This window comes from Podarcis melisellensis (genome assembly GCF_964234715.1).
Source record: "Podarcis melisellensis genome assembly, chromosome: 5".
NCBI classification, from domain to species: domain Eukaryota; kingdom Metazoa; phylum Chordata; class Lepidosauria; order Squamata; family Lacertidae; genus Podarcis; species Podarcis melisellensis.
This window is the reverse complement of record NC_138537.1, coordinates 101,118,874-101,263,052: the sequence shown is the minus strand read 5'-3', so window position 1 is coordinate 101,263,052 and position 144,179 is coordinate 101,118,874. Positions and strand designations below refer to the sequence as shown.

Sequence of the window (144,179 nt, the reverse complement as noted above, 5' to 3'; positions counted from 1 at the left end):
ATTCTTCCCCCTGCCTCTGGCATGCTTTAGGACCTGGCTCCCAAACCGCGCTCTCGGCTGTCCCGCGCGCCTGTGCATTTGAACTTGGCGCACGCGCCCAGCCGGCAACCTTCCTCCTGACCGTTACACTGCTCCTGTCACTGCTTCCCCCTTCGGGGGGGCTAGCTGGATCTGACTTCCCCTCTATTCCCTCACTCAGTGATAGGGGCGTGGTCAGACACCAGACTCTAGCCTTGCTCCACCTCTTCCTTTGCTCTTTTCTCCTCTGGGTCCGCCTGTCCGCTGGGGTCTCACTCCTTCTACACTCTTCTGACGCTGATTCTCCTGAGTCTTCCCCCTCTCTCCGGTGGGCTTTAGGACCTGGTTCCCAATCCTGGTTTCCTGCTGTGCCGCGCGCCTGCACATTTGAACTTGGCGCGCGCGCCCAGCCGGCAACCTTCCTCCTGACCGTTACACTGCTCCTGTCACTACCTTCTCCTTCGGGGAGGCTAGCTGAACCTGACTTCCCCTCCGTTCCCTCACTCTGCGATGGAGGCGTGGCCAGCTCTGGCTCATCTTCTCTTGGCCTCGGGAAAAGGGGAGGCAGCGTCGTATCCCACTTCGATGGGAATTTGCAGCAGTATCCTATCTTCAGGGCAGACATAATTTTCGCGCTCAATTTGCTTCGGAAAGACTTTAGAGATGAGGAGGAGAAAGTGGGGTTCATTATAACTCATCTGCATGGGGAAGCTAAATCGTGGCTGCGCAATTTGTGGCGCGAAAATGACCCCGCCCTCAAAGATTCAACAGCCTTTATCAAAGCGATGAACGTTTGTTTTCAATCAACAGTTGATGTGGATCTGGCCAGAAAGCAAATGCATGGGTTGCAGCAAGGGAAAGCCACTGTGAGGCAATATCACTCACGCTTTTTTGCGTTAGTAAATGCATTGGGCTGGGACAAGGACTCAGCAGCCGTGTGAGACATATTCTGGGAGGGGCTAAATGGGGCTGTGAAGGATGAAATTGCAAGGGGGGACAGACCCACCAGCACAGCAGAAGTAGTCAACAGGGCGCTGGCGATAGGAGTGCGTCTGGAAGAACGCCCTTGGAACAAAGATGACGGACGTTTGGGACGCACGCCAGCCAGATCTGCTCCTTTCCTGCCCAGAGAGCCAGCGCGCGCCCAGTCCACGCCTCCACTGGGAGGGGGAGAAGAGCCGATGGAGATAGGCGGTGCCAGGGCTCAGACAGCAACCAGAGCCCAAACACCAGGAGCAGTCAAGGCGAAGCCTCCTAGAGGAAGCAGGAAGTGCTACATCTGCGACAGTGCACAGCACATGGCCAAAGAGTGTCCCCAGAGGCTCCAAAAGCACACTGCAGCCTCAGCAACAGTGAAAGAAGCAGGGCAGCCAAGGGAAGAGCTGCAGGGAAACGACGAAGCCTGGTTGGAGGCAGAGGCACTGGGGCCCAGCCAGGCGAGTCAGTGAAGCAGTCCCCAGAGATTTTACAGCCCACAGACCCACTCCCGCCCAAACCGGTGGTGCAACTCACTGCATCGCTCCAGCTACCCAATGGACTCACTATGGAAGTGCCCATTACCATTGACTCTGGTAGTAATGCAGACTTTATAGGAGTGGATTGCATCAAGCAACATCGCATAGCGCTCCTGCCAGCCACGATGCCCCTGAAAGTCGTCACGGTCGATGGAAGAGAATTGCTGGGGGGGCAGGTGGTCAAGCAAACGCCGCCGATGGTGATGCAAATTGGAAATCACCGGGAAGTCATCAGCTTCAATGTCACCCACCTGTCGGACACGCCTGTAGTATTGGGCATGAGTTGGCTGCACAGGCACAGCCCGGCATTGGCATGGTACCAGCGCCAATTAACTTTCGGCTCCTCCTACTGCGCAGAACACTGCATCCTGACTAGCCCGGAGGGAGAGGGGGAAGAGGATGACCCGCAGCTATGATTAGGCACGCTGCAAGCAGTGCCCCACAAGTACGCAGCGTTTTTGGAGGTTTTCTGCGAGAAGGAAGCGGACAAGCTGCCTCCCCACAGGTCCTACGATTGCAAGATTGACCTCCTGCCGGGGGCGACGCTGCCGACCGGAAAACTGTATTCCATGTCTGAAGACGAACTGCAAGAACTCAGGGAGTTCATAGACCACAACTTGAAGCGCGGTTTCATCCAGGAGTCCAAAGCAGTGGGGGGCAGTCCTGTGTTTTTCGTGAAGAAAAAAGACACGGATCAACGGAGATTAGTCTGTGATTATAGGGTCATAAATTCGAGGACAAAGCCCACGGCATTCCCCATGCCCAAGATCGACGATCTACTCACAACGGTGAGGAAGGGACGCATCTTCACCAAGTTGGATCTTCGGGGGGTGTACAACCTCATACGTGTGGGAGAGGGCGACGAGTGGAAGACGGCCATGTTTACGCCCTTGGGCACCTACAAACACAGAGTTATGCCATTTGGTTTACAAAATGGCTCCCATTGTTTTCAAGCTTTCATGCACCACGTCTTAGCGGGACTCCTTTACAAGAAGCGTGTCTGCTTCCTGGACGACATCCTGATTTTTTCGGAATCGAAGGAGGCTCACGAGAGGGACGTCAAGGAGGTCCTGCAAAGACTACGGGAGCACAGACTTTACGCCAAACTGGAGAAGTGCCAGTTCGACGTGACGGAGGTGGATTTCCTGGGATACAAGCTGTCCGACAAGGGACTCGCCATGGACAGCACCAAGGTCCGTGCGGTGTTGGACTGGAAGAGCCCGCGGAATCGGAAGGAGGTCCAGAAGTTCGTCGGCTTCGCCAACTTTTATCACAAGTTCATCAAGGTGTTCGCGATTGTCAGGACTGCCTCCAGGTCCCAGCTCACAGAGGACCAACGCCCAGTTGATTTAATGTACAAAAGTCTTTATTGAAGTTTAGTTTCCATTTCAAACCCCAGAGCGTGCAGCCCTACGTCTTGACTTCAGATCGGCGAAGTCCCCTCTGAATCACTACCCCTTCCGCACATGTTTAAGATCCTGGCCCGGCTCCACCTCCTCCGCTGTTCTTTCCTCCTCTGGGTCCTTCTGCCCCCTGGGGTTTCCTCCCTTCTGGACTCTTCTGACGCTGACCCTCCTGAGTCTTGCCCTTCCTTCCGGCGGGCTTTAGGACCTGGCTCCCCATCCGGGCTATCTGCTGTGCCGCTCGCCTGTACATTTGAACTTGGCGCGCGCGCCCAGCCGGTAACCTTCCTCCTGACCGTTCCCCCGCTCTCCGATGTGGGCGTGGTCAACCCTGACTCATCTCCTCTCGCTGGTGGCGAGAACACTGTTCCCGATTCCTGGGACTCCTCCCCCCTACTGTGCTCTGGTGGGGAAGCTGTTCCTGATTTCCAGCTGCTGCTCAAGGAGTCCCTGCTGGCCCCTTCCTTCTGGGGCTTCCCCTTTGGCACCCCCCTCGCCCTGGCCATGGGCGCTCCCTTCTGTGAGTCTTCTGATTCGCTGGTGAGACTCGTGGAATCTCTCTGACCACTGTCACTGCCTACTCCCCCCTCGGATTCCTCCTCCTCGCTCTCCATTTGCTCCCTCTCCTGTGTCTCTGCTCCTGAACCCCTGACAGCGATGGAGACGGCAGCCATCACGGACACCCTCAGCTCCAAGAAGAAGAAGTTCACCTGGACGGACCAGGCGGAACAGTCCTTTCAGAGACTCAAGCATCTCTTCGCGTCCGAAGAACAGCTGCTACACGTCAACCCCAGCAAACCAATGAGGGTTGAGACGGACGCCTCGGACAGAGCGGTGGGGGCGGTCCTGTTGCAGCAAGATGCGCAAGGGGACTGGAGGCCGTGCGCTTTCTACTCCCGAAAACTCAGCAAGTCGGAACAGAACTACACCATCTGGGACAGGGAGTTGCTGGCCATTCATGCAGCCTTCAAAGCGTGGCGGCACTTCCTCATCGGAGCCAAACACACGGTGCAGGTACGCACGGACCATAAGAACCTGGAGTACTGGCACACGGCGCGGTTCCTGAACCAGAGACACATCCGCTGGACGGAGTTCTTCGCGGATTTCGACTTCCGGATAGAATACACCCCGAGAGGCAACAACGTCATGGCGGATGCGCTATCCAGGAAGCCGCAGTATCTCGAGGAAGCGGCACCGGTGGCAGTCAAACACATTTTCGCACCTTAAGCGTGGGCGTGCGCTTCGGCCACCGTGGACCTGGACGCCGTACGTCGCGCGCTGCAGACGGATTCCTTCGCACGCTCCAAGATGGAGGAGGTGCGGACAGGCACAGCGAAGGACGACGAGTAGCCAGAGACTTTTGGTGGCCCAAGATGAGGGGAGAAGTCGCGGATTACGTCACGAGGTGCGACACTTGCCAAAGGGCCAAACCAGTACACAGGCCACCGGCGGGATTGTTGGAACCGCTACAGACGGCTCTCGAGCCATGGGAGAAAGTGGCCCTGGACTTTGTCACAGATCTGCCCAGCTCATGAGGCAAGACAGCAGTTCTCGTGGTGGTGGACATGTTCACCAAAATGGCGCACTTCATTCCTTGCGCGAAGGTGGCCACGGCGGAACAGACAGCCAAGCTGTTCATAGACCACGTGTTCAAGGTTCACGGCTTGCCGCGGTCCATCTTGTCTGACCAGGGTCGCCAATTCATCTCGAGCTTCTGGCAGAAGCTGCTGGGCATCCTGAACGTCAAGATCAACTTAGCGTCGGCGAGACATCCGCAAACCAACGGACAAGCGGAGAGGGTCAACGCCATCATGCAGCAGTACCTGCGATGCTACGCAAATCAACAGCCCTCGATCTGGGTGGACTACCTACCGCTGGCCGAGTTTGCCTACAACAACACGAAGCACGTATCCACAGGGGTGACACCGTTCTTCGCCAACAATGGACGACATCCCAGAACCTTCCCGGGGTTAGAGAAAGTGGGGGAGGGGGGAGACACAGGGAGCAGAGGCTTGGGCAGAGGAATTGCGGGAGGTCCACGAGCAGCTCCGAAGGCATTTAGAATGGGCTAAACAAGCATACAAGGTGCAGGCAGACAGGCACAGGAGAGTCGGGGAAAACATACGGGTAGGGGACTGGGTCTGGTTAGCAGCCCAGGCACTGCCAGCCAGGACATTAGCTAAGAAGAAGCTCAGGCACAAGCAGTTAGGACCTTACCAAGTCGAGGCACAAATCAATCCGGTAGCCTTCAGGTTGACACTCCCGGAGGGTTCCAGAATGCACCCGGTCTTTCATAGATCAGTGCTTACACCCTACAAGGAACCCCACAGGTTCCAGGCGCCAGGGAACGTACCAGAACCACCCTGCAGATCGCCAACAGGGGGAGGGTCGCCAAGAGCAGGGCCACTCAACGAGGTCACGGAAATTTTGGACTCGAGATGGGGGGAAGAGGGGGTTGAGTATCTCCTCGCCAGGGAAGGTACCCCGGCCAGCGCCATCAGCTGGGTGCCGTACTATGCGGTTGAGGAGCACTACCTCAAGGACGAATTCCATGCACTCTTCCCACACAGACCTATGCCGGCAGATTATTTCGATGAATATCTTTTCACACCCACACTTTCAGCCAGCACGTTCCAGGGGTTCTCATCAGACGAGGAACCAGCACCCGACACACGTTCCCCGGAGGGATCACTCTCAGGGTCTGCCACAGACCGCTCTTATTGGTGGGACAATCAACCGGAGGTGGGGTGGAGCAGGAAGTGGCTGAAGGGGCCTTGGCAGGCAGCATCCTCCGAGGCGACCGGGGGAGAGACGGACATGGACGTGTTGGGGGAGGACCCTGGGTTCGAGCACAGATGCAGAGAGATGGAAGCAGAGGAGATCGACGTCGACGAGCCCATTCCGGACTGGCCGACCCCAACCAGCCGGATGCACATCGGAGGGGAGGAACTGTATCCCGCACTCACCCCCACAACACTGGAGCACCTGGAACCCGCACCCGAGGAGGGGGAGGGGGAAGGGGGGCTTCGAAGGGGGGATGGATGTCAGGGGTTCAGGAGTGGAGGCACAGGAGTAGGAGGAAGCGGAGAGCGAAGGGGAACAATCCGAGGGCAGTGTAGGTGAGGAAGACAGTGGGGCAAGAGATTCCATGAGTCTGTCCAGTGAGTCGGAAGATCCATAGAAGGGGGCACCCATAGCCAGGGCAAGGGGGTTCCCGGGAGGGAGGCACCAGGAGCAAGGAGCCAGCGGTGACTCCCAAAGCAGCAGCTGGAGATCGGGACCAGTTTCCCCACCAGAGCGTAGCGGGGGGGAAGAGTCCCAGATGTCAGGACCGGTTTCCACTCCAGGAGAAAGAGAAGATGAGGCAGGGCTGACCACGCCCCTGTCGCTGAGTGAGGAAATAGAGGGGAAGTCAGATCCAGCGAGCCACCCCGAAGGGGGAAGCAGTGACAGAAGCAGCGTAACGGTCAGGAGGAAAGTTGCCGGCTGGGCGCGCGCGCCAAGTTCAAATACACAGGCGCGCGGGACAGCTGGGAGCGAGGATTGGGAGCCAGGTCCTAAAGCACGCCGGAGGGAGGGGGAAGAATCCGGAGACTCTTCAGCATCAGAAGAGTCCAGAAAGGGCAACACCCCGGCGGGCATAAGGACCCAGAGGAGAAAGGAGCAAAGGAAGAGGTGGAGCAAGGCTAGGGTCTTGAACTGGTGTCTGGGGGGAGGAGATTCAGACGAAGCTTCAGCGGCCTAGGGTAGAGACGTAGAGCTGCGCGCCGCGGCTTTGGAATCGAAACTGAACCTTAATAAAGACTTTTGTATATAACAAGAACTGGCGTTGGTCCTCTGTGCGCTGGGACCTTGGGCAGCTCTGACACCTTGTTTAGACTTATTACACTTCGCGACTTCCAGAGGCGGCGCGTCCGGCAATGGCTGCCCTCTTCTAACTGCGAAGAGGGAGCTCCGCAGAAACGGGTCGTCCGCTACGGCGAAGCGGAGACCCACATCGGAAAACCACAGGCAGCGAAACCCTGTGGCTGTGGGACTCGACGGGCACCAGGAGCGCCCCCCGAAGCATAGAAGGGACCTCGTAAGAGGTCCCGGAACGTGGAAGGGTTGGCGCGGTGCTGTGAGTCAATCGCTCTTTCTGTGGAGTGAAGCCGCGTAGCTGCTGTCGGCGAGCGCTGTCCTCTTTTCCTGGGAACATTCGGCTTGAAATCAAGAACTCGTGAGTAAGAAAAGAAAGAAAGATTTGGAGGATAAATTACTGCTAATTCGGTTAAAAGCGAGAGACGAAACCAGGAAGTCCGTCTCTTGCCACTGCTTAAGATTTAAAGCAAAGACTTTGATGTTTGGAGCCTTTGAAGAGGCGCTAAAAGGCAATCAACTCTTACATCTATTTAAGCTGCTTTGGGACTTAACCCTTTAAAGGTTCTACTTCGTAACATGAACTGTGTTTTACCTTTTCTGCTGGAATTACAAATTGACAGAGAATCCCAGGCAGTCGGACTGCCTAGATAACAGAACTGTCAGATTGCAAGATTTTGACACTTTGTTACTTGGACTTAGTACAACCTGAGCTCTAGTGGAACTGTCACATTGAATTACTTTATTCTGCACTTTTTGAGACATTGTTATATCTTGAGACATACTCTGCTAAACACAATGAAACTGAAGGTCTTTTGGAAATTAAAGGCTGTTTGGACAGTGCTCTTGGCGTATTGAAATTTGGAAAAACTTTGAAGTTTTAAATAATTGACATTAATAACTGGACTTCCCCTCTATAATATAAGTGGGCTCCCTCTAGAGGACATTGGATTTATAACTATATGTGACTTTCCTTTCTGCTTCCTTTCCTCCTACTTGGTTGTTTACTTTATGGGCTTGTGGATTCCCATGGGAATATACTCAATTTGACCTTGACTAGCAGACAGAATTGGAATGAGTGGCACTGGGAGAACAAGAGCGGCTAAAGCGAAAAAGCAAACAACCTTGAATCTACTTTCACAGCCGCACAGATCATCTGTCCCTGATGTTTTGGAACTAGAAGAAAGTGAGCAACTGCTGGGAGAAGATATGGCAACAGGTGGATCTGCTTCAGTATTAGACAGAATACTTGAAAAATTGGAAGGCTTATACCAGAGGTTTATACCAGAACTCGATTAAAGATTGGCAAGTAAAATTGTTTCAATATATAGAATTAGCGAGTCTAACGCAGAAAATTAGACACCAGAATATGGCTAAACTAAAAAGTGAGTGGAATAAATTTATATATTATATTGAGATTAACTTGGGAATTAATAATATATCAGCAGACAGTAGTTAATACTTACGATGTGTATAGTGATCGTCAGATCTACTGCGGAGGTTGTTTAAGATTATGTAACCCAAAATTGAAATGGATGGAAGTGCTGTTTTTGTTTCTTGTTCTTTTTTCTTTTTTGTCTTTACTTTGTTTTTTTCTATATTTCTTTTCTTTCTTTCTTTTTCTTTTTCCTCGTGTGTTGCGTCTGACGCACTGTGTTTTTTCTTTTATTTGTGTCTATGTATTTGTATTTGTATACTCATTTCTTATGGATGTAAGTTTTTATAGAGATTGCCTAATAAAACTGAATTTTAAAAATCAAAAAAAAAAAAGAAAAGAAAAGAATGCACATTCACTCAAAAGTCGCAGAGTGAAATGTTTGTTATCAGCCCAGATTAAGGATATGAGTTTTGGTTCCATCGCAATAGAAAGAGGATGAAAAACTTGGATTGTTCTTTCGGTATTTATTCCTCCACAAATAGCAAATCGAGGTGTAATAGACAAAGCAAAACAGGTTGTTTGGGGTTCCATCTACATAGAAGGAAGATTCTTGGATGTCGCTTATTTCGTGTTCTTTGGTGTTAATGCACATTGACCCAGAAATCGCAGTGTATGTAACGAAACCAAAATAACAAAAAAGCGTCATTTCGCTTCCATATGCGTAGAAAGAAGAAGAAGAAGATTTTATTGGGCATATTTCAATTCGCATGGTGTTTTTTTGGTGTGAACCAGAATCACACACAACCAAAGCAAAACGGCGTTTGGGGTTCCATCTACATGGAACATAAAGGGAAGATAAAGCTCAGTTTGTGCTTATTACAAATTGTTGTTTTGGGGGTTAGAATGCACATTCACTCAAACATCGCAGTGAAATGTTTGTTATCAGCCCAAATCAAGCATAGGTGTTTTCTTTCCATCTCAATAGAAAGAGGACGATTAAGCTTGGATGCTTCTTTCGATGTTCATTCACCCACAAATAGCAAAGCAAAGTGTAATAAATCTAAACAAGGCAAAACAGGTTGTTTTGGGTTCCAACTACGTAGAAAGAAGAATCTTGGATGTCGCTTATTTCGTGTTCTTTGGTGTTAATGCAACATTGACTCTGAAATCGCAGTGGATGTTATGAGACCAAAATAACAAAACAGCGTCTTTTCGCTTCCATATGCATAGGAAGAAGACGAATAAGCTTTGATTGGGTGTTTTTTGGGTGTGCACCAGAATCACCCCTAAACAAAGCAATAAGGCGTTTTCGGTTCCATCTACATAAAAAGAAGATGATAAAGCTCTGGTTGGGCTTATTTCCAATTGTTGTTTTTGGGGTTAAAATGCACATTCACCCAAAAATCGCAGAGTGAAATGTTTGTTATCAGCCCAGATATGAGTTTTGGTTCCATCGCAATAGAAAGAGGACGAATAAGCTTGGGTGGTTCTTTCGATGTTCCCCCACAAAAAGCAAAGCGAAGCGTAGGAAGAAGACGAATAAGCTTTGATTGGGCTTCTTTCAATTCGCATGGTGTTTTTGGGTGTGCACCAGAATCACCCCTAACCAAAGGAAAAGGAGTTTTGGGTTCCATCGACATAAAAAGAAGATGATAAAGCTCTGATTGGGCTTATTTCCAATTGTTTTTCGGTTTAGAATGCACATTCACCCAAAAATCGCAGAGTGAAATGTTTGTTATCAGCCCAGATATCAGTTTTGGTTCCATCGCAATAGAAAGAGGACGAAAAACTTGGATTGTTCTTTCGGTGTTTATTCATCCACAAATAGCAAATCGAGGTGTAATAAACAAAGACAAAGCAAAACAGGTTGTTTTGGGTTCCATCTACATAGAAGGAAGAATCTTGGATGTTGCTTATTTCGTGTTCTTTGGTGTTAATGCACATTGACCCAGAAATCGCAGTGTATGTAACGAAACCAAAATAACAAAAAAGCGTCATTTCGCTTCCATATGCGTAGAAAGAAGAAGAAGAAGATTTTATTGGGCATATTTCAATTCGCATGGTGTTTTTTTGGTGTGAACCAGAATCACACACAACCAAAGCAAAACGGTGTTTTGGGTTCCATCTACATGGAACATAAAGGGAAGATAAAGCTCAGTTTGTGCTTATTACAAATTGTTGTTTTGGGGGTTAGAATGCACATTCACTCAAACATCGCAGTGAAATGTTTGCTCTCAACCCAAATCAAGCATAGGTGTTTTCTTTCCATCTCAATAGAAAGAGGACGATTAAGCTTGGATGCTTCTTTCGATGTTCATTCACCCACAAATAGCAAAGCGAAGTGTAATAAGTCTAAACAAGGCAAAAAAGGTTGTTTTGGGTTCCAACTACGTAGAAAGAAGAATCTTGGATTTCAATTATTTCGGGTCCTGTTCTTTGGTGTTAATGCAACATTGACTCAGAAATCGCAGTTGATGTAATGAGACCAAAATAACAAAACAGCGTCTTTTCGCTTCCATATGCATAGAAAGAAGATGGATAAGCTTTGATTGGGTGTTTTTTGGGTGTGCACCAGAATCGCCCCCAACCAAAGCGATTTTTGTTCCTACATAAAAAGAAGATGATAAAGCTCTGATTGGGCTTATTTCCTTTTTTTTTCATCATGATTTTTATTGTTTTTAAACCATAACAAACAAAAAATAAAACAGTTTACATCTTATTATCACGGATTCCTTTCTTTGCGACTTCCTTCAAGTTCCCCTCAAATCATCCATGCCCTTATTTAACAAATTTACGCAAATCCTAGTTTATATTGACATTATTTTCTCTTTTCATCTTTTTCTCTTTAGACAATATTCCTACTTTTTTTCACAGAGCCTTTTTGAACCCAACTAGCATTATCTGACCTTCACTTATATTTTCCAGATACTCCACAAATTTCCCCCAGTCATCAATGAACCTTTGGTCTTTTATATATCTAATTTTCCCCGTCAATCTGTCCATCTCCGCGTAATCTAACAATTTTGCTCTCCATTCCTCAACCGTCGGTATGTTCTGTTGTTTCCAATTTTGAGCTAGTAGGACTCTTGCGGCCGTTGTCGCATATTGAAAGAATTTGCCGTCATTGTTCTTAATATCCCTTCCTGCTAGTCCTAACAGAAAAGCCTCCGGTTTTTTTTCAAAGGTGTATCTTAGTATACTCTTCATTTCATTATAAACACTTTCCCAAAAGCCTTTGACCTTTCTGCATTCCCACCACATGTGGAAAAAGGATCCCTCTTTTTCCCTGCATTTCCAGCATTTGTTACAGGTTTTATATATTTTTGCTAACTTTGCAGGTGTTATATACCACCGGTAAAACATCTTCATGAGGTTCTCCTTTAACGTTATACAAGCTGTAAATTTAAGGGTTTTTTCCCAAAGTTTCTCCCATTCTTCGTAGTATATATTATGACCGATGTCCCTTGCCCACTGAATCATTACCGACTTCACTTCCTCATCTATCAGATTCCACTCTAATAGCAGATTGTACGTTTTAGAAAGGATTTTATAGTCATTGTTTATTATTTCAGTCTGGAATTTGGAATCTTTGTCCGCATATCCTCTCTCTTTAATATCTTGTTTAAACATTTCATTTATTTGGAAATAGTGTAGCCAATCAGATACTTTTTCTTTAACCTGATCGTACGGTTTCAATTTCCACGTCCCCCCTACTTTTATTAACAGTTGTTCATAGGTTATCCAATCGCTTCTCATATTTACCTTTTTCACACTCATAACTTCTAATGGGGATAGCCAGTGTGGTACTTTAGGTTCTAGTAGAAATCTATTCTTCTCCCAAACTTCCATCAAAGGGCCTTTAAAGATGTGGGTTTCGAAACCCTTGTGTTTCCTCTTTCCCTGCCATAAGTAAGCGTGCCATCCTGCTCTGTTGTCGAATCCCTCCAGATCTAATAGTTCCTTATTTTCCAATTTTATCCACGTTTTCACCCAGCAAAGACACGATGCCTCATAATATAGTTTCAGGTCTGGAAGGGCAAATCCCCCCCTTCCTTTAGCTTCTGTTAACAGTTTAAACTTAATTCTTGGTTTTTTGCCCTGCCAGACATATTTTGAGATCTCTCTTTGCCACTCTTTAAATATCTTAGTGCCCTTGATTATCGGTAAGTTCTGGAACAAAAATAACATTCTTGGGAGCACGTTCATCTTGATTAAGGCTATCCTGCCCCAGAATGACAATCTCAGCTTCCCCCACCTCTCAAGGTCCTTCTTTATCTGTTTCCATACCTGATTGGGCTTATTTCCAATTGTTGTTTTTGGGGTTAAAATGCACATTCACCCAAAATCGCAGAGTGATATGTTTGTTATCAGCCCAAAAGAAAGAGGACGAATAAGCTTTGATTGTTCTTTTGCTGTTCATTAACCCACATATCAAAGCGAAGTGTAATAAGCCTAAACAAAGCTAAACAGGTTGTTTTGGTTTAAATCTACTTAGAAAGAAGAATCTTGGATTTCGCTTATTCAGGTTGTGTTCTTTGGTGTTAAGGCAACATTGACTCAGAAATCACAAAGTGTATGTAATGAGACCAAAATAACAAAACACCGTCTTTTCGCTTCCATATGCGTAGAAAGAAGACAAATAAGCCATGATTGTGCTTATTTCAATTCGCATGGTGTTTTTTGGGTGTGCACCAGAATCACCCCTAACCAAAGCAAAAATGAGTTTTGGGTTCCATCTACATAAAAAGAAGATGATAAAGCTCTGGTTGGGCTTATTTCCAATTGTTGTTTTTGGGGTTAGAATGCACATTCACCCAAAAATCGCAGAGTGAAATGTCTGTTATCAGCCCAAGTTAAGCCTAGGTGCTTTGGTTCCATGTCAATAGAAAGAGGACGAATAATCTTGGATTGTTCTTTTGGTGTTCATGAACCCACATATAGCAAATCGAGGTGTAATGTCAAAAGTAAGCAAAACAGGTCGTTTTGGGTTCCATCTACATAGAAAGAAGAAACTTGGATGTCGCTTATTTGAAGTCGCGTTCTTTGGTGTAAATGCACATTGACCCAGAAATCACAGTATATGTAACGAGACCAAAATAACAAAACAGCTCCTTTTCGCTTCCATATGCGTAGAAAGAAGACCTTCTATCTCTTTCTATTTCTATGTCTCTCCTGCTCTCTCTCCCCTTCCCTCTCCCCTAATCTCTCTCTCCATTCCTTTCCTCTTTCTCTCTCTCCTTCTCTCTCTCTCCCGTTCCTTCTCTCTCTACTACTACTCTCTCTCTCCTTCCTTCCTTCCTTCCTTCCTTCCTTCCTTCCTTCCTTCCTTCCTTCCTTCCTTCCTTCCTTCCTTCCTTCCTTCCTTCTCTGACAGAAGGCAGAAAGCACTGTCTAAATTTATCTGGCGGGGGGTGGGTGGGGGGGTGGACGGGACCCAGAATTAAATATAAAATACAGTGGTGCCTCGCAAGACGAAATTAATTCGTTCCGCAAGTTCTTTCGTCTTGCGAGTTTTTCGTCTTGCGAAGCACGGTTTCCCATAGGAATGCATTGAAAATCAATGCTGTCAGGGGTTCAGGAGGAGAGACACAGGAGGGGGAGCAAATGGAGAGCGAGGAGGAGGAATCCGAGGGGGGTGTAGGCAGTGACAGTGGCCAGAGTCATTCCACGAGCCTCTCCAGCGAATCAGAGGACTCGCAGAAGGGAGCGCCGATGGCAAGGGGGGTTCCAGGGGGGAAAACCCAGGAAGAAGGGGCCAGCGGGGACTCCCTGAGCAGCAGTTGGAAATCAGGACCAACTTCCCCACCAGAGCGCAGTAGGGAGGGGGAGTCCCAGGAATCGGGACCAGTGGTCTCACCACCAGCGAGAGGAGATGAGTCAGGCTTGGCCACGCCTACATCGGGGAGCGAGGAAACGGTCAGGAGGAAGGTTACCGGCTGGGCGCGCGCACCAAGTTCAAATGTACAGGCGAGCGGCACAGCAAGGAGCCCGGATAGGGAGCCAGGTCCTAAAGCCCGCCGGAAGGAAGGGCAAGACTCAGAGGGGTCAGCGTCAGAGGAGTCCAGGAAGGAGGAAATCACAGGGGGCAGAAGGACCCAGCGGAGGAAAGAACAGCGCAGGAGGTGGAGCCGGGCTAGGATCTTAAACTGGTGCGGAAGGAGTAGTGAGTCAGAGGGGACTGAGCCGGTCTAGGGACAAGACGTAGGGCTGCGCGCCCTAGGGTTTGAAATGGAAACTAAACTTCAATAAAGACTTTTGTACATTACATCAACCGGGCGTTGGTCCTCTGTGAGCTGGGACCTAGAGGCAGTCCTGACAAATGCGTTCCTATGGAAATTGCCTTCAGACCAGGTCCGGGGACAGTCTGTCCCCCGACCTCTTCTGAAGGCTGGGGGGGCGGACAAGGGCTTTTCTACCCACCCCCAGCATTTTAAAAAAACCCCGGGACAGCAGAGGACTTCTCCGCTGTCCCGAGGTTTTTTAAAATGCTGGCGGGCGGCAGCGAAGGCTTCGCTGCCGCCCGCCAGCATTTTAAGATCACCCCGGACAGCCTACGCTGTCCCGGGGTTTTTTAGAATGCTGGCGGGCGGCAGGTGATCTTAAATGCTGGCCTTCGCTGCCGCCCGCCAGCATTCTAAAAAACCCCGGGACAGCGTAGGCTGTCCGGGGTGATCTTAAAATGCTGGCGGGCGGCAGCGCTGCCGCCCGCCAGCATTCTAAAAAACCCCGGGACAGGGGAAGCGCTTCCCTGCTATCCCGGACGGCTTTTAAAATGCTGGTGGTGGGGAGCAAAGCCTTTCGGCCCCCGCCGGCCTTCCTGGACCTCTTCTGAAGGCCGGAGGGGGGGGAAGGCTTTGCTCCCCACCGCCAGCATTTAAAAGAGGTCCCCAGAGATTTCCCTATGGGCTTTCTTCTTGCGAAGCAAGCCCATAGGGAAATTCGTCTAGCGAAGCCACGCAAAAACCGAAAAACCCTTTCGTCTTGCGGGTTTTTCGTCTTGCGAGGCATTCGTCTTGCGGGGCACCACTGTACTAACAAATTCATAAGAGACAGAGGGGTTTTCCCTGCCAGATTTGAAGATATATTTTAAAGCTGTGGCTTTCTGCTGGGTCAAAGATTGGATTCAACTAGACAATGCTGATGTGTTAGATATGGAAGGATTTGACAATGTATTTGGTTGGCATGCATATTTATGGTATGATAAGATATCGGATCATAAAAGTTTTTAAAATCATGTAATTAGAAAATCATTATATAATGTTTGGATAACATATAAAGATCTCTTAGCAAGGAGAACACCAATGGAAGCAAAGGCACACAAAAAGTTAAATATGGAGAGTAAATGGTTGAAATATACCGATTTATTGTTGGAAGATAATGAAGGATTTAAATTGAGACCATTTGACCAAATTAAATATAAATTGGATCAGATCAATATTATCAGATCAATAAATCGGATAACCCTGATAATAAAAATGGTTTTGCAACATAAAAATCCAAATTGGAAACGGAATTGTTAGTACCGATGTCAAAAATCTCTCTAAAATGTATAATTTACTATTGGAATGGCATACAAAGGATGAACAAGTTAAATCTGTGATGTTTGATTGGACAAGACATGGACACAATATAATGTTGGAAGATTGGGAAAGGCTATGGAAGAAAGGGGTTAAGCTTACTGCATGTATTGTATTAAAAGAAAATATTATGAAAATGATGTATAGATGGTACTTAACTCCAGTGAAATTAGCAAAGATCTACAATACAAATGACAATTTATGTTGGAAATGCAAAGAAAAGGGGAGTTTTTATCATATGTGGTGGACGTGTCCTAAGGTGAAAGACTTCTGGGAAAAGATTTATAATGAGTTCAAATAAATGTTGAAAAATACATTTATTAAGAAACCAGTAGCCTTTCTACTTGGAATAATAGGATTGGAATTGCCCCCAAAAGATGTTAGACTGTTTTCGTAAAACATTCTTGTGCAAACAGTTCTGCAAAGGGACCCCTCCTTTGTGACCCTCTTTGTTCACAGAACCTTGGTGTCTTAAGGCAGGCACGGTCATTTTTATTCTTCTTATTCTTTATTTGTATTCTTTTTATACTTCCTTAAGAATAAAATTCATTTTATTCATTTATTTCACAACCACCTCTCCTGTAGCTGTTAAAAGTCCTCTTTCGTTCCACAAATCCCCATGTATATGTAGGGTAGTAAAAGCATTTATTTTATTTTATTTGTTATCCATGTATCCATGTATTTTATTTTAATCCATGTAGATATCAGTTTTACATCCTGTGGACAATTGCAAAGCTCTGGTTAGGGCAATAATTTCACCCTTTTTTCCTGATAGGGAAAAGCTCAACCTCTACAGTCCCCACAAAATGACCACTGCATATCCAGCATATCTCTCTCTCTCTCTCTCTCTCTCTCTCTCTCTCTCTCTCTCTCTCTCTCTCTCTCTCTCTCTCTCTCTCTCTCTCTCTCTCTCTCTCTCTCTCTCTCTCTCTCTCTCTCTCTCTCTCTCTCTCTCTCTCTTTCTCTCTCTCTTCTAGCTCATAGGTTCATCTTTCAAGTCTAGCCTGCTAGAGTAAACCTTGTCCGTAACCTGTTAACCTTGCTCCTCCATATTTGCATCTAGAGGAGGGTGGCCAAATTAAGAATATTTACAACTTGTAACTTTATTCTAGGGATTTTATTAATAAGCCAGTAGCCACCATTATCCATCAAAGTTGATGCAAAATTTGGCACATTGATTTGTTCAAAAGTCAATTTATCTGCCTGTTGCTGCTACTGCCTTAGGCAAAGATTTGACACTCTTTTGCCACTAAATCCAATTGTCTGGAAAGGTATGCTGCAGGCCTCCTCCAACTTCCCAGCAAAGTACCACCCCCGTTGTGGTGGTACTTATGAACATACAGTTGAAATGGTTTGCCTGGGTTGGTGAGCCCTAGAGCTGGTGCAGACATCAGTTTAATTTTTAGCTGATTAAACGCAGCTCTTTGATCTGGTCCCCATTAAAAAGGGTCATAAAGAGGAGCAGATATAGTCCCATAGTCTGTGATCCACATCCTGAAAAAACATAATATAATCAGTCCGATAGTTTCATTGCGTTCTGTTCTCAGCTCCCTCTGGTGGAGGAAAAGTTAAAACCAAGGTATTTAATCTTAGTCTGGCGAATCTTTGTTTTTGCTTAGCAACAGATATCCTGCTCATACAAATTTTGCTTAGAATTGCTTAGAAACAGATATCCTGCAATTCCAAAATTGTATTCACAGCAAAGCCAGGAGAGTTGCCTTCTGCTCAGACTCCAGGTAGGGCACTGTTTTCTACTTCTGTTATGTTACTAGAATCCAATTCAGCCGGCACTGCCTATAGAATTAAAATGCCTCTCTGCTGTTGGGAAAATTCAGGAGTAAAAGTAATTTGAACCCGCCCCCCCCCCACTTCACTTGAATAAGGAATAAGGAAGGGTTTGACAAATTGATTACCTATAGCTCCTATAATAAGAATTTCATATGCATCTATATTTGTCATGCTTGCTAAGCCGATCATGCCCCCTTCATTTACTTCATTTATCTGGGTTAAATGACCCACTGCCCCCTTCTCCTCATCTTTCCTCTACCTCCTCCCCTTGAAGTTTCCATGCTTCCTCCCCCTCTTTGCCAGCCTCCCCTGGTTCCTCCTCAACCTCCTTACACATTTTTCTTCCCAGCTTTCCTTCTAACAAAACCTTCAAATAAACTTCCACACTCATTGTCCAATATCCATCATCCCTACAAAACCTGTATTCTTCTTTAATACCTGGTGTACTCCGTGCAGGGGGGAAACACAACAACATCATCTTTAGCTGCCTCTTCAAACAACAACCTCAACCCAAGGCAGCATTTGGGCAGAGATTATATCCAGAAACTTTAGCAATTAATATTTATTTCCTTTCCCTCTTCTTCTTCTTCACTCACTCAGTCACTTTTAGCAGAGTTCAGAATTGGGTAGGTTCATTACTTGTTTCCAAGCAGACAATAGGTCTGGGTGGGCACTGTTCAACTACCGGTTTCTCGTCAGCTAAGTAGGACCTAAGTGCTTGCATCTTTGTACATTTGCATCTATACATTTAAAGGAGCCTTGAGGTGCCCATTGAGACCCTGCCTCTAGGTGATGGGTAAAAGCGACCCATGAAAAGTGGTGGTTATGGAAGCGGCAAAGGAAATATTTTTAATATATCAAATATTTTAAGCTTAGGCAATGTGGGATGGAAATATTTCAGAATTCTAGACCTCAAAATCATATACAGTGGTGCCCCGCAAGACGAATGCCTCGCTTTTTTAGCGGCTTCGCAAGACGAATTTCCCTATGGGCTTGCTTCGCAAGACGAAAGCCCATAGGGAAATCTCCGAGGACAGCGGGGAAGCGCAGCGCGCCTTCTCCTCTGTTCCCGGACCTGTCCTAAGGCTTGCGGTGGGAGGTCTGGGAACAGAGGACAAGGCGCGAAGGGCTTCTCCTCTGTTATCGGGGCTTGCGGTGGGAGGAGGGTTTTTCCTCCCCACCGCCAACATTCAGAACAGCATTCTGAATGTTGGCGGTGGGGAGGAAAGCCCTCCTCCCACCGCAAGCCTTCAGGACAGGTCCGGGAACAGAGGGGAAGGTGCGCAGCGCTTCTCCTCTGTTCCCGGACCTGTCTTGAAGACTTGCGGTGGGAGGAAGGTTTTCCTCCCCACCGCCAACATTCAGAAGGCTGTTCTGAAGGCTGGCGGTGGGAAGAAAAGCCCTTCTCCCCCGCCAGCCTTCAGAAGAGTTCCCGCCTAGGCTGCGGATAGCAGCCTGCTGCCCCGCGCGAGGGGCGCTCTTAAGCAGAGCGCCCCTCGCGCGGGGCAGCAGGCTGCTATCCGCAGCTTGGAGAGCCCTCTGGACCTCTTCTGAAGGCGGGCGGGGGGCAAAAGTCTTTGCTCCCCCCCGCCTGCCTTCAAAAGCCGTCCGGGAGCATTTTTAAATCGCCCCGGGACAGCGGAGAAGCCTCCGCTGTTCCGGGAAGGCAGGCGGGGGGGAAGCAAAGACTTTCGCCCCCCCGCCGGCCTTCAGAAGAGGTCGGGGGACAGACTGTCCCCGGACCTGGTCTGAAGGCGGTTTCCATAGGAACGCATTGATTGATTTTCAATGCATTCCTATGGGAAACCGTGCTTCGCAAGACGAAAAACTCGCAAGACGAAAAGACTTGCGGAACGAATTAATTTCGTCTTGCGAGGCACCACTGTACTGAAAGGACAGCTGTTGAGTTCTGTAAATGTTCCAAATTTCAAAACAACCTGATAAAAGATGCCAGATGTATAGCAACCTGAGAAAGTGTGTAAAACTGACATATTTAATTTGTACTCCATTCTGCCTCCTCTCCCCCACCCCATCTAATATAATTCTTTCACATGTCATTGAACATTATGAATGTACTTTATTCCGACTTTTCATTGAAGGCTATCTTTCATTAGTTTAGTGATGTTCTGAAAGGTCATTTAAAAAGTTGCAGCCATTTTTAGATTCCCCATTAAACTGAACATGGAACAAAACTTTGATTTATGGCTCTGAACTCAAACTAAAGATTAAAGTGCAGCGGGCACAGAGCAACTCAAACAGTGAAATTTAAAAATTTAGGAACAGATGCAAGTTGAATATGTGGGCCTGTGTACACCTTTAATGTTCAATTACTTGTCCTTCATAGTAGTGAATAGAAACCATTTCTATAGGAGGATGTAAGAGAGTACACAATTGGGACTGGAGATAAACCCATTCTTGCTAGCTCCGGCCATTAAGATTCAGATTTGTTCCTGTCTTCATAATATTAACTTGGGTTTTGTTTCTTGGTCACACAAAAATGTGATAGAGGCTGCATACACACTATACATTTAAAAGCACATCCCATTGCAAAGAACCATGGGAACTGTAATTTGCAAATATACCGGGAATTGAAGCTTGTTCCCAGGAGAGGTGAGATGTGCTTTAAATGAATGGTATGTATAATGTATGTATAATGCTGGGAAGGAATATTGTGAACTGCTTTTAAATTATGTATTGAAATGGAGAATTCTTGTGAAGGGAGTGGCTTGCCCATTGCTACAGGGTAAAACTATAGCTGAGCTGGTGTTTTAAGTCATTTGCCTTGTTGTCAGGGGCTCAGGAGCAGAGGCACAGGAGAGGGAGGAAATGGAGAGCGAGGGGGAGGAATCCGAAGGGAGCGTAAGCGATGACAGTGGTCCGAGGAATTCCCGGACTCTATCCAGCGAATCGGAAGATTCACAGAAGGGGGCGCCCATGGTCAGAGCAAGGGGGGTGCCTAGGGGGACACCCCAAGAAGAAGGGGCCAGCGGGGACTCCCAGAGCAGCAGTTGGAAATCAGGACCAGCTTCCCCACCAGAGCGCAGTGGGGGGGAGGAGTCCCAGGTATCGGGATCAGGCTGCTCACCACCAGCGGGAGGAGATGGGTCAGGATTGACCACGCCTCCATCGGAGAGCGCGGAAACGGTCGAGAGGAAAGTTGGAGGCTGGGCACGCGCGCCAAGTTCAAATGTACAGGCGAGCGGCACAGCAGGTAGCCCGGATGAGGAGCCAGGTCCTAAAGCCCGCCGGAGGAGGGACAAGAGTCAGGGGGGTCAGCGTCAGAAGAGTCCAGAAAGGAGAAGACCCCGGGGGCAGAAGGACCCAGAGGAGGAAAGAACAACGGAAGAGGTGGAGTAAGGCTAGAGTCTTAAACTGGTGTACAGGGGGTGGAGACTAGGTTCTCCGGTCTAGGTTCTAAGACGTAGAGCTGCACGCTGCGGCTTGTAAATGGAAACTGAACTTCAATAAAGACTTTTGTACATTACCACCGGCTGGCGTTGGTCCTCTGTGAGCTGGGACCTGGAGGCAGCTCTGACAGTAAGCTCCGTCTCAGTCAAAAACCTCGCAACGTGAGTGGACGCAGCGAGGGGCGAAGATTGGTGCTTCGCGAGCTCACAAAAGCAGGACAAGATGACTACCGAAGACCAAATGGCAGCCCTGCAAAATGCAGTGACGCAACTTAACGCGGAGATACTAGCATCCAGGAAGAGGGAAGACGAAGCAGCTGCCGCCTGCAGGGATCTGCAAACCAGGTTGGAAATGTTGACTAAGCAGAGGCTACCGGGAGCCAGACCAGAGGGGATTGGGCTGGGAAAGAGAGGAGGCAGCCTTGTGTCTCATTTCGATGGGAGTCTGCAGCAGTACCCTAACTTCCGAGCAGATGTGGTGTTTGCGCTGCAGTTGCTGGAGAAAGACTTTAGAGATGAGCAGGAGAAGGTGGGGTTTATATTAACTCATTTACATGGAGAAGCTAAAGCGTGGCTGCGCAATCTGTGGAGAGATAAGGATCCGGCGCTCCAAAGTGCGCATGCCTTCATTAAAGTGATGGATGCGTGTTTTTTATCAACAATAGACGTAGATATCGCCAGAAAAGAGATACATGGACTGAAACAAGGGAGAGCCACTGTAAGGCAGTATCATTCCCGCCTTTTTGCATTGGTCAATGCGCTGGGATGGGAGAAAGATTCAGCTGCAGTCAGAGACCTTTTCTGGGAAGGGTTGAATGGAGCTGTGAAAGACGAAATTGCAAGGGGGGAAAGACCCCAGAGCACTCAGGAAGTTGTCCAGAGGGCGCTGACGGTTGGGGTGCGTCTGGAAGAACGTCCATGGAGCAAAGACGAAGGGCGTTGGGGACGCACGCAAGCGAGAGCACCTCCCTTCTTTCCCAGGGATGCAGCGCGCGCTCAATCCACGCCTCCGCTGGGAGGGGGAGAGGAACCGATGGAGATTGGAGGCGCCAGGGCTCAGTCAGCAACCAGAGCCCTAACACCGGGAGCAGTCAAAGCGAAGCCTCCTAGAGGGAACAGGAAGTGTTACATCTGCGACAGTGCTCAGCACATGGCGAAAGAGTGTCCCCAGAGGCTCCACAAGCACACTGCAGCCTCCGCAACAGTAACAGAAGCAACTCAGCAGAGAGAACCACAGCAGGGAAACGACGGAGTCTGGCTGGAGCAGAGGCACTGGGGCCCAGCCAGACGAGTCAGTGAAGCAGTCCCCAGAAATTTTGCAGCCCACAGACCCACTCCCGCCCAAACCAGTGGTGCAACTCACTGCATCGCTCCAGCTTCCCAATGGACTCACTATGGAAGTGCCCATTACCATTGACTCTGGTAGTAATGCAGACTTTATAGGACTGGATTTCATCAAGCAACACAGCACAGCGCTCCTGCCAGCCACGCTGCCCCTGAAAGTTGTCACGGTGGATGGAAGGGAATTGCTGGGGGGGGCAGGTGGTCAAGCAAATGCCGCCGATGGTGATGTAAATTGGAAATCACAGGGAATGTGCAATATTGATTGATTGAAGACGTGACCGTCTAATTGGTTTACGATAGCCAATTAGCCCTTCACCACGGTCCGGCACTCTTCCTCACGAACTGCGCACCTCTGCTACCCTCCTGGTCACGTCGTGCAGAGTAAAACACAGCGGTAAAAGACTGTCGCCTAGCTTCAGATAAACTCAGAGAGCACTTAAGTCCATTTACAGTTGTTTATTGAAACATTTCATCAACAGAATCCAGGACTTCTCTCAGCCATAGCAAAGCCACGTCTTTCTCTCTCAAAGACCCAGAGAAAGGGGTTGACTCCTCCCAGCTTCTAGAAGCTGACGTCAGAATGTGACGCACTCCTCAGAACACTTAACCAGTTAAGTTCTGAATCTCTACACCCCCTCTTGCGTCGCGTTCTGACAAGACCTGTGAAACATCCTCCCCCAATGCCTTGTGCCCTCTCCTGGCGTTCCTGTTAGGCAACTGTGGAACAACCTCACAACTCTCAGAATCGCACTGTGCGAAACTTACCCACGCACCTGTGGCCTGGTACCTCTCAGGTGGAATACCCTTTGTTGTGCGACTGGACCGCCTGGGTACAAACTCAGGTGTTTCCTCTGACTCACTGTGGTCAGCAGGTGTGTCCTCAGCATCACGGGATTCCCCCTCTGACTTGAAGCGTCTTCGAATCAGAGGGGGAATCCCGTGATGCTGAGGACGGGGACGCCCCCTTCCTCAGCAGGGAAGTCATCAGCTTCAATGTCACCCACCTGTCGGACACACCTGTAGTATTGGGCATGAGTTGGCTGCACAGGCACAGCCCGGCATTGGCATGGTACCAGTGCCAACTGACTTTCGGCTCCTCCTACTGCGCAGAACACTGCATTCTGCCTAGCCCGGAAGGGGAAGAGGATGACCCGCAGCTACGATTAGGCACGCTGCAAGCAGTGCCCCACAAGTATGCAGCGTTTTTGGAGGTTTTCTGCGAGAAGGAAGCGGACAAGCTACCTCCCCACAGGGCCTATGACTGCAAGATTGACCTCCTGCCGGGGGCGACGCTGCCGACCGGGAAACTGTATTCCATGTCTGAAGACGAATTGCAGGAACTCAGGGAGTTCATAGATCACAACCTGAAGCGCGGTTTCATCCGGGAGTCCAAAGCAGTGGGGGGCAGTCCCGTATTCTTCGTGAAGAAAAAAGACACGCCCCAAAAGAGGCTTGTGGTGGATTATAGAATTTTAAATTCGAAAACCAAGCCCACGGCCTTCCCCATGCCCAAAATAGATGACCTGCTCGCGACGGTGAGAAAAGGACGCGTTTTCACCAAGTTGGATCTGCGAGGGGCGTACAACCTTATTCGCATACGGGACGGCGACGAGTGGAAGACGGCCCTGGGCACCTATGAATACAGAGTTATGCCGTTTGGATTACAAAATGGCTCCCACTGTTTCCAAGCCTTCATGCATCACGTGTTAGCGGGACTCCTCTACAAGAAGTGCGTCTGCTTCCTGGACGACATCCTGATATTCTCAGACTCGCAGGAGGCTCACGAGAGGGACGTCAAGGAAGTTCTGCAGAGACTACGGGAGCACAGACTTTACGCCAAACTGGAGAAGTGCCAGTTCGACATGACGGAGGTGGATTTTCTGGGCTACAAGTTGTCCGACAAGGGGCTCGCCATGGACAGCGCCAAGGTCCGCTCAGTGTTGGACTGGAAATTCTTTTTAAAAATTAGTTTAAAACTGAAAGTTACTAAATTAACTTTTAACTAACCTTGAAAGAAAAATTCTAGCTGCTGTGGTGAAGCCTGCGTAATCGGAAGGAGGTCCAGAAGTTCGTCGGCTTCGCCAACTTTTATCGCAAGTTCATCAAGGGGTTCGCTATGCAGACGGCGGCCATTACCGACACTCTCAGCTCCAAGAAGAAGTTCATCTGGACGGAGCAGGCGGAGCAGTCATTCCAGAAACTCAAGCGTCTCTTCGTGTCCCCGGGGACCCAGAAGGACCCAGAGGAGGAAAGAACAACGGAAGAGGTGGAGTAAGGCTAGAGTCTTAAACTGGTGTACAGGGGCGGAGACTCAGACGGAGCTTCGCCGGACGTAGAGCTGCACGCTGCGGCTTGTAAATGGAAACTGAACTTCAATAAAGACTTTTGTACATTACCACCGGCTGGCGTTGGTCCTCTGTGAGCTGGGACCTGGAGGCAGCTCTTACACTTGTCAACAAAGACTCTCCTCCCTGGAAGAGAGGGGAGTGGTTGTGGGCGGGAGCCCGAGCTCCGCCCCTAGCAGGGGGCGTTAGCCCCTGCCTCCTCCTCTCACCTGGCTGGCGCCCACGCCCCTCAGCACGCACCCAACCAGGTGCCTCCGAGGGGGCGTTTACAGCAGCCTTTTGCTGCGGCGCCAGCTCCTCCTAGGCCTCATTCTTCTCTCCGTCGTCTCGTCGCGATTGCAGGGAAAGTCATCGCAGGGAAGAGCTCAGCCACAAAGTTTGGAGTCAGGGGGTGTTTGTGTGTGTGGAGGCTGTCTGGTTCCTGGCTTGCCTTTTTCAATTTAGGAGGCTTGCGTGCGCTCATTGCTTTACTGCTTTTAAAAACCTAGGCACCCAAGTTTGCCTTGCTGTCTTGCTATGTCCTCTTTTCTGTGTAAAAACCTACATTTAACCTTTTATTTCCCCCCACTCCTGGTGCTGGATTTGTTTGGGCGGTTTAAGTGTGAATTACCTTTCTTAAGCTGCAGCTTGTTCCTTTGCCATGGTCTCTCCACCACCAGCGAGGTCTGAGTGTGAGTGCCGTCTTTCTATCTCCCTTGTCTCCTCACTTTCCTTCCCCGGCCTCTGCCTTGGTGGCTGTGCGTTTTATTTTAATTTTGGCCAGGGTGCCTGTATGTTTTTTGTTGGGTGTAGTGAAGGGTTAACCTTCTGTGCCTCAAGCTTGAGAGGAGGCGCGTAGAAGGGAAGTACGCCAGGATGTGACAAAAGCAGCTTGGAATGCTGTGAGCTGAGTGGAAAGCGAAAGCAGTTTTGTTGCATAGCTGCAAGCTGAGAGAAGGATGCAGAGAAAATGCAGCTACAGACTGATGGCTATTATGGATTGTAAATACGCTGTTTTGTTTCCCAATAAAGAGGTATTAGGATAGAAGAAACGTTTTTTACTGCCCTTTCACACACAGACGCTGTGTAATTCTGCTAATTGCTTTACGACCGCTCCAAAGCCACACTGCGTAAACAGAAGCTGCAGAGACTCGCAGGTGAGCGTGGCTGGGCACCAAACAATAAAGCAATAAATTTATCGAACAGGTTATGGGTCGACGCAAAGCATGTGAGAAAGGGCTTTGGAAGACTTCAAAAGACTGAACGTCAGCTTGAGTGACTGCCAAGGCTTCAAAGAGAGCAGAGGGCAGATCGGAGGAGGCTGACGGAGAGGGAGCTGAGAGCCACGTTGTCCAGAGTGCCCGGTTTGGCTGCTGAGTGAGTACTTTTGCAAAGGCCAACAGAAGGGAGACAATGGCTCAGCCCCGAGAACATGGCTTTGAGTTTAAACTGCCATGTCAGAAACTGGGTAGCCAAAATTGGCTGCAGTGAAGCTTTCAAGTGGAGCTTTTGCTAGTGGGGGAGCAGCTGTGGGACGTAGTTCACCCCCCACAGAAGGCAGCTGGGAAAGCAGAGGCTGAAAGGGCTGCAGAGCAAAGTGAAGTTGAGAAGCGTGTACTTGCTTTTTTGGCAGAGAATGTGGATGCTCATCTAGTGCCAGTTGTCCTGGGTGCAAGAAGGCCAGAGGCCACTTGGCTAGCACTCTGAGAAGCTTGTGGAGCTGGGGTGGGAAGCAAGGGCCGAGATGTGGCTGCATCCGAAAGGGAGAGGCAAGATGGCGCCGGCAACATTCTTGAGAGTCAACACACAGCTGGGAGGAGCTGGGATTTTACAACAACATTAATCGACTTCCTTTTATCTCGATTTTGGATAATGTTATCTTAATTATCTATCTGCTGTATCTATTCCAAAATAAAAATTTTTACTACGTAGTAAGCGTTATCTCGTGCCTACTGTGATTTTTTGAATACATATATATTACTGATTAACATTTTGTTTTCCCCCTTGTCTCTGTTTCCATATATGTCCTAAATTTATCCCATTCATTGCTAAATTTTGTACTTTGTTGGTTTCTTATTTTCTGTGTCAATTTTGCCAGTTCTAAATAATCAGATAATTTTAATTGCCATTCCTATAGTGTTGGGATTTTTGATGTTTTCCAGTGCTGTGCTATGAGGGTTCTGGCGGCCACTGTTGCATATTGAAAAAAGGTTCTATCTTCTTCTTTGATGTCCTTACCAATGATCCCCAGCAGGAAAGCTTCAGGTTTTTTAGCAAACGTGTATTTAAGAATTTTTTTTAGCTCATTATAGATGGATTCCCAAAACTTTTTGAGAATCTCGCACGTCCACCACATGTGAATGAATTCGCCCTCCTTATTCTTACATTTCCAGCACAATTTATCTCCCGTTCTATAAATTTTATGCAATTTTATCGGCGTTATGTACCATCTGTACATCATCTTGTACATATTTTCCTTGAGTGTCGTGCATGCAGAAAAATTCATATCTTTACACCATAGTGCCTTCCATTTGTCAAACTCTATATTGTACCCAAGATCTACCGCCCACTTCACTATCACCTCCTTTACTTCCTCATCCTTGGTGTCCCACTCGAGCAACTGGTTATACATTTTTGATAATAATTTCATTTTACTTTCTATTATTTCAATCTGGAATCTGGATTTTTTCTCACTTATTCCAATCTTTTTATCTTCCATCCACATTGAATTTATTTGGTGGTATTGGATCCAGCCGGTCAACTTATTTTTTATTTCTTCGTATGGTCTAATCCTCCACCCGGCTTCTGTTTTAGTTAGTAAATCCTCATATGTCCATCTTTCTCCCTCCATATTTGATTTTTTAATTGTTAAAATATCGATTGGTGATAACCACCAGGGCGTTTTCTGCTCCAACAATTTTTTATTCCTTTCCCACGCTTCCAATAGTGGCCCTCTAAAGATATGGTTAGAAAAACCTTTATGAACCCTTCCCTTGTCTCGCCATAGGTAAGCGTGCCAACCAAACCTTAGGTTAAACCCCTCTAGGTCTAACAAATCTTTATTTTTAATGACGATCCTGTTGGTTTCTGCTTTCTTCTCTGTGCAGCGAAGTGCTTGTCACGAGACAGGTTGTTTACATTCCACAGTAAATGCACTGTTGGGTTTCTCACGGGAAAGGAGACTGGATGTGACGTACACTGGTTTCCTGTTTTTCACTGTTCTTTGCAGTTTCACTTTGGATTCTCTCCGTGCTTTAGAGGAGAGAGGTTGCATTTTCTGCTCCGGCAGAGGCAAGATGTTTTTCTGTAACATACCAGCTTTGAAGTGTAAATAAAGCAATATAGAGTATGTAGTACGTACTCCTCATCCTTCCGCTGTGCACGGGACGCTGACTGCTATCATTAACACATGGTTCTGGGCCCAGAAAAGCGAGGTCACATGGTCATGGGCTCCAGAGGTCGAATCGGAGTGCCGGCAAAGGATCGGAATGCAGAGGGACAGATCGGATCGGAATCTGCTCTGCGTGTAAAGATGATTGATGAGGTATGTGCTACTGCTCCGGGCAGCCTGCCAGCTTCTAATTAATGGCTTTATGGCTGGACTTTGAACTTTTAAAGCCGTTTTGCCGGGCACAGGCATAAATTCCTATGCTGGGGAAATCGAAAGTAACTTTTAAAAGCGCTTTTGGAATGAAGCAGCTGCAGATAAGCAGAGCAGCACAGACACAGCTTGTATAAAGCAGTCTGATTTAACGCAGCAGAAATGGCGAATGCCAGAGTCATGATGGCCCTTCAGGATGCTTGTGGGATTCCTGAGCTCAATAAGAAAAACTATACGGACTGGGTTCTGTATGCAGAGGCTATTCTGCGGAAAGAGGGTCTGTTTGAAGTTATTACAGACAACCCCCCAGCTCCAGTTACAGATGCATGGGAAGCTAAGGATTCCAAAGCAAGGGGAACTCTTACATTGATAGTATCCCCAGAAGAGCTCTGTCTATTGCGTGATAAGACCTCAGCCAGAGAAATTTGGGACGCTTTGAGAGAGGCTCACTTGAGGACAGAAGCTGGATCCACTATGTTTTACTTTAACAAGCTGCATAATATGGCTCTTGCTGAAGGTGGAGATGTGCGTACACATCTGATGGAGATGCAGAATCTGAGACATGAGCTGCAACAGAGAGGACTCAACTTTCCAGAGGCTGTGTATTCCTTCATGATACTACAATCTTTGGGTTCAGGTTGGGAGTCTGTTGCAACTCAGATTGCTGTACAACCAACTGCTCAGCTGACAGTGGACTATGTTACTGCCGTGATTCAGAATGAAGCAGATCGCCGGGGTGCTGGCTGCATGGGCAAGTGGGAGACTTCACAGACGTCATCCCATAGTGCAGTGGAACCACCAGATGGCGCCAAAGCTTTGAAGGCAGTGAAATGCTACTCGTGTGGACGTCTAGGCCATATGAAGAGGGAATGCAGATATCCCAGGGCCAAGACAGAGCAGCGCAGCGAAAGCTCATCGCGTGGAAAAGGCCGAGGCAAAGGCAAAGGTCCGGTGTCCAGGACAACGCAGCACAAGGCAATGGTCTCACGCTTCACTCCAAAGGTTGCAGAGGTCCAGAAGACGTCTAGATCTTTCTTCGTTGTTGATTCATCGGCGACCCACCACATGTGCAACGATAAGAGACTGTTCGTGTCTTTTACACCGCAGGAAGGTGCGATTCACCAGGTGGATGACCACACAATTCCCAGTAAAGGCTACGGAGCTGTTGTTCTTCCCAGTTTGGACTTATCGATACAGAATGTGCTTTATGTGCCGGATGCCAAACATAATCTGCTCAGCGTTGGACAGCTGAATGAGCGGAAAATTGACGTTTCCTTTAAGAACAAAAGGTGCATCATCACAAAGAAAAATGATTATGTGTTGTATGCTGAATATGTTGATCGTTTGTATGTTTTGTATTATGATGATGTTGTGCAGGATGACACTTGTTGCATTGCAGGTTCTAACAAAAGTTTGCATGCAGAATGTATTCACGATTTTCATAGAAAATTTGGTCATTTGCATTTTGAGGCAGTATCTAAAATGCCTGCCTTGGTTGAAGGTATGACTATTAAACCCTGCAGGTACCACATGAAGTGCAAGGCATGCGCAGCAAACAAGGTGAAAATGGCTGCGAAAGGTAAGGTGTCTAGTAGGCAAGCTACAGAACCATACCAGGTTGTTTATGCTGATTTGGTTGGACCACTAGCGCCCTCTTTGGGTGGAAATAGGTACTTCATGGTTCTCATTGATGCATTTTCCAGGTATATTTATGTGTACAATCTCAAGCAGAAATCAGAGGCTTTTCCAAGGTTCAAGGAATTCTGTGCTTGGTTGGAAAATGTGCATGGTAAGAAGATAAAGACTCTTTTCAGTGATCGCGGGGGAGAATTCACTTCTCAGCAGTTTGAAGCTTTTCTGACTGAGAAAGGAATTCAACACGATTTGTCTAGTCCTCGCTCGCCATGGCAGAATGGACTTGCGGAATGGGCAAATCAGACATTGCTTCAAGGGTTAAAAACCTTGCTGCATGATGCAAACCTTCCAGAGAGTTATTGGGCCGAATCTCTCTCGTGTTTTGTTTACAGTTACAATCGCAGGTTATCTTCAGCGATTGGTTGTACCCCCTATGAGAAGATGTTTGGCAAGAAGCCATACATCAAACACATGAAAATTTTTGGTTCTGACATGTGGGTTCACTCACCACAAAACTCCAAGTTAGACAAGCATGGATTGCATGGTATCTTTCTAGGTTATCAGAAAGGTTCTTACAGAATAATGATGACTGACTCTAAGACAATTAAGCTCACAAGAAGTGTTGAGTACAATGCCAAGTGGGGGGAGAATGTGGGAATTTTCCAATGTTATCCTGATGATAGTGATGAGACTGAGGATAGTCAAAAGCAACCGCAACAACCCACACCCACTGATGAAGGTTCTGATTCTGAGTCTGAAACTGAATCGGGTGATTCAGAGGATTTCAAGAGTGCGAAAGCCTCTATGCGACCCTCTGAAAGCTCTGATCAAGAATTGGAAGAACCATTGTTCACAATAGGTCGTTTTTCTCCTAAGAAGGAAGAGGAGAGTGTTGAAGACTTAAGGCTAATTCGTAGGTCACAGAGAGCCACAAAAGGCAGACCTCCAAAGAGATTTGCTGATGAGTTTGCTAAGATAGCAGTAACAGCTGTTAAAAGCTCCAAGAAGGTATTTGAACCTTCAAGTTTCCAAGAAATCCAGGATTTGGATTCAAAGGAAGCTGTTGTTGTTGTTGTTTAGTCGTTTAGTCGTGTCCGACTCTTCGTGACCCCATGGACCAGAGAACGCCAGGCACCTCTGTCCTCTACTGCCTCCCGCAGTTTGGTCAAACTCATGCTGGTAGCCTCGAAAACACTATCCAACCATCTCGTCCTCTGTCGCCCCCTTCTCCTTGTGCCCTCCATCTTTCCCAACATCAGGGTCTTCTCCAGGGAGTCTTCTCTTCTCATGAGGTGGCCAAAGTACTGGAGCCTCAGCTTCACAATCTGTCCTTCCAGTGAGCACTCAGGGTTGATTTCCTTCAGTATGGAGAGGTTTGATCTTCTTGCAGTCCATGGGACTCTCAAGAGTCTCCTCCAGCACCATAATTCAAAAGCATCAATTATTCGGCGATCAGCCTTCTTTATGGTCCAGCTCTCACTTCCATACATCACTACTGGGAAAACCATAGCTTTAACTATACGAACCTTTGTTGGCAAGGTGATGTCTCTACTTCTCAAGATGCTGTCTAGGCCTGTCATTGCCCTTCTCCCAAGAAGCAGGCGTCTTTTAATTTCGTGGCTGCTGTCACCATCTGCAGTGATCATTGAGCCCAAGAAAGTAAAATCTCTCACTACCTCCATTTCTTCCCCTTCTATTTGCCAGGAGGTGATGGGACCAGTGGCCATGATCTTGGGTTTTTTTGATGTTGAGCTTCAGACCATATTTTGCGCTCTCCTCTTTCACCCTCATTAAAAGGTCCTTTAATTCCTCCTCACTTTCTGCCATCAAGGTTGTGTCATCTGCATATCTGAGGTTGTTGATATTTCTTCCGGCAATCTTAATTCCGGCTAGGGATTCATCCAGCCCAGCCTTTCGCATGATGAATTCTGCATATAAGTTAAATAAGCAGGGAGACAAAATACAGCCTTGTCGTACTCCTTTCCCAATTTTGAACCAATCAGTTGTTCCATATCCAGTTCTAACTGTAGCTTCTTGTCCCACATAGAGATTTCTCAGGAGACAGATGAGGTGATCTGGCACTCCCATTTCTTTAAGAACTTGCCATAGTTTGCCGTGGTCGACACAGTCAAATGCTTTTGCATAGTCAATGAAACAGAAGTAGATGTCTTTTTGGAACTCTCTAGCTTTCTCCATAATCCAGCGCATGTTTGCAATTTGGTCTCTGGTTCCTCTGCCTCTTCGAAATCCAGCTTGCACTTCTGGGAGTTCTCGGTCCACATACTGCTTGAGCCTTCCTTGTAGAATTTTAAGCATAACCTTGCTAGCGTGTGAAATGAGTGCAATTGTGTGGTAGTTGGAGCATTCTTTGGCACTGCCCTTCTTTGGGATTGGGATGTAGACTGATCTTCTCCAATCTTCTGGCCACTGCTGAGTTTTCCAAACTTGCTGGCATATTGAGTGTAGCACCTTAACAGCATCATCTTTTAAAATTTTAAATAGTTCAGCTGGAATACCGTCACTTCCACTGGCCTTGTTATTTGCAGTGCTTTCTAAGGCCCATTTGACTTCACTCTCCAGGATGTCTGGCTCAAGGTCAGCAACCACACTACCTGGGAAGCTGAGCCATGGTTAAATGCCATGAAGGCTGAGCTTGATTCCTTGGAAAGGAACAAAACATGGGACCTTGTTCCAGTAGTTCCAGGAATGAAACTGCTTGGAAGCAAATGGGTCTTCAAAGCGAAGACTGATCAAAATGGCAAGATAGTCAGACACAAAGCCAGATTGGTAGCCAGAGGTTTTGCACAGGTACCAAGTGAAGACTATCACGAGACCTACTCACCCACAGTGAGGTATGAGAGCATTAGGCTTATGCTCAAGCTAGCTGCAGAGGAGAATCTACACATTAGTCACCATGATGTGAATACAGATTTTCTGTACGGATCTCTAAATGAATCACTTTATATGCTTCCACCTGATGGCGTACAGGTAAAACAGGGATTTGTTTGTGCTCTGAAAAAGTCCCTTTATGGTCTCAAACAAAGTGCACGGTGTTGGCACACAAAACTCACTGAAGTATTGTTTTCTCTAGGTTTTAAGCAAGGGAAAGCTGATCCATGTGTATTTGTCAAAGAGGAGGGGCAAAAGAAACTGTATTGTTTGTTTTATGTTGATGATCTTTTATTCTTTTGGAAAGATGTCACAATGTACAATAACGCCCTAGCTCAACTGAAAGAGCACTTTGACATGAAAGATCTTGGTGAGGTAAACAACTACCTATCTCTGGAAATAGAAAGAGATCAAGATGGTAACATTCTAATACACCAGTCACGGAAAATTGCTGATGTGTTAAGCAAACTAAACCTGATGGATGCTAACCCTGTAGACACACCGATGACAACAGGTTATCAGGTAGATGACACTGAAGAAGCATTTTCTGACACTACACTGTACAGAAGTGTGCTAGGCAAGCTAAACTTCATTGCCAGATGTTCAAGACCAGACATTGCTGTTAGCTGTAACTTGCTAAGCAGACAAGTCAACAATCCTACTGTTAAGGATTGGAAAGCTCTGAAACGCATAGCGCGCTATTTGAAAGGCACTATGCATTACAGACTGAGATTTAACAATCAGACGTCTGGTGGTCTTGAGATATTTGCAGATGCAAGTTTGGGAAGTGACACTACAGACAGGAAAAGTACGTCTGGAGTTTGCTATAAGTACAATCAGGGTTTCATTGATTGGTCATGCAAGAAGCAAACAACAGTTAGCTTAAGTACTTGTGAAGCTGAACTGAATGCACTGTCTTATTCACTTAAGGATTGTGAATGGTTGTTACAATTGTGCAAAGACATGAAAATTCCTGTCAAATGTCCAATCCAGGTTTACCAGGACAACAAAGCATGTTTGGCTTTGCTGAATTCTGAAGGTTGTAAGCAAAGCACGAAGCACTTGCAATTGAAGTTGCAACATGCTAGGGAACGTATTCAGAAGGGACTCGTAACGGTGTCCTATATGCCAGGTAATGAAATTCCTGCTAATGTATTGTCCAAAATTGTATCAAGGGATCAACACTGTACCTATGTGCAGAAGTTGGGTTTGTACTGATATTGTACGAACACGCTGCCCAGAGATGTTCACAGAAAGGGGGAGGATGTTGGTTTCTGCTTTCTTCTCTGTGCAGCGAAGTGCTTGTCACGAGACAGGTTGTTTAAATTCCACAGTAAATGCACTGTTGGGTTTCTCACGGGAAAGGAGACTGGATGTGACGTACACTGGTTTCCTGTTTTTCACTGTTCTTTGCAGTTTCACTTTGGATTCTCTCCGTGCTTTAGAGGAGAGAGGTTGCATTTTGTGCTCCGGCAGAGGCAAGATGTTTTTCTGTAACATACCAGCTTTGAACTGTAAATAAAGCAATATAGAGTATGTAGTACGTACTCCTCATCCTTCCGCTGTGCACGGGACGCTGACTGCTATCATTAACAGATCCAGTCTTTTACCCAACAGAGGCATGCGGCCTCATAGTATAACCTCAAATTTGGAACCGCAAGACCCCCCCCATCTCTTTGGTCTGTAAGCAGTTTGAATTTGATTCTGGGTCTTTTCCCCTGCCAGATAAATTTGGAAAGTAATCTCTGCCAATCTTTAAATATTGAAGTTCCCCTGATTATTGGGATGTTCTGAAATAAGAAGAGTAATTTAGGTAATAAACTTGTTTTGATCGCCGCCATTCTGCCCAACCACGAGAGATGTAATCTGTTCCATGTATCCAAGTCCTTCATTATTTCTTTCCATGTTTTCTTATAATTATTTTCAATCAAATTTATATTTTTCATAGTTATCCAGATTCCAAGGTATTTTACTTTTTTAGTTATTTTAATTCCAGTTTGTCTTTCAAGCTCGTTTTTTGTATCTTCTTTCATATTTTTAGTCATTATTTTGGTTTTTTCTCTGCTCAGTTTAAATCCCGATAATTTTCCAAATTCTTCTAGTAATTTTAAAACATTGCCGATACTCTCCTTTGGTTCTTCCAATGACAACATAAGATCATCTGCATATGTGTCAGAGCTGCCTCTAGGTCCCAGCTCACAGAGGACCAACGCTAGTCTGTGATAATGTACAAAAGTCTTTATTGAAGTTCAGTTTCCATTTCCAAGCTGCAGCGTGCAGCTCTACGTCTTAGAACCTAGACCGGCGAAGCTCCGTCTGAGTCCCTGCCCCCTATACACCAGTTTAAGACTCTAGCCTTACTCCACCTCTTCCGTTGTTCTTTCCTCCTCTGGGTCCGTCTGCCCCCTGGGGTTTCCTCCTTTCTGGACTCTTCTGACGCTGACCCCCCTGACTCTTGTCCCTCCTTCCGACGGGCTTTAGGACCTGGTTCCCTATCCAGGCTACCTGCTGTGCCGCTCGCCTGTACTTTTGAACTTGGCGCACGCGCCCAGCCAGCAACCTTCCTCTTGACCGTTTCCGCGCTCTCCGATGGAGGCGTGGTCAATCCTGACTCATCTCCTCCCGCTGGTGGTGAGCAGCCTGATCCCGATACCTGGGACTCCTCCCCCCCACTGCGCTCTGGTGGGGAAGCTGGTCCTGATTTCCAACTGCTGCTCTGGGAGTCCCCGCTGGCCCCTTCCTTCTGGGGTATCCCCCTTGGCACCCCCCTTGCCCTGGCCATCGGCGCCCCCTTCTGTGAATCTTCCGATTCGCTGGAGAGACTCAGGGAATTCCTCGGACCACTGTCATCGCCTGCGCTCCCCTCGGATTCCTCCCCCTCGCTTTTCATTTCCTCCCTCTCCTGTGCCTCTGCTCCTGAGCCCCTGACAATATGTTTTCAGTTTATATTCTTTCACTCCAATTTTTATACCACGGATCTCTGGGGTTTTCCTTATCTTATTTGTAATTGTCTCTAAAACCATGATAAACAACAGCGGTGATAGAGGGCACCCCTGTCGAGTACCTTTTGCTATTTCAAATTGTTCTGTCAAGTTGGTATTTATAATTAATCTAGCTCTTTGTTGTGTATAGATTGCTCTAACTCCTTCTAGGAATGTTCCCTCTAGCCCTGTTTTTTCCAAGCATTTTATTAGGAAGCCCCAGGAAACGTTATCGAAGGCCTTCTCGGCATCAACGAACATTAAAGCGGCAGGAACTTTGTTGTGACATTCTAGATATTCGATGATGTCTATTGTATGTCTGATGTTGTCTTTTATTTGTCTATTGGGGAGAAAGCCGGCCTGGTCACTGTGAATGAGGTTAATTAAACACTTTTTAAGTCTATGTGCCATTATGTCTGCAAATATTTTATAATCGTTATTCAGTAGAGAAATCGGTCTGTAATTCTTAATGTTAAGTTTGTCTGAATCTGGTTTCGGGATCAACGTGATGTAGGCTTCTTTCCAAGATGCTGGCATTTTTCCTCCTCTTAAATCTCGTTTATTACATCACATAGTACTGGTGTTATATATTCCTCTAGGACCTTGTAATACTTGGCAGATAACCCATCTGGTCCTGGGGCTTTTCCTAATTTCATCCTCTTAATTGCCTCTCGAATCTCCTCTATTTTTATAGGTCTATTTAAGGCGGTTCTTTCTTCTTCTGTTATTTTTTGGGGGCTGTTTTCTTCTAAGTATTTTATAATACTCGTTAAATCTTCTTCTTCTCTTTTATATAGGTTCTCATAAAATTTAAAGAAATTCTTTTTTATTTCCTTAGGGTCTTCCAGAACTTGCTCTTCTACTTTTATTTTGTTTATGGTGCTAAGTTTTCTTCTTTTTCTCAGTTGCCACGCCAGGAGCTTTCCAATTTTATTTGCCGACTCGAATAACTTTTGTTTCATTAACTTTATTCCGCATTCTACCTCTTGGCTTATTAATGTTGAGTATTGTGTTTGGAGCATTTTATATTGTTGCTTATGGCCATCATCTTTTGGGTTTTTTATCATATTTTTTTTGCATTCTTTCAGTTGGAGGATTAATTCTTCTTTTTTTCTTTCCTTAGCCTTTTTCCTTTGAGAGTTTTGTTGTATCAAAAGACCTCTTAACACAGCCTTACTGGCATCCCATACTGTGTCTATTCCAATCTCTTTATTGATATTTAAGTCAAAGTAGTTTTTTATAGTGGTTTTTGCTTTTTCGATCACTTCTTCTTTTTCGAATAGGTAGTCATTCATTCTCCATCTGTACATCCCTTGGGTCTTCCATTTTAATTGTAATGTTATTGGGCTGTGATCCGATAAAGTTCTGGGTAAGATTTCACATCTCTCTGTTCTAATTATTAATTCTCTCGAGATCCATATCTGGTCCAGCCTGCTCCAACTCTGGTGTGGTTCAGAGAATGGGGTGAATTGTTTCATTGTAGGGTTTCTATATCTCCATATATCTATTAAGTCCAGGTTTTCTTCCAAATCGTTGAAAGATTTCGGTAATTTCCCTTGATTTAGATTTCCCCCCCTTGTACTTCTATCTAGTTCTGGTGTCGGTACTGCGTTTAAATCTCCAAGTAGGATCAATTTGTTGTTATCTAGATCTAATAATAGTTGCTCCAATTTTTTAAAGAATTCCATTCTATTTGAGTTTGGGGCATAAACTGTTACCACATTTATTCTCTCTCCCTGGTGGTTAATTTGAATTCCTAAGATTCTTCCTTCCTCATCCTTGCATATTTGTTTGGGTTCTAGTTTCTCTTTCGCATAGATTACTACTCCTCTCTTTTTCTTAAAGTCTGAATTGATGAATTCTATTCCCAACCTTTTATTTATTAAAATATGTTTGTGTTTTTTAGCAACATGGGTTTCTTGGCAACAAATGACATCAATGTTTTTTTTCCTTTATGATCTTTTCAAATTTATTTCTCTTGGACTTATCGTTAAAACCATTCACATTCCACGAAAAAAACTTAAGAGACATTTCGGGTTATTGCTAAGTACACTTTATCCTTGTTTCTGCTTTATAATCTGGTGTTGTTCTTTCTTTTGGATTCTCTACCTTCTCCTTCTTCTTCTTCTTCCAACTTTGTATCTTCCGTCTCCTCCTCCGACCCCCCACCCCCACCCCCAGCTCTAACCCCCCGCCCCTCCCACAACCAAATCACCTCCTCGCTGTCTTGCCTCCTCTCTACCCAGATCTTTTTCATATCTTCTCAGGAACATTTCTGCTTCAAGTGTATCTGTCAACTTGAATTTTTTATTCTTGTAATAAAAAGAAACCCCTTCTGGGAATTCCCATTTATATTGGATTGTGTTTCTCTTCAGCACATTTGTCAGCTGAGTGTATCCTTCCCTTTTGCTAAGAATTCTGACTGGAATTTCTTTAAAAATGATGATTGGGTGGTCTCCAATCTCTAACTTTCTTTTAAAGCTCGTTCTTAGTATTGTATTCTTCATTTCAATGGTATTAAAAATTACTAAGCAATCTCCAGGGTTTTTTTTAGTTTGTTTTGTTGTGGCTTCCCTCTTATTCTAAATGCATTCTCTATAGTATATGCTACTTGTTCTTCTTCCATCTGTAACCATTTTGCAAGTTCCTCGACCAATCTTTCCCTTATATTTTCATTTACTTCTTCCACAATCCCTCTGAATTTTAAATTAAGATTTTTTTGGCGCATTTCTGTCATAGCTAAATTGTCCCACAGTTGATCTTGTGTTTTATTTAAATTTTTTATTTCATCCTTTAGCCTTTCTGTTTCTTTCTTTTGGTCCCTCAGGTCTTTCTGTGTTCTTTTATTTGATTCTTCAAATATTTTCGATTTGACTGTCAAGTCTTGTATCTTTTTCGTAAGTTCCCCTACTGCACTTTCTATTTTATTATCTATTTGCTCCTGCAGTTCTCCTATTTTATTATCTATTTGTTCCTGCAGTTCTCCTAATTTGCTTTCCATGTGCATTTCCCTTTGCTCGAATTCCTCTTTAATTTTTAGCCATAGAATGTCTAGATCTTTAACCTCCTCTTGCTGGGATACCTTTCTTTCTCCTGGGGTCCCTCCAGCTTTTTTTGTATCTTTCCCTGACATCCTGTAGGTTGTTTCTCTCTCCCCAAAGGGGCTCACAATCTTATTTGTTTTGTTTGTATTTTTCCTTTTTTAATTATATATTATATATATTTACCACCCCGGAGGTGCTCTAGCAAAGTCTGTAACCTTACTATATATATATTTACCGCCCCGGAGGCAGTCTGTGCTATGTAGATTGTTCTCTTGCTTTCCTTTTTTTTGTTGTTGTTTGTTTTTTCTGTTTAAGAGCCCGGAGTGACGAGACCGCTAGCATCAAAGGGGAAACAACGATCCTGCATTACGATGCCTCAGGCTCCCCCTGAAGAAGGCGACGAACCTCCAAAACCATAAGTGCGGAACCCTTAGTGTGAGTAGCTGCTTTTTACTTCAAAAATTTTGAAAATACACTAAGAGAACGTCAGATGTTAGAAGATTTAATTTTGGGAGTTTATCTCGATAAGAGGCTTAAAATGGCGCTGGCTACAAAGTAGCAAGGAGGTGGCAGGAAGTCTTTTTTCCACTTGACTGTGTGAGCTATAAAGCCATAAAGCTATAAAGCAATCATCTTGCGAGCTATAAAGCTATAAAGCAATTATCTTGGACCTTTTGAGTTACAAAGCAAACATTTTGGACTTCTAGAGTAACGAACATAAAAAAAACCTAAAATATCTCACAGCCACGGACTGTCAGCTATTTAGAGGAGCTGCCAAGATTTAAAAAACAGTTTGACATCGAGCCTCTTCAAGACGGGACCTTTGCGGGTTTAAATAGAGAAAAAGAACTGCTTATATGAACTGCCTGTAAAAATATTTGGGAGAAGGACCTGGAAGAGCTGGTCGGAGACACTGGTTGGAAACACGGTTTAAACATAAAAAGAATTAGCAACGAAAGGACCTTTAACCTGTGAAGAACTGCGGGCACTGGAGAGAGGTCTCCTTAAGACCACCACGCTTAGGACAAAACTTCATTAATTTAAAGTACAACTCCCCAGCTCGTAAAACCTTCACCTTCACTATGTATATAATTTAGTGTTTTTTCCTCCCTCTGGTTCCCCCCTTTTTTATTCCCCCTCTCCCTTTCCCCCCCTGTTTACCTCCGCCCCCCCATTTTTTCTTTAATACTTCAATACTTCAATACTTGCCCTTCTTGCTCTTCTTCCCTTTCTTCCCTCTTTATGGTGACAATTTAACTTAACCTAACTAAAATTTTATTCAACATATTTTTACCCTCATTTATATACCTTTAGTTATGGAAGGACTTTAAACTACCTGAACAACATCTGATCCAGGAAGCTTCTTTATTTGCCGGTTATAACCTTTTACGTTGAATGATAAGGTGTCAGAGCTGCCTCTAGGTCCCAGCTCACAGAAGACCAACGCTAGTCAGTAATAATGTACAAAAGTCTTTATTGAAGTTCAGTTTCCATTTCCAAGCCGCAGCGTGCAGCTCTACGTCTTAGAACCTAGATCGGCGAAGCTCCGTATGAGTCTCCACCCCCTGTACACCAATTTAAGACTCTAGCCTTACTCCACCTCTTCCGTCTCTCCTTTCTCCTCTGGGTCCTTCTGCCCCCCTGGGTCTCCTCCTTTCTGGACTCTTCTGACGCTGACCCCCCTGACTCCTGTCCCTCCTTTCGGCGGGCTTTAGGACCTGGCTCCCTATCCGGGCTAACGACTGTGCCGCTCGCCGGTACATTTGAACTTGGCGCGCGCGCCCAGCCTCCAACCTTCCTCTTGACCGTTTCCCCGCTCTCCGATGGAGGCGTGGCCAATCCTGACTCATCTCCTCCCGCTGGTGGTGAGCAGCCTGATCCCGATACCTGGGACTCCTCCCCCCTACTGCGCTCTGGTGGGGAAGCTGGTCCTGATTTCCAACTGCTGCTCTCTGAGTCCCCTCTGGCCCCTTCTTCCTGGGGTGTCCCCCTAGGCACCCCCCTTGCTCTGACCATGGGAGCCCCTTTCTGTGAATCTTCCGATTCGCTGGAAAGACTCAGAGACCTCGGACCACTGTCATCGCTTACGTTTCCTTCGGATTCCTCCTCCTCGCTCTCCATTTCCTCCCTTTCTTGTGCCTCTGCTCCTGAGCCCCTGACATAAGGTGATTAACTACAGTCTGCTGTTGGCCACAACCGGTGCAGAGTGGCTTCGGGGACATAATTATATCTCTATAGAAATTGCAGAAAGAGACTTACTGGAACGTGGAATTAGAGTCACCAGTGTGCAAAGACTCAGTACAACTCCTGAAAACTGGATTAAGCCAACAAGTGGTTGAAAATTACAGGAATATAGAAAGACTATACAACCCCTCCTGGATAAAAAAAGAAAGACTCTATATTTGATTTTTGTCTACTCCCTCTTATCTTGTTTAACTCTGTCCTGTCTCTAATAACAACTATACTAATATACTAACTCAATTTGAGTATTCAACAATCCAAAGGTTTCTAGAAATGTAAATGGGATTTAACAATTTTGAGTGAATAATTGGAAGAAACTGCGGTAAGGAACTTATTGGAACTTGGATCCAGAGCTATCGGAGTGCAAAAATCCAGCACAGCACCTAGAAACTGGATTAAGCCAACCAAGTGGCTGAAAACACAGGAATACAGAAAGACTATAGAACCCTCCCTGGAATCCAAAAGAAGAACACTATACCTGACTTTTGTCTACTCTCCTTTATTTTGGTCAACTTTCTCTTGTCTTTAAAACAATTATACTAACATACTAACCTAATTTGTGGTTTTTGAAAACGTAATTGACCTGAACTTGTAAGGTTATTTAAAACGTAATTGAAGGGAATAATTGGAAATAGGTATATAGGTATATAGAATCAAAAATTAAGAAAACGAAAGCCACCGAAACGGGGGAAAACAAAAGAGGTTAAAATAAATAAATAAATGTGTTTTCCAAGGATGGGAAACACGTGTACACAGTGCAGTCTAAAGGCAATTTGTTTGCTGTAAATGTGCCTTTTTCTACAGGAGAGGACGACACCGAAGAAGCGAAGGGCCAATGTGTGAATGTAGCGCCTCACCATGGTTGTTCACATATTTGGCACCGACGCTTCGCCCATTTGAATTGGAGATACCTTCAGAAAGCACCAGAGTTGACACAAGGGTGCAAATTTAATGTTTGTGACAAATTTTTAGATTGCAATGGATGTAAACAGGCAAAAATTGTGACATGCTCCTATCCAAAGTCAGAGAGGCAGACCACACAACCCTTTGAATTAATTCATGCAGATCTGTGTAGACCCATGTCAGTTGAGTCATTGGGAGGATCGAAGTATTCTCTCCTCCTGATTGATGATTTCTCGAGATCTGCTTGGACTTTTGCCCTGAAAACTAAAGGGGAGGTGGCTAAAATGATCAGGGATTGGATCACTGCAGTTGAGGTAACCTTTTCCACCAGAATTCGTGGCTTTCAAAGTGATAGAGGTTCCGAGTTCACTGGTTCTGCTTTACAGGATTTCTTTAGGGAGAAGGGGATTAGCCACAGATTGACCACTCCTTACTCTCTGCAACAGAATGGGGTCGCAGAGAGAAAGAACAGGACAGTGCAGGAAGCTGTGTTTGCGATCCTGTGGGATGCAGCGCTACCCCAGAAATATTGGTTTGAAGCTATGAGATTTGTGGTCCATACACAGAATAGAGTGTACAACTCTAGTGTAGGAAATACCCCGTATTTCTTGTTGCATGGAAAGAAACCCAAGGTACACTACCTTCGTGTGTTTGGTTGTGAGGCTTGGGTGCTTATTCCAAAGGCTCTACACAAGAAAGGTGAGCCAAGATCTAAAAGAATGATCTATGTAGGGTATGAGCCTGGCTCAAAGGCCTGGCGGTTTGCGTACCCAAGTGGAAACCAGTCAAGGTTGGTTATCAGCAATAGCACTGAGTTCTGTGAGCAAGCTGGTTGGAAGCGTCTGCACGCTAATCCAGATGTAATTCCACAGCCGTTCTATGACTCAGACGTTGAGGAGGAAGAGGAACTTGTTGCTGGGGACCATGGTCCAGAGCAACAGGGTCCACCACAGAGGCAGAGTCCAAGGCAGGGACAACTCAGGATCCCTCAGAGGGGGGAACCTAGAACACCTCCTCAGGCAAGTGTCAAGTTTGAGCCAAAGAGTGAGCTTTCTTCACCTGCTGGACCAGCTGTAAGGCCCAAGAGGCGCAGCAGGTCAGAGGGGGAAGACACTGAAGTTGAGGAAGTAGTTGAGGAAGTAGTTGAGGAAGTAGTTGGGGGAAGTAGTTGAGGAAGTAGTTGGACCCAGTGAAGCAGCAGGGTCACCAGGATTCACACTGAGGAGATCAGTGAGGACAAGGAGGCCTCCTGATTGGTACGACGCTTCAAGCGTCTGGGTAGGTTCAGCCAGATGTGAACCTGAATCCTTCGAGGATATTCAGAGTTTACCTGAGGAAGAAGCAGATAAGTGGCACAGGGCAATGGACAAAGAGATGAAGTCCATGAAAGACCTAGGTGTGTTCTCACTCACAAAGTTGCCACCAGGAAAGCAGGCTGTAAGTTGCAGGTGGGTTTACCGCTTGAAACCCACTGACGTTGGAGAGCCACAGTATAAAGCCAGGTTAGTTGCTCGAGGATTCACTCAGAGAAAGTGAATACACTTCACGGAGGTGTATTCACCAACGTCACGAGCGGAGACTCTGAGAACGCTTTTAGCTTGTGCTCAGATCTCCAGGAGGAGCTATACATGATTCCTTCTCTGGGGGTTGAGAACTTGAGACAGGATGTTGTGTGGAGATTGCACAAATCCATCTATGGATTACGTCAATCTGCTAGAAACTGGAACATGTGCCTGCATGAAGCCTTAGAAGAACTAGGTTTCAGGAGAAGTGTTGCGGATAGTTGCTTTTATTTGAGAGGTTCAGGTGCAACACAAGAGTATTTGCAGATTTGGGTGGATGACTTGTTATTCTTTTCAGAGATGGATGAACAGGCAGAGAAGTTTTCCAAAGAGTTAGGTAAATGGTTCAAGCTTAAACAGCTTGGTGCTGTGAAAACCTATCTAGGTGTCAGTGTTGAGCGTGCACAGGATGGAGGTTTCTTGCTCAGCCAGAAAGGCAAAATCGAGCAATTGCTTCAGAAAATGAGGATGAGTGATTGTGCAGGAGTGAGAAGTCCTATGGAGACTAGTTTTGTGAAGGACAGCTAGCAAGTAGAACGCGCTGCGTTCGAAAATACTGAAGTGTTTCAGTCAGCCCTAGGGAGTTTTTTGTACTTGTCCGAGTGGAGCAGACCTGATATAGCTTTTGCTGTCAATCTGCTCAGCAGGAAAGCTTCAAACCCTAGTGTGCAAGCCTGGAATGGCATCAAGAGAGTTCTGAGGTATTTGCAGGAAACCAAAGACTTGTTTTAGGTTGCCAGCACAAGGAGAAGTCAATCTGACTTGCTTTGTGGACTCAGATTGGGCCAATCTTGAGGATCGCAAGTCTGTGTCTGGCCTAGTGGTGAAGTTTGGGAACTCAGTAGTTGGATGGAGGTCCAAGAAGCAAAGTCTTATAGCGCTCTCATCCACTGAGGCTGAGTTTAGTGCTCTTTCAGAGGTGTGCAGAGAAGTAGAGTTCTATGCTTGCTTAGTACAGGAACTCTGAGAAGTGGATTGTCAACCGATACGTGTGTTCGAGGACAATCAACCATGCCTGCGTTTGGCAGAGTCAGGTCAGTTCAAGGCGAGAACTAAACACTTAGACATTCGCTTTCGGAATGTGTGTCAGAGTGTTCAAGAGGGGTTAGTTGCGCTGAAGTATTGTCCCTCTGCCAAGAACCTAGCTTGAGCCGCCCAGAGTGGCTGGGGAAACTCAGCCAGATGGGCGGGGTATAAATAATAAATTATTATTATTATTATTATTATAGCTGATGGGTTCACAAAGCCACTCACCTTCGAAAGACATGGGGAGTTTTGCGAAGGTCTGGGTTTGGGACAACCAAGGGTCGATTCTCCCCTCATGCGCGAGACAAGAGGGGGTTGTTGGGTGTAGTGAAGCATTAACCTTCTGTGCCTCGAGCCTGAGAGGAGGCGCGTAGAAGGGAAGTACGCCAGGATGTGACGAAAGCAGCTTGGAATGCTGTGAGCTGAGTGGAAAGTGAAAGCAGTTTTGTTGCATAGCTGCAAGCTAAGAGAAGGACGCAGAGAAAATGCAGCTACAGACTGATGGCTATTATGGATTGTAAATACGCTGTTTTGTTTCCCAATAAAGAGGTATTAGGATAGAAGAAACGTCTGGACTTTTTTACTGCCCTTTCACACACAGACGCTGTGTAATTCTGCTAATTGCTTTACGACCACTCCAAAGCCACACTGCGTAAACGGAAGCTGCAGAGACTCGCAGGGGAGCGTGGCTGGGCGCCAAACAATAAAGCAATAAATTTATTGAACATTTTTTCCCTCTATTGCCCTTGCCCGTCCGATTGCCTGGCTGGATTTGCCTTACATTTTAATTTGTTGGCCAGGGTGCTTGTATGTTTTCCCCCTCCCTTGCCCTTGCCTGTTCCTCTCTAATTTTAAGTCGTGTGTGTATGTGCTGGCAGAGTGTGTTTGTGCCTGCCATTTGTTGATTTCTCTTTTAGTGTGGGTTTGATTTACCCTGCCATCCCTTCCATTGGTCCCACTTAAATCGGGAGCCCCCTCTGAAATTTTAAATGATATCGGGGCTTAGAATAGACTGTGCACTTAAACCTCACCCCTCTTACTTTATCTAAGCCACACACCCCTCTTCGCTTGGCATTTGGGGGAAGAAATAAGGCAGGGCTTGGGGCGGACAATTCAGTGTTTCTGATCAGGCAACCATTCCTCAGCATTGTACATTTATATGTTTAGAACCTTTGAAGGTGTACCTTTGCCTGGTTCTTGTCATTGGCTACACTTGCCAGTACAGGGTCCCTAAAGAAAACCGCTTTTAAACAAACAAACAAACGAAAAAGGTTGCGGCTTATAGACCCTTACTGAAAAGTCCAGGCTAACCCATGGTTTATATTTCCACTTCATTTTGGCTCACTGTAAAGGACAGCTATTTTTCCTTTTCTTCTAAACTTTTCCTTGCCCGGCGTGTTCATTTTACCCCCAACTCCCCCCAGGCTTTCCTTCTCCTCCCTCCTCCCTCCCAGCACTCCCCACCCTTTTAGAGTTCCCTTTGCTTCTTGCCTGAGTCATCACAGTTACCAGACAGGTTCCCCCCCCCCCAACTGCTGGGGCAGGCTTGATTGCTCTCTGAGTGACTGGCAATTTGTTAGGAATTGTCTTTAAGCACCTGGCAGTTCAGCAGCTCTAGTTGCATTGTCAGTTTAACTAACCAGCAGTTTGACCATTTGCAGTCTTTTGTCTGTTTAAGCACCCTTATGGAGCTGACCTTGTGGGCAAAGATTTACTTTTCTTTGTTTGGCAAAGTTTCCTTTGTTTGGTAGAAGTTTTCCCAGTAGTGAGATATTCCCCTTAAGAGCAACCTCACCCCTCCTTTTCAGAGGGCCATTGGTGTGGGCCTGGAATCTTGTTGATTTTCTACTTTCCTACTTATTCACCTACTGGTGAATAAATCCCCTTGTTTTAGACATCCAATGCCTAAGCCAATACCTTTTCACTGCTGTAATCAATCCTTATATCACGTGTCCTTGCGTATTCATTTCACATTGCGGGGGTCGGGTCCTCGAACCACAAAGTACATGTTTGCCAGATCTCTGCTGTTCATTTTTTTTTCCTCCTGAGATCCAGACAAGAAAATAGGATATTTGGCATGCTTAGGAAGGATCTTTCCCTGTACAGTATTTCTTTGAGACAATATTTTTAAAATATTGTTTATTAATTGTTGAAAATAACAGTAATTCCAGGTTACTATATTTGTTTAATTTCTCACACCCCTTTCCTTGACAAGTCATTCAAGATAAGAGCCCACAGAGCACCTTAAAATCACACACCTGACTGGCAGCTTTAATTGCTGCGAGTTGTCTTATATATAGCGAAATATATTACAAAATTTTGGATAGCGGGAGAATGCATATTCTGCTACAGAGTGGCTTCATTTTATCAACATGATTATACATAAATGGAAAAAAGTATTCTAAGCATTGTTGTTTCTCACATAACAAATATAAAAGCCACAATTTATAAACAGAAAATGGGATGGAATAACTTGATTTGGTTAAACATCATAGTTTAATGGTATGTATATTGTCCTAAGAAAGATTCAGCTTTGTTTTTGCCCAGATTTAGCACCATGTAGCAGGCTAGTTACTAACATATTTGCTGAGAATGTAATGTGCTTCTGCTATATTAAGCTCCAATTAATCCTTTTTGTGAATTTCAGTGCAGACAGCAGCAAAATCAATCAATTTAATTTCAAGCTGTGTACCAGGGAGCCCTGTTCTTTAATGAAAAAAAGAATAATGGGCAGATTTGTCGGAAAGACTGTTTGCCGGCTGCAATGTTTAGTTTCACAGAGTGAAAGGGGGCCAGCCTTCCTCTCTGAATGGAATGGGGATACCCAAGCATCTTCTGCAGCACACTTGACAGATGTTGATGTGGGAACCTTTAAACAAGGTTCCAAAGTTTTTAAAAAATTATTCTACCCTCTTCCAGGATTATTTAAGACTACCAGGCAACTTTCCTTTCTGTGATCATCTAGGATTGTTATTAGAATCTCACAGAGGCAAATCTGACATCTTGGAAAAGCCTGAATTACGGTAATTGTACTTCAATAGGATACAGGATGGGTCCCCATGGTTGGTTCTTCAGGTATTTTTGGATTGCATCTCCCATGCACATACAAGCAAGATGGTATTCTGAGTTCTATGTGGTAACTATTGTCTGTTGCTGTAGAATCCAGGCACATAAAACTGCTAAAAATATTGCAAAGCAATATTACTAGAATTCCCCTTAAGACACTATATTTTCTGTGTCATATGCAGAAACTGCATTAGATGTGAATATTACCTTGCAGTCATTTCTTTTTGTTTAGCTTTGGGTCATGAGAAAAAGCATCCTACTTTGCTATGCTGAATGTGATGACAATGGGAAAAGCCCGTTCCAGGCCACTTAGCTTAGCTATCTGAGTCTTAAAATAATCACTGTTCTCCCTAACATGGGCTAGGGCAGCAGTAGTCTGATCTTTGCCCTGGGACTCTTCCTCCGCCCCAGCTTCAAACCTGTCTTTTTTTAAAATTAACAAAACAGAGAGGAGGTTCTCTGGCTATTTGTCATAAATGAGTTGCTTTCTTACAATTGAATAAATCATTGCTTTCTTACAAATGAATAAGTCATTGGAGGCAAGCTGGAAAGGATTTTTAATCAGAACAGTAATCTTCTTCCTTCTTTAGGAAACACACATTAGAAAATCATGTTTGAAACACACTCAGAAAGTTGGAAATGAACTAGTTTCTTGCACCCATTTCCTTTGCTCTTGCCTGGTAATGTCATTAACAATCTTAAGGACAAGATCAAAAATGGAGACTAGGAATTTCCTAGTGTACAAGTCAGCCTTATGGGCTAGAATATACAGGGTTGCTGCCATCACCAATATATCCCCTCTCTGCCTCCTGCAAAAAGAGAGAATAGCATCTCCTGTGTGTCATGATAATTATGCTGCGTGTTTTCACCACCAACCACTTGTGACGGCTACTGTGGAACAAGGAAATGCATAAAGCCACAATCTAAGGCAGAACTTTCCAAACTTTTCATGTTGGTGACACACTTTTTAGACATTGAATCATTTCAAAGCACAGTAGTTCTGTTTTACCAGCAAACCGGAGCCTAAACTCACCCCTGGACCTGGGAGTGCACACTGCAGCCAACACACTAACATGTCGCAACACACAGTTCAAAAAGCTCAGATCTAAGGACCTAAGTTGCCATAAATCTCAGGGAAATTAATTTTGCTATTTTCAGTAGCTGCCTCCACGTGTTTTAATGTAATGTTTAGGTTTAGCAGCAACAGAAAAGAGAAGGCAGCATGGCTGGAATTAGAAACTTTTAAAAGGTTCTGTGAATGAACCTTGCAAGAGCCAGATACATTTCAGCATCGTCTTCAGGAGTAATAATAATAATAATAATAATAATAATATCCATTCCACTGTTACAGCACATCACTTAAAACATATAATCTCAAAAACCAATCTATTGGGGGCAGGGGAGAATGCCACTGAAGACGACACCATGATGTGCTACTGTAATTTTCAAGTAGCCTTCTTCATTCCCAGCTTTTCCTCTTTGGATTTCTAATTTTGGATTTCTAATTTTGGCCTTAATCATTATACACTTGCTACCAGGCCATTAATGCAGAGGCTTTCACAATATCTGACCTGGGCTTGACAATGGGCTTCTTCAGACTGAGCAAAAGGCTAGTCAACTCTAATGCAATATGATTGCCATTGTAAGGGTTGCAACATATTGCAAAAGGAAGAGTGAAGAGTTACATCCACAACAGCTTTTGACATTTGTGCAATTGCATTCCACATAGCTGTCTAAATTGCCATAGCTCTGCAAATAGGGGATATAATCTCATTTTATCAGCATAGTTTGAGTTCGGCTTCGGCTGGGGAGGGCGGGATATAAATAAAATTATTATTATTATTATTATTATTATTCTGGAAAAAGTAATATCTGAACCCAAAAGGAATGTTTGCATATTGTTACTGTCCATATAAATGGAGAGGGAAGGCCCTTGAACTTTGTAATGAATTGGTCCATATTATATGGAGATGATTTATGCTTCAAATATATCTGATATATCAAATATATCAGCTTAACTATGGTGGCTTCTGCAAAAGAAAAAAGAAAAAAAGAAAAATGACATACTTTTTAGTCATGCATCATTTTATGGCATACAAATGAAAAAAAAAATATAATTGAAATTGTAGCATGTTGGGTATTTTGTGGTTTAGGGGCCCATAGTTTTTTTATCTTAATACAATTTGCAGTGTTCCCCGTGGAAAAGAAGAAATGTATAAAACCAGTTAAGTCTGTGGGAAAGACATGCATTTTAAAAAGCGTACTGAAATCTGTGTGCCATGAGAAGAGAGAAAAATCTGAAACCTTCCACGACTCTCATGCTGATTTTATTTTCTCTTTTATAAACATCTTTGAAGTGAGGCAGCCCCATGCAAAAGCAAAACATTTAAACCCCACTTGCTCTCAATTAATCTAATGAAGGGTTTTGAAAAATATACCTCCACTTAGTCAGCTATTTCTTGTTTTATCAGATATTTTCACATTTCATTTGGGGCATAGGGAGAGATGAGACTGAGGGTTATTAAATAGTGTTTTGTATCCGAGGTGAAATAGGGCAGCTTTGGTAATCTACATCCCTTCAGCAGGGGTAAGTGCTCTAAAATGACCTGTGTCCAAATATTTAGTTATGGCTTTGATATGTAACCTGGTAGACCCTAGACCTAGGGAAAAAATAAGCTATGAGTATTTAATGAAATATGTTGAATGACACAGCAGCTGAGAGATACTCTGTTGCTTTGAAGCTCAAACACGCACACAATTGTTGACTGGAGGTCCTTCCAAGAGCTGGTAGTCAATAACCAGACAGGTATGTTCAATGCCTGAGGGTGCTGGAAACTCTAAAGTAGCTAAGGAACTTGTAGCAGAGCTGTACCACAAAGTACCACATGTTTTGTGCCATTTGCGACCTTGCAATAAATACGCGCCAGATGAACACAATCAGGGTGGTGTTGATGACATATTGAATGTTTCTTAGCCTGGCAGAAAGAAGAGAGATACAAAGCTTTTACAAAAAAGAAAAAGAATGTTAAAAATCATTATCTTTTAGGAAAGAACAACAATTAGACTGTATGGATGCACATAGATATAAAAAATTAACTACACCAACAACCAAAGCAAGCAAACAGAATACTTTCAAATGGGATAACAGGTTGGTAAATTATTAGCCTAGCAATGCAAAGAATATTGCTTCCCCTATGAGAAAGGAAATCTTAGATAAAACTTCAAACAAATCCTATAAATTATAGGCAACTAATAAACCAGGGAAGTAAAAGAGAGTGAATTTTTTTTAGCAAATACTAAACTATCACAGGTTTCAAATGATACCATGTTTGGGAGAAGGGAGCAGCCTTTTCAAAAGAAAAGTTTTGGTTCTTCAGGGCACTATGATCACAGCAGTCCAGGCTGAGTTGCAAGGAAAAAATTCTCTTTGGTTTAAGCTCTCTCAAGTTCAATCTTGTGTTGAAAACTTCCTTACATATAAGAGAAATAACTGAGCAAGAAGCACACATTGGTAGCTACTTAACAAATAAGATACAAAACCAGAGGAAGTGAAAGGTTATATGATAAAATTGGCTGAAAATATTGGGGAAAAGATATTGTTGAATATCTAGGAAAATATCTGGAAAAATGCTCACAGATTTCCCTTACATATGGGAATAAGGAGAAATTGCTTTAAAATTGTGAGTAGGTGTATATCATTCCAGATACAAAAAAAATAATGACTAAAACAACCCCCAACTACATATTACAAATGTCTAAAAGTACACAGGGAGACATTTCACATGTGGTAGAACTGTGATAAGACAACTCAATACTGGCAGAAATAAAATGTCACATTAAAATGATCTGAGGGTATGCAATCGCCCTCCACCCAGTGTTTTCTCTACTAATTTATGTGGAATAGTTGGTGAAATCAGTACATAAAGAGATGGCATCTTGTATGCTGGCTGCAGCCAGAATACTCTTTGCAAAGATGTGGAAGCTGACTGGTGCCCCATCTATGAAATTCCCAATGGAGAGACTTTGAGAATTTGCTGCAATGGCCTAATTGACTCACTAAATTAGATTTAGGGAACAAAAAAAAGAAGCAATAAGAAGCAAAACAGAAGCTTTGCAATAAGATGGAATAAAAGATTAAGGCTGTAAAACTTGTTTATAGTATACATAAAAAAAACACCACTCTTAATTTATTTTATAAAAGTGAAATGAACTGTCAATAACCAAGATGCCTCCAACTGGATAACATATAACATATAAACATTATGGGTTATGTTTAAGTTTTGCAAAATAAGTAGCTATAGACTTTGTAGACTCCATGATGAGAGAGAAAGAGAGAAAGAGAAATAGTGCAGCAAGTAGATCAGCTACATTTTTCAGGTTGCTCCCAGAAAAGAAACATTGTTGGCATCAAAATTTCAGACTGTATTTTTCTTCAACTTAATTTGATTTAATTGTTTTTTTGTGGGGGGATCCACAAATTAAAAAAAAAAACTTTTACCGAAGAACCATTTACAATATCTCAAATACTTCTAGCTATTTCAAATGGAATTTTACTCTGTGAGTAAAATGTCCTGTTCTGTATACTAAAAGTATACATGAATGCCTTACTTTCGTAAATGCTCCTTTGCTGCAGGAATGCCAGCCAAATCTTCATTCAGCACATGCATCTTAGCTCCTAGACAGAAACATTCTATGTATGCTGACCAATTCAACTGGCGGACATCAAATAAGAACAACTGGAATTAGGAGGGGAAAAAAAACAAATGTCACGTTATTTGTGTGGCTTGAGCAAGTGGTGCAGCCCGGAGAGTGGGGAAAGAAATAAGGCAACCAGATAAGGGGTTAAAAAAGGCCTGAACTTTTATAGGTTCCTGCAAGTAAGCAAGGCTGGCATGGCACAGGGCAGTGGTGGTGAACCTGTGGCACGTGCGCTAGAGATGGCACTCAGAGCCCTCTCTGTGAGCACGCGCACAGTCACCCCACCGTGCGCCGCCGTCAAAGTGGTGACCTCCCCTGACAAAGGAGGTGACTTTAGTGCAATAATAATAATAATAATAATAATAATAATAATAATAATAATAAATCCAAGAAATCTGGTATGGGAATTTGCATGCTTTTTTCCGCAAAATCAGAGCATTTGCAGATGATTTCATAGTAACAACTGAAAACCCTCAACAAATTAGAGAAAAAATTAACAAATTCGGAAGATTGGCAGAAACTTAAAAAAACCTAACATATTAGTTAAAAATATGAGATCTGAGGAGATAAAGGACTAACAAAAAATTACAGGTTTAGAGATTAAAAATAAAGTAAAATATTTGGGAATTTGGATATTGATAAAATGCATCAATTTGTACCAGGATAACTATATAAAAACTTGGCATGAGATTAAAAAAATATAAATGGAAATTTGGAACAAACTACACCTCTCCCTTTGGGGCAGGATTTCAGTAAAAATGAACATTTTACCAAAAATGATTTTGCTGTTCCAAACCATTCCAATATTGGGAGGAATGAAATGCTTTAAAAGCTGGAGGAAAGACATTGCTAGATTTATTTGGAATGGAAGAAAACCAAGAATTAAGCATCAAATACTTATAGACCACTGGCATAGGGGGCAATAAACGTGACTGCTGCAAAAATGAAGACAACTCATCTACACAACATATGGTTATCCCCCGATTTTGTGAACTGGACATACATACATATCACATGGACACCTGATTTTTCTTCCCCAACCATGGCCTGGGCGAGTGGCAGATTAACAGCACAATCCTATGCATGCACTGTGCTCAATAGTGCTTACTCACAGGAAAATGTGTGTGACACTTGTGTGACACTTGATACTAACAGTATCAAGTTTGAATTTCTTATTTCAAGTCCAGTTTGTATTGCTCAGATCCAAGTTGGTTCTGGTTCACCCCAAAATCTAGACTGAATGAACCCCACAGCCTCCAAGCATAGACATAAAGGCAAGCATGTCGTTCATAAACTATCCTAGGCGTCACCTGTTATTATACCAATGATGGATTCAATAAAAAATGGTCAAATCATTGTTTTGAAAATCAATCCAACCCATCCTGAAACCAACCAAGATTTTGGTTGTAGTGGAATTTGGGGGCATACTTAGTAGAAATTTGATGTTTTTCTTTTAGGCCACAGGAAACAATTGTTACCTTGATGGGAATCTGTAAAGATATTTTGGATTAGAACAATGCTTACTTTCTTATCTTTTGGACTAAGATGGTTCAGTAACATGCTCATATTGTCTGATTTCCATTCCCAGGAACGGCTGGAAAAGAAATCAAAGAGCATCATGTACTCGTGGAGGCGGTTGTACATCTTCATCATTCTGAAAGACAGAACAGAGATCCCATCCAAAATGGATGGGATTACCACAGTTGGTTCACAATCCACATAGCCATGCAAGAATTTAAAGCCCTCTGAAGAGATCGGCTACTCCAGATCAAATTTTGAAAATGATTATCAGAAGCACAGGGAATGAGTTTATTCACACATTCTGCAGCCTCTTAAATATTCTTTGAAGAAACCAACCATCTGACTGGCAGGCCTTCCATTCTTAACTTGCCTTCCGTTTTCCTCTGGCAGCAGTTATGGTATGTGTAGTTCTGTATGGAAGTGAGAGCTGGACCTTAAAAGAAGGCTGATCGCCGAAGAATTGATGCTTTTGAATTATGGTGCTGGAGGAGACTCTTGAGAATCCCATGGACTGCAAGAAGATCAAACCTATCCATGAGTGCTCATTGGAAGGACAGATCCTGAAGCTGAGGCTCCAATACTTTGGCCACCTCATGAGAAGAGAAGACACCCCGGAAAAGACCCTGAAGGAGAAGGGGAAGACAGAGGAAGAGATGGTTGGACAAGTGTTCTCAAAGCTACCAACATGAGTTTGACCGAACTGTGGGAAGCAGTGAAAGACAGGAGTGCCTGGTGTACTCTGGTCCAGGGGGTCACAAAGAGGTGGACATGACAACAATTGTAATGCAGCTAGAGATTTTTGAGATGGCTATCACTGCCAGTGATTGGCTGAGCTGCTCCAATGTTACAGAGGAATGGGAAAAGAAAATACAAAGGGGTTGGGCCTGGGAAATGAACAGGTCAAAGAAGAGGGAGAGGAGACAGAAAGGTTAGAAGATGCAGCAGCCAAAGAGAACATGAGGAAGCAGGAAAAGACCATAAGCAAGAGCTACAGAAAACTGATCTTTACTCAGGGATTTGAGTGCAATCTGAAATCCGGCCGAACTTTCACAAACGTTTTCTTGCCCATCAAGAGGGTGGGCAACTAATATGGAACTATTTTTCAGGTTTGTGTTTTTTTTCAAAAAAATTTTTTGCATTGTTAAAGGTTTGATTTACATTTTCTGTTAGCAAAGTTTCTAGCAGTGTCATTTTTTTTCACCTTTAATACTAAAAATGTAGGATACAATTCAACACAGAGTTGAGGATCTTTAAGCCCATAGAAATTAAATCAGTGTGCACAACTTTTGTGTTGGAATATGAGCTATGGCCAGGATCCAAAGAGCAGTGCAACTAATTATGTGCACTTAAGAAATCCTTGAACTTGGGTTTTGCCTCCATGCAAAATGGCAACCCTCTTCTTAAGTGGAGATAACTTCTGAATGCAGTTTGAGAAGGTAGGGAGTGAAAAAAGAAATCCTACAGGGAAACCCAAGACTTTGAGTATAAAAATAGTTCTTTGGGTCCTCGTGACTACAGACGACATTTACTAAAATTCTATTGAAATCAATGTCTTCAGCATATCTGCTTGTAACACTGGGTGCAGACACAAAATTTGAACAAGCTTAAAAAATCCACTTTAAGGATTTTTCAACTGCCTTTTTAGAAGCTGCCTATTATTTTTAATAGTTATGTTTTCCAAGATAATCTTGACAAATATCTATAAACTGGTGCAACTTTTTCCTTGCTGCTCTTTACACACACACACACACACACACACACACGTAGATGTAATGACCAGAACAAGCTGTCTAGATCCTACACACGCCCTCTCTGGGTGGTTCCACTGTTGCTTCAGTGCTGAACTCATTAACAGCAATAAAGAAAGAACAACAGACAACAAGGTTGCTTTTTTCTTTTCGTTCATGTATATAGCAAGTCAAATTCCCTACAGTGCTTGACAATACAGGCAATGGCCGTTTGGGGAATGGGCTGCCCGTTACACCCCCACACACTTTGTTTCCTGGCCACTTCTGGGTTGCTGCAATGCTTGTGTTCATGGTCAAACACCAATTGGTTGTTGCCCGTACAGGGGTTATGTTCCAAGGCACCACACATTTAAGTGAAATTGCATATATCTGAAATGGCATTAGAAAACCCTGCAAACAACCCATTCAGCCCTGCCCAGTCCCGCCCCTTTTTGTGACGTTTTCATGTCCCTTCCAGGTTCGATGCGATGCACATGGTCATGGCTACACACATATTAGATGCACCTAAAATGGTCACTGCCTGTTTAACCGTTTAGCAGTTTTCCCTCACCTTGGCTTCCTTCCAGTTAGCCTTAAATACAAATCATAGAGAAAGGCGGGGAACTTGTGACTAACAGTTCTCCAATACTCATATGTAAAGTCGTTTTGGGTCATGCAAGCATTAGGGATTCTGAAGGCTTTCTCCAGGGGAATCCTCTCCAATATGTCCATGGCAATATCGCCTGTAAAATAACAGGGGACACGGTTGTTGTTTTTGCTTTTATCAAAAGAGAATTGAAGTCATACTTGCAAGAGCATACAGATAGGCCTGAATTAATTTAGTATTGTTTGATTACAGAAAAGCAATGAGAAAAGGCTGCAATTAACTTTTGCACTCTGCAAACTTTTGCACCCATCTGGGAAAGTGAGAGATCTTTTGCAGTAGGATTCATTCCATCCTTTGTCTACATACCTAAGAAAGTTAATAGGATTACAAATAGAGAGCCATCTCTCTGATTATTTCGACGTAACGTCAGCTAGCGTGCATTTCCCCCCTCTTAAAACATCCACAAGAAATAATGTGTTTCTACCTTTCATTCAAGGGACGCGGGTGGCACTGTCGTTTAAACCACTGTGCCGGTTGGACTTGCCAATCAGAATGTTGGCAGTTTGAGGCCCCGCGACAGGGTGAGCTCCCACCATTTGTTCCCAGCTCCTGCCAACCTAGCAGTTCGAAAGCATGCAGTGCTTCCAGCGGGGAAGGTAAACTGCTTAGTCATGCTGGCCACATGATCTGGAAAACTGTCTGTGGAAGCAGACAAATGCCGGCTCCCTCAGCCTGTAAAGTGAGATGAGCGCTGCAACCCCAGAGTCGTTTGCGACTGGACTTAACTGTCAGGGGTCCCTTTACCTTTTACCTTTCACTCTGCCTTGAACAGGAAGATGATGATAAGACCCAAGGGATATTCCTGCCCTCTTTACTCTTTCAGTGAAAGCAATGATAGAGGGGAATTAGAAATTCTGTCTAGAGGAGGAAAGGCTGTCTGGCGATCCAGGAGATTAACTTTTGGCTGAGTTGTTGAGCCCTTCCTGGCACTACTACTCACAGAACTACTTGTATCTGTAACTGCTGATTTACACTATCCCCCTTAGGGATAAACTACCTTAAGGACACTTAAAAATCCCCACATCACATTTTCCCAGAGCATATAGCTTCAGTGGAACCTAAGGCTTCAGGACCCTAAGACTTCAATTCACAAAACATTAAATCTTCTAAGATTCTTACATTTCAGTGGTTTTAGCCACATGGACTCTAATGCCAACTGACATAAGTCACTGTGTGAAATAGCTTCGGAGCAGTTTTGCCAAAGGACCTTGATTCTATTCTGTTCCCCTGCTGCTGCTTTTCAATGCACAGTGTTCATTTCAACTGCATACTCTGCATTTCATCTCCATACAGAATTCCTGCTGACCTTAATAAGTCCTTAGTGCATAATAGACAACAAGGGAGGAGACTTACTGAGTGGAGCAGAGGAAATGTACAGAAGCTGAATTGCATAATTACATAAGCACTAGAATTGTTTCAGACCTCAGGAAGGATAAGATCTGACAAACAAGAACAATAACCGAGAGGCAACGTAGAGAAAAAATGATGAGCAGAGGAAGGGTTAAGCCATGGATGTTGTTGTTTAGTCGTTTAGTTGTGTCCCCTTCTTCGTGACCCCATGGACCAGAGCACGCCAGGCTCTCCTGTCTTCCTCTGCCTCCTGCAGTTTGGTCAAACTCATGTTGGTAGCTTTGAGAACACTGTCCAACCATCTCGTCCTCTGTCGTCCCCTTCTCCTTGTGCCCTAAATCTTTCCCAACATCAGGGTTTTTCCACGGTGTCTTCTCTTCTCATGAGGTGGCCAAGGTATTGGAGCCTCAGCTTCAGGATCTGTCCTTCCAGTGAGCACTCAGGGCTGATTTCCTTAAGAATGGATAGGTTTGATCTTCTTGCAGTCCATGGGACTCTCAAGAGTCTCCTCCAGCACCATAATTCAAAAGCATCAATTTTTCGGGAATCAGCCTTCTTTATGGTCCAACTCTCATGTCCATACATCACTACTGGGAAAACCATAGCTTTAACTTTACGGACCTTTGTCGGCAAGGTGATGTCTCTACTTTTTAAGATGCTGTTTATGTTTGTCATTGCTTTTCTCCCAAGAAGTAGGCATCTTTTAATTTTGTGACTGCTGTCACCATCTGCAGTGATCATGGAGCCCAAGAAAGTAAAATCTCTTACTGACTCAATTTCCTCTCCTTCTATTTGCTAAGAAGTGATGGGACCAGTGGGACCAATCTTCGTTTTTTTTATGTTGAGCTTCAGACCATATTTTGCTCTTTCACCCTCATTAAGAGGTTCTTTAATTCCTCCTCACTTTCTGCCATCAAAGATGTGTCATCTGCATATCCGAGGTTGTTGATATTTCTTCTGGCAATCTTAATTCCGGCTTGGGATTCATACAGTCCAGCCTTTCACATGATGAATTCTGCATATGTTAAATAAGCACGGAGACAATATACAGCCTTGTCGTACTCCTTTCCCAATTTTGAACCAATCAGTTGTTCTATATCCAGTTCTAACTGTAGCTTCTTGTCCCACATAGAGATTTCTTAGGAGACAGATGGCAGTCCCATTTCTTTAAGAACTTGCTATAGTTTGCTGTGGTTGACACAGTTATGAAGCAGAAGTAGATGTTTTTCTCTAGCTTTCTCCATAACCCAGCGCATGTTTGCAATTGGTCCCTGGTTCCTCTGCCCCTTTGAAATGCACTTCTGGGAGTTCTCGGTCCACATACCGCTTGTAGAATTTTAAGCATAACCTTGCTAGCGTGTGAAATGAGCACAATTGTGCAGTAGTTGGAGCATTCTTTGGGATTGGGATGCAGACTGATCTTCTCCAATCCTCTGGCCACTGCTGAGTTTTCCAAACTTGCTGACATATTGAGTGTAGCACCTTAACAGCATCATCTTTTAAAATTTTAAATAGTTCAGCTGTCATCACTTCCACTGGCCTTGTTATTAGCAGTGCTTTCTATGGCCCATTTGACTTCACTTTCCAGGATGTCTGGTCAGCAACCATACTACCTGGGGTGTACAAGACATCCATATCTTTCTGGTATAATTCCACCTCTTCTTGATGTCTTCTGCTTCTGTTAGGTCCTTACCACTTTTGTCCTTTGCACGAAATATTCCTTTCATATCTCCAATTTTCTTGAACAGATCTCTGGTTTCCCCCATTCTATTGTTTTCCTATATATATTTCTTTGCATTGCTTGTTAAACAAGCCCTTTTGTCTCTCCTTGCTATTCTTTAGAAATCTGCATTCAATTCACTGTATCTTTCACTATCTCCCTTGCATTTTGTTTGTATTCTGTCCCCTGCTATTTGTAAGGCCTCGTTGGACAGCCATTTTGCTTTCTTGCATTTCCTTTTCATTGGGATGGTTTTCGTTGCTGCCTCCTGTAAGTCTCCATCCATAGTTTTTCAGTCCACCAAATCTAAATCCTTAAAACTGTTCCTCACTTCTACTGTGATTTGATTTAGATTGTAGCTTACTGGCCCAGTAGTTTTCCCTACTTTCCTCAGTTTAAGCTTGAATATAAGAAGCTGATGATCTAAGCCACAGTCAGCTCCAGGTCTTGTTTTTGCTGACTGCACAGAGCTTCTCCGTCTTTGGCTGCAGAGAGTAGAATCAATCAGATTTTGATACTGCCCATCTGCTCTTGTGTTGTTGGAAAAGAATGTTTGTGATGACCAGCTTGTTTTCTTGACAAAACTCTATTAGCCTTTGTCCTGCTTCATTTTGAACTCCAAGGCCAAACTTACCAGTTGTTCCTTTTATCTCTTGACTCCGTACTTTAGCATTCCAATCCCCTATAATGAGAAGAACATCCTTCTTTGGTGTCATTTCTAGAAGGTGTTGTAAGTCTTCATAGAATCGGTCAATTTAACAGTCAGTGGCTACACTGGAGCTTCTGCACTGGAGCCCTCAAGAACCAAAGGTCAGCAATGCAACCTCCTCAGGCCACAGAGGTGCTGGCAGAATGGACTCTTTCTGTATCTGATGTTTCAGAGCACGAGGGTCTTCCAAGGCAAGCTCTGAGGGCAATTCCCTCTCGCCTTCTGATGCTTCCTCCAAAGTCATTGCCTTGTTCTCTAAGAAGGCGGTCATGACACCATCCCACCACTGCCTCAGGAGAGTCCTTCCAGTGGGCTTGGCTTGTTTGGTATCACTGGTGTGAACTGCTTACAAAATGGGGGAATGGATGCAGGACCAGATAATATCACCTGCCCCTATGGTAATGGGAACCCATAATATATTTTGGACTTTATATTCTCTCTCACCACTGGTTTGTGACTGTGCTGTAGGTGAGTGTTCTGGAGTCAATGGAACAAGAAATGTAGCACAAAATAAAATTTCAAGTTGCCAAAACATTGGGGTTTTTAATTTAATAGAAGGCAGAAGGCCACAGGGTTAATCAGGGTAATTAATAATTACCCTGATAATTCACAGCCTTTATCTGTGGATGTACCAGGGCAAGCTTTCAGGACTGCATTGGCAAAATCCACCAAATATGTGCCATGTCTGAAACCTGTGATTTTCATGGAATCCACCTTGCACTTTAAAAAATAAACTTACGTATTTCTCCCCAGGAAAATGGGCTGATGTTACTTGTTATACAATTGTATACCAACAGTGACTTGGGCCTGAAAAATAAGCAAGGAGGGAAAGAATGAAATGGAGAAATAAAACAAAACACAGTATTGTTTTGTTTAGAATGGCTATCATCCTAAATATCCTAAATTTCTAACAGCTGAGTAGTCATGCTTCTTTCCTGAATTAAAAAGGGAGGTTTAAAATTAGAGGAACTTTTACATCCCAAAGGTTTACTTTTAAAAAGCAAATACCCATGCACTTCTGTATAAATCACCAATCTTGCAGCTTAGGAGGAGCCCAGCCCAGAGCAGTGACTCATGCAGAAATTAGTCATGTTGCACATCTCTGCTGGGGTTGATGCCATTCCACACCTGATGCAATGGACATGGCTCTTACTTTGGTACAATAGCTTAAAATGTAGTAAAACCAGAGGTTTCTACACACACACACCCTCCATCCAAGTGACCAAGAAGCATAATTGCAATTCAAAGACACTTTCCACCCAGGCAAAAGCAATGAAGGGCATGAGCCATGACTCATGTGTGTGGCCTGTGGGTGGACTAGACAGAAAATATTGCTCATTTTTTATTTCTGTGCAACCGAGTATTTCTCACACATTTTACGCTTGAATAATCTAATAAATGTCTCAAATTAGAAACCTGGCTCTGAGTAATGAGGCTTTATTTGCAGATCTCATCCCACAATGACTATTCTGCCCAGTGCTAAAGAACAGCTGATTAGGTCTCTCTTCTTCCCCTTTAAATTTTGTAATTCTTTCGCTTGCTTTTTTTGTATGATGTCATTTTATTTGCATTGTACTGTTTAAAGGCTGATGTGTTGACCGCCCTGGACTCCTCTGGCAGGAAGGCTGAGATATACATTTAAAAATGACTGACTGAATGAATGAGAAGTTTGAATCTGCACATGTTCATATTCAAATGTGGTGGTGGTGATACCATAAGCAAGCTAGCTACACAAAATGCATACCCCAGCATAGCTACAAGGGAAGGTAGAAACTAGAATGCATATTCATAACATCAGTCCTTTAAAAAAACAACTATTTTATTAAAGGCTTTCAACCTAATAAACCATAAAATTCCAACTAAAATAAAGGGAATAATAATAGAAAATAATAGAATAATAGAAAATCAGACAGAAAGAACTAACGATAAAAAGAAAATACAGCACATTAATAAACCTCATAGGATATTCAGAAGACACAAAAGTTTAAATATAGCTTCACCTCCCACCTGGGAGAGCTTCCTCTTCCTCCGTTTCACACCCTGAGAAAACCTCTTTCATACAGGCCCCTTCCTTTTCTCTCTGTCAGCTCTCTGTACAAGTCTTCATCTTTCAAAATATAATTGTTTAGATGTTAAGACATATACATCTAGTTAGTACTAATCGAGAGCCATCCAAAGTCAAAGATCATCAAAGAGATCATATAAAAGATCAAATCCAAAAAAAGAAAAAGAAAAACAAGAAAGAAGAGATAAAGAAAGAAGGGGAATCTCAGTAACCTATTTGCCCATGTACGTCCATCACAAAACACCAGTCCTACCTCTGAACTGCAGTGTACCATCCAGCAGCAAGGATCAAATTGATGGCAATATCTACTGGAATGATATCTGCAACTGCATCTTTGTTGCATTTTACAATCCGTGCAATCCCCTTTCCAGTCTGTGGGATGGAGAAGGGGCTAGTTAGCAAATTTTGTGGTATAATTTCATTGCCCAGAGATAATGCACCTGAAATTGGATCGAGATTTCAGTAAAATGGAGAACTACTTTCATCACTTGAAAGGTGATAGTTATGGGCAAATTATCTTTGCCAAAATCATTCTGATTTTGTTTTGGTTTTCCAAATCATCCATGAGTACATGCAAAGGAACTGTGCACCCACACAGTGGGCGCATATTCTTGAGGAAAGCAAAAAAGACCCACATGAAGTATGGCCACCCTCTCCTCATTCTCGCCACTGCTTTCCCAAGCAGCAAAAACCAACCAATCAACCAATTTAAAGGGGGTGGGGAATAACTGGCAACAGGCAAGGCTTGCTTTCTGGCCTGTCTTTAACTGAAAATAAGAGAGGCTACAAAGACCTCCCCTGTATATAAATTTTACTACTACTACTTAGTAGTGAATTTTACTACTATTACTAATAGTGATTTGCACCAATAGTTGCTGCTTCATTGTTTGTTCAAAGTATGCAACAAACTCCACCTGCAAGGAGTTTGTTTCTTCTGTTTCTTAAGGACATTAAGTACTAATTATCAGAGGTTACATATGAGGTTGCATATTACTGAGGCCCTGGTCCAGCATCTCAGGAACCTAAGAATTCTACTAGGTGACACATACCGCAATCAAGAAAATGCATGGTCCATTGAACTGATCAATCCACCCCTGAAAAGAAAAAAATAAGGGAAAGCAATTATGGAGAGGGAAATTTTGTGTTTCTATTATGGGGGGGGGGGGAGAGTTGAGATTATGCATAGCACATTTCCCATATTCCAATCTGTGAATCTGAAGCCTAGTGCACATTTTTCCTGCCTGAGATTGATGGTTTTTATTGATGTGAGTCAGCAAACAAAAGTGGGTTAAAAATAAGGTAAAAAAATAAACATGGTCATAGACCACTTTTTTAAGAGTGTTGAAAATGGTTTTGGAGAGGTTTTGCATTCTGTGACATTCACATATTTTGTCTAAGCAAGCTACTGGTCAAATAGGTTTTGTAGATTTTAGAAATACAAAAATTCATTTACCAGAGGCAAAAGTGGAATGAGTGGACACATCTCTCTAAAAAAGGATGGTTGTGGCAATGCTGGGATAAGGTGACTACGTGACTTAGGCACTCATCAATCCACCACCTAAATCCAATTCACTAAAAAAACCAAACTATTTTTTTTGGTTTTTTAGAAGAAAAGGTGCTGGTACGTGAAGTGCCGCGAAAAGCCATCCTCATCTGCTTATGTTAGCAATCACCACTTGCCCAAAAGATTCTGCCCAAAGCAGTTCACCACATTCTAAGTAAACAGCAGTAATACAAAAAGCATGATAGGAATAAGTACAAATAAGCATAGTGTTAGGGAATAACCTCAAGACGTAAATCACAGTATTAGTATTTCTATATTATTTCAGTATTAGTAAATCACAGTATTTCATTAACGAGTAATGAAAAATTGCTATTTATTCACCGCAGGATGCATTCATCCCCACACAAAATTGGGAATGAATGTCCCCAAAGGGGTATGGAAAAGAAATCCATGGTCCAGGATCCATACGGTTCTCATTCCTTCCTCCCCTCGTTGCCAAGAAGCAAGACAGCCCAAGGAATGGATGCCGTTGAGATTTTTAGCAAATGTATTTGTAGCAACAATTTCCAGAGAGACAAAATGCTGGGAGCAAAGCAACAGCTGCAGTGGGAATTTTCAGAGTACTCAACAGAAATGGAAGAGCAATCATGCTTACGGGGAAAGGTTCTTGCCAGCTGCAGCACACGATGGATGGTCGAATGATGGCAGTATTTAGATTACCTTTCTCTTGCTGAATTACGTACTCTGTCAAGGATTTGGTGAATGTGTAGGTGTTGGGCCAATCCCCAATCAGTTTGGGTGTGATCTCTTGAATGAGGGACTCATCCATCCCCCTAACAGGATAATAAAAAAACAACAACCACCCATTGAAATATAGCCATGAAAAGAAACAATGCAAAGGAGGAAAAGGGGAATTAGATTCAATATAAAATGGACAAGATTTCAGCACTCCCCATTGCAAGTTAAGATATTACTTTTATTATTACTATTATTATTCTTACTATTATTCATTAAATTTGTATACCACCCTTCATCCGTAGATCTCAGGGCAGTTCACAGGCTAAAATAAAAAATAAAAATACAAAATGCATGATAAAAATAAAAATAAGAACAAGAACAAAACAAGCCCATAATCCCCCCTCCCACAAACACATTTAAAAGAACACAGGAAGAAGGCAGGAGTAGGAGTCTTTTCCTGCTGCATGACCCCCCCCCCCCCGCACCTACTAGAAAAGGAATTGTAGATTTGGAAGAAACCTCAAGCATAGGAGCCAACTTAGGAGCCAACTCTTAGGGGCCATGAGGTCTTCACCCCCAATGAAAGATTAGAGGGGGCACCCCCCCAGTTGATGGCCATTGCCATTCAAATTATTATTATTATTATTATTATTATTATTATTATTATTATTAATGGGTTGGGTTTCAAATGGTGTGCATGCATCATGTGATTATGTGGCACGGGGCTTACCTGTGGCCCCCAATTCAAGCTGGCACCCCTGACCTCAAGGGTCATCCAGTCCAGCCTCCTAAACTGCAAGGGTCTTAAATGTAACATCCAAGACAAATGGCTGTCCAACCTCTGCTTCAAAACCTCCAAGGAAGGAGATTCTACCACTTCTCGCAGAAGTCAAACAGCTCTTACTGTCAGAAAGTTATTCCTGATGTTTAGTCAGAATCTCCTTTCTTGTAACTTGAATGCATCCAAGATGGAGACCCTTTTGTTCGGTCTGGGAGATTATAAGCGATGACATGGGAAGGTAGAGAGAGGAATTTGTGGTGGGGGAAGCAGAGTGAGGGTTGCAAGTAACAAGAGGGGAAAAGATGGGTCTAGTCTTACAAAACTTACAAAAACAGCATTTAGTAGGGGAATGGATGGGCCATATTTTTAAAAGCCTATTCAAAGCTCTGCTGCTTAAATTTTAAATCTTTTTTATTTAAAGGCCAAACTGCTAAATGATGAAATAAAACAAGTTTTTACCAGGTATCCCACAGGGGAGGCACAGGAAGAATGTAGTTGGTCAAGGGAGACATGGACTCAAAAAGGTTGAAAACCTCTGGTACAGAAAAAAGAATTTGAAAAGATACAGCCCTGTGTAGCAGCTACTGAAATTTCCTCTTCTATGCAATATTAAAAGTACAGAGTCTTTTTCCTTCTTGTATCTGGCCACCTTACCTACTAAATCCAATCTCCCTCTTCCCTGCTTAGTGCTCCCCCCACCCCAGCCACAGAAAGGAAACAAATAAATCTTTCCACATCACTTTTTATACCAAGCCAGGAAAATCAAATGGCACAGGGAGGGACAGGGCCTCTAAAAAGGTAGCAACCCTAGTTATTACTTGAACTTATATTATTGACAGTCTACAACCAGGAAAGCTAGATGGCTCGGATGCAAACATTTTTCTCTAGTTCCTTTTAATATGGAATTCAGCATTAACTCCTGATGTGGATACAATTTTATTTAAAGGCAGCCATGTTCCCATTTCCCCTAAAGAAATGGGAGTGCCAGATCACCTCATCTGTCTCCTGAGAAATCTCTATGTGGGACAAGAAGCTACAGTTAGAACTGGATATGGAACAACTGATTGGTTCAAAATTGGGAAAGGAGTACGACAAGGCTGTATTTTGTCTCCCTGCTTATTTAACTTATATGCAGAATTCATCATGCGAAAGGCTGGGCTGGATGAATCCCTAGCCGGAATTAAGATTGCCGGAAGAAATATCAACAACCTCAGATATGCAGATGACACAACCTTGATGGCAAAAAGTGAGGAGGAATTAAAGAACCCTTTAATGAGGGTGAAAGAGGAGAGCGCAAAATATGGTCTGAAGCTCAACATCAAAAAAACCAAGATCATGGCCACTGGTCCCATCACCTCCTGGCAAATAGAAGGGGAAGAAATGGAGGCAGTGAGATATTTTACTTTCTTGGGCTCCATGAACACTGCAGATGGTGATAGCAGTCACGAAATTAAAAGACGCCTGCTCCTTGGGAGAAAGGTGATGGCAAATGTAGACAGCATCTTAAAAAGCAGAGAAATCACCTTGCCAACGAAGGTCCGTATAGTTAATGCCATGGTTTTCCCTGTAGTGATGTATGGAAGTGAGAGCTGGACCATAAAGAAGGCTGATCGCCGAATAATTGATGCTTTTGAATTATGGTGCTGGAGGAGACTCTTGAGAGTCCCATGGACTGCAAGAAGATCAAACCTCTCCATACTGAAGGAAATCAACCCTGAGTGCTCACTGGAAGGACAGATTGTGAAGCTGAGGCTCCAGTACTTTGGCCACCTCATGAGAAGAGAAGACTCCCTGGAGAAGACCCTGATGTTGGGAAAGATGGAGGGCACAAGGAGAAGGGGACGGCAGAGGACGAGATGGTTGGATAGTGTTTTTGAGGTTACCAGCATGAGTTTGACCAAACTGCGGGAGGCAGTGGAGGACAGAGGTGCCTGGCGTTCTCTGGTCCATGGGGTCACGAAGAGTCGGACACGACTAAACGACTAAACAACAACAACATGTTCCCCTTTGCTGGCTTCCTTGTTAATGAAGTGCGACAATTAATCTCTGCAAATCAGAAGTCACAACATCTGAGGGCCTCAGAGCAGCCAGGGTAACAAGTAATCTGCCATATCCAAAGAGGTTTTTCTTAATCTAATGCTCAGGACAATCAGCTTTAAAGGGTATGCTGAGGCAAAAGAGCAGCACAGGACATAAAGGTAGCCTGGCATACCCTGGCAAAGCAGGCAGAATGTCTCCAAGCAGAATGGCAGGCAATGCAGAAGTTCACATTCACACCAGAAAGCTGCTTCTTGGTGTTACACTTAAAATACTTTTTTGCACCAGAACTGCAAATGCTCGTAAAGATGGATTCCCAACCCCATACTTGATGAATACAGTGATAGGGGAGCTTCGGAGGAGAGATGTGGTGTGGGCAGCAGAGCTCCTTAACTCACCTCTCCTCCTGGCCATCCCCCCTGGCCTCCTGCTGAGCCTCTTGCCTGTCTTGAAGCTAACTGGGGAAATAGACTGAAGGAGTTGTGGGGGGAAGTGCTGGGGGGGGGGCTAAGAACTTGCCATGCTGCCCACAAATGTTTCCTGTTTCCCTGTGACAAGATTGGAAACAGATGAGTCATTGGCCTGATCCAGCAGGCCTCTCCTTATGTTCATAGTTTCCTCATCTCTACATTTACATTCTTTGGCAAATATCAGCTTGGAAAGTGATCAAGGTAGCTGGTGATCTGCACATTGGTTATCTTTTTGGGAAAGCTTTCCCACTTAATCACGGAGGGAGGGAGGTGATGAAGATGAGAAAAGCCTGCACAACTGGTAGGTGGGATAGCACCACAACAGAGTGGCTAACCCTAACCCTAACCCTAAGGAAGAAGCACTTAGTGCTCCAAAATCATGTTTACATCAGCAGGAGAGAAGTTTATTTCCATCACTTACTCTACAAGATCAAAAAGTTTCTGGGGATCCATAGGAGGAGGATAAATGACTTCATCTATGTAACTCCGATTACAGTATGCATAGGCAGTTGAAAGGTGGATGAAGGCCTCGAGGTTCTGTATCTGGTGGGCCAACTTCAGGAGCTGCTTTGTTCCCATGACGTTTAACAGAAGAGCTTGCCTGGTTAAGAAAGCATTAAAAGGTTATTAAGAAGTCCTGTTGGCATGACCATCTAAGTAAGCAGAGCTACTTCAGATGTTTAAGGGGAACATGAAGAAAAGTAAGCAATGCAGCCTGCACTTCCTTCCATGTTTCTGGATCTTGGGTGAGATCTGGAAGTCACTGGTGCTGCTCCTTTTCTTGTAACTTAGGATGTACCTATATCTCTGTGGTATTCTACAACCTTGTCTGCAGAACACCCTGGGTTCATCCATGCCACCTTATCGTAGGATCTCAGCTATCAGAGCAGGGTGGGACCTCTTTTGAGCTAGAGAGGAGATGCTGCAAATCAAACATTGAGCAACATGGTCTTACATAAAAGGTTGTCTGCTCAAGACTCCCCCAAAGAAACACTGCTTTGGGTTAGGTGCAAAGTTGGAATTGTCTTTGTACCTCATGATCTAAAGTACTGTGATATTAGTTCATTGAGAATGCTTAGTGAAAAGTTTGGATGAAAAGCTAACAGAATGAAAACATGTACTTTCCCTTTCCTTCTCAATGGAAAACTGTTCAGATATTTTTTTAAAAAAATCTGTAGACTACTGACTATAAGTGTATGTTTATAACTGAGCAGGAATTCCTTATGTTGTTATTTGTAATATGTGGCTATTTTTATTTATTGCAACTCATTGTTCCCGGAAGGAAGGAAGGAAGGAAGGAAGGAAGGAAGGAAGGAAGGAAGGAAGGAAGGGGTGATTTTCTTGATACAGAAGATCAGAAGTGTTTGCCATGACCAAGCACTGTCCACCCTTTAAAGTTCAGTGTCTGAGTGCAGAACTCCCAAACTGATGTTTGCTCTGATTCAGTTTTAAAGAACGAGTTTTCAAAGGGAAAGCTTGGGACAAAAAAGAGAGAAGAAACTCAGACCTGGAGTTTTAAAGCACAACAAAAGGTAAGTGTGGATAATCCCTAAGTGAATGTATGTACTCTTGTAACTCTTTTCAAAGTGAAATTCACCATAGTACTGAAGTCACACTTACTAGGAAAGTGTCCCATTGAGCTCAGTAGTTTTACTTCTAAGTAAACCTGATTAGGACTGTGGGGTAAGAAACAAAAAGGAAAAGCAAGCATAACATACCTCAGTGGCTCATCAAAGCGAATTGTTGCAGCACAATGGAAGACAATGTTAACTTCGGAGAGGAGCTCCTGAGCATCCTCAGGAGCAATGGCCAGATTTGGCTGGGTAAGTTCAGCATTGATTGGTTTAATCTTCTCATAGAAGTTTGGCCACACTTTTCTGACTCTGTCAAACACCTAAACACAAACACAAAACACAGATAAGTGAGAAGGAGGACAGGGAACCAGGCAGACGGCCTTCTTGGTAGTGGTGCCCACCCTGGGGAACGCCCTCCATCAGATGTCAAGGGAATAAACAACTATCTGACTTTTAGAAGGCAGCCCTGTTTAGGGAAATTTTTAATGTTTGATGTTTTATTACGCTTTTATATTTGTTGGAAGCTGCCCAGAGTGGCTGGGGCCAACCAGTAAGATGGGTGGGGTACAAAAAACTAAATTATTTTATTGTAAACAATGAGGCTTAGACAAATGCTTTCATCCACAAAAATGTTACATATAAAACCATTCTTTTCTGAGCCTGCTAAAAACATTTTTATTCAGACAAGCCTACCCAGATGCTTAGGAAGTTGAGGGAATACCATCAAGAGGTGTATAAATTTTATGAAATAAATAAATAAAAAGAACACGAGAAGACAACAGATAAATTCAACTCAAATCCAGCCTTTGACATGGTCGATCATGATCTTCTGGACCACCGCCTTGCAGACGTGGGGATACAGGGCATAGCCCGTAACTGGTTGTGCTCTTTTATCTCTGGTCGGGGACAGAGGGTGGCACTAGGGAGGGAAATGTCGTCGCGCCACTCCTTGGTGTGTGGAGTGCCGCAGGGCGCAATTCTCTCCCCGATGCTTTTCAACATCTTTATGCGCTCCCTTGCCCAGATTATCTGGATCTTTGGGCTGGGCTGTCACCAATATGCTGATGACACTCAGCTTTATCTGCTGATGGATGGCCACACTGACTCGGCCCCGAACACACTGACCAGATGCTTGGAAGCTGTGGCTGGATGGTTTCGTGGGAGCCGATTGAAACTAAATCCTTCGAAGACAGAGGTCCTATGGCTAGGTCGGGATGGCATGGGGATGAGGGACCAACTCCCTTCTCTTGCGGGGGCCCAATTAGTGCCATTGCCTTCCGTTAAGAGTTTGGGTGTAATCCTTGATGCCTCCCTTTCCATGGAGGCGCAAGTTACAGCAACAGCCAAGGCGACATTTTTCCACCCTCGCCGCATCAAGCAGTTGGTCCCTTACCTTTCCCGCCCCGACCTGGCCACAGTGATCCATGCGACGGTCATCTCCAGGCTTGACTACTGTAATTCGCTCTATGTGGGGCTGCCCTTGAAGCTGTCCCAGAAACTCCAGCGGGTACAGAATGCTGCAGCGAGGCTCCTCACGGGGTCTCTGCCATGGGAGCATATTCACCCAGTGCTTTTCAAGCTGCACTGGCTCCCGGTGGAGTACAGGGTCAGATTTAAGGTCCTGCTTTTGACCTTTAAAGCCCTTCACGGCCTAGGACCCTCGTACCTACGGGACCGCCTCTCCTGGTATGCCCCACGGAGAGCCTCAAGGTCCATAAATAACAACACCCTAGTGGTCCCAGGCCCTAAAGAAGTTAGATTGGCTTCAACCAGAGCCAGGGCCTTTTCAACTCTGGCTCCGGCCTGGTGGAACGCTCTGCCTCATGAGACCAGGGCCCTGCAGGATCTGATTTCTTTCCGCAGGGCCTGTAAGACAGAGTTGTTCCGCCTGGCCTTTGGCTTGGAGCCAATTTGATTCCCTCCCTCTCTCTCTTTTTTTTCTTTTCCTTCTCCTCCTGCGACGAGGCTACATTTTAATATTTTAATGTTCCATTATTTTAATGTTGTATTTTATTTTTGTTTTTAAGTTGTAATCATTCATCTTGTTTTTATTATTGCTTGTAAGCCGCTCTGAGCCCGGCCTTGGCTGGGGAGGGCGGGGTATAAATAAAAAAAATATTATTATTATTATTAAATCACATAATGATTCCACATTTCAGTGGAAGTTCAGAGGCATTGTAAGGAATTAAAGATGGTGGGTAGGTGCGAATGGAGCATTGTCCAGATTGCATCACCCTCTGTGTTGCAGTGCTTAGTGTGTTAGACTAAGGCCTGGGAGAGACCAGTATTCAAATCCCTCACTTGAGACTTCCTGGAGGCGGCACCACCGGTAATGGCGGATTCCCTCTGAATCGGAGGGAGAAGCTCCGCAGAAATCGGGTTCACCGCTGCAGCGAGGCGGAGGACCCTTAAAAAACCCGCAGGTGGGAGAAGCCTGGGGCCGTGGGACTCAGTGGGCACGTTTTGCGCCCCCCCCGAACTGTCAAAGAAGCTCTGTAAAGAGCTTCGGAGCTGAGCGGGGGTTTGGCGCTGTGCTGGGAGTCGATCGCTACTTCTGCGGAGCGAAGCTGCACAGCAGTTACCGGAGAGCACTGACCTTTTTTCCTGTGAAACATCGAGCTGAAACATCTACCCGTGAGTAAGAACTGGGGAAATTGGAAAGGATCAAAGAATAAGACCCAGTACAAGTGGACTTTGAACTTGATTTTGGCACTTTGATCGGGGATTTTGATGCGTAATTTGGACCTGAAATCGGCAAAGTGTAAACAGGAAGTCCGCTTTGCCGATCTTGTAAACAGTATGAAAGCAATGGGATAAAGGAGCTTTGAACCAGAGAAACTGATTTATTATAAAGAGCTAAATTGCACTGCCTGACAGATGAACCCCCCCATAAGTGGGGATAGGGGGGAAAAATCCACCACTCAATCCTTGGCATCGGACTGCTTTAAATAACTTAAAGGTCACTGTGAATGCACCGTTTTTATAGACATTGTAACTTTTACTGTAGATCTCTGCAGGAGAATGGCAACTTTTTAAGGGAACATCTGAGACTGTAATTGTTTCTATTTGTTTAATATTGGGAAGTCTATGAAGTTACTATATAACAATCATCATTGAGGAAATATTTTTCTACTCTGCTCCCCTAGAGGAACTTTGTGTTATAACTGGGGATTTTCCACTGCAGCTGGCATTTTTGGTGTTGCTAAGAAACAAGCCTAGGAGTTGTGTGAGCTGTGTGAACGACCTTGACTCTCAGAGGCAAAGTAATGGATCAAGACAAACAACAAGATAAGGCTCAGGAGAAGTCTCAAGAGAAATCAACAAGAGCTAAAACTAGACAACAGCACCAACTGCTGGCACAGCAACAACAATTCCATAGAAGAGCATCTGTAACAGGACTCCCTGCCCCACAAACCACAGAAAGAGAAGAACCAAAAGGAGCAGGATCGGAACCCAGAACATTAGACAAGATTCTCTCAGCCCTACAAAATTTGACTGTCAAGATTGACTTAAACACTTCAACTATTAATGATTTGGGGCAGAAAGTGAATGATGTGGGGCAGAAAGTGAACTCTAACACTCAGGCCATCGACAGATTGCTGCAGGAATCCAAGGAGACAAAGAGGACAGCAGAGGAAGCGAAAGAGAGGGTATTGGCGGTGGAGGAGAAGATACCGCCAATAAACAAAAAATTGGATGATTACAGGGCACAATCCTCCCTGATTGAACTTAAAGAAAAACAGACTAATTTGAGATTAAGGGCGGTCCCAGAAACAGAAGAAGGAGAATTAATAGAATTTCTTACATTAGAATTTGAGGCTTTCTGGGGCCTGGACTCAGACAAAGAATTTAAGATAGTGAGTGCTTTTCGATTGGGAACTGTTAAAAGGAAAAATAGACCGAGAGACTGTTTGATTTCGCTAAGGTCAAAAGAAGAAAGAGATAAAATATTGAGTCTCCACTATCAGAAAGCACTCGAGATTGAAAGTGTGAGAATTGAAATTTTTAAAGACGTCCCAAAATACTTACTTGATCTCAGAGCCAACTACGGAGATTTGGTAGGCCTGCTAAGGAAAAACATCATTCTGTTCAGGTGGGAATTTCCGCAAGGCCTCTCGTTTACATTCAAAGGAAAGAAAATAAGGATAAGATCAAAGGAAGATAAAGTGAGTTTCCTGCAGGACTGTGGTGAAGACTTACGAAGAGAGGCCAGAACAAAAGAATTGGAAATACTAGGACTGGGACCACCTGACTTGGGAAGAAACCCCTTGGGGTTGGACCAACTAGAAAAAGAGACACAGCCGTCAGATCAAGAGCAGCTCCTAGGAGCGGTTGGAGGAACATTGCAATAATCTTAACATGTCTCTGCAGATGTTAACCTGGAACATCAGGGGTTTGAACTCCCCTAGCAAGAGGAAGAGAATTTTCCATATGTTGAAAAAAGAACAATTGGACCTGATTTGTTTACAAGAAACACATATAACAAGACTCCACAGGAAATTATTGATAAACAAGAGACTAGGCCAAGAATTTATCTCATCGGATAAAGTTAAAAAAAGAGGAGTTGTGATATATGCAAAAGAGAAATTGTCACCAAAATTTCTTTTTAAAGATGAACGTGGACGATTTGTAGCAATTGAAATACAATATCAAGGAGAGAAAATATTAATAATAGGAATCTACGCGCCTAATGAGGGGAAATCAGAATTTTATAAGAAACTGCATGAGACGTTGCTGGACTATATGGATCAAAGTATTATTTTGATGGGAGACATGAACGGTGTTGTGTCGACAAATATGGATAAATCTGAAAGACAGGTAGTTACAAAAGATGGAAGACTACCAAAGACCTTTTTTGAAATGACAGACAATATGGACTTGATTGACATTTGGAGAACTAAAAACCCTCTAGGTAGAGAGGGGACTTTCTTCTCTGAAGCCAATATGACTTGGACAAGAATTGACCAAATTTGAATTACAAGAGGGATGGCACCCAAGATTCGAAAGGTGAAAATCTGCCCAAAAATCTGCTCCGACCATAACCCCGTGAAAATGGACATGAAATTTACATCGATTGGTTCCTTTAGATGGAGAATGAATGACACCTTGTTTAGAGATCCAGAAATCATTAAGAAGGCCCAAAAAATTATGAAAGACTATTTTGAAATAAACCTGAACACTACTGTGGAAAAAAGAGTAATCTGCGACACAAGTAAAGCTGTAATGAGAGGTTTTTTGATTCAGCAAAATGCTATAAAGAGGAGACTTCAAGAGGAGAAAAAAGAAAAGATCTTAGAGAAAATTAGAGAAGCAGAGAAGAGATTAAGGACCAAACCTAAGTCACAGGAGATTCTGCGAGAAAGTAAGTTATACCAGGCACAATATTCGAAAATGATTAATCAGGACATAGAATGGAAGATTAAACAAATGAGACAAAAAACTTTTGAATCGGCTAATAAGTGTGGAAAACTGCTAGCTTGGCAGTTGAAGAAAAGACAAAAATTAAATACTGTGACTAATCTTGAAGTAAACGGTAGGAATATACAAAACCCACAGGAGATTAAAGACTGTTTCCAGAGATACTTTAAACAATTGTATGCACAAGGGCCACAGAATGAAATTAAGATTGAGAAATTCTTAGAAACAAATGGATTACAAGAAATATCTCAAGAGAATAAATTAATATTGAATGATAAAATTTCTGAACAAGAGGTTGAAGGTGCCATTAAGAATTTGCAACTAGGCAAATCTCCAGGCCCGGACGGGTTAACCTCCAAATATTACAAAGTTATGAAAGACTACTTAATTCAACCGTTAACGGAGGTCTGCAATGAAATTATGGAGGGGAAAAGAGCGCCGGAATTGTGGAAAGATGCATATATCACGCTTATACCGAAAAATGAGTCTGAAAAGACACAACTTAAGAACTATCGCCCCATATCCCTTCTTAATGTGGATTATAATTTTTTTGCTGACATTTTGGCCAAAAGATTGAAAAAAGTTTTAACAGGAATGATACATAAAGACCAAGCTGGCTTTCTCCCAGGCAGACATATGTCAAAGGAACGTAATTGACATTTTGGAAAAATTACAAGTCAATATTAATACAAAAGCTGTTTTGATATTTATTGATGCAGAGAAAGCCTTTGACAATATTTCTTGGACTTTTATGAGGAAAAATTTGCAAGGGATGGGGGTGGGAGTAAGGTTCGGAAATGGTATAGGTGCGATTTATTCAGAACAAAAGGCAAAATTAATAGTAAATAATGAAGTTACAGAAGAAGTTAAGATAGAGAAAGGGACACGACAAGGCTGCCCAATTTCCCCTCTGCTTTTTATTTCAGTCCTGGAGGTTTTGCTGAACATGATTAGAAGGGACCAACAGATTCAGGGTATACAGGTCGGAGTTAAACATTACAAACTTAAAGCCTATGCAGATGACCTAGTATTGACATTACAGGAGCCAATCCCTAGTACTAAAAGAGCTTTGGAAATAATACAAGAATTTGGCCAGGTGGCAGGTTTTAAATTGAATAAATCAAAAACTATGGTTCTAGAGAAGAATCTAACACCGATCGAAAAGGAAAGGTTTCAGGGAGAAACAGGTTTAATATTGGTGAAAAAAGTCAAATACCTAGGGGTGAACATGACCTCTAAGAATGTTAATTTATTTAAAGATAATTATGAGAAGTGCCGGTCAGAAGTGAAAAAAGATCTTGAAATCTGGACAAATTTGAAGCTGTCCTTATTGGGTAGAATTGCGGTTATTAAAATGAATGTATTGCCAAGAATGCTGTTTTTGTTTCAGACGTTACAAATTATTGACAAGATGGACTGTTTCAAGAGGTGGCAAAAAGAAATTTCTAGATTTGTCTGGCAGGGCAAAAAGCCCAGAATAAAATACAAAATTCTTACTGATGCAAAGGATAGAGGGGGGTTTGCCCTGCCGGACTTTAAGTTATATTATGAAGCAGCAGCTTTTTGCTGGCTGAAGGAATGGCTACTTCTTGAGAATACAGATATTTTGGATTTGGAAGGGTATGATAATGTTTTTGGATGGCATGCATATTTGTGGTATGGTAAGGATAAAGCACATAAGGTGTTTAAAAACCATATTGTCAGGAAAGCATTGTTTAATGTCTGGGTCAGATATAAAGATTTTTTGGAGAACAAAACCCCAAGATGGCTTTCACCTATGGAAGCAAAGGCCTTGAAAAAATCTAATATGGGATCAAATTGGCCAAAATATTGGGAAATTTTGGAGCAGGAGGGCGACAAATTGAAACTGCAGAGTTATGAGAAACTTAAAGACAAGGTGCAGGATTTGTTACATTATTTTCAAGTAAGAGAGGCATATAATTCGGATAGGAAAAATGGCTTCCAGGTGGAAAAATCAAAGTTAGAAACAGAATTGCTGGATCCCAGTGCTAAGATATTGTCGAGAATGTATAATCTGCTGCTGAAATGGAATACTGAGGATGAAACTGTCAAATCTGCTATGATAAAATGGGCACAAGATATTGGTCATAACATTATGTTTGCTGACTGGGAACGGTTGTGGTCCATCGGTATGAAATTCATGGCATGTAATGCCTTAAGAGAAAATATTATGAAAATGATTTACAGGTGGTACATGACCCCAGTCAAGCTTGCAAAAATTTATCATTTGCCCGATAATAAATGTTGGAAATGCAAAGAAACTGAAGGAACATTCTTTCACCTTTGGTGGTCGTGCCCAAGGATTAAGGCGTATTGGGAAATGATATATAATGAACTGAAAAAGGTATTTAGGTATACCTTCTTGAAGAAACCAGAGGCCTTTCTCCTGGGTATGGTCGGCCAATCGGTGTCAAAGAAGGACAGAACATTTTTTATGTATGCTACAGCAGCAGCAAGAATACTAATTGCAAAGTACTGGAAGACGCAAGACTTACCCACCTTGGAAGAATGGCAGATGCAAGTAATAGACTATATGGATCTGGCAGAAATGACCAGCAGAATCCGAGATCAAGGAGAAGAACAGGTGGAAGAGGACTGGAAGAAGTTTAAAGCCTATCTACAAAAACATTGTACAATTTATGAATGTTGAAGGCATTGAAAATGAAATGAAGGGGTTCTAGTGATTAAGATTAATAAGAGTGTAAAGGGAGGGATAAAGGATGAAAATAATGAATGAGCTTGCTGAACTAATTTTTAAAGTGGAATACAAGAAATGAAGGCGGGTGGAAGTAAGGAAAATAAGGTTTTGAAGGTTATTAAATTGAAAAATAGTTTTTCTTTTTTTATGCTAAATTTCCTTTTTTATGTTTTTCTTTTTTCTGTTTTGTCTGTATTTTTGATGTTTGTTGTTTTTTTTTGAGATTTCTGTTGATTGTTAATCTTTTGTAAAACTTAATAAAATATCATTAAAAAAACCAAAAAAAAAAAAGCAAATCCCTCACTTGACCATGAAACTCACCAGGTGACTCTGGGCCAGTTTGTCTCTCAACCTAGCTGACCTCACAGTGTTGTTGTTAGGATAAAATGGGGGGGGGGGGACCAAGAACCTTTTAGGTCCTTGGAAAAAAAGGGAGGATATAATTGCAATAAGAACAACAATGCATCTGCTCTGCTTACATGACAGGTTTCCCGAATACAAAATTGCTGACTATTCCTAATGATAGGGATATGTGTATTCTGAGACCAAAAATAGAAAATAAAAATTGGCACCCAGCCAATTCAAATTCTGCACCAACAAAAACTGAATGATGCATATGCCATTTTGCATATGGTAATTTATTCTAGTTTTACCAGTCTGGGGGCAGAGGGACACACTAAAAGCACCCACCAGAAATATTACTCAGTCACATCTCTGTCTACAGACATTTCAGTAAATATTCAAAGAAGGTAGAGATTCTCAGGATAAATTCAGTCCACCACTGCAGGCAACAACTGTGGGTAGCCTATGGGTACTTCCAGGTAGGAGCTCAATATTGTAAATGGATGGTTCTCAACAAGTTTTTTTTTTAAAAAAAAATCTTACCTTTTTAAAAAATAATAATAATAATACTGGTCATTAAATGGTGCTTGTGTGTAGAAAATGGGCTGGCATTTTTATGACAACATCATGTAGAGGCTGCAAAAAATAATGCCCATCCACAATAACGCCCATCTTGAAACACTTTATACATGAAAAATCAGCTTCACCACTGTATTCAAGCTTCAGGCAGTTATGCAAACTCAGCATTACCCTATGCCTCTTTGCTATCTCATTTATTTTGCCCTTTCTTTTCCACATAAGCAAACATAGCAGAAATTTATTATGCCTACTTAGAATAATTAATTGCTGCTTCTGAATAACTGAGCTACAAACAGGTTTTGATTAGATTTAGTGTTAGGGTGTGCTTGTTCAAAAAGGTAGAGATGCCACTTTCAGTAAACAAAAAGCTGATTATTCCTAAAGCATAAAGAACAGCAGTAAGTAGCATGAGGCACTGACACAGTTTCAGTGTTTCAGTGCTGTCTGGGGTCAGCAGCATAAGTTATCCTGTTAAAGCAGGTACTTAGGCTCTGCTTTTAAATATTTATTTATTTATTTATTTATTTATTTATTTATTTATTTATTTATTTTACCGCCCTATACCCGCAGGTCTCAGGGTGGTTCACAGAATAACATCAGAATATAAAACCACAAAATATATAATCAAAATAAAAACAACAACAACCCAATAGCCCCCCCCCCATTTTCAGCCATTTTCCTTATTGGATGCCAGTACTATGACTTAATCACACAGTTCTGAATTAGAAATGTACACCATTTGCTTTTTAAGCAGAGCTGAATATCTGTTTCAAGCACATATTTAAAGCTCTGGACCTAGTAAAACTTCCTGTGCAAGAAAAGGGGTGGGGGAGTTTGTCAGTCCTAGAATCAGATTCAGTAGAACAGATAAGGATCAAAAGGACATATTTTTTCACCACTCTGCCCTCCCCACCTACCAATCAGATCACAGGTCACAGCACTGCCAAAAGAAAAACATGAATCTGCGTCACAGATCCTTAGGGATTCTCTTTATTTTAACAAGGGATCCCTTCAAAATCATCATCAAATCATGTCACCTCTGCAACCACAGTGAATTGATGGAGGATTTGTTTTGTAGAGAGAGAGAGGTTTGGAAGAAAGATTCTTTATCTCTCATAGCAGAGTTAAACGCAATGGTAATTGCTTCAAGCACACTAAGATTTTACATCTGCTCTCATCCACCTTTAAACAAATGTTCCCCATGAAAATACTTAAGCTAGAATAAATCACAGACACTTGGCTTTGCAAACAGGTGAATATTTTACTCACACAGAGGTTACCGCAAACAAGTCTCAATCCACTGGCAGTAAAGCAAAGAAAAATGGTTTCAAACTACTTAAAAAGAAAAGGACTTGCTTTCCTTACAAAAAAGGATAGTGCAACCTTGGTTAGCAAAGTTGCAGCCTGTAAAAATCTCCCTTTTTGAGAGATTCAGTTCACTTGGTTTTTTTCATGCGGTTGGGAGCTACAGTCACATGGCTTCTTGTTTATTCGGGAAAGCAGGAAGAGAAAGAAAAAGAAAATGGGAAGGAGAAAAAAATAGGGAGCCTACTAAGCTCCACCCTCACTGGGACCCTCAACTTAACCATTTCATGCACGCAAATGTGAGTCACTAACTGTATATTACAGTGGTGCCCCGCAAGATGAACGCCTCGCAAGACGAAAAACCCGCTAGACGAAAGGGTTTTCCGTTTTGGAGGCGCTTCGCAAAACGAATTTCCCTATGGGCTTGCTTCGCAAGAAGAAAGCCCATAGGGAAATCTCCGGGGACCTCTTTTAAATGCTGGCGGTGGGGAGCAAAGCCTTTCCCCCTCCCTCCGGCCTTCAGAAGAGGTCCAGGAAGGCCGGCGGGGGCCGAAAGGCTTTGCTCCCCACCGCCAGCATTTTAAAAGCAGTCTGGGATAGCAGGGAAGCGCTTCCCACTATCCCGGATGGCTTTTGAAGGCAGGCGGGGAGGGAGCAAAGACTTTTGCCCCCCGCCCACCTTCAGAAGAGGTCCTGGACCTCTTCTGAAGGCCGGCGGGGGGCAAAAGTCTTTGCTCCCCCCTGCCTGCCTTCCCGGGGGCTTTTAAATCACCCCGGACAGTGGAGAATTCCTCCGCTGTCCCGGGGTTTTTAAAATGCTGGCGGGCGGCAGCGAAGGCTTCGCTGTCCCGGGAAGGCAGGCGGAGGGGGGGAGCAAAGACTTTTGCCCCCCGCCGGCCTTCAGAAGAGGTCGGGGGACAGACTGTCCCCGGACCTGGTCTGAAGGCGGTTTCCATAGGAACGCATTGATTGATTTTCAATGCATTCCTATGGGAAACCGTGCTTCGCAAGACGAAAAACTCGCAAGACGAAAAGACTTGCGGAACGAATTAATTTCGTCTTGCGAGGCACCACTGTACAACAATTTCCCTTCTCTGACAAGTGCATGCATACGTGCAAAGAACTTACAAAAATACAGCATGTCAAGAACCTCCTGAGAGTCCCATCTTGACCTGAAGGTTCTTGAAGCTGTCTCTAGGTAGAGGTATGGTCAGTATGTCAGCTGTAAGTTGGGACAATAACTGACTCCTTAGCTCTGTTCTGGACAAGTTCACAAATGTATCTCACCCCAATGTGTCTGTATAAAAATCATAAAAGTTCATGTCTTGAATCCACTTTTCTGTGCCATGATGATGTTCCAAGTGATCTGTGATTTTTACTGTGTAGTGTATAGACATCAAAAGAAGCTTTTATTTGATCTCTCTCTCTCTCTCTCTCTCTCACACACACACACATACACACAGAAATCCTATGGGAAAAAAGCCATGTAAATTCATGATTATCTGCTTTTATTTATGAGATCCAACTTTTATCTTCATTTTGCATGCCTAAGGGATTTTTATCAAAATTCTCTTCGAGTATGAATTTAAAAACCCTTAAAAATAAATAAATCTGTAGGCATCTATAAGAAAACATTCTACAAGAATAAATTATAGTGGCACACCAGGTGATATACAAAGAATAAGATGAAAACATACTGTATGTTTGTAGTAGCTTGTAGTTGCTGATCTGGAAATTTCATTCAGGTAATGATCATTCAGGTATGAAGAAAGAAAGAGAGACTAACTATTTTGAAGCAGTGTTAAATTTCATTATGAAAAGATGCAACTTACAAAACATTGTGGATAGGGTCCAAAGAACTCAACAGCATAATGGCCACAGCAGGAGTTTGCTTGCAAATAAATGTTTCCAGAACAATTATTAACTCAATTAAAGGCAATTGAGTTAAGGCAGAAATGCATCAAGAATAATCTGCTCAAATATTTTTTCTCTCTAATTACTGCTGCTTCTTAAACTTATCTTTCAAGGAAAGGGGCAAAGACATAAGGAAATATTACACATATGGCCTAGAGGCTTCATCAGTGCTGTTTGGCAATTCTGCAGAACCTTTGCACTTGACCGGAGGGTCTTCTGAAGTTGTCCACAGTGCATGTAACTCTAAACCTACCGGAAATCCCTGAAGTCAGTCTTTGCATGTTTCTCTGGCCCTTGTCTGCTTTCTTTTGCTATGTAAACTCCCTGAAATGACCTCTTGCAGAAGTTATCTTAGGAAAGCACTACAGCCCAATGGCCTATCCAGGCTTTTGCAGAACTGTAAACTTAAAGAACAGTGGGGCTCTCTCTGGATAGAGCAGCTGGGACTCTGAAAGAGCAGGCAAGGGAGTTTCTTTTGTTTTGGCTGCTTCTTGAACTGCTGAGCTGAGAGCCCAGAAAAAGAGTGTTGACCAATGTACTAAGAGGTCTTGATTTCCAGGGAGAGAGATATTTTGGCAGGCAGCATTTTCTCACATCCCTAGAGAGCTAATTAATTTTATTTGCAGAAATGTCCATACCACCAACATTAAGAACAAATATGGTGGCCAGCAGCAGAAAATCAACAATAAAGTTGCATTAATGAAATCACAGAGGAAACCTCTCTGTTGTAGAGAGGACCAGAGGGCTTGCATCTGATGGTGGGTCTCAAAAATAGATTAGGAAGCTGTTTGCATGCTGCCCACCCTGCGGCACAGCATCCTCTCTGACTGAGGTTGTTTCAAGCTTGGCGTTGGAAGAACCCTACATGATTATGCTGTGTGACTCCAACATCCATGCCAAGGCTGTTCTTGAACTAGCTCAGGATTTCATGGCCTCCATGGTCACCACGGGACTGTCTCAGGCTGTTACCAGCCTGACACACAGAGCAGGAGATATCTTTGGTTTTTGCTCCCAGTGGAGTGAGTAGTCTGTAACCAAAAGGCTGGCTAGCTGCAGCATCCCACTGTCATGGTCACACCAGTTTCTGGGCTTATGCCAGCTATGCCCCTTGGCACAGGTGGGTGACTCACTAAGATAGTCCATCCCCAGAGACTGGTGGATCCTGATGGAAACTTTCCAGAAGAGAAAAGGCAAGGCTGTTGTCTTGTTGGGGAATGATGAGGGCTGTTGACATCATCACTCTTTAGCTTCCCCTCCAGTGCTGCAGAGCCCATAAAGCTCCCTGGTATTTTAGTGAGCTGTGGGTAATGAAGAATCTTGGAGTACTGGGGGTTTTGATCCCACTCTGAAACTGACCGAGCACGAAGCAGATAATACCATGCAGCAACAAAAGCAGTGAAGAAGCATTTGCGATCTTTTTTGCGGAGAAGGTCCTGTTGCTCCGCCATGACCTCCCTGCCAATTTGGATACAATAAAGGAACTGGAGGCCCCTCGACTGTCCTCGGGTCCAGTATTGGAGCACTTTGACTGGATATCCCCAGCCGATGTGGACAGACTCCTCCAAGCTGGAAAGCCCACCACCTGTCCTCTTGACCCGTGCCCGTCTTGGCTGATTAGAGCGTGTCCAGACGAGGTGCGGGCCCCCCTGGGTGATATCATCAATTTGTCCCTTGGCACCCGGACATTCCCAGGGGAACTGAAGGAGGCAGCGGTGCGCCCGCTCTTAAAGAAAACATCATTAGATCCTTTAGATCTATCCAATTACCGCCCGGTTTCGAACCTTCCATTCCTGGGTAAGGTGATTGAGAGAGCGGTTGCTGAACAGCTTGGTAGGTTTCTGGATGAAACATCGGCTCTCGATCCATTCCAGTCTGGCTTCCGCGCTGGTCATGGGACCGAGACGGCTCTGGTCGCCCTAACAGATGATCTCCGCAGGCAGCTGGATCGAGGCGGGTCGGGGCTGCTGATTCTTCTAGACCTGTCAGCAGCCTTCGACATGGTCGATCACGAACTCCTAGACCGCCGCCTTGCCGACGTGGGGATCCAGGGCACAGTCCTTCAATGGCTGCGCTCGTTTCTCTCTGGTCGGGGACAGAGGGTGGCGCTTGGGGGGGAATTGTCATCGCGCCACTCCTTGGTGTGTGGAGTGCCTCAGGGTGCGATTCTCTCCCCGATGCTTTTTAACATCTTTATGCGCCCCCTCGCCCAGCTTGTCCGGAGTTTTGGGCTGGCTTGCCATCAGTATGCTGATGACATCCAGCTCTATCTGTTGATGGACGGCCTGACTCGGCCCCAGATACACTGACCAGATGTCTGGAAGCTGTGGCTGGATGGTTACGTGGGAGCCGGTTGAAGTTAAATCCTTCGAAGACAGAGGTCCTCTGGCTGGGACGGAGCGATATGGGATTGAGGGGGCAACTCCCATCTCTTGCGGGGGTGCAGTTAGTGCTAGCATCGTCCGTTAAGAGTTTGGGTGTAATCTTCGATACCTCCCTCTCTATGGAGGCGCAGATTACAGCTATAACAAAGGCGGCATTTTTTCATCTCCGCCAAGCTAATCAGTTGGCTCCTTATCTCTCTCGCCCTGACCTAGCCACTGTGATCCACGCGACGGTCACCTCCAGACTGGATTATTGTAACTCGCTCTACGTGGGGCTGCCCTTGAGCCTGACCCAGAAACTCCAGCGGGTGCAAAATGCCGCGGCGAGACTCCTTATGGGGTCTTCGCTGCGAGATCATATTCATCCAGTACCATACAAGCTGCACTGGCTCCCGGTGGAGTACAGGATCAGGTTCAAGGTGCTGGTTTTAACCTTTAAAGCCCTATACGGCCTAGGACCCTCGTACCTATGGGACCGCCTCTCCTGGTATGTCCCACAGAGAAATTTACGGTCTGCAAATAAAAACATCCTAAAGATCCCAGGCCACAGAGAGGTTAGGCTGGCCTCAACTAGAGCCAGGGCTTTCTCGGCCGCGGCTCCAATCTGGTGGAACGCTCTGTCACAAGAGACTAGGGCTCTGCGGGACCTGTCATCTTTCCGCAGGGCCTGCAAAACAGAGCTGTTCCACCAGGCCTTTGGTCAGGGCGCAGCCTGACCCCCTCCTCTGGCAACCTGCACAGGATTTTGCTTGATGGTTGCCATTAATTTGATTTTAATTAATTTTATAATGAATGTTTTTAGAATGTTGAACTATTTTGACTGTTGTTAGTCACCCTGAGCCCAGCTTCGGCTGGGGAGGGCGGGATATAAATAAAATTTATTATTATTATTATTAAGAAGTTCTAATATGCTGCTTCTCAAGCATCCAGCAGAGCTTTTCTGGACTTTCTTGGTCTCCCTAGAGCTCTGGAGGCCTCCTGTGACCATCTGGCCCACCATTTTGAGGACAAAGCCGCTCGGCTCTGTGGTGATTTAGATACTGCCATTACTGTTGCAGTCTGGTTCATTCTACTCAGCAGTTTTATGCAGATGTTAAACAGCATGGGTGATAAGATCAAGTAAGTGAGTATAAAATCCCAAGTTTGTTATAGTAATGGGTGCATATTACTTTAAATTCAGGTATGTCAGCTAAAAAGGATGTGTACTGCACTTTAGGAAACAAATACAGTGATACTATTTCAATGAAAGTTTGATTAAGCTTTTTTGTTCCGCATGAACAAATTTTTAACAATGTTAGGGAGGTTGGTTTTGTTTTTTGTGCAGAAGTGGTAAAAAATATTCAGGAATTATTTTCAATGTTAAGGTAAAATTATGTTTTATTACATATTTTCTCTGGATGATCTTAATTAAAAATGTATTTTTGTTTTGTTTTTCACACTCCGAAGAGAACAAAGCCTCACCAGCTCAAAATGAACTGGAAGGTTATGTCTGTCTTAAGCAGGCTCTCAAACAGTTACTGGAAAAATAAGGAGCAATATAGTTATCCAAAACCAATCGACTTAACCATTACTTAAATGCCTTCCAGACATTTGTGGTTGCCCTCCTGCCACTGGCATCACTGCAGCTTATCTGGACAGAACTGGGCTGGTCCTGTGTGGGCAAATAAGCTGCAGCTGCAATTCATGTCCCAGGAAGGTGGTTCTAAGAGAGTCTGTGTACTGGTCCAGTAAACGCTTCTGCTGCGCAACCAGCAACAGTTCTCTTTGCAGAGCATTAATTAAGTCCAGTGCAGAGATTCTTGTTGCAGTACAAGCTTCAGAGTCTCAGCAGCAAAGAAATAACGACACAGGGAAGCCTGTCTTTCCAAAGACAGGTTTATTGCAGAAAGATAACAGAAACACCTCCGGAGCTTTCAGACATTTTTGCTTCATGCCCCACAGGCAGAGAAAACAAACACTCTTTATATACTGAGCAACTTAACAACTTAACGAGCTTGACTACTTAAAGTCACATGACATTGCTAACTTGCCAGCGTCTTAGGTTTCACACCCTAACAGGTTCTGCTGCTCCACCCAGCAACACTGCCCCCCCAACTTCAAGAAATACAGATTCAATTACTGCTCTGGTCATTTCTGAGGAAAAGACCGTCTGTTTTATGATGATTGCTAGGAGGCTTGGCTGTGTAGACCTTGGTCTGCAAGGCACTTTGCTGCTCTAAACCAAGAAAGCAGATTAGAGTTACAGGTGGCGACCATTTTAGGTGCATTCAGTAGATGTGCAATCACTAACACACAAGTCCTTTTGGACCCAGAAGGCAGAATGGGGGTGGGGCAGAACAGGGCGGGGGGGGTGTGCTTACAGTATATGCACTCCAACACATATGGGGGGCAGGAAAGGAACCACCATGTGAAATGGCCGTGACCTTTACTTAGCACAGATTTAGTTATGTCTTAACTGTTTCAGATCCCGAGTAGGTACTCTTTGTAAGTTGAATGCAGGTCTAAGAGACTATGAATATTCTTCCATGTTTTACATGTTTTAAATACAGTATTGATGTGCCTCTGAATATCAGCTGCTAGAGAGCAGAAGCAGGGAGAGTGCTGTTGTGCTTTTAAAAAAGGTAAAGGACCCCTGACAGTTAAGTCCAGTCATGAATGACTCTGGGGTTGCGGCACTGGCCGAGGGAACCAACGTTTGTCCACAGACAGTCATGTGGCCAGCATGACTAAGCCGCTTCTGGCGAAACCAGAGCAGTGCACGGAAACACTGTTTACCTTCCCGCCGGAGCGGTATGTATTTACCTACTTGCACTTGTGTGCTTTCGAACTGCTAAGTTGGCAGGAGCTGGGACTGAGCAATGGGAGCTCACCCCATCATGGGGATTCGAACCACGACCTTCCGATTGACAAGCCCTAGGCTCAGTGGTTTAGACCACAGCACCACTCTCACCCCGTTGTGCTTTTAAACATATCTAATTATGTTAGTTTATCACTGATGTGTCTGCTGCCCTGGGCTCCTTTTGGAGGAAGGCAGAAAGACAAATTTATACTGAGTTTTGAAAATATAAAATACACATAAAGATGCAAAATGACCATTTCACTTCAGTTCACATTCTTTGCTTGTTTGAATCACCCCCTTCATTTCCAACTTCTTAATTATATTTGTGTCATTTACAAAAACACTCCCATCCAGAAAGAAGCTTGTGAGGCTGACAGCTGAAAAGAAGATCCCTCATTCATAGATCTTCAGCTAACTCTCTAAACAACTGTGGGGCTAAATTTTCAGATACTGCTGTCTGCCATCCTCTTCCAATCCAGCCATGAACTGGTTACCCTGATAATCTTTCCCAGTGCTTTGCAACTATTATTCTCACAGCTGCAAGCATGAAAATTATTAACTCCTGATTTACCTAGTTGATCTCCCGGTAATGGCAAATGGGAGCTCTTTCAGCTGAAAGAGCCCCAGTGCAGTGAAGCAAGGGGAGTGACGCGGTCCCCCAAAAGAAACCTCAGATTGGGCATTCTGAGGACCTGGTGATCTGGTAGGTGCCTTTTGGTGACTCCCCCACTCCCTGGTAAGCTCGTAAGAGCCCCGAGAGTGAGTGGGGTCGGAGACGCGGCACATCGGAAACGACTGCTTCCATCACAGTGCGAACCTCCGAGTCTGGCGATCGTGAGCGGGCAATTCCTTTTAAAAAAAAAGGGCTTAAAATTAAAACGGAGGTCGATCCCTTTTGTTGAATTAAAGTAGAGTCAGTAAATGAGGACCGAAGCCTCAAGAATAAAAAGACTTTTTGAAAGTTTGCAAGCTCAATATAATGCCCCCCTTCTGCAGGGGGAAGGGGAAAAAACTATTTTAAATTTTAAACCCTGCAAGACTGTGACTTACTGTAAAGAGGTTCCTTCATTCTGCAGCGGACCTCCTGGTAGGGAAAGGCTAGACTCCATTGTGACATCACAATGGAAGAGGAAACATTCGACTTTCGTTTCCATTGATTCTATTACTTTGTATCCTGCTGCTGTCTGGACTCATTTTAAAGTAGCTAAAGAAGTATCTGTTACTGTTGCTAAACTCCAAAAGGGATTTGAAAATTTTTCCTTATTTTTACAGCCTGTCTTTTTACAATAAGGAACAGGAGGGCTGATGGCTGCCTGGGCTGGCATCTGTGGGACTGGTGGTGGGAATCTGTTTTTCTCTCTCACTCCACTAAGCTGTGAGACTGACCTTGAAATTCCTGAGCAATGATGTGTGCTGAAAAAAACAGATAAGGGAGTTGCTCTAAAAGTGCCTTTGAGGAATCGGTAATGCTTTTATTGAATGAAATTAGAGATAACACAAATCGTAATACAGAAAGGTATTGAAAGATTGGATAAAAAGTTTCAAGATTTAAGTGCTGAATCGAAAGAGGTGAAGACTGAGATTACATCACATGAAACAAGGTTGGCACAGCTTGAGACAGAGTGTCAGATTTGCAAAGATTACAATATGAAAATGAAAATTCGATTGCATTTCTTCAAATGAAGGAAAGGGAATCTCATCTAAGATTGAGAGGGGTCCCTCAATTGCAAGAAGAGCAACTGTTTGACAGACCAATTTGTGGCGTGGTGAGATCTGAAAAAGGAAGAAGTTGAAAAAGGAAGAATATTTGGCCCCAAAAAGGATTCAAAAATAACTTACGACTGCATAGTGGTTGTCAGGGGCTCAGGAGCAGAGGCACAGGAGAGGGAGGAAATGGAGAGCGAGGGGGAGGAATCAGAGGGCAGTGTAGGGGGTGACAGTGGCCCGAGGGATTCCTGGAGTCTGTCCAGCGAATCGGAAGACTCGCAGAAGGGAGCGCCGATGGCCAGAGCAAGGGGGGTGCCAAGGGGGAGACCCCAGAAGGAAGGGGCCAGCGGGGACTCCCAGAGCAGCAGTTGGAAATCAGGACCAGCTTCCCCACCAGAGCGCAGTGGGGGGGAGGAGTCCCAGGCATCGGGACCAGTGTTCCCACCACCAGCAAGAGGAGATGAGTCAGGATTGACCACACCTCCATCGGAGAGCGGGGAAACGGTCGAGAGGAAGGTTGCCGGCTGGGCGCGCGCGCCAAGTTCAAATGTACAGGCGAGCGGCACAGCAGATAGCCCGGATAGGGAGCCAGGTCCTATAGCCCGCCGAAAGGAGGGGCAAGAATCAGGGGGGTCAGCGTCAGAAGAGTCCAGAAAGGAGGAAACCCCAGGGGGCAGAAGGACCCAGAGGAGGAAAGAGCAACGGAAGAGGTGGAGTAAGGCTAGAGTCTTAAACTGGTGTACAGGGGGCGGAGACTCAGATGGAGCTTCGCCGGTCTAAGTTCTAGACATGGAGTTGCACGCTGCGGTTTGGAAATGGAAACTAATCTTCAATAAAGACTTTGTACGTTATTACTGACTAGCGTTGGTCCTCTGTGAGCTGGGACCTAGAGGCAGCTCTGACAGTGGTCTTTAATACCAAGGAACAAAGAGATACCATTTTGGGACTGCATTATAAAAAAGGTTTAAAAATTCAGGAGAAACCCATCATTATTTTTAAAGAAATTCCTAGACACTTCTTGAACCTGAGATCCAATTTCACAGAATTGGCAAACGTCTTGAGGGGGGAAATATTTTTTTCAGGTGGGAATTTCCAGGTCTCTCCTTTAAATTTGGAGGAAGAAAGCAAATAATTAAGACTGTTGGAGAGAAGGACAGATTTCTGCAAAAGTACGCGGTGGAACTTGGACTGGAAAGCCTGCAGCTGCCAGGGGCAGGAGCGGCGACCCCTTAATTTAACATCATGGCTTTGAGAATTTATTTTTGGAATGTTAATGGCTTAAATTCTCCTCAGAAAAGGAGACAGGTTTACCAGGTTTTGGAAAAGCAGAATTTGGATGTAATTTGTTTACAGGAAGCACACACTAGACTACATAGAAAAAAATTATCAAATAAAAAACTTGGTCAAGAATTTATTTCTTCAGATAAAGTGAAAAAAAGAGGAGTGTTTTTTTAAGTCAAAGAAAAATGGAATCCAAAACTGATCTTCAAATATGAGGAGGGAAGATACATTGAGTGGAAATTACAGTACAAGGCGATAAATATTTGTTACTGGGAATCTGTATGATGGCAAATCAGAATTCTTTAAGAACTTGGAAACAAGTCTTTTGGAACACTTGGATTACAAATTAATTTTAATGGGAGATTTGAATGGAGTGGCATCTACTTTAATGGACAGAACACAGACAGAAAATACTGAATGCTGGCAGATTACCTAAGACTTTCTTTGAAATAACTGATAAATTCGGCCTGTCAGACATATGGAGAGTTAGGAATCCTACTGAAAAAGATTTCACATTTTTTTTAGGTGCAAACCATTCATTCTCGAGAATCGATTATTTATGGATATTCAGAGACTTGGTTCCTAAAGTATCAAAAATGGAAAATTGCCCTAAAACCTGCTCAGATCATAATGCAGCTTTTATGGAATTGAAAACGTCCCTACAGGTTTCTTTCAGATGGAGAATGAATGATGATTTGTTGAGGAGTACCCAAATTTTAAATAAAGCCCCCAAAGCCCTAAAAGACTATTTTGAAATCAATATGAACCAGGGAATAGAAACAAGGGTAATGAGAGGATTTCTCATTCAACAAAATTCAGTTAGGAGAAGGATTCAGAATGAGAAAAAAGATAAAATTTTGGAACAACTAAAAGATAAAGAGAAGAGGCAACCCGAAGAATTTGCAAACACAAAAGGAAATTAAAGCCTTACAGCCTCAGTACTCACAGATTATTAACCAAGAAATAGAATGGAAATTAAGGAGGATGAGTCAAAGGAACTTTGAATTTGCAAATAAATGTGGGAAACTTTTAGCTTGGCAATTAAAAAAGAGGCAAAAACTATTACTATTACAAGTATCGTAACGGAAGGAAAGTCTGTGGAGAACCCTGTGGACACAAGAAGATGTATTACAAACAACTGTATAAAAAGAAGAAAGAAGATCACGCTAAAATTGAGCAATTTATTAGAACTAACGGTTTGCAGAAGATTCCTGAGGGTAAAAATATCCTACTAAATGATCTAATTACAAGACAGGAAGTGGAATATGCAATAAACTCAAGGTAACTTGGCAAGGCCCTGGGACCAAATGGTCTATCACCAAAATATTACAAGATACTGAAAGACTGGCTTATTCAACCACTGTTAGAAGTTTGCAATAAGATTATAGGAGGGGGCAGACCACCTGAAACCTGGAAGCCTATATTACTCTGATTCCAAAACAAGATCAAGATAGATCCAATGTCAATAATTACAGACCAATCTCCCTACTTAATGTGGATTATAATTTTTTTTCAAATATACTGGCCAACAGGCTAAAGTTTATGTCGGAATATATCCATAAGGACCAGGCAGGGTTTCTGCCTGGAAGACATATGAAAGATAATATTAGGAACATTGGAAAAGTTGGAAGCAAGAAAGAACTGTAAAACAATGTTAATGCAGAGAAAGCCTTTGACAATGTATCTTGGAGTTTCATGTGACATAACTTAGAAAGTATGGGGGTTGGTGAAGAGTTTTTAAATGGGATTAATGTGATCTATCATGAACAAAGAGCTAAAATTATAGTAAATAATGTGGTATCAGAGGAAATTAGAATTGAGAAGGGAACTAGGCAAGGGTGCCCACTTTCCCCTCTGCTGTTTATTTCAGTCCTTGAGGTCTTGTTAAGTATGATAAGAAAAGATGAACAAATTAAAGGTATTGTAGTGGGATCTAAACAGTATAAATTAAAAGCCTGATGACTTAGTATTGACATTACAGGGTCCAGACTCCAGTGCAGTAAAAGCACTGGAGATGATACAGGAACTCGGACAGGTGGCGGGATTTAAGTTAAACAAGAGCAAAACCGAAGTTTTAGAGAAAAATCTGGATAATGAGGAAAGAAAATTACTACAAGAAAAGACGGGCCTAGTGAAAAAAGTTAAATATCTGGGAGTTAATTTGTCGGTGAAAAATTTGAACTTATATAAAGATAACTATGAGAAATTCTAGAATGAAATTAAGAGAGATCTGGAGATATGGTTGAATTTGAAATTGTCATTAATGGGCCGGATTTCAGTGGTTCAGATGTATGTATTGCCAAAGATGTTATTTTTGTTTTAAGCCCTCCCAATTATTGACAATGTGACATGCTTTAAAGAATGGCAGAAAGCTTTATCTAGATTTATCTGGCAGGAGGAGAAACCCAGAATTTAATACAAATTACTAACGGATTCAGGAGAAAGAGGGGGATTTTCCCTGCCAGATTTGAAGATCTATTTTGAAGCAGCAGCGCTTTGCTGGATTAAGGAATGGATACAACTAGAGGATACCAATGTCTTAGATTTGGAGGGTATGATAAAGTAAAGGCCCATAATGCTTTTAAAAACCATGTAATTAGGAAATCTCTGTATAATGTGTGGATAAAATATAAAGATCTCTTAGAAAGGAAGAGACCCAGATGGCTCTCGCCAGTGGAGGCAAAGGCCCAGAAAAAGTTAAATATGGAAACCAAGTGGTTGAGATATTCAGACCTGCTATTGGAAGACAAAGAAGGTTATAAATTTAAACCATTTGATCAAATTAAAGATAAGATAAATTGGTTACTGTCAGGGAACTGCCATCGGAGCCAGAGGCGGAGGGAAGGCTCCAGAGGGATGCCGGAGAGGGTCCCAGTAGGAAGAGAGGCAGCCCATCTGCTGGGGAAGGAAATCAGCGTAGCACCAGTGGAGAAGGGGGGCAGAAGGGGGAATTGGCGAGGGGGCTCCAGGACTCCTCGCTGGAGAACAGCGGGGAGAGCACAGGTCCTCCGCTGCCCACACCCTCCCTGTGCAAAAGACTTCTGCGCAGGGAGAGTAGGAGGAGACTAGGCGTCAAAGAACTTCTTTGCTGGAAGAAGTTCAAGAAATGCCCACTGACGGATTCTGCCAGCGATTGAGACACCCCAGGTGAGAGGCTGTCCAGACAGAAAGGGTTCACCCAGGTAACCTAGCCAGGAGTGGCAACAACTTACGCACGAGCAACCCCTAGAAGCATTACAGGTACATTATCACCAGATCAATGAATTGTATAAATTAGATAAGAAAAATGGTTTTGCTTCAGAAAAAACTAAGTTGGAAACAGAGTTGTTAGACTATAAAGTTAAAAATTTGTCTAAAATGTATAATTTATTGTTGGAATGAACAAGGATGAACAAGTTAAATCTGTGATGATAGACTGGGCAAGATGTGTGGGACACAACATAATGTTTGAAGACTGGGAAAGATTGTGGAAGAAAGGGGTCAAGTTCACTTCAAAATATTGTGAAAATGATGTATAGATGGTATTTGTAAAATCCCTGTAAAATTAGCAAAGATTTACAACAACAGTGATAATTTATGTTGGAAATGTAAAGAAAAGGAGGGTACTTTTATCATATGTGGTGGACCTGCCCCAAGGTGAAAGACTTCTGGGAGAAGATTTATAATGAACTGAAAAAAAATGTTGAAATATACATTTATTAAGAAACCAGAGGCCTTTCTTCTTGGAATAACAGGTTTGGAATAGCCCAGAAAAGATGTCAAATTGTTTTTGTATGGCACAACTGCAGCAAGAACCTTGTTAGCTAAGAATTGGAAAACATAAGAAGTTCCAACAGTGGAGGAATGGCAGATGAAGATGATGGATTTTTCGGAGCTGGCCGACCTGACTGGAAGAGTCCATGACCAGGAGGAGGAGGAGTACCAGGAGGATTGGAGGAAATTTAAAGATTAGTTAAATGTGTTAAGATAATATAATTGGAAAAGCTTGTAAATATCAGATAGGTTTAGGATTTAATTATGTAATCTTAGGAATTAATATGTTTAAAGCTAAAATAGAAAGAAAGAACGATGCAAAGTGATTAAGTTAATTTTATGAGAAAAATGGCTTTGGAAAACTGTTAAAATGATACACACTGAAATTCAACTAGGGGGATTTGAGGAAGTCATTTAACAATGTCACTAAGCTTGGTTTAAATATGGTTAAGATTTATGTTTGTCTGTTTGTTTGTTTAAATTTTTTTGGAAAATCAATAATTTTGGGGGGGGAAAAATAAAATAAAATTATTAACTCCTTATGTAAAATCTGAGCCTTAGTAGCTGGAAATAAAGATAACGAAGCCAACTGAAGATAAGGGATTATCACTTGTCCTGTTCGGTATTATATAGTGGAGAATGGCAGCACGGGAGTCAGGTGCACCAAGTTGCCTCCAACATTGTGGGAGCTGGTCACGCATGTGTGATGTCACACACGTGCCGCCGCCGCCCAACCTGGCCAGGCCAACTTGGCCCGCCACCACCCCACCACCAGCTTACCTTTGGTGGAGGATGTCCCATTGAGAAGACACTTTCTGCTGATGCATCTTTGACAGAGAGCACCAGAGCACTTTCCTGGAAGGTGCTCTGGCGTTCCTCAAAAGGACGTGCCAGGTGAAGATGCTTCCCCCTGACAGGTCCTTTGGAGGACTGCAGTGGAATCTTGGGGGGGGGGCTTCTTGACAATATTGGGGGCCCTGGCACCGGTGGGGGTGGGGGTGTGTGACAGGACTCACCAGAACAGAGCACCAGCAACTATGTTGTACTGAGACCCTTGATCAAGATATACCAGCATCTCTTTTTTTTTTACAAAACCCCCCACTCACCACTATTTGATACATGCAGATATAAAATATATTCAAAAGAAACTAATATTGATACCACAAATGCTAAAGTGAAAAACACACACCCTATCACATATTGTATAGTTAGTCTTTTCATTCACAGCCTCTCCAATGTCTTGGAGAGAGGCTGTTACAAACAAGCTGAAGTTTCACATCTGAGAATTTGCTGCGACTGAAACCATAGAATCATAGAGTTGGAAGAGACCACAAGGGCCATCGAGTCCAACCCCCTGCCAAGCAGGAAACACCATCAGAGCACTCCTGACATATGGTTGTCAAGCCTCTGCTTAAAGACCTCCAAAGAAGGAGACTCCACCACACTCCTTGGCAGCAAATTCCACTGTCGAACAGCTCTTACTGTCAGGAAGTTCTTCCTAATGTTTAGGTGGAATCTTCTTTCTTGTAGTTTGGATCCATTGCTCCGTGTCCGCTTCTCTGGAGCAGCAGAAAACAACCTTTCTCCCTCCTCTATGTGACATCCTTTTATATATTTGAACATGGCTATCATATCACCCCTTAACCTCCTCTTCTCCAGGCTAAACACACCCAGCTCCCTTAGCCGTTCCTCATAAGGCATCGTTTCCAGGCCTTTGACCATTTTGGTTGCCCTCCTCTGGACACGTTCCAGTTTGTCAGTGTCCTTCTTGAACTGTGGTGCCCAGAACTGGACACAGTACTCCAGGTGAGGTCTGACTAGACCAGAATACAGTGGCACTATTACTTTCCTTGATCTAGATGCTATACTCCTATTGATGCAGCCCAGAATTGCATTGGCTTTTTTAGCTGCCGCGTCACACTGTTGGCTCATGTCAAGTTTGTGGTCAACCAAGACTCCTAGATCCTTTTCACATGTACTGCTCTCACGCCAGGTGTCACCCATCTTGTATTTGTGCCTCTCATTTTTTTTGCCCAAGTGCACTACTTTACATTTCTCCCTGTTAAAATTCATCTTGTTTGTTTTGGCCCAGTTCTCTAATCTGTCAAGGTCGTTTTGAAGTGTGATCCTGTCCTCTGGGGTGTTAGCCACCCCTCCCAGTTTGGTGTCATCTGCAAATTTGATCAGGATGCCCTTGAGTCCATCATCCAAGTCGTTGATAAAGATGTTGAATAAGACCAGGCCCAAGACAGAACCCTCTGGCACCCAACTAGTCACTCTTCTCCATCAACCAACAACCAACACAAGCCGTTGTTGAGTCCATCCATACACAATCTTAATGGATAGTTACTCCAAGGACAGATTCCCATGCCACTTTAAAATATGCATTGCCATTGTTTTCTGACACTGGCATATTTGAGAAGTAAGGAGAACTCGCCTACAGATTGATATTGCATTTAAAATAAAATACCACCCCACCAGTCCTGTATATTCTGGGTTCTCTGTGAGGAGATGCCAGCTAGACATTGCATGCAAGGTGCTAAAATGAGATGAGCAGAGGGCAATGGAGATTCAATCCAGCTCCCTCACTGCCTACTGCCTTTACAGACTTTGGCTTTCCATGCGTATGTGGTCTAGTATCTGACCCTGTGGTCTAGTATCTGACCATGGGGCATTATTAAAGCAAGACTCCTATTGGGGATTTCAGTGACTAATGGCCAACATATCTATGGTGAAATGATGTAGATTATATGGGAAATAGGGGTATGGCAACCTTGAGGTGCTGAGGCACAAGAGACTGCTGCCATAGATTCCCATATAAAGTTAAATGTCTTACCTTACACTTCACCATATCCTGCACTCTCTCTTGCGTTGATTGTCCAGACTTGGGTCTCACAAGAATATAAATACTTTTCACATCAGGGCTGCAATACAACAGCTTTTCCACTAGCACTTTGCCCATAAAACCTGTGGCTCCAGTAACAAGTACTGACTTTCCATTGTAGTAGGATGCAATTGATGACATGTTGCTTTCAGTTTCCAGCTTCTTTGTGGAGGTATCTAGCAGAAACATGGAATAATGCAATGTGTTAGATGTCTGAAAATTCTGGATCATGGTTCGGAGTAGTATTGGCACTGTTTAGGCCACTGATTGCCAAACTTGGTGCTCCAGCTGTTTTTGGGACTACAACTCCCATCATCCCTAGCTAACAGGACCAGTGGTCAGGGATGATGGGAACTGTAGTCCTAAAACAGCTGGAGGGTGAAGTTTGGCCATCACTGGTTTAGGCCGTACCTTCTGCTAAAATTAGAGGACTGCGAAGAAGAAAATTCTATATTAACAGAAGAGCAGGCCGGTTTTAAGAAATGAAGATCAGCTACAGAGAACCACTATCTAAACCACTATCTCAAGGCAATTTACATTTAAAATGATTAAAAACAGAGAGAAAAACTCCCAAACCCAAATACATTTAAAACAAGACTAAAACAAAGGATTTCTCTTTCTAAAACAATATAGTACAGAGCTCGACACAGGAGCCATGAAGGTCAATCACTCATCCTCCCACCCACAAGGTCAGGGGTGGGGGGTGGATTCAGCCTGTCCTGCTCCAACACCCCTGGAAGCAATGCCACTGGTAAATCCCTGGCCTGGCTGCAGGGCATGGTGAAAGTTCCTGCGGGGCACAGGAGCGGACCAGAGGGTAGCAGTCTTCACTCCGGTTCGCTCCCAGCCCTTAGGGCTCATCCACACTTATCTATGGTCCCACACTTTCTAGGCACAGGTCAGCACTTCAAAGCACCATGTCCAAGCATTTTTTGGCAGGTATTGGCACTTTCCCACACAAAAACCCACTCTTTATTGCTGAATCAGAGGAATGGCAATCCATGAATTGCATTTGTTCTGACTGAAGAGTAAAGAGTGGATTTTTGTGGGGAAAGTGCTGGGCCAAAAATAAAAAGTGTTCTTACATGGTGCTTTGAAGTGCCTAGAAAAGTGGCAGAAAAGGAAGTCTGGAAGTCTGCCATTCCCTTAGAATGGCAAGGTATTTTGTACCTTCCACTCACACTAGTTTGCATGGCCGACCTGTGTGGGCAGAGAAAGGTCCATTCATCCGAGCACACCATTTGATTATACATTTTACCTTTAGAAAAAAAACCATTTTGAAAAATCAGTTGCACTAAAATGATTTTTAAATTCCAGTGTTAAAAAATGGGGCAAGGAAGACACAAAATTGAAAAAAAATATGATTGTATAAATGGAACAGCATACACACACACATATAAAAATTGTAAAATTGATTTTAAAATGTAGCTAAAATGAGTCTGACTGGAAGGGTAACAGCTGAAGTTATGTCAACAGAGATGCAGGATAAGCTCAAATGCCTAATAGATCACTGCACACCATCAAAATCTAGTCTCTTAAGAAGAAGAAAATTGCAGTGCAAAGACAACCTGACTGCTCAAGATCCTTGTATGAATTTACAAAGCCCTGAAGAACTTTGGTCCAGGGCACCTTTGGAACCACCTGACGTGATGGCTTCAGAAGAGGACTGGATGAATTCATGGAGCTAGGCTATCTGTGGCTCCTAGTCATGACAGCTATAGCCTGTCTCCACAGTCAGAGGTGGTCATGTTTCTAAATACCAGTTGCTGGAAGCCTCAGGAGGGGAGAGGGCTCTTGTGCTTGAGTCCTGCTTGTGGGTTTCCCACAATGGGCATCTGCGTGGCCACTGTGAGAACAGGAAGCTGGACTAGATGGGTCATTGGACTGATCTTTTGAACACTTATATCCTAGTTTGATCACTGAGGTCACCTGTAGGAGTGCTGAGCTGGTGAAACTGGTTTGTCAACAACATGAAACTGACACCTGTGGAATGCTCTTCCAATAGTTAATGCCTTCCGTATTAATTTTTTAATGATTGCTGAAAACTTTTCTATGATACCAGACCTATGCAAACAATTAAAAAAGGTGTTTTCTGTAACAGTTAACTGGTGATCTGTAATTTCAATTTTTTATGTGGCTTTTATATATATTTTGTAAAGTTACATGACTTTATTGAAATTTATAAATAACATAAATAATATACATAATATACACACTCTTAATTCGACAAAAATGAAAACAACCATGTACTAATATTATTCTTTGAATTCAGAAAAATTAAACTTCATTTAAATTTATAGTCTCTTTTTCCAATCTTTTTACTAACATAAAATACACTTCCTATTATTTCCCAATGCACTTTCTTTCTAGTGTTGAATGTACTTAATATTATTACCTTACTCTTTCTGTATTTTCTAATACCATCTTACAACAGTTTGTATTCATTACTTTATTTCTTAACGATTACTATAAACAAGGGTCATTCAAATGCTGCCATAAATATTATACCACTATTATATTTCTGTATACACTATTATATTTCTTATACATATCCCATTTTTTAATAAATAATTGTCTTGTGTTGCCTCTTAGTCTATTGGTCAATTGTGCCATTTCTGCATATTCCTGTAATTTGCCTTGCCAATCTGATAAAGTTGGAACTTTTCCCCCTTTCCAATTCATTGCAACCAGTGTTCAGACTGCAGTCGTGGCATATAGGAAGATTTCTCTTAATTCTTTTGAGTTTTGGGGGGGAATTTGGAACCTAAAATACCCAGTAGGAAGGCCTCTGGATTTTTTAATAATGTTAACATAAGATCTTTTTCAGCTCATCATAAATAAGATTCCAAAACTCTCTGATCTTTCTGCATGTCCACCACATGTGGTACATATCTCCTTTACTTTCACCGCACCGCTAACAGTTATTCGATATTTTTTTAAAATGTATTTTTATTTAAAGATTTTCTTGATTTACCGAAGTATGTGTAATGTCTCTCTCTCATATTTTTTCCATGTAACGTTTTTACAAATTAGTTTCATTTGTTGAGACATTAGGAAGAAAAGGGGGAAAGGGGTGGAGGGGAGGAAAGATGGGTGGGGGTGAGGTCGGGTGGCAATGTTTCTATTTTACTTAATATATGTAGGGTTTGGTGTCAAGCTATTCAATATATTTTTGTACACCATTGAAAGCTTTGATAGAGTGAGATACCATTTGTATTGCATCTTTAGCATGTTTTCTTTAATGGTGTAACATGCCGTAAATTTCATGTTTGCTTTCCAGAGCGTTTCCCATGTCTTGAGCCCATCTAAGAAGAAAAATATGAAAGGAAGCTGGCTGACATATAATTCCTTGTTGATAGATGACGGTAACCAAATAAATAAATAAATAAATAAAAGCTCAGCTCTCAAGATGGCTAGAATATCAACTCCAAGAGACTTTTTTTTTTAAGCAAGATTAAAAAAATGGCTTTGCCACTGAGCCCTCTAAATTTGAAAAAGAATTACTAAGTAACAAAGTTAAGATAATATCAAAGATGAGGAGGAGGTGAAGGCGGTTTTTATATAAAATTGTTGTCCAACTGCATAATGGACAAACAATTTTCTGAAATATATTGTAGATTTTATGTATGGCTTTTGATTTATTGTAGCATCACTGGTGGAGGAAGAGGAGAGCGGGGGGAGTGCACCGCCCCCGGCAGCGCGATCCCAGTAGGGTGCCATCGCGGCTGCCCCCGAGCCCACGCTGGGCGCCACGTCCCTGCAGGCAGTGTGCCCCACCCCCAGGACGCACGCCAGCCCTGCCCCGCCTCTTCTCCACCCCCGGTGCCGGAGCATGAAGCTCCGCCCCTGTGTAGCATGCCAAGTTTATTGATGGTCATCCAAGCTCTGCTTAAAAAATGATCCTTCATTGGAGGTTTTAAAGCAGAGGTTGGATGGCCCTCTGTCATGGATGCATTGCAGGGGGTTGAACTAGATGACCCTCAGGACTGCTTCCAACCCTACAATTCTATTACTACTTGCCTGGCAGGAAATTGGTCAATCAGTGTTTGAAATAACTAAATAAACTTCAGAGACATTCATTCATAATCATTTTGCACTAGATGGTCCTTCAGGTCCCTTTCAACTCGACAATTATATGATCCTATGAACATTTTATTGAAGAAATCTGATCTCTGTATTCAGTGGCAAATCTCAGAGAATGCTGCATTCTGTACTGAGCTTCTTTATATCACATTGTATCTAAAGATAATCTTTTTTATCATTACTGTACCAGTAAACTGCAAAATCTATTTGCCCTGTGATCACTGTACATTGGGGATTAATATACAGGCTTCTAGGAGCACACACTTATTTTCCCCACAATGATTTTTTTCTCAAATTAAACTAGGGATTTTGGATTATGGAGAAAGTCTAAAGGTATAATCATTTAACTTTGTGTGCAACTTTGAAGGCCAAGGTAATCTTAACCTAAATTCTAGAAAGGAGGACTGCAGCACTGAATTCCCCAAGCAATCATGTGCTGCAGGTGTGTAGGGGGAATATTGGGTTTATTGTGCCCATTTTAGTCTAAACTTATATTTCACTGTTGGCAGTGCTTTTTACCCTAAAAAAATGTTTATGGGTACTCTCATTTTCCTACTCATATTGAAATACTGCCCCTCAATGAGGCCAAACTTAGATTCACAAAATGTTTAGGGGTATGTGTACCCTTGCATCTCCCCAGAAATAAAGTACTGACTGTGGGTAATAAATTACAAATATATTTTTTAATATCCATATTTTTAAAAAGTGCTGTATGCTTTTGTAATGAAAATGAAGAAAAACACAAAATATAAACTTATTTCTGAAAAGTCAGATTTCCCCCTTTTAATGTGCTCTTAAACCAGTGCCCCCCCCCATCTGTACATATATCTCTGCGGAAAACAAGAACATGCATGATTTTGGATGAAGTGCAGCAGACACAGGAGTCTAAGGCTCTGGCTCAGTTCACATAATCAGCAGAATCAATACAAAAAGTTTTTCATAGATGCAATATTTGAACATTGCCCCACAAAGAATACCACTACCCTGCACATTGAAAAACGGCTTATGAGGTAGACGGCTAGGCTGAAACATAATCATAGCATGCTAGTTTTCTGTGTGCATGGAGTTTCTTGGAAGGGAATATTCAAAACACCACTCTATCCTCCCCTCCCCACCCCCAAAGTTCAGGAAAAAGTTTATTTTGTGACTCTGATGGTTATATGCACTAGTTCTCTGTGCAAGACAAATGACACATATGAAATGACCCACAGTCGTTCCATGGATGAAGTGCCAATTCAAATCATGTGTGATTGTTTATTTTTATTTATAAAATATAATTATACTTCAATTTCATTTTTTAAAAAATCAAATACGTTTACAACCATTGTTGTTCCTGTTGACATCTGTTTGACCTGAGAGACAATGGAGTGCACCTCTGGAGGTGAAGTGAAATCACTGTGTTAGCAGCACCAAAGTGCTGGATACTCTCCAGGATACTAGCCTGGCCTGCCCAGACAACAAGACCACCCTCTCGGCCTCGATGATGTGGTCCATAGGAAAGCAGAGCAATACATTTGGCACCAGCTTGGCTGCAGCAGTTGCTGAAAGGTGGCGTACAAAGTGCCACCCAACCGTCTTAGGGACTGCACTCTGGATTTGTATAGGCTTTACTCCTTAACCTTTCTTTCGATATGTCCTGCAAGGCAGTGGAAATTTAGGATGAGAGTTTTCCTTCTGTTAGATGGGCTACCTTCCTGGGTGGATGAGACCCATCTGCCCCTCACTTCACTCTACTGTATGTGTAGAAACCACCTTCTTGATTGTTGGACTCACTATTGGTCTTGTTCACTTAATCTGCCAGAGCCTGTCCTCGCATGCAGGGGAAGGCCCTAACTCAGGGTTTGAGACCCAACCGAGGGTTTGGGTCATATGCTTTAGCTGGCCAGTCAAAGCCATATCCTGGGGTGTGGTCACTGTGGCATGCAGACAGCATGTTCCATCAATATCTCTTTTTCTTGGATGATCAGGTGCAAAAGAGGACAGGCTTCTGCCCTTTTAAAGAGGAAAGAGGATGTTTCAACAGCTGCAGTTTCCATGACAAACTATACCTTCCAGAAGTTCCCTCTTCTATGTAACTATCAAAGTCACAGGGAGCTTGACCTCTTTTGCATCTGGGCATTGTGCATTTATCTGAGGGGGGGGGGAGGCAGATGCAAAACAAGGTCTGCCTCCAGCAAGTTTTGCATAGGCATAGGTCTGAATGAACATATAGCTCAGGTTCACTATTATTTATACTGTGGTCCTTCTGTCACTTCAATTCTGTGAGGGATGTCAGACAAGAGAAAATGATTTACCAAAGATTGCCCATGGCTAAACAGGGATTTTAACCCAGACTCCCCAACCAAATCCAACAGCCTCTCAGCTGAAGGACTCCAGGCTTACAAATAAGTCCACAAAATTTACAAGCCCACGAATATCTTTAGTAGCTCAACTGCCCATACCTTGGGCGGGGGGGGGGGGGGAGGACCCATTCCCATCCATTTTAGAAAAAAACTCCCCAGCCTGCTCACCTGGAAGCATTCTTTACTCACCAGAGGTAAGTGGCTATTTGTAAGCTTGTAGTACCGTGTCTTGCGTACATGCCCAGGCTCTAAGGAACTGCCGTGCCACTTCCTCTGGATCAAGTTGGGTGGTAATTGCTGAAGTTTCTTTTAATCTCTTAATAATCTCCCAAAGCCTGCATCATTGTCTCTGTCATCAGGATCAACCTATGGAATGGTCCTGGCAAATGATGTAAGCAGCTTTTGCATAATTCACCATAGCCCAACTATAATTTATAGGGATAGGTTTCATAATTGTACAGTTCTAATTTCACCCTCCTACACTTGGTAACGCACTTGACTACTGGGAAGTTGCTAAATCCCAGTTGAGTATGCAATCCAATGGAGAGAAAGTATCAGTTAGGGATGGGCAAGAAATTCAAGGATGCATTTAAATCTCAGTCTTCATGAGGAGTAAAAACAACAACACCAAATTGCTACAAAATGGAGAACTAAATTTAAGATTGGAAAAATGAGAAACAATGAACTTTAACTGACAAATCCTTCCACCTCTTAAATGTGATTCAGGCCAATGCATTTCAGTTGCAAAGGCATTGTAACACAAAGGAATGCTGCATGTTTCCTTTGTAGTTGTTACAAAACATTTCCTGGCCTTGTTCTGTTCTGTGATTATAATCAAAATGCCAAATTAACCCTAATTACTTCACCTGCAAAGTTCTTGCTTCACATTCCTGCAATCCTATACACTTAAATAGAAGTAAACCCCAATGAACACAGTAGGTAACTTCAGGGTAAACTTCCATAGTACTGCATTGTAACTCAGTTTTCAGAAATTAAGTATCTTTGACAATTGTCCCAATTTTAAATAAATTGTATGAAGGATTATTGTGAAGAGATTCAGTTACATAGCAATGGTATAAGGTAAAGGTAAAGGTAAAGGTAAAGGTAAAGGGACCCCTGCCCATTAGGTCCAGTTGTGTCCGACTCTGGGGTTGCGGCGCTCATCTCGCTTTATTGGCCGAGGGACCTGGCGTAACAGCTTCTGGGTCATGTGGCCAGCATGACAAGGCCGCTTCTGGCGAACCAGAGCAGCGCACAGAAACACTGTTCACCTTCCCGCCAGAGCGGTATCTGTTTATCTACTTGCACTTTGACGTGCTTTCAAACTGCTACGTTGGCAGGAGCAGGGACCAAGCAACGGGAGCTCACCCCATCGCAGGGATTCTAACTGCCGATCTTCTGATCGGCAAGTCCTAGGCTATGTGGTTTAACCCACAGTGGTCTTTAATGATCCTATAGAGTACTCGTTTACTCATGTATTTCCCCATTCAAAGCCAAACCTTCTTGAAGTGTAAATAAAGAAACAGATTATAAACTCTACCTATCTCAACTGCAGCATCTATATAGCATCATGCTGTTCAATGATAATGTGCTGGGTTCCCTTCAATTAATTTTTATCTGACTCCAATGGATTGTCTTGTGCTTTTTATAAACAAACATTATATATGGTTTTATTCATATCTTCCAAGCATATTAATATATGTTTTGAATGCTATTTTATCAAGCTCATGTTTAACCTCAATATTCTGTCACAAAGCATTAACAGACTGGGTTCTAGCTTAAAATTCAAAAAGGTACAAAAATTATAAGACTGCAAGAAACCAATGAAAGGAAAAACTGCTGAACATTCTTTGCTGCTGTATATAATAAGAAGTATATGATGGGATCTATTTATGCCCCAAATTCTGTCCAGATAACTTTTAAAATCTGATTTACTGCTTCAGTTAATAATTTTTCAAGAGGGGTATTTAATGTAAGAGGGGGGTTAATATTACTTTTAATAAGCAATTGGATAAAAAAAAATGCATGAATCCAACAAATCAGTTTATTCTAATTCAGCATATTCTCAATTAATTGATAAACAAAGTTTGATTCCTAGAGATTCCAGCATCCTAATGAATGACAGTATACCTCCCCCCCCAAACAGATATAATATATTATATAACAAATAGTAGAGGGACGCGGGTGGCGCTGTGGGTAAAACCTCAGTGCCTAGGACTTGCCGATCGTATGGTCAGCAGTTCGAATCCCCGTGGTGGGGTGAGCTCCTGTCTTTCAGTCCCAGCTCCTGCCCACCTAGCAGTTCGAAAGCACGTCAAAGTGCAAGTAGATAAATAGGTACCGCTTTATAGCAGGAAGGTAAACGGCGTTTCTGTGTGCTGCGCTGGTGCCGGCTCGCCAGAGCAGCTTCGTCACACTGGCCACATGACCCGGAAGTGTCTGAGGACAGCTCTGGCTCCCGACCTCTTAAGTGAGATGAGCGCACAACCCTAGAGTCGGTCACGACTGGCCCATACGGGCAGGGGTACCTTTACCTTTTACCTTTATAACAAATAGTATTTTAATTTCAGATTACCTTATCCCCACCCTTATATTAGTTATAATTGATGACTTGTGTATTTCTGATCATAGTCCTGTATTTCTGACCAACATCCCTTTACCTGGAAGCAAAACCAAGTATTGCTCCAAAAACCCCAATCCCCTGAAAAAATAGCGTTCATTCTCCTGCTGGGAAACTTTAACATTAGTAATTAGATTAACAATGATCTGTGAAACTGCAAAATGAAACAGCTTAGAAATGTAGAGAACGAATTTACTAAAATCTGTCACTGGAAGGACAGATCCTGAAGCTGAGACTCCAATACTTTGGCCACCTCATGAGAAGAGAAGACTCCCTGGAAAAGACCCTGATACTGGGAAAGATGGAGGGCACAAGGAGAAGGGGACGACAGAGGACGAGATGGTTGGACAGTGTTCTCGAAGCTACCAGCATGAGTCTGACCAAACTATGGGAGGCAGTAGAAGACAGGAGTGCCTGGCGTGCTCTGGTCCATGGGGTCACGAAGAGTTGGACACAACTAAACGACTAAACAACAACAATATATGAATTAGAACATCAGCACAAATCAAGCGTTGATCCTTTTACCCCCACAAAATAAAAAAGAGAAAGATGTATATTACTCTTAATATCTATTTAAATACTGTTAAACTTTCAGGTGAATGATAATACATTAAATCAATCATTTTATGAATTTGAAAATAAAAATCCAACAATTCTGGCAAATAAATTGAGGAAGAACATAAACAAGGAATAAAATTTGAACTCTTAAAAGAAACTGAAAGAAACAAGAAAAGATTTAATACAGAAGACATACTAACCAAATTCCAATCTTTTTATTCTGCTTGTATGCATCAAAAACCTCAGAAGACACACATACTGAAAGTGTGAAACTGGTAATAAAGTGATATATATACACCTTCAATATAAATAAATAAATGATTGAGTCCTAGCCCAGACTTAGATGTATTACAAGTCTTTCACAATCTCTAATCATTCTCCTGAAGGCATCATCAATCCCAGCTCCCCCCAAAACCTAGGAGTTTGAGCTATTCCAGTTAAACTAGGCCATTTGAGGACAACTGTGTCAATCAACTTGGTCGTTTCCCCCATTCCACAAGCCAATCAGAGCTTCAACAGAACCACAAGACAGGCATCCACCTAAATTCACGCCTGCAGAGGTTACATCAGCCCACGTCAATGAAGTTATTGCTACCTGCCCCAATCACAGAGGCTTTAATCTCATTTTAATAAGGGCTGAGCACCTTCATTGCCAAACACAATATATGCAAGATTCTTACATTGATTGCAGCACCCTCATTAAGCCATTAAATCACAACCAGAGCCAGCCTGCCAGTTGCATCACAAAATTGTTGATTTGGATGCAGGAATCTCAACTAGATCATCTATGACAGATGGCCATCCAACTTCTGCTTAAACACCTCCAAGGAAGGAGAGTCCACCACCTCCAGAGGGAGACCATTCCACTGTCAAACAGTTCTTGCTGCCAGAAACTTCTTCCCTTCATCTGAGGATCACAGGGTGATTTACAGTATAAAAACACAAACATACATACCATAGTAATGAACAAAAACAATACCTTCACAGTTTAAAAGGCCACAGATTGTTTAAATAGCCAAAGGCCTATTGCACTTAAATAATCTTGTAATTGGTACAATTTATTCTACCCTTGGTACAAGACATAATTATAGTACCTGGAAATATCCTCATTTCTTACATTTTCCCCTTTGTGCTCCATTATTTTCAAAACCCTCTGCTAACAAACTCCTAGCCCTTGCACAGGAGAGCATTCCCATTAGTAAGAGATCACAGTCTTGGGTAACCAGCAACACGGAGAGGCAAGCACACTCAGACTTCCCACTCCTTTCATTAGTATTACAACAGAGCAACAGAGTTAAGCAAGAATTAATAACACCTGCTCAGTCATGCTGCATTAACTTAGATACACATTGAATGAAGCAATGTAGGTATAAATGGCTTTAGAAATTTTTAGGTTGAAAAATGGGCCTTACTGGTTGCTGCCCAAGTAGTGTTGCTTCTAAACAAAGACTACTTTACAGAGAAGCAAACCTTCTGTTCTGTCTCTCTGTCTTACAAAACTTGTGTACGTCACAAAATTCATTTCCCATCCCCCTAGACTCTGTTGTCTTGGTACCAGAGCTGGTTTCTGTGAAGCAGGATCTTGCTGTTATGTGACCTCTCTCTACAACCTGAAGAAGCTGAACTTTCACATTGTTTGGCAACCCATTTGGGCGTGCCCCATTCCTACATTTGTGTTTTGCTGAGGGAATGGTGTTTTTGTTTTAAAAAATAAAAATTATTTGCATTTTCAAAAACAGGAACGGAGAGCATATTTAACTGTTTGTCAGATCAGCTGTTTGTCAGATCAGCATACAGTCGTATCTCAGGTTAAGAACTTAATTCGTTCTGGAGGTCTGTTCTTAACCTGAAACTGTTCTTAACCTGAAGCACCACTTTAGCTAATGGGGCCTCCGGCTGCCACTGTGCCACCGGCGCATCGCCGCTGCACGATTTCTGTTCTCATCCTGAAGCAAAGTTCTTAACCCGAGGTACTATTTCTGGGTTAGTGGAGTCTGTAACCCGAAGCGTATGTAACCTGAGGTACCACTGTATTCAAACATTTTACACTGCCATTCTTTGGTGGGTACTAGACTTGTTCTTGTTAGGGGATTGGGCAGAGGAGGAATAGTGGAGACCACCTCCCCAGCCTGACCCGTCCAGAGAATAATTATAACAGGAGTTTGAGGGAGGGTCACAGCTCAGAGGAAGATGAGGGGGAAAGTTGGGAAATAATGGGAGATGAGGAGGAGGAGGAGGCAGGGCCAGAGCAGCTGGCTGACACATTATGACTAGAAAGCATTCCAGAGCCACCATCTCCCAGAACCTGGCGAGCCTCGAAAGTAGGGGAGCAAATAATAATAATAATAATAATAATAATAATAATAATAATAATAATTTATTTATACCCCAGCCACTCTGGGCGGCTTCCAACAAAACTCTAAAACACAATAACCTATTAAACATTAAAAGCTTCCCTAAACAGGGCTGCCTTTAGATGTCTTCTAAAAGTTTGGTAGTTATTTTCTCTTTGACATCTGGTGGGAGGGTGTTCCACAGGGCGGGCGCCACTACCGAGAAGGCCCTCTGCCTGGTTCCCTGTAACTTGGCTTCTCGCAGCAAGGGAACCACCAGAAGGCCCTTGGAGCTGGACCTCAGTGTCCAGGCAGAACGATGGAGGTGGAGACACTCCTTCAGGTGTACTGGGCCGAGGCCATTTAGGGCTTTAAAGGTCAGCACCAACACTTTGAATTGTGCTTTGGATCCATTAAGTGGTGGGGGCGGACCATCCGAATCGGTCCCACCTCCCTGCAGCGGGGAAGGGTCGCGGAGAAGTCCAGTTGCACCAGGAAGTGATCTGACCATGGCACTTCTTTCGTTTCGCTTTTACTTAGTGTCAGATCACCAACATCCATAGAGGTAAACACCAGGTCCAATGCATGTCCACGGCTATGAGTTGGGCCAAACTTATTCAGGGACAGCCCCATGAAGGCCATGCTTTCCTGAGTCCTGAGCAGCCCCTTGTAAGGTAGCAGCATGGATGTTAAAATCCCCTAGGACAACCAAACTAGGTGTCTCCAGGAGAACATCTGCCACGACCTGAAGCAGCTTGGACAGGTAATCCTTGATGCAGCGGGGAGGTCAGTACACCAAAAGGAATCCTGTACTGCCCCTATTGCCCAACTTCCAGAACGTGCACTGAGAGAACTGGGTCTTCCCAATAGGATGCCTGGTGCAAACTAATGACTTCCTAAAAATCACTGCAACCCCCCCTCCCCGCCCACAAGGCCTGGGTTGCTGTGCATAAGAGAAACCTGGTGGAAAAGCAGTGGAAAGGACAGGCCCATCTGCTTCATCCAACCAAGTCTCTGTTACACATGCCAGGTCAAGTCCTCCATCCATGATCAAGTCATAGAATCATAGAATCATAGAGTTGGAAGAGACCACAAGGGCCATCGAGTCCAACTCCCTGCCAAGCAGGAAACACCATCAGAGCATTCCTGACATATGGTTGTCAAGCCTCTGCTTAAAGACTCCACCACACTCCTTGGCAGCAAATTCCACTGTCGAACAGCTCTTACTGTCAGGAAGTTCTTCCTAATGTTTAGGTGGAATCTTCTTTCTTGTAGTTTGGATCCATTGCTCCGTGTCCGCTTCTCTGTAGCAGCAGAAAACAACCTTTCTCCCTCCTCTATGTGACATCCTTTTATATATTTGAACATGGCTATCATATCACCCCTTAACCTCCTCTTCTCCAGGCTAAACATGCCCAGCTCCCTTAGCCGTTCCTCATAAGGCATCGTTTCCAGGCCTTTGACCATTTTGGTTGCCCTCCTCTGGACACGTTCCAGTTTGCCAGTGTCCTTCTTCAGCTGTGGTGCCCAGAACTGGACACAGTACTCCAGGTGAGGTCTGCCTGACAGTTCTCCACCTTTGTGCCAATAAGGTTCTAGCTGCAGCAGTGGCATATAGTGATAACCTCTTTGGGGGGGGGGACCTCCATTGTTACCATCCCCAAGAGGAAAATATCAGGTGTTTTGGTAAAAGCTTCTAATTCATTATATATAATTTCCCAATATTCCTTAATTACTTACAGGACAATACTTTTATATTTGTATCTGATAGGTATCTGAGACTTTTGTTCTGCAAAGCCATTTTTCCTGTCAATCTTAAACAATTCATTAATCTGATGTATCTGCAGCCAATCCATTTGGTTCCTTCATTTCTCAGTTTTTGTTCCTGTCCTGTAAGATCTAAATTTTCACTGTAAATTAACTACTGCTATTTGTTGTTTTCCTAGTTGTAGCTTCCACTGGGTTGCACTGAGGGAAGGGATTGAGCACTGAGATGTTCATAATAGTGTAAGGAATCTAGAAATTCACCTTCAGATCAAGTTCTATTAGGGTGACACCAGAGATTCATGTGCAACCCAAGATTCTGTTCTCAGGCAAAAACATCTGAACTACTTCTTACAGTAAACCTAGGGCTGGAGATTGAAATCCTCCTTTCTATACATATTCTATACATATTTCTATATACAACCCAAGGTTCTGTTCTTAGGCAAAAACATCTGAACTACTTCTTACACTAAACCTAGGGTTGGAGACTGAAATCCTCCTTTCTATACATATTCTGGTCATCTTAACTATGCTTTTTGGAAAAGTTACTCCGAGAATAATCACAAAGTCAGTACTTACAGATGACAGCAATACAGGATTCCAAGTATACAGTAGAATGCAAACTGGAATGCTTTGTTTTAAGGGAGAGCACAGACTTAGCGGACAGTTAATAACTGGTTAGAGAACAGGAAACAGGAGTTGTCTCCTAAAGGATGGAGGTACAATGATACTTACCCCCTTGGAACTGTGTTTGGATTTGAATACGTGCTCTGGAAAGTTTAACATAAATGGGATAAAGTATGTCCAAGATGCATCACTTATTTTCTCCCATAAAGCTTCCCTCTCATAAAATACATAATCAGAAATTAATGAGAAACTTTGAAGTTTCACTGCTTTTGATCAGAAATAATTATTTTGTTTCTATTCAAATACCAGCCAACAACAATAGTTTTCTGGGTAGTTTACACCACAGAGGCAGTAAAACAAAACTATAGCAAAGTGTAAGCCTAAAATCTAAAATAGTATATAATTAGCAACAGAATAAAACAACAGATTAAAATCAGATTAAAAACCAGCAATGCGTTTAAGCATGTGCTGAACTCCCTGGTTAATAACAGTGTTAAGTTTTAGAAATCTAGACAAACATGTTTCTCACTAAGGTGTGTCCAGAAGCAATAAGCTATGGGAGCTTACTGCATCACAAATCTCTTGGAGTGCAGAGAACTGAATGTGCAGTGATGCCAGTTGTGTAGGTGAGGCAAGAAAGAAGAGTCTCAGACCCAGTCCTGCCTCTGCTAACAATCAAGTCCAGCTGGTGTCAGTGACCTGACATTGGATGTCACTTGGACACTCTGTATTTTGCCCTGATAGAGAATAATTTGTGTGTGATGCAGAGGCTGTGATATGAGAACAGCTCGAGCAACCTTTGTACCGTATTGGCCTCACTATTTTTTTCCAAATTCCGACCGTGAAAAGTTAAAGTGTGGCTTAAATTAATGACCTTGCAAAAATGGGATTTTATGATATTACTGCTGAAACAGACATACGGTGAAATGGAACAAAAAATGTTTTATTGCCAATTTGTGAGCTTGGGACTGTTCATTTGCCATTTACGGGTGTGAGTGCCTCCAGAACTTTAGCAATTGAATAGCGATTTGCCTTGATAACTTTCACCCTGTAACCCAATTTTAAGTGAGTGGCTTATATTTGGTTATTGTCTTTTTAATCTCCCCCCCCCCCCGAATTTTAAAAGTGAGGCTTATTTGCGGCTGTGGCTTATATTTGGGCCAAAATGGTACATTCTCTGCTGGAATGCACACTCTGCTTTGTGCACATTGCTCAGACCAGTTTTGAAACTGTGTTTGGACCATTCTTCCTTCAACTCTTTAAACATCTTCTGGAAACTACCATCCAAGTAGGACTGGAACCACAGCAAGACAGTGGCATCTACCAGCAGGCTGTGGGAGTGGGAATAGCCACCCACACAGAGAACGCCCCTAGCTTTCTGCCGCCCACGCAGTGAGTGGGGGGGGCGCTGCTTGCCACCCGTGTGGTGAGTTCCCTAGCCACCTGCTGCACGGGAGGGAGCCGCTAGCCACCCATGGCAGCATTGTCCCTAGTGGCTCACTGCCTGCACAACGAGGGGGACGTGGGGTGGCGATGTCACCTGCCCTCATGGCTGACACCTGGTGAGTACTGCACACCCACACCCGACTTCCTCCGCCAGTGCTCCTACCCTCAACTAGGGCAGCTGCCCCAGAAGGATACCATGGTCAACGCCATGGAAAGCTGCCAAAAGGTTGAGGAAAATTCACAGGGACATATTTCCCATGTCTCTTTCCTGAGAGAGGTAATCCTACAGAGCGACCAAAGCAGTCTTTGCACTAAAACCAGGCCTAAACCCCAATGGATCTAGAAAATCAGTTTCCTCCAAGAGCAATGGATCTGATCTGCATCCACCCACTCAAGAACTTTGCCCAAGAAGGGAAACTGGCTCAAAATTACGGTACTAAGTTTTTCCAAATTCAGGGAGGGTTTTGCCACTGCCTCCTTCAACCAGGCAGGGAGCACCCTCTCTTGCCAGGAGGTGTGAATCATTTCCCAAGCCCAGCCAGCTGTCCCCTCCCTGCTAGTTTTTATCAGCCAAGGGGGGGGGGGCAAGTGGTGACCCTGACTGATCCAAGAACATCCTTGAAACTTACTAACTGAAACTCATCCAATATAACAGGAGTAGACAGTGCTCTGGACACCTCTCAAGATTCATCTGTGTAGTCAATGTCCCAGCAGATACAAGAAATTTTATCCTCAAAATGCTTTGCAAACAAGTCACAGTGAACTACCATTGGTTCTGTGACCTCCTTTGGGCCAGACAGAAAAGCTCTGCTGGACAGCACAATAAAAATACACTGGAGGCACTGCCTTCACTGCCACTAGGGAGGCTTGATGATGAGCCCCCCCCCCCCAGTGTTCAATTGCATTCAACTGGAATTTACTTGCATTCAAACCATCTCCCAGCTTGTTTCCTTGCCCTAAGCTCTAGAGTATACTAGAGCTAAATGGGCTTCATGAAGTGGGAGAGGGTCTCAGGGGCAATCATGTCAACTGCCCAAGCCATTCTGATGTTCCAGAGGTTGGCCCAGGGCTTTGACAGGAGTGTCAGTTAAATCAGCCAGAAAATCCACCAGAACTATCAGGAAACCCATTGGATCCATCAGCCTCCGAGGCAGACCAACCTTACAGGTCTCCTGCCTCTGCAGAGGCGAAAAGGCGCTGAAAGCTGAAATTTCAACAGGAAGTGATCTGACCACAACAAGGTACTGATGTCAGTATCCTCCACTTTCAGATCAACCTGCAATGGGCAATCCTCCTCCTCTGTAGGGGCAACCCACCTGTATTGCTATTTCAGCACAGTCCACTCTGCCTAGAAATTCCACATCTTGCCCAGCAGCTCAAAGTCTGGAAAGGTAGGACATAAGTTGTTGTACCTTCTCTTCTATCAATAGAAGACCAACAATGGGGTACACCTGACCAGCCATCTTGCATAATCTAACAAGGATGCTTGCTTACCATTACTGAAGTTGAAAGTAAGGAACCTGGTATGCTTCTAGAAAACAATTTGCAAACCATTTACCCAGAGCTTCCTTGCCTCCTCCAAGCACTCTTTACTTCACTGCCTACTGTTTGTGAAATGTTGAGGCTGATCTATATCATGGTATATCATGCTTTTCCCAGCTGCTGCTCCAGTCACAACTCTGTTACTCACAAAGCACCCTCAGCCATCCAGTTGTGAAGGAGGGAGGAGGTGAAAAAACCTTCCCATTATCTCAGGAATTAGGTAATTGCCATCTCAAAGGAATGGCCAGCCTACCAGGAAAAACAACAACTTTCAAATTTCTGTTGTCTTTTCTGTGATGTAGGTATGATATTTGTGGAGGGTGGTCTTGGGCTACACCCCTTCTGTGATGTATGTATGGAGGGGTGGTCTGGAGCTCCAGGGCAGGGAATTTCAAAATGGATATATAAGGCCTTGCGCGCCATTGTTTGGGGTCCTCCTCCTCTCTCATGCATGTGGTAGAGCACCCTGTGGCAACAGTCAATAAAGATCAGGCTTAATAGCTGCTTTGCTTCTCAATATTCTCTGGTTGGTCTGTTATTTTTCTGTTATTTACCGATAGGACTCTACAAAAGGACTCTATATGGGCTCTTGGGTATTCCACAAGGGAAAAGGAGTAGTGTTTGTTTTTTACTTATATCACCCACTTCACTGTACATCATTTTCTGTTCTTGCTTTGTTTTTGTCACTTAAAGGTTAAAGGCTATGGTTTGATCTCAGCAAGACAGTCAACATGATGAAAAGCACATGCCTTTTGGGAAAACACAAGACCTTATGTTTATTTCCCTGTAAAGTTTCAAACACTTGTCCTCACCCCCAAAGTCTTTTTTGAGCCCACAGACTTAATATACACATTTCCTACTTGGAAATTTGTTTGTTGTATCTTTTTAAATAATTGTCAAAAAGTCCCCACTCTACCCATATCCTTCTGTCATCTTGGACCCTTAACCTTGCTGTCATCTTTGCAAGTACTGCATAATCAATCAATTTATATTCCTTTCATATCTTCAATTTTCTTGAACAGATCTCTGGTTCTTCCCATTCTGTTGTTTTCCTCTATTTCTTTGCATTGCTCATTTAAGAAGACCTTCTTGTCTCTCCTTGGTATTTTTTGGAAATCTGAATTCAATTTCCTGTATCTTTCACTATTTCCCTCGCATTTTGCTTACCTTCTCTCCCCCGCTATTTGTAAGGCCTCGTTGGACAGCCACTTTGCTTTCTTGCATTTCCTTTTCATTGGGATGGTTTTCATTGCTGCCTCCTGTATAATGTTACGAGCCTCCATCCATAGTTCTTCAGGTACTCTGTCCACCAAATCTAAATCCTTAAACCTGTTCCTCACTTCCACTGTGGATTCATAAGGGATTTGATTTAGATTGTATCTTACTGGCCCAGTGGTTTTTCTTACTTTCTTCAGTTTAAGCTTGAATTTTGCTATAAGAAGCTGATGATCTGAGCCACAGTCAGCTCCAGGTCTTGTTTTTGCTGACTGTATAGAGCTTCTCCATCTTTGGCTGCAGAGAATATAATCAATCTGATTTCGATCCTGCCCATCTGGTGATGTCCATATGTAGAGTCGTCTTTTGTGTTGTTGGAAAAGAGTGTTTGTGATGACCAGCTTGTTCTCTTGACAGAATTCTATTAGAATTCTATTAGCTTTTGCCCTACTTCGTTTTGATCTCCAAGGCCAAACTTGCAAGTTGTTCCTTTTATCTCTTGACTCTCTACTTTAGCATTCCAATCCCCTATAATGAGAAGAACATCCTTCTTTGGTGTCATTTCTAGAAGGTGTTGTAAGTCTTCATAGAAGTGGTCAATTTCAGTTTCTTCAGCACCAGTAGTGCATAAACTTGGATTACTGTGATGTTAAATGGTCTGCCTTGGATTGGTACCGAGATCATTCTATCATTTTTGAGATTGCATCCCAGTACAGCTTTTGCCACTCTTTTGTTGACTATGAGGGCCACTCCATTTTTTTTACGGGTTTCTTGCCCACAGTAGTAGATATGATGGTCCTCCAAACTGAATTTGCCCATTCCCATCCATTTTAGTTAACTGATGCCCAGGATGTCAATATTTATTCTTGCCATCTCATTTTTGACCACATCCAACTTACCCAGGTTCATGGTTCTTACATTCCAGGTTCCTATGCAATATTTTTCTTTACAGCACTGGACTTTCCTTTTGCTTCCAGGCATATCCGCAACTGAGCGTCCTTTCGGCTTTGGGCCAGCTGCTTCATCAGCTCTGAATCTACTTGTACTTGTCCTCCGCTCTTCCTCAGTAGCATGTTGGACGCCTTCCGACCTGAGGGGCTCATCTTCCAGCGTCATAACTTTTATATGCCTGTTGTCTTTGTCCATGGAGGTTTCTTGGCAGGGATACTGGAGTGGCTTGCCGGTTCCTCCTCCAGGTGGATCACGTTTGGTCAAAACTCTCCACTATGACCTGTCTATCTTGGGTGCCCTGCTCGGCATAGTTCATAGCTTCTCTGAGTTATTCAAGCCCCTTCGCCATGGCAAGGCAGTGATCCATGAAGGGGAAATATTAACATATGCAAAGTTAGATACAATGTACAGGGTGCTCAGCTCCAATGGGATCTATCCCCCCAAGGGCAAGGTAATCACTGAAGACAGAGAGCAGACAAAGAGATGGCCAGGTTCAGCTAATCTTCTCCCTATCACAAGTCTTTCATCCATTTGTTAGGCAAACAGGATTGCCAGTTTTCAGTCCTATTCTCAAGGTGAGAAATGGGCAGGAACTCTGGATTTGCTAATCTCAAATCCCCTCCCTTCCCTACTAGTAGGCATTAGCAATGAATATTAATAAAACTCCAGATTTTCCAAGTTAGCTGGCTCTTCTAGCTCCAGCTGGATGGCACTTATCCAGCACTCCACAAGACTCAGCACACTTCTGGTATGCTTTAAGGACACGTATACTTCCCCCCCACTTCTAGTCTGGGTTTACGGCAAAATTGTCATGCCCATATTTCTGTACGCCTTTTTAAATGGTTTAAGGGACTCTTATTCTTTAATCAAGGTGTGTATGTAATTGTAGCATTTGTTACCTGCTTAGATTGTAACTTTGCTATCTGAAGTAGCATTTATATATATTCTGTTATTTCTATTTCATATAATAAACAAAGCTTTCTTTATTCCTTTCTGTGAGAGCTTTTTCTGGGCATTAGGTAAAGGGTTAACACACATCCATAACAAGCACACACAGTAACTTCAGCAAAAGATCCTTAATCTCTCAGCAATGGGTATATGGACATACATGAGTATTGGCTGCACACAGCTGAGTCCAGGATCACACTTGTAACAGACTACCATTGTACCCTTTTGTGTAATATGTAGCTCAGCACACAAGAGACCATGAAGAGAGGCCATCTACCATCTACCTTGTCAATGCTCTGATACAGCTGTTCTCTGATTGCTCTCTGATTGACAGCAGTTGGGAAAATGCAGCCACACAGCTGTTGCAATCCAGTCTCTCCCCACCCAGACAAAATTGTAAACCAGGGGAGGCACCAGGCTAGATACTCTTGACCCAGAGCTCCTAAAGTCAATCCTCCTGTTGTTCCTGTTGTTGCTTGTGCCCAGCCAGTTTGGGAGGAGGGAGAGAGAATGCAGCAACACTGGGAGAGGCAATAACATTCCTGCTGCAGGAATGTTGCTTGCTGAGCAAGCCTTCATCCTCCTGGCAGCTGTTCTGTTTGCTGCAAGTGGTGAGACAGGGTGAGTAGCAGAGGCCCTGCCCCCAAAATCCCCATTCATCCTTACTCAACATTCATCCTTAACTCATCCTTGTTAGGGATTACCCCTAAGAAGTGTGGTGCCTTCTGGGGCCATGTCCTACATGTCAAGTTCAATGTGTGTGCTTCATTGTCACATAAAATAGCACCACACCTTACAAGGAAAAGTGAAAGCATCTAGAGCTTTTTGGTTTTCAAGAGATGACTAATAAGGAAAGTGATAGAAGTTCATCAAATTGTGCCTGGTTTGCTGAAATTGAAGCTGTAAGTTCCTCCCTCTTTCATTATTATATTAAAATTTTAAGTGCCTTTAGGGGACCCTTTTTGGGCCATATAATAATAATTTATTATTTATACCCTGCCCATCTGGCTGGGTTTCCCCAGCCACTTTGGGCGGCTTCCAACAAAATATTAAAAATACAATAAAACAACAGAGATTAAAAACTTCCCTAAACAGGGCTGCATTCAGATATCTTCTAAAAGTCAGATAGTTGTTTATTTCCTTGACATCTGATGGAAGGGCGTTCCAAACGGTGGGCACCACTACTGAGAAGGCCCTGTGCCTGCTTCCCTGTAACCTCACATCTCGCAGCGAGGAAACCGCCAAAGGCCCTCGGAGCTGGACCTCGGGTTGAATGATGGGGGTGGCGACGCTCCTTCAGGTATACTGGGCCGAGGTCGTTTAGGGCTGAATCCTTATTGGAAGGGATTAAAATGATCTGCATCCGCCAGGCATGCCTAGAGTTGTTCCGCAACCACCTGCTCAATCACCTTGCCCAAGAATGGAAGATTTGAGACGGCGATAGTTGGCTATATTGGCTGGATCCAAAGATGTTTTTTTAAGAAGCAGTTTAATAACCGCCTCTTTCAGTGGGTTTGGGAAGGTTCCCTCACAGAGAGAAGCATTCACCACCTTGCGTAGCCCATCACCCAGCCCTTCTCGGCTTACTTTTATGAGCCAGGATGGGCAAGGATCAAAAAGACAGGTGGTCGGTTTCACTCATTGAAGCAGCCTGTCCACATCCTCAGAGGCAACAGATCCCATGCAACTTGACCAGACAGGATTCTATCACTCTTCTGCCCCGGCTCTGCTCCCACGGTGGAGTCTACCTCTTTCTGAATCTGAGCGACTTTATCTGCAAAAATAAACTTGGGATCTTGGGTTCTTTACCAGGTTCCAATGGCAAAGGTGGTTCCATTAAATTGCAAACTGAAAGAGTCTCCTGCTGCTATTTTCTGCAGATGCAATAGAAGAGGTAAAGAAGGTCTTCTTCACTGTTGCTACTGCCACTTGGTAGGCTCAACATTGAGCTCTAACCTGTGTCCAGTCAGATTCAGAATGTGTCCCCCCCCCCCCAGTGCTCTAGCCATCTCAGCGATTGTTTCATCACCCTCAGCTCTGGGTAAAACCATGGGTCAAAGAGTAGCACACAATTAACTTTAGCTAAACAATGAAATTTGAAGTCACACAATGATATTTATGGGCAGCAGATTACGATCAGACAAAACAAAATGTCACGAACACAAAATGCCATGAACACTTCTGAAATTATACTAATCCTATTGTTGATTCTTATGGGTTGTGCCATCTTAGCCTTCAGACCTCATATCAGGTCCTGGCTGGATGATGAGGAGCCCAGGGATTGCTAGTGGGACACTGAGGACACTTCACAGGTTGACGTGGGGGAGGAATGCTGTGGACATAGGGTATCTTAATTTCAGTAAGGCTTTTGACAAAGACCCCCATGATATTCTTGCCAAGAAGCTGGTAAAACATGGGCTGAATGAGGTAACTGTAAGGCAGATTTGTAGCTGGTTGACTGAACCCAAAAAGCACTCACTAACATTCATCATCATCCTGGGAAAAAGTGACAAGAGCAGTGCTGAAGGATTCTGCCCTGGGCCCATAGTTGTTCAATGCCTTTCTAAACGACTTGAAGGTGCTGCTCATACAATGTGCAGATGACACCAAAATGAAAGGACTAGCCAATGTAAGCATGTCCAAATTGAAGTAGGCTGTGATCTATGATCCAATATAAAAACTGGCAGTGATCCCTACCCAGGAATGGGTGCAGGGTGGGCGGGTGCTGGCTGCTTCCCCTGAGGGGGCAGGGATGGGTACTGGCTGCTTCCCCCTAAAATGGCAGGGGTGGATGCAGGGGGGTGGGCGCACACCGCCTGCTTCCCACAACAGTTCCACAGCCCTTTCAAACATTAAGCCACTGAGGTACAGTGGTACCTCAGGTTACATACGCTTCGGGTTACATCCGCTTCAGGTTACAGACTCCGCTAACCCAGATATAGTACCTCAGGTTAAGAACTTTGCTTCAGGATGAGAACAGAAACAGAATGTGTCCAATTCTGGGTGGCACAATTCAAGGAGGATATTGACAAGCTGGGATCACCTACCCACCACCTCTCAGTGTGAGTGCAACAGCTATTGCGGCTTCCTTTCCCTTGTGTGTAAATTTTATTTTAATTTGAAACCTGTGCTTCTTCAATGAAGCACCCAACAGCGTTTCTATAGTTTTGCTGTTCCAGTACAGTACCTCCAACTGTTTTTGTGGCATTTTCAGTGCAGGATCTCCAATCTGAACTTGTTTAGTATGGTACCCATGCTCTATATGGGTTCTGTGTTCAACCAGGCATGGTTTTTAATTATTATTATTCCACTTAGCTGTCTACCTCTATCTGCCTCTCTCTTTTCATGATCTTATTCTTATTAAATTTTCAGATATACATTTCTAAAATATAATATAAAAACATTACATTCAGTGATTTCCCTTCTTCTACATCCATGGTTCCTTTATACTTCCAAAACATACTGAATATTCTATTTCAGCTATCTACTCCCCCCTCCTTTTATATTATCTTAATTTAAATTAATCCTGTTAGCGTTTTCACTTGCTCACAGTTATTTTCCAAATATTACACGAATATTTTCCAACAAACAGCAACCTTCCATTTTAGTTGCCACTTAAAGTCTGATATTTCCCTATAAAATGGAGGACTTGCCTTGTGGCTGGTCTTTCATTAGGTTTTCTTGGTCAGTTGCACCATTCAGTAACATTGCAGCATTAAATAACATGCTTGGAGCATAATTCACAACCTCCTCCACTTGATTCTTGGAGGTCTATTTGCAGTTCAGTGGCATTTAAAAAGAAAAGCATGCAAAAGGCCACTTTCCATTTTCAGCTGCATATAGCCTGAAGTTTAAAAAGAAGCAGGACAGTGGAAACTTTTATTAATCAATCCCAGCAGATCAGCAGCTTGTCCTTGGGGAAAATTATTAAAAGCCTAATTGTAGCACCCTGCTTGTGGTTAACGCTTAGCTGGAATGAAATATTCAACGCAGCAACAGAGAAATTAAAATAATAATTTATTTGTCAGACAAATAAATGAGAGGCACAGTGGTATATGGTTACCAAGCTCTGGCCTGCCTCCTGCCATTATGGCCAGCACTTATATTCCCTTAATCCAGCCCCCTTTGCTCCTCCTTGGGCTGCCTCTGTTCAATCAGCCTGGTTGGATTTCCTATTGGCTGATTGCTATAACTAATCACAAAAAGATACACCCATATCCTCCTGTCCTTATAAGGGAGACAAAGAGCTATATATTTGACATATAAGTAATAATATATCTTACATGGAATCTTAATTACCAGCTCACCTCTTGCCCTATTGCCTTCTAAAACAAATGTTTAATCTTACATTTTTATGTTCAACAGATGTCAAGGATCTTGAGTTCACATCAACATTGAAAGATTTCCTTCATTTAAGGTTTCTAAACAAATGCCTGACAACTATATATCAAGAGTGCTTGGATGGCGTCTTCTGTCTGGCAGGGGGGCTAGGCTGGTGGCTGACTTAATTTCAGGATAAATACAACTCTTACAACCATATGAAATAAGAATCTAGCATTCCTTAAATCCTTTGCATAATTACATTTAAGCCAATATATTTAAGCTAATATATTTCATACATTATCATAGGTAGCCTTTTAAAAGAATAAAACCTTTGTAAAGTAAAAAGGAAGGAACTCAGTAAAAAACAGCTTTTAAAGATTTCCCAAAAATGCTCTCATTCTTCCAGCCAGTTGCCTTTTTCACTGCTCTAATGAAAGGCCCATGGTATCATTTTACTATTTGCCCATTTAATTTAGGAACCTGATCAAGATATAAGCCAATATAAGTCTTGATTAAAAATGCAGTCTATATTCAGATGCCACATTCCCCCCTTTCAAGCTCAAGGACCTTGCTTACCAAGCGTCCTTGATAGCTTGATCTTCATCATATTCCTGAGGTAAAGCTCTGTATAGGGCCATGATATGAGGTAGAGTTTCATTCGAAATCATCTTGCTAATTGTACTTCTAAAACGTGAGATGATACATGGCACCATACATAAAACCATTATTACTACCATCAAGAAAAACAAGCAAGACAATAATATCCCTTTGAGTCCCGCAACATTAGGTAACCAATTGGTGAGCCATCCCATATCCCATCCTTCCCATGTTTATACTTGGACATGTGCTATATTCTCCATCTTTGTAGCCAACACACGGATTGCCTCACCATTATCAGAAATGTTAAAGCAACAGGCATTCCCTGTCAAGTTCAAGACTCCACATAGGCCTCCCTGCCTGGCAAGTACATAATCCATTCCCATTTTCAGCTGCAAAATGGCGGCTCTACTTTCATCCAACTGTTGTGCAATAAGTCTCAAACTCTGGGCCGTTGCATTGGTTACAAGTTCCACTACTGCTTGCAATCGAATTATTCTGTTTAGATTATAAATAGGATCCCGTGCCCCTTGTATGAGCTCACCAGGATTCCAGGAGGCAGGATCATAATAGGCTATAATGCGCTCTGGCGGCCAATCATCAGTACCGCTCCAACTTTGGGTACTTCCTCCTGCTATACGAGAAATATCAGCATTCCTTCGTGTTTGCTTAGCTGAACTAGTGGGCATAATCCACATTGGTGGTAATACCCATCCCAGGAAACAAGTCCCACTCCATTTGGAAGGGAGTTTCTTGTATGCCCATTCTCCACATATCCACCACAACCATCGGGTCTGAGGTTTTTGGTACGTGGAGTACAGAAGGCGAAAATATCAAAAGAGGTAGAGAGTTCACAGTGCAGTATGTTAGATTGCCTTTTTCTGTCACAGTTATGTTCCATACCACTTTCCATGCATAAATAAAAGGAGGTGCACAGGGCAAGGTATTCCGAGTTCGATACGTAGTACCGTTTGCCCAGGTTTGACTATTCTTAATATAATCCCAAGTATAGTGACAATGAGAAGAGCCTATCATGGTAGAATCAGCTGCATCTGATGATTTATGTACACAGAATTCCCCTTGCACAGGTATAACTCGTATTGGTTTAGTTGAGTTCCAACCGGGGAAATTCTGTACTTCTGTTTGGTGTGGCATTCCGCTTACCATACCAATGGCACTTAATGGTATTGGTAATAAGGGCATACCTCCCTCTGAATCATCTGGCCCAAGAGAGCAAACAAGGCAATTAGTCCTATTTGCAACATTGGCTATCATCTCAGCTAAGCCTACCCACATATTGTGGTCATGGCGGAATCCATATTTAGCAAATTTGGTCAGATTCATGGACCCTTCCCCTTCCCAAGGGATCAGGATTAATAATAAAATCATGTTGATGTCTAGCATATGCATTCCTTCCACAAAAGATTACCTTATTGTGATAGCAAATAATTATTAGTCCCAATATAATTCCCCCAGTGACAGAAATGGGGAACCACCAAGACCAAAACATATATCCCGAGGATCCCCAATGAGTAATATCACTTATAATTGTTCCACAAGGGGGCAGTCAATCGATTGTATAAGAGAATCTTCCCGTTCACAGTCGCTGGTTCAGACGCTCCTCAAGCTTCAGGCGTGCGCAGGTCAGCCAGCTTCCAGGTTGTGGCTGCAGCAGGCCGGTCGTCAAATGTTGCCCGTGACCTAACCCGCTCCCGGTAGGGCTAGATACAGGGGTTTTTGGAGAGAGTCAGTTTTAAAGGATTAGAGGGGTCACCTTTGCATGTCCAACTGCCTTCAGACTTCTTTCAAACGAGAGTGATGAATCCAGGGGGTCACCTCAGCTACCTTCACCGCTGTTAGAATAGAGAGCAGGACGGTGTAAGGTCCACGCCACTTAGGTGCAAGTGGATCACGTTTCCACTCTTTCACCCATATGCTATGCCAGCCTGGAGCTGATGAATCGGCTTGGCAATGCTGCACGGCGTGTGCTTGAGGGCCCACCTGTTAAGATAAAAAAAACAAACAAACACGGGAGAGAGACAAAAACACGGGAGAGATTGCACTTGTCCCTGTGTCACATGGTCTCCTATTTGTTTGAGGTCAGTTGGAATATCCTGAACAAAGGAGGGCGGCCTCCCATACAGGAGCTCAAAAGGTGACAACTTAAGTCTTTTTGTGGGTGCGCACCGAACACGAAACAGTGTTATGGGTCAGCAAGCACATGGGGATATTAAAGCAGCCTGTGCTTTTCCTTTGCAGGCTTGACACAGCCCGGCCTGGTCCCTGGGGTGCAGGGCCGTAAGAGATGGAGGCAGGCTGGGCCCTCTCCCTCCTGGGTGAAGCACCTGCCGGAAGCCTCGTGGCAATCATCCCCCCCCCGGGGGCACACGCAACAGACACTGGGGCCAACGGAGCGTGGTGGGTTAGGGTGGCAAATGCCTCTCTGAGCTCCGCAGAAAAGCTGAACTTGCACCAGAGCCGCCTCTGACCCACATAATGGGCTATTGCCAGCTTGTATTTTAGGGAGCTGGTTTCTTGTTTTCAGCCTTGCAGCAGCAGTACCCGACTGCACACACTTAATGTGATCTCACAACAATCCTAGGAGGTAGGCCATGGTTATTCCCATTGTAGAAGAGAGGAGAAACGGAGTGATATAATGCCAGCAGTAGTATAAATATGTCCCCATACATGCACCATACAAATAAAGAGTGGACACATAGTCCTACAGATACAACCGGCCCTTTGAGGGTGACCAAACTGTTGATGCGGCCCCCGATGAATTTGAGTTTGACACCCCTGCTTTAGACATATTAGTGGGCTTCTGGCATGCCCTGCAGATGCCTTGCACAAGCGTCTGGCGGTAGGTAGTAAGCCTGGCCAGGTGAATTGCATTGTTTGGATCCCAATTAGGATCTTCCAAGGGAAAGTTGTCCTGGAGATGATGGTCAATATTATAAATATTTCCCACTCTGGCCTGCTCACGCAAATATATCTGTGCCTTTTCAATTATGTCTCTCCTTTCCTCAGTGGTGAAAAGAGTATTCAGGAGCTGGCGACAATCTGTCCAAATAGGACTATTACTATTGAGGTCACCAAGTCCATCATAGCCTGAGGTTTTTCTGCGAAAGATGGGGTGTTTTCCAATTCATCAGATCTGTAGTTGTGAATGGAATACATTGCAGGGTCGAAGTTCGAGATGGCCGTGGTCCAGGTTGCCCATTAACCAGCACAGGCTCCTCAAGTGCATCAAATACTCTTCTAAGAGGGGCTACTACGTGACCTTTTTCTTCACTTTGCTCTAGGGGCCTCAAATCATAGGGGATGGTATTTGTCCCAAGGCGTTCTTTTAGCAGCTTTATACGCCTGGCTGTATTGCTTGCTGACCGATTAAGGTCTCCCTGTAACTTCTGTAATAATTCTCTAGGACTTGGATGTACAGGGGTTTGGGGTAGGCAATCAGTTGTTCCACTAAAAGAGACTGTAGATGGAGTTCTACTGGGACTCACAGGTGGAATAACCACTTCTGCTTGGGCTTCATTATAGGACTCCAATGCCTCCTGAAGATATTTATCATAATCTATCAAGGAATCAAGCTCTGTGACTCCACCCCCATTATTCGTTCCACTTTCTTGCCTTGGGGTTACAACTGGTGGAGGGTTTGAATTAGGCTCCCTTCGATGTGGAGCATAGGGGGGAGGTGGAAGCACCTCTTCCTCTGGTCCCTCAAAAATGGGTTTGAGTTTATTTGGCAAGATTCCTTTCCTAGCTTCGGCTTTTACAGCCAATAATTTGCATCGTTGGACTTTGCATTCCCTTATCCATGGAGGATTTTTATATTTAATGTGCTCAGCCAGGAATCTATATATGAAAATTGTTCTGGGCACCCTCCAGTTTCTTTGGTGATGTTAGACCAAAGTTTGCTTACTAAATTTATATCAAAGGTTCCCTGGGATGGCCATCCAGTACTTTGTTTTGGCTACCCTAATTCACATAACGTTCTCAAGCGCTCTGGCGTCATTTTGACTCCATATGCCCCTGAGAAGGCTTTCTTAAAATTATTTAACATACATTCAAGAGGTGTATTTTCCCCTTTGAACCCCCAACTCCCATTGTATGGCCCTGTGAAGTATCCACTCAGTCACTCACACACACGCCTTACTGGGAAACGAAGTAGTACTCACTCCACACTTAGGTCAGCTACACATTGTACTTTCTCACACATGCAATGCGCTAGATACTTCAACCACACTCTACCTCCCAATCTTCCCTTTTCCCTACACCAGATCACCATCTGATGTACCCAGCCACCTAGCGTACTCCGTTCCCCTTTACTGAGACGCAGAAGTTTGATCAGGACTTCTCTTCCTCCCAATTAATTGGAGGGCCAAAACCCCTTAGTGCACTTACCCTTAGCTGGTTGCCTGTTTATTTCTCTGGTCCCCCCCGGTCCGTCGCCGTCAGTGGGCAGGGTATCAGACAGACGAGACTTCTGCGTTCCCCCTGGAAAAATTTACCAGTGCGCGCTGGGAAGCAGTTTAGAGATCCTCTCTCTTGTACCCTGTCCAATAGGGCGAAGGGGCTGCGTTCCAGCAGACCACTTATCCGAGTCACGGCACCATAAAATGTAGCACCCTGCTTGTGGTTAACGCTTAGCTGGAATGAAATATTCAACGCAGCAACAGAGAAATTAAAATAATAATTTATTTGTCAGACAAATAAATGAGAGGCACAGTGGTATATGGTTACCAAGCTCTGGCCTGCCTCCTGCCATTATGGCCAGCACTTATATTCCCTTAATCCAGCCCCCTTTGCTCCTCCTTGGGCTGCCTCTGTTCAATCAGCCTGGTTGGATTTCCTATTGGCTGATTGCTATAACTAATCACAAAAAGATACACCCATATCCTCCTGTCCTTATAAGGGAGACAAAGAGCTATATATTTGACATATAAGTAATAATATATCTTACATGGAATCTTAATTACCAGCTCACCTCTTGCCCTATTGCCTTCTAAAACAAATGTTTAATCTTACATTTTTATGTTCAACAGATGTCAAGGATCTTGAGTTCACATCAACATTGAAAGATTTCCTTCATTTAAGGTTTCTAAACAAATGCCTGACAACTATATATCAAGAGTGCTTGGATGGCGTCTTCTGTCTGGCAGGGGGGCTAGGCTGGTGGCTGACTTAATTTCAGGATAAATACAACTCTTACAACCATATGAAATAAGAATCTAGCATTCCTTAAATCCTTTGCATAATTACATTTAAGCCAATATATTTAAGCTAATATATTTCATACATTATCATAGGTAGCCTTTTAAAAGAATAAAACCTTTGTAAAGTAAAAAGGAAGGAACTCAGTAAAAAACAGCTTTTAAAGATTTCCCAAAAATGCTCTCATTCTTCCAGCCAGTTGCCTTTTTCACTGCTCTAATGAAAGGCCCATGGTATCATTTTACTATTTGCCCATTTAATTTAGGAACCTGATCAAGATATAAGCCAATATAAGTCTTGATTAAAAATGCAGTCTATATTCAGATGCCACATAATAATTCTTGCTATAATGTCCGAGAATACTCTGAAGATGAGGGCATGGAGATCAGCTTCTAACAGAAGAGGGGAACTATTCACCCCCCCCCTCACTGTCAGCATCTCCAGAAGCAGAGAGACAGGGAGACATAGAGTTGCTCAGCTTTGAGATTGTTGCTAGGGAACCAGAAGGAAGGAAGCAACTGGGTGATACATCAATAGAGAGTGGGGGGAACCCCTCTCTTTCCCCAATCTTGGAGGTACAAGCTTGTCAGAGAACAAAAGAGATGCAGGGGAGGCAGGACTTCCTGTTGGCACGCTGCTTGCTGCAGAAGGGGAGGGGAGGAGTCAGAGTGAGCTACTCCGATCCTGGCAGAGGGAGGCCAATCTGTGTTCACAACATGATACTGTAATAAAAAGACTATAAATATACCAGATGCACATTCTTATCGGTGAGCTACCAGCAGGGAGAAGGGAACTCCTGTACTTGACAGCTAGCTCACACTCTATCACTATAATTGCCGGAGGAGCAATTAATCATGTCAACAGGAGCCAAAGGAGGGGCCGCAGACAGAGCTCAGAAGCAAACAGGAGCTAAAGAAGGCCAGGTACAGTTGCTGCTTCAACAGAATGTGGTTCTAAAGACACAAATAGATCAAATCACTGGAGCCTTAAGTCAACAATGGCAAATCCTGGTGGCAGAACAACAAAGAAAGGTGGCATGAACCCCCTAGCCCCCTCTTCCAAGTGGCAGATTGAGAGGGAGAGCAGTGGTGCTTACTTTTTCTATGAGATGCCTCAAGAACTTGAGCAACCTTGTGATACAGGAGTTCAGACAGGTAGCAGGATTTAAGTTAAATAAGAGCAAAAGCAAAGTATTAGAGAAAAAATTGGACAATGAGGAAAGGAAATTGCTGCAAGAAAAAACAGGCCTAGTTTTAGTGAAAAAAGTTAAATATCTGGGTGTAAATTTGTCGACAAAAAATCTGCACTTATATAAAGATAACTATGAGAAATTATGAAATAAAATCAAGCAAGATCTTGAGACTTGGTCAAATTTAAAATTATCACTAATGGGCCAGATATCGGTGGTTAAGACGAATGTATTGCCAAAGATGTTGTTTTTGTTTCAAGCGATCCCAATCATTGATAATGTGAAATGTTTTAAAGAATGGCAGAAAGCTTTGTCTAGATTTATCTGGCAGGGGGGAAAACCCAGAATTAAATATAAATTATTAACAGATTCAAAAGAAAGAGGGGGATTTTCCCTGCCAGATTTGAAGGTATATTTTGAAGCCACAGCCCTTTGCTGGGTTAAGGAATGGATACAACTAGATAATGAAGATGTTCTTGACTTGGAGGGATTTGACAATGTGTTTGGATGGCATGCGTATCTATGGTATGAAAATATAAAGGCCCATAATGGTTTTAAAAATAACGTTTGGATAAAATACAAAGATCTCTTAGAAAGAAAAACACCCATGTTATGTATTGAAGTTCTCACCCTGGCCACCAGGAGTATTGTGTATGTAGTTTTCACTCAGGTCCACGTCAGTTATTTTAGGCGGGAAACTCTGGGTTGTTGTTGCTACAATGTTGACAGCCGGCTGCCTATAAAAGCAGGCCGTCTGAGCTGTTTGCTGTTCAGTTTGCTGTTCCAGCTTACAAAATAAAGAGCTGCTTTGGAGACAATCGCTGTGTCATCTGCCATGTCTACTCACTATTCTACACTGGCGACGAAGGTGGGATCGGTGGACATCAGAGCACAGCCAGACGCGGCCACCCTCTGAGATGAGCTGAATCACGGAGCTGAAACATTGAGCGAAATCACGGAGCAGAACCAATTCAGAGCTGACTGTTCTGGCTAGAGCACAGTGTACCATCCATCGCCTCCACGTCGGCATCGGAACCATGGCTTCACTCGTGCCTCTACCACCGTTTGCCCCAGCCTCTGAATCCTGGGACTCCTACCTCGCTCAGTTTGACTGCTACCTCCAAGCAAATGAGCTGACGAGGGTCTGTAGAGCAGAAACGGGGCCTCTACTCAGCCTTGGTGGCCCCGAAATGTTCGCGACGGCCTGAGCATTGGTTGCGCCTCTAGCAGTCCAGGCAGCACCTTGGGACACGATCACGATTCAAGAGAAACTCCGCAACCACTACGCCCCAAAGCTGTCCGAGATTGCTGCCCATCATGCGTTCTACCACCAGAACCAGGCAGAGGGGGAGTCAATTAACAACTACACCACCACCCTCCGACAGGCTGCAATGCACTGCGAGTTCCGACACTTAGATGATGCCCTGATGGATCAAATCATCTGTGGGGTCCGGGACATCCGTCTGCAACGGCATCTCCTCTCCACGCCAGACCTCACGCTGCAGAAAGCCACTGAGGAGGCCGTGGCCTCAGAAGCTGTTGAACTCTCCGCCCAGGAAATCCACAAGGCCAGTAGACCGTATTTAAAGGACTATGTTGTTGGACATGTAACACTGTTGGTCTAATGGAAGTATGTGAAATGTAACCGATATACTTTGTGCCTAATTGAACCATTACGTGTAGTGCTGTATATAAGGAAACCATTACGACTGTAACTAACGCCTTATCTCGGTGGGGAGGGGTGTTATGTATTGAAGTTCTCACCCTGGCCACCAGGAGTATTGTGTATGTAGTTTTCACTCAGGTCCACGTCAGTTATTTTAGGCGGGAAACTCTGGGTTGTTGTTGCTACAATGTTGACAGCCGGCTGCCTATAAAAGCAGGCCGGCTGAGCTGTTTGCTGTTCAGTTTGCTGTTCCAGCTTACAAAATAAAGAGCTGCTTTGGAGACATCTCTGTGTCGTCTGCCATGTCTACGCACTCTTCTACAACCCAGATGGCTTTTGCCAATGGAGGCAAAGGCTCAGAAAAAGTCCAATATGGAGACTAATTGGTTGAGATATTCAGATCTATTACTGGAAGATAAAGAAGGATTTGAATTAAGACTATTTGACCAAATCAAAGATAAAATAAATTGGTTACATTACTGTCAGGCGCTCAGGAGCAGAGGCACAGGAGAGGGAGGCAATGGAGAGCGAGAGGGAGGAATCCGAGGGAAGCATAGGCGATGACAGTGATCCGAGGAATTCCCTGAGTCTTTCCAGCGAATCGGAAGATTCGCAGAATGGGGCGCCCATGGCCAGGGCAAGGGGGGTGCCAAGGGGGACACCCCAGAAGGAAGGGGCCAGCGGGAGCTCAGAGAGCAGCAGTTGGAAATCAGGACCAGCTTCCCCACCAGAGCGCAGTGGGGGGGAGGAATCCCAGGTATCGGGACCAGGGGGTTCACCACCAGCGAGAGGAGATGAGTCAGGATGGACCACACCTCCATCGGAGAGTGCGGAAACGGTCAAGAGGAAAGTTGGCGCCTGGGCGCGCGCGCCAAGTTCAAATGTACAGGCGAGCGGCACAGCAGGTAGCCCGGGTAGGGAACCAGGTCCTAAAGCCCGCCGAAAGGAGGGACAAGAGTCAGGGGGGTCAGCGTCAGAAGAGTCCAGAAAGGAGGAGACCCCGGGGGGCAGAAGGACCCAGAGGAGGAAAGAGCAACGGAAGAGGTGGAGTAAGGCTAGAGTCTTAAACTGGTGTACAGGGGGTGGAGACTCAGACAGAGCTTCGCCGGTCTAGGTTCTAAGACATAGAGCTGCACGCTGCGGCTTGTAAATGGAAACTGAACTTCAATAAAGACTTTTGTACATTACCACCGGCTGGCGTTGGTCCTCTGTGAGCTGGGACCTGGAGGCAGCTCTGACAATTACCATCAGATTAACAAATTGTATAAATTAGATTTTAAAAATGGTTTTGCATCGGAAAAATCCAAATTGGAAATGGAGTTGCTAGATTCTATAGTCTGAAGGACTTAGAGCAACAGAACAATCTGGCCATTATAAAGAAACTCTGTCCTGGTATGCCTTCCCCCCTCAGTTTGATTCCCTGGCACCATATTTGTGGTGCCAGGGAACTATCCCAAAATACAGACGTGCCTTCACACTGGCAAGGAGTCATACAAAAGAGTGGCGGATGCCCATAGACAACCAGGTAGTGAGATAAAAGTGGGGGACCAGGTGTGGCTGTCCACACAAAATTTGCCCCAGAAAGGTAGATGCAGGAAATTGGACCCTCAGAGGCTGGGGCCATTCAAAGTTATAGAACAGATAAATCCTGTAATGTTCAGACATAGATTGCCAGCTTCCATGAAGATACACCCAGTATTCAATGTTGTTGTTTAGTCGTTTAGTCGTGTTCGACTCTTCGTGACTCCATGGACCAGAGCACGCCAGGCACTCCTGTCTTCCACTGCCTCCCGCAGTTTGGTCAGACTCATGTTTATAGCTTCGAGAACACTATCCAACCATCTCGTCCTCTGTCGTCCCCTTCTCCTTGTGCCCTCCCTCTTTCCCAGCATCAGGGTCTTTTCCAGGGAGTCTTCTCTTCTCATGAGGTGACCAAAGTATTGGAGCCTCAGCTTCAGGATCTGTCCTTCCAGTGAACACTCAGGGCTGATTTCCTTAAGAATGGATACATTTGATCTTCTTGCAGTCCATGGGACTCTCAAGAGTCTCCTCCAGCCATAGGGCAAGGCGTCGCATTCTAGCAGCACCGGCAGCCTCTTATCAAAGTGTGCCAAGACCGAGTTTGAGACAAGCAAGTCCTTGACTGCCTGGAATGCGGCCTCCTGCCGCTGGCCCCACACCCAAGGGGCCCACTTGTCCAGGAGTCTGTGTAGGGGCTCTGCTACCGCCACCTTGTGGGGAAGGAAGGAATGGTAAAAATTCAATAGTCCCAAGAAGGCCTGAAGTTCAGTCTTGCTCTTGGGCGCTGGGGCATCACAAATGGCCCGTACCTTGTCCCCAGTCGGATAGACCCCTTCTGCGTCCACCATAAATCCCAGAAAGTCCACCTGGGGCACTCCTAGTAGACATTTTTCCTGCTTCACCTTGAGACCCACCGTCTGGAAACGGTGCAGAACGGTGTGGAGGCGGTCCTCAAACGCCTCTGGTGTGGGCCCAGCAATTGACGGAAATCCAGCCATCATGAGATGGTGATTAGCATAGAAAAAAGACACAGAGAGCCAGCTGTATTTTCATGATGGTAAGAGCAGCTCCTTTCTCTGCCCTCCTCCAATTTATTCTCCTTTGTTCTCCCCAGCCGCATGGCCATTTGCCAATGTTTCATGTTACCTCATCCGGTCATGGCTTTTACTACGCCCATTGCCATATAAGGTCATCACTGCCCAGAGGAAACACAACTCCATTTAAGGTCAATACATTCTAATTCATTGTAAGGCACAGACTGCTGGTCACGAGGTCAGGAGGTACCCTGCAGTCTTACAAGCCTCTGCTATGGCTTTATGACTCCCACATGCCCTCTTTCTTTATTTTATTAATCAGAGTCATATATGTCAGTACCAATACGGTTTTATCGAGCGCGATAAGCGACTCTTGGGAGGCCGGAAGCAGGCCGCGGATGGGGGAACCATGCAGTACATACAGAGATTAAAGAAGGAATACATTGTATACAGCAACACAAAATAACGCAAATAACTACTATAAGGTAAAGGTAAAGGTACCCCTGCCCGTACGGGCCAGTCTTGCCAGACTTTGGGGTTGTGCGCCCATCTCACTCAAGAGGCCGGGGGCCAGCGCTGTCCGGAGACACTTCCGGGTCACGTGGCCAGCGTGACATCGCTGCTCTGGCGAGCCAGAGCCACACACGGAAACGCCGTTTACCTTCCCGCCAGTAAGCGGTCCCTATTTATCTACTTGCACCTGGGGGTGCTTTCGAACTGCTAGGTTGGCAGGCGCTGGGACCGAGCAGCGGGAACGCACCCCGCCGCGGGGATTCGAACCACCGACCTTTTGATCGGCAAGCCCTAGGAGCTGAGGCTTTTACCCACAGCGCCACCCGCGTCCCCTCAAATAACTACTATAGGGATCACTAAAATCAATAAATGTCAAAGCCAACTTCCATCCGGAAGCCAAGAATATAACCATGCCCACGGATCAGCGGAAGGAGGGGGGCAAACGGATTGTGGGCTACCATGGTTTCCATATGGTCGATCGTCACAGATATGCTAATATTATTATCAGGAATAAACATACAACAATGAGAATGAACAAGTGCACAAACTCCTCCTTTTGAGGCTAAAATCACATCTAAAGAATAACGATTCTGTAAGACCACTTCTCTCATTTCAGACACCTCTTGGTTGAGATTCTTCAAGGCTTTTATGTCATCATTGAATAATCCTTCAGTCCAATTTGCTAGCCGATGAAGGTCCCTATAGTTCATTGCTGCGCCCACTGAGGGCAGCAAGGCCCAAGAGATCTGGGTACCGATATATTGATTTATGGGTGAATTAACCTCCCGACGATTTCGTAGTCTAAGAGAAGATGGTAACTTATCAACCTAGCCTCCCACATCCCTTCTGCATTGAAGGTGTACCACGCAAAAGTGGTTTCCACCCTCTGTTATGCTGCCCCGCTCTAGGCCCCAGGGTCCAATTTAACATCGCTGGCGACATTGCAGAATCAGTTTCTCCGTCGCCTCCTGAAACTCCCCATGTGTGTGAGCAATGCAGCCATACATCTGGAGTTAAGGATTGCATCATTGGAGATGGTCATCTGGAAGCGAGTCTTTGGCTATTGGCTGTCCAGCTGGCATAGGCTTCCCGACCATTACCTCTTTCAGTGCCTCTGGCGGGATGACTTTGTTAACCCATGGGTAGGAAAAATCCATGCCAAACTTCTGAGCATCGGAATTTCCCCAGCGGACTCCTTAAAGATGAACCTACGCTCAGCCAAAAGCCTTATCGAGCAAAGATTAGCAGACATTGACAACACAACCTCTCCAGGGGTGGGGGTGTCTGCTCTCCCAGGTATCACGGAATAACCCCACCACTTGGCCTTCCATCATACATGTCATCTCTTTCATCTGCACCACACCGACTTGCATTTATTCGTGCAAGGTTCAATGTTTTTCCATCGAACCTGTTGAGCTACAGATCTTCCAAGGGTTTGGTGTCTCCGCTATGCGAGTGTGACGGGAAAACAGTTGAATCTCTTCCTCATATAATGTTCAACTGTCCCTTACATAGCATAGGTAAAGGTAAAGGTAAAGGTACCCCTGCCCATACGGGCCAGTCTTGCCAGACTCTGGGGTTGTGCGCCCATCTCACTTAAGAGGCCAGGGGCCAGCGCTGTCCGAAGACACTTCCGGGTCACGTGGCCAGCGTGACATCGCTGCTCTGGCGAGCCAGAGCTGCACACGGAAACGCCGTTTACCTTCCCGCTAGAAAGCGGTCCCTATTTATCTACTTGCACCCGAGGGTGCTTTCGAACTGCTAGGTTGGCAGGCGCTGGGACCGAGCAGCGGGAACGCACCCCGCCGCGGGGATTCGAACCACCGACCTTTTGATCGGCAAGCCCTAAGCGCTGAGGCTATTACATAGCATAGCTAGGACTAAATTCCTGGGTCCTGCTTTACTGCGCTTGGTTGGCAGGCCTGTTGAGTCACATGCCGCACTGCTCTTGCAGGATACAGATCATTCTGTAACTCTGCAGGTGGCGAGATTCCTGAATGCGGTTATCTCACACAAAAACCACCAAAAAACAACAACAACAACAAAAACTAATCGGACAGTCATGATGAGAGTGCATGACGGATCTCGCCTCCAGTTCTCCTTTTTCTGTGAACCGTCCCTTGGATCTTTCCGGGCCCCAAGCCGTTACTGTCACTGTTCAATGACCACCCTTGCATCGTGGTGTTCCCCTTCTGTTGTTAGATGTATTGGTTTTTATGCTTCTGTGCTTTTATGTTTGTACATATTTTATGGGCTAATAGCTGTAAATAAATAAATAAATAAACTTATCAACCTTATACAACAACGGAACCACGATACCCAAGGTACATGTGCCTGTGAGGTTTCGAGGAATGGCTTTGTATGCTTTTTCACCACAAAGCAACCATAACTCTCTTTGTAGTAAATAGCTGATATTACTACTCTGTTGGGACCAATTAAAGGCTGCAGTAAATAACGAACTGATATGAAATTGCTCATCTGCGGCATTTGCTAAGCCAGGGATAGAAGAATTCAGACTCCAATTTGCATGGTAGGTTTCTTTCCTAGTTTTTAGCCATGCACTGGTATCGCTCCTATAGCACTGAGATTGGTCACTGTATGTTCCTGTAAGAGAACAAGAGCTATTAAAAGTGAATTTCAATGTATATTGACAGTTTGGATATGTGCCCCATGATTCTTTCCCCACTTTAATTTGAAAACAAATGGGGGCAGGCTCATGGAGGGTCAAGTGTACTGGAGGCCAAAAAGATTGCTTAGGGGATATAATATTTGTAAATCGAAAGGATCCATTGACAGGCACACCATGAAGCATTATGCCTGAATGATGGGCAAAAGGGGGCATGTGCATAAACAGCCAGCATCTAGAAGCATGCAATAAACTGGTGAACATAATCATATCTTGTACAAAAATATTATCCCTCCATATCTTATGATAATTTTCTCCCCTAAGTCTTATTCAACAATGCTGTTCTTATAGTTTGAGAGTGGCTGAGCCGTGGATGCTGCCAGCCAGAGTAGGATTCTGATGACAGCGGCTTGCCAGCTGATAAGGTGAAATATGGTGGTTTCAACTGGACTGGGTCATCTGCTTCTCTTCCTTGTATAACGGTGCAGCAAAGGATAGCAAGGCAAATGGTTAGGAAGGCGCTTCCGCGGTTGAAGATGCTCGCCATGGCCGCACGCATCGAGCTGGAACCCACAAAGGCTTGTCCTCGACGTCCACTGCCGCGTCCCCTCGTCCCCATGTAATCAGCAGGACAGGTCCATGCCACGCGGGATCAGGCAAGCATCGGTACACCACCAATGGGCGGGGGAGTGCCTCCTCCTTCCTAAAATGCAATTCAGCGGGGGTATGGGTCCTGTTATGTGGATATAAAAGATGTTAAGTACAAAAAGAACCTGGTGGACTGCTGAAGGGATATCTGCTGTTGGTATGCTTCGGCCGCCAAGCTGTTTAAGCAATAGTGTTTTGAACGTCAGGTGTGCTCTTTCCACTATAGCTTGCCCTGTGTAGTTAAAGGGTATACCATGAGTTAATTTCACATTCCACAACATACAAAATTCCGAAAATGTTTTAGAAATATATGCTGGCCCATTATCAGTTTTGATACGTGCAGGTTTACCAATGACTGAGAAACAGCGGATAGTGTGCTGAATGACATGCTGAGCTGTTTCCCCCCTCATGGGCGTAGCCCATATGAATCCAGAGTGGGTGTCCACCGTGAGGTGAACCTTGGAGAGTGGAGCCAACACAGGTGTGTGTGTGACATCCATCGGCCAACACGCCAATGCAGACAGCATCAAAAGGAACGGCCAGCTGAGATTTAGAACAGGAAGCACATTGGGACACAATATCCCTAGCTTGGGCCAAAGGAATAGAAAACTGCTTAGCCAATGCTTTTGCAGGGAGATGAAAGGTGTTATGACATAGTACAGGATCAGAAAAGAGAGAAAAGGCAGACTATAGCAGACAATAGTAAACGAGAAATGAACCTTAAAGGCACAATTTATGTTAATTGTTTGCAAACTAACCTTCCTGTTTTTGTTCTTCCAGGAATGAAGAATGGACTTTTGAGTGTGTCATGCCTGGTAAAAAGTGGTTTTAAGGTTGAGTTTGAAAATGATGTGTGCACCATTTCGAAACAGGGGAAGGAGCTAGTTAAAATTCCCTGTGAGGATGGGCTTTTTGTTTTGGATGAAGAGCAGTTAGCAGCAGGTAGATGTTCAACAGGTGAAGCGCAAGCTAAGTGTGTAAATAAGGCTCCTCATACAGGTTGTGCACATCTACTACACAGAAGGTTAGCTCATATATGCTTTAAGTATGTAAGCAAGATGCCAGATTTAGCTGAGGAGTGTAACATTAAACCCTGTCCAAATTTTCTGGATTGTTGTGCTTGTAAACAGGCTAAGGTTAAGACATGTAACTATCCTAGATCTGATAGAGTAAGCAAGAAACCCTTTGAACTTGTGCACACAGACGTGTGTGGCCCTATGCCAGTCAAATCGCTTGGAGGTGCAAGATTTATGCAAATTTTGGTGCATGATTTTTCAAGGGCTAGTTGGGTTTTCTTTCTGAAAGAAAAATCACAAGCAGCTTCCATCCTGATGGATTGGATTGAAGAAGTCGAATGTAAATTTGACACCAGGGTACGTAAAATACAATCAGATCGTGGTGGGGAATATGTGAACCACACACTGGAGACATGGTTAAAAAGGAAAGGTATACAGTGGTGCCCCGCAAGACGAACGCCTCGCAAGACGAAAAACCCGCTAGACGAAAGGGTTTTCCGTTTTGGAGGCGCTTCGTAAAACGAATTCCCCTATGGGGTTGCTTCGCAAGACGAAAAAAATCTTGCATCCCCCCGCGGGTTTTTTTCGCTTTTTTCGCCCTTTTCTTAAGCCGCTAAGCCGCTTATCAGCTGTTCCGCTGATAAGCCGCTTAACAGCTGATCGCTGGAAGCCGCTTGACAGCTGTAGTGCTAATCCGCTAAGCTGTCAATGGGCTTGCTTCGCAAGACGAAAAAACCGCTATACGAAGAGCCTCACGGAACGGATTAATTTCGTCTTGCGAGGCACCACTGTAGTTCATAGACTTACCAATCCCTATTCACCACAGGAGAATGCAGTTGCCGAAAGAAAATTTCGAACATTACAGGAAGCCATTGCTGCTTTGCTGTTTGATTCTGGACTTCCACAGCGTTTTTGGGCTGAGGCTGCACTGTATGCAAATTATACTTTTAACAGAGTGTACAATAGCACAGTAGGCAACACTCCTTACTTCATGCTATTTGGGAAAAAACTAAAAATTGATCATCTAAGAGTTTTTGGATGTCGTGCTTATGTGCTGGTGCCTAGGGCACAACGTAGGAAAGGTGATCCTAGATCTAAAGAAATGGTTTTCTGTGGTTATCAAGCAAACACAAAATGTTGGAGATTTGTGAATGTAGACGGCAATCAAACGAAAATCACAATCAGCAGAAGTGCGGAATTTTGTGAACAGGATGGTTGGAATAAAATTCATGGAAATCCTGACATACTATTTGATGTGGTGAACAGTAACAATGAAACTCAGGCCCCAGGGCAGGTATTAGTTCCAGAACAGGCTGAGGAATTTGAGTCTGAGGACAAGGGTGAGAAATCGTCTAGTTCACCCAAGTCTGTCAAGTCAGAATCTTCTAGCTCTAAAAGTTCACCTGTACAGCAAGAGAGACCTGTAAAGTCAGAATCAGAAAGTTCTTCAACTACTAGTGACAAACAGGTAACGACTAGTGATTCTGGGTCAGAGGGGGAAACTGAAGGAACATCGCAGGAACTGTTAAGGCGTTCCAAGCGTACCAACAAAGGTAAACCTCCTGAAAGGTACCAAGCTATTAGTGTTTGGGCTGGTTTGGCAAATTGCGAACCTGAAAGTTTTGAGGAGGTTGAGCAATTACCCCAGGAGGAGGCCAGTAGGTGGCGTGAGGCCATGCAAAAAGAGTTGAATTCTATGAAAGAACTGGGTGTGTTTTCCATCACCAAACTGCCAGAAGGTACCAAGGCAGTAAGTTGTAGGTGGGTGTACAGGATAAAGACAACAGCGATAGGGAAACCAGAGTACAAAGCAAGGCTTGTAGCTTGAGGTTTTATGCAAAGAAAGGGGTTACATTATTCCGAAGTCTATGCGCCCACTTCAAGGAGTGAAACCCTACGGGCACTATTAGCAGTTGCTGCTCAGAAAGGGTTTAAAGTGAATCAATTTGATATCTCTACAGCTTATCTTCATTCAGACTTGGCTGAAGAGCTCTATATGGAGCTACCGCCAGGATTGAAAGTTGGTAAATCAAATCAGGTATGGAAACTACATAAATCTATTTATGGACTAAAGCAATCTGCTCATAATTGGAATGAGTGTTTGAATGATGTTTTGGTAGGCATTGGTTTTAGCAGGAGCAAGGCTGACAATTGCTTATATTTCAGAGGTTCAGGAGATGCTCAAGAATCTTTGCTTGTTTATGTGGATGACCTGATTTATACTTCAAAGACACAAGAACAAGTAAAAAAACTAGCCAAAGAGTTAAATAAACACTTCAAAGTTAAGAATCTTGGTGATGTGAAGGTCTATCTTGGTGTTCAGATAGATAGGACCAAAAATGGCAGTTTTCTACTGAATCAAAAAGGCAAGATATTGCAAATGTTGAAAAAGTTTGGCATGATGGAGTGTGCAGGTGTTAGAACACCAATGGAAATGGGTTTTGTAAAAGACAATGAGTTCAAGGATAGTGCTGAATTCAAGCGTGCTGAAATCTTTCAGTCAGCACTGGGAAGCTTACTTCATCTTTTGCAATGGAGTAGACCAGATATTGCTTACGCTGTTAACTTACTCAGCAGAGAAGCTTCAAAACCTAGTGTAAATGCATGGAAAGGAATTCAAAGAGTGTTAAGATATTTACAATACACCAAAGATTTTTGCCTTGAATTATCTTCTGAAGGACAAGCACAGATTACTTGTTGGGCAGATAGTGATTGGGGAAATTTAAAGGATAGAAAATCAGTGTCTGGCTGTGTAATAAAATTTGGTAACTCTCTGATTGGGTGGAGATCCAAGAAACAGAACCTGATTGCTTTGTCGTCAACAGAAGCTGAGTTCTGTGCCTTATCTGAGTTATGTAGAGATCTAGAATTTTACAAATGCTTAGCACAAGAGATGTATGAAAAGGCCATCACTCCAATCACTGTATGGGGTGATAATCAACCGTGTCTTAAGTTAGCACAAAATGGGCAGTTTAAAGGTCATACAAAACATTTGGATATCCGCTTTCAAAATGTTTGTCAAACGGTAAAAGCAGGAATTGTTAAATTAAATTACTGTCCCAGTCATGAAAATCAAGCTGATGGTTTTACAAAACCGCTTTGGTTTCAGCGGCATGAAAACTTTTGTGAAGAAATGGGTCTGAAGTAATTTTGTTTTTGTGTTGCCAGCGAGAGGGGGTGTTAGGGTGGTAACCTAAGACACTGGCAAGTTAGCAATGTTATGTGACTTTATGTAGTCAAGCTCGTTAAGTTGTTAAGTTGCTCAGTATATAAAGAGTGTTTGTTTTCTCTGCCTGTGGGGCGTGATGCAAAAATGTCTGAAAGCTCCGGAGGTGTTTCTGTTATCTTTCTGCAATAAACCTGTCTTTGGAAAGACAGGCTTTCCTGTGTTGTTATTTCTTTGCTGCTGTGACTCTGAAGCTTGTACTGCAACAAGAATCTCTGCACTGGACTTAATTAATGCTCTGCAAAGAGAACTGTTGCTGGTTGCGCAGCGGAAGCATTTACTGGACCAGTACACAGACTCTCTTAATAACCGGCTCTTGGCAGCCATTGATGAGATCGCGCCTAAGTGCCCTCTGCGACCCCGTCGAAACCGGGCCCCTTGGTTTACTGAGGAGCTCCGGAAAATGAAGCGGGATCTCAGACGGCTAGAGCAAGTATGGCGACGGACTCGTGACAGAGCCTCAAGAACATCTTATAGGACGCTTATGAAAGCCTATGAGATGGCTATGAAAGCTGCTAAGAAATCTTACTTTGCAGCTTCCATTGCATCCGCTAGCTCTCACCCGGCACAACTTTTTAAAATAATTAGGTCAATAACGTCCTTAGGAGGACAACAAAATTTAAGCACAAATTCGACCCACAGCTGTGAGGCATTCGCGAGTTTTTTTGCGGAGAAAGTCCTGTTGCTCCGCCGTGACCTCCCTGCCAATTTAGATACAGTGACTGAACTGGAGGCCCCTCGACTGACTTCAGGTCCAGTGTTGGACCATTTCGATCGGATACTCCCTACTGATGTGGATAGATTCCTCCATGTTGGTAGGCCCACCACCTGCCTCCTTGATCCGTGCCCGTCTTGGCTGATTAGGGAGTGTCCAGATGTTGTGCGGACCCCCCTGGTTGAAATTATCAATTTGTCCCTTGACAAGGGGACATTCCCAGGGGAATTGAAGGAAGCAGTGGTGTGTCCACTCTTAAAAAAAACTTCATTAGATCCCTTAGACCTATCCAATTACCGCCCAGTTTCAAATCTTCCATACCTGGGTAAGGTAATTGAGAGAGCGGTTGCTGAACAGCTTGGTAGGTTTCTGGAGGAAACATCGGCATTAGATCCATTTCAGTCCGGTTTCCGTCCTGGTTTTGGGACGGAGACGGCTCTGGTTGCCCTAACAGATGATCTCCGTAGACAACTGGATCAAGGCGGGTCAGGACTGCTGATCCTTTTAGATTTGTCAGCAGCCTTTGACATGGTCGATCATGATCTTCTGGACCACCGCCTTGCAGACGTGGGGATACAGGGCATAGCCCGTAACTGGTTGTGCTCTTTTATCTCTGGTCGGGGACAGAGGGTGGCACTAGGGAGGGAAATGTCGTCGCGCCACTCCTTGGTGTGTGGAGTGCCGCAGGGCGCAATTCTCTCCCCGATGCTTTTCAACATCTTTATGCACCCCCTTGCCCAGATTATCCGGAGCTTTGGGCTGGGCTGTCACCAATATGCTGATGACACTCAGCTCTATCTGCTGATGGATGGCCACACTGACTCGGCCCCGAGCACACTGACCAGATGCTTGGAAGCTGTGGCTGGATGGTTTCGTGGGAGCCGATTGAAACTAAATCCTTCGAAGACAGAGGTCCTATGGCTAGGTCGGGATGGCATGGGGATGAGGGACCAACTCCCTTCTCTTGCGGGGGCCCATTTAGTGCCATTGCCTTCCGTTAAGAGTTTGGGTGTAATCCTTGATGCCTCCCTTTCCATGGAGGCGCAAGTTACAGCAACAGCCAAGGCGACATTTTTCCACCTTCGCCGCATCAAGCAGTTGGTCCCTTACCTTTCCCGCCCCGACCTGGACACAGTGATCCATGCAACGGTCATCTCAAGGCTTGACTACTGTAATTCGCTCTACGCGGGGCTGCCCTTGAAGCTGTCCCAGAAACTCCAGCGGGTACAGAATGCTGCAGCGAGGCTCCTCACGGGGTCTCTGCCATGGGAGCATATTCACCCAGTGCTTTTCAAGCTGCACTGGCTCCCGGTGGAGTACAGGGTCAGATTTAAGGTGCTGCTTTTGACCTTTAAAGCCCTTCACGGCCTAGGACCCTCGTACTTATGCGACCGCCTCTCCTGGTATGCCCCACGGAGAGCCTCAAGGTCCATAAATAACAACACCCTAGTGGTCCCAGGCCCTAAAGAAGTTAGATTGGCTTCAACCAGAGCCAGGGCCTTTTCAACTCTGGCTCCGGCCTGGTGGAACGCTCTGCCTTATGAGACCAGGGCCCTGCAGGATCTGATTTCTTTCCGCAGGGCCTGTAAGACAGAGTTGTTCCGCCTGGCCTTTGGCTTGGAGCCAATTTGATTCCCTCCCTCTCTTTTTTTTCTTTTCTTTCTTTTCCTTCTCCTCCTGCGATGAGGCTACATTTTAATATTTTAATGTTCCATTATTTTAATGTTGTATTTTATTTTTGTTTTTAAGTTGTAATCATTCATCTTGTTTTTATTATTGCTTGTAAGCCGCTCTGAGCCCGGCCTTGGCTGGGGAGGGCGGGGTATAAATAAAAAAAATATTATTATTATTATTATTATTATTATTATTATTATTACTCTACCCAGCCCTTGGGAATCTCTTCAAGTCACACCTGTCACTGGCTCTGGTTTGCACCTTCCTTGAATGCCTTTGCTTTGTTGGATTGTGTCTTTGAACTGTAATAATGCCTCTTGAGTGCAAGGATGAAGAAATGTGTAGAAACTCCTTGACTTTAGTGTGGCTGAAGTGCTGTCTACTATTCAAATGCAAACTTCACATCCCCTGTTCCACCCCTTTTGCCCTTCTTTGTCACTGTTGTACAGTCTCTGGAAGGTACTCTGTGACAGAAAGCAGCTGTTAGGTTCAAAAACTTTCTCCACCTGTCACCTAGGACTTGGTGTTGACTCATTGCAGGCTTTTATGCTTTTCTTTCTTCCCAACATCATAATTCTTTCTTGAAATTCATAAAAACAAATCAATCTTAAATAAATAAAAAACCAATCTTGTGTAAGTAATCTTATACAAATTTGCAAATATAGGTTGATTCATTCTTATACAGTCTCTTTCGTCCTACGTTCTTAGAAATGTAATAGACTTCCCATCAACTCCCAATGTATTTAACAATTCTGATATCGAATGTACTTATAATTATTACCTTAATCTTTCTATATTTACTAATACTTTCTTACAAAATATTGTACCAATTTTCCTTATTTCTTTATTATTAATTTACACAGGGGTCATTCAAACGCTGCCATAGATGTCATACCGCCATTGTGGTTTTGTAAATATCTCTCAAACATATCCCATTTTTGAATAAATGATTGTTTTGTATTACCTCTCAGTCAATTGTGCCATTTCTGCATATTCTAGTAATTTATTCTGCCATTTTGCTAGTGTTGGAACCTTTCCCCCTTTCCAGTTCATTGCAATTAACATTTGGGTGGCGGCTGTTGTGTATAGGAAAATTTCTTTTACATTTTTCGGTATCTCTCTGCCTAAAATTCCAAGCAAGAAAGCTTCTGGGTTTTTTTAAAAAGAATGTTAATTTAAGGATCTTTTTCATCTCATCATAAAGGAGATTCCAAAACTCTTTAATTTTCCTGCATGTCCACCACATATGATACATATTTCCTTCACTTTCCCGCACCACCAACATTTGTTCGAGACAAATGTTTAGAGGGCTCAGTGGCAAAACCGGATTTTTTGTCTTGTTTAAATGTCTCAAAGAGTTGGTGATACTGTAGCCATCCCGAGAGCTGATCTTTGATTTCATCATAGTTCTTAAGCTTTAATTGATTACCTTCCTCTATTAATAAAGAGTTATACGTCAACCAGCTTCATATTATATTCATTTTATATTCTTCTTCTTAACAACCTTTAACAAAGGAGATATCCATCTTGGGGTTTGGGGTTC

The 144,179-nt window shown here is 43.8% G+C and overlaps 1 protein-coding gene across 7 annotated transcripts; it reads right to left on the bottom strand.

Annotated features, from left to right (window-relative positions):
• Positions 1–50,225: 50,225 nt before the first annotated feature.
• Positions 50,226–110,583, bottom strand: FAR2 (fatty acyl-CoA reductase 2). 7 transcript variants are annotated; one of them, XM_081913335.1, is made up of 12 exons: positions 110,522–110,583; positions 96,195–96,418; positions 69,265–69,440; positions 67,968–68,147; positions 64,176–64,353; positions 63,066–63,110; positions 62,270–62,388; positions 60,691–60,758; positions 56,077–56,248; positions 53,782–53,911; positions 52,168–52,295; positions 50,226–50,534 (listed from the first exon to the last, which is right to left on the bottom strand). In XM_081913335.1, the coding sequence occupies exons 2-12, from the start codon at positions 96,381–96,383 to the stop codon at positions 50,372–50,374; spliced, it is 1,548 nt and encodes a 515-aa protein (XP_081769461.1). In that variant the 5' UTR covers positions 96,384–96,418; positions 110,522–110,583; the 3' UTR covers positions 50,226–50,371. The 7 variants fall into 7 exon arrangements, with proteins under 7 accessions (XP_081769461.1, XP_081769457.1, XP_081769458.1 ...); XM_081913331.1 differs by lacking the exon at positions 110,522–110,583 and adding an exon at positions 106,940–106,957; XM_081913332.1 differs by lacking the exon at positions 110,522–110,583 and adding an exon at positions 102,836–103,057.
• Positions 110,584–144,179: the final 33,596 nt, after the last annotated feature.

Excerpts from the sequence above, each read along its gene's own strand:
- FAR2 (XM_081913331.1), bottom strand. Across the intron at positions 68,148-69,264 it reads CGCTTTGATGAGCCACTGAG|GCAAGCTCTTCTGTTAAACG; the intron begins GTATGTTATGCT and ends TTTCTTAACCAG. Across the intron at positions 56,249-60,690 it reads ATTTTCCTGGGGAGAAATAC|GCGATATTGCCATGGACATA; the intron begins GTAAGTTTATTT and ends GTTATTTTACAG.